Here is a 144,179-nt window from a genome sequence, read left to right on the forward strand (position 1 = left end):
ATGGCACTGCATCTCTGACACCTGAGAGGGGACGGATAAACATCAAAGGTTGTGTGGGAAGTTATTGTAAATAAAAAGTTAACTTACATTCATATAACACCTTTCCCAACCATAGGATATGTCAAAGCAGTTTTCAGCGAATTCATTATTTTTGATGTGTGTATACATAGTTGCAACGTAGCAGACTGTTTGCCCCTAGTGAGGTCCCACAAACAGTAACATAGTTCAGTTTAAAGTTTATTTATTCGTCACAAGAAGGCTCACATTCACACTGTAATGAAGTTACTGTGAAAATCCCTTAGTCGCCACACTTCGGTGCCTGTTCTGGTACACTGAGGGAGAATTTAGCATGGTCAATGCACCTAACCAGCACGTCTTTCAGACTGTGAGAGGAAACCAGAGCACCCAGAGGAAAGCCATGTAGACACGGGGAGACCACGCAGACTCTGCACAGACAGTGACCCAAGCCAGGGATTGAACCCAGGTCCCTGGCGCTGTGAGGCAGCACTGTGCCACCCAACCACTGTGCCACTGTGTCACCCAGCCACTGTGTCACTGTGTCGCCCACAGTCAGACAATCTTGTTATTTTGTGTTGATTGAGGGATAAATATTGGCCACAACGCCAGGGAGAACTCCCCTTGCGGGGAGAACTCCCCTTGCGGGGAGCACCATAGGAAATTTTGAGCCAACAGGATCCCATCTTAACTGCTTATCTGCCAACAGTGTAGCATTCCCTCATTACTACACTAGAGTGTCTGCTTTGACTATTGCTCTCAACTCCTGAGCTGTGCTTTGAACATATAGCACAGTGGTTAGCACTGCTGCTTCACAGCTCCAGGGGCCTGGGTTCAATTCCCGGCTTGGGTCACTGTCTGTGTGGAGTTTGCACATTCTCCCCTGGCACATTCTCCTCGTGTCTGCGTGGGTTTCCTCCGGGTGCTCCGGTTTCCTCCCACAGTCCAAAAAGACGTGTGGGTTAGGTTGATTGGCTATGCTAAAAATTGCCCTTAGTGCCCTGAGATGCGTAGGTTAGAGAGATTAGTGGGTAAATATGTAGGGATATGAGGGTAGGGCCTGGGTGGGGTTGTGGTCGGTGCAGACTCGATGGGCCAAATGGCCTCTTTCTGCACTGTAGGGTTTCTATAATCTATGATTTCTATCCCCCTCAAATGCCACTATTGTACCTGCTCCCACCACCTCCCCAGGCAGCGCGTTCCAGATATTCACCAACCTCTGTATAAAAAAAACTTGCCTCGCACATCTCCTCTAAACTTTTCCCCACGCACCTTAAACCTATGTCCCCGAGTACTTGACTTTTTGATCCGAGGAAGGAGCATCTGACTCTCCACTCTGTCCATACCACTCATAATCTTGTAAACCTCTATCGGGTCGCCCCTCAACCTCTGCCGTTCCAGTGAGAAAAAATCCGAGTTTATCCAACCTCTCCTCATAGCTAATACCCTTCAGACCAGGGAACATCCAGGTAAACCTAGTAAACCTATTCTGTACCCTTTAAGTTTTATTTTAAATAATAATATTAAAAACAAACAGTTGGGTAATCAGAGTTTATCTGATGAATCAGTAATGATCTCATTGCCTCAGGTGTGAGGTGCCAAAATAAATTCCACTAAAGGCAATGGAAAATCCCATGGCTGCTTTGAACCTTCTTCCCATAGTAATGCACATTGTTAGTGAATTACATAGAATCATAGAATCCTACAGTGCAGTGCCATTCGGCCCATCGAGTCTTCATCGACCACAATCCCACCCAGGCCCTATCCCCATAACCTCATGCATTTACCCTAGCTAGTTCCCCGTGACACTAAGGGGCAATTTAGCATGGCCAATCCATCTATCCCACACATCTTTGGACTGTGGGAGGAAACCGGAGGAAACCCTCGCAGACATGGGGAGAATGTGCAAACTCACTATCGTACCTGCTTCCACTACCGCTCCTGCCTGGAACTCGCTGCTGGGGGAGATAGTGGAAGTAGATATGATAGTGACCTTTAAGGGGCATCTTGACAAATCCATGAATAGGATGGGAATGAAGGGATATGGTCCCCGGAAGGGTAGGAGGTTTTAGTTCAACCGGGCAGCATGGTCGGTGCAGGCTTGGAGGGCTGAAGGGCCTGTTCCTGTGCTGTAATTTTCTTTGTTCTTTGTTCCACACAGACAGAGACCCAAGCCGGGAATCAAGCCCAGGTCCCTGGCGCTGTGAGGCAGCAGTGCTAACCACTGTACCACTGTGCCGCCCCTTACATAAGGATGTGCAGTTGAGCACTAAATTGCAATTAGAATGAAGCAGCTTCTTTGAAGTGATCAAGGTTAAGCTCCCTACTGGTTTAATACAGCTAATCCTGCAGTCCGAGTTGTGATTGCTTATTACTAATAGAGCAGTTTTACTACAGGTGCAATGATATCGAAACAATATTTAGATCCGATATTAAACTTAAAAACAGTAAAGGGGACTACATAAATGCCTTGGTGTTTTGGAGCAAATGTGCAAATAAATAGATGAAGGAGATGTAATCACATTCAAGGTGTGATCAAATATCAATCACTGCTGTATTTATAATTCAGTCTTCAGCCAATCTTTTATTCCCAATTATATTTCAAATGATCTCTTAATACTTAAACCCATGCAGCCCCTCAACATTCACAAGCCCATGGGAAACACCAGTCTTGTTGGAGAACCATATTTTCTTCTTTAAAGTTCTGTATTTGTTCTTTATAAAAGATCAGGTTGACTTTTGGCATTCACACGCCCCCACACGTACAGAGGGACATCTGTGAGACACATTCAAACTGTACTTGCTTCTTCACATTTTCTGAAATATTCGCAGCCCTTGCGCTCCCATTTTCTTTTTTGTTCAACTGAAACTATAATTGCTCGAGGGAAAAAAAGCATTTGTGAAAGCTTCTTTATTTTTATACCCTTTTGGAAAATGGCTGTACACCTGCCATTTTCAGGCTGTTTCATTTCCTGCACTGATTTCTGCTCCTTCCAGCATTGTTATTATCCTGTACATTTCAGCTTGAGAGAAAAAATGTGCAAGCTGTTGAGGGTGATCCATAATTACTCTTAACATAAACCATGTCATATTCAATGAGGTACTTCTAGATTTACGCAATGTTTTAGAGGATGTGTCTACCCTAACAGTCCATACGATGATAAGTGTAGGTGTTTGCATTTATGTAATTTTCCCAGTTAATAGTCAATTGCGGCTTCAGTCGTTCCACATAATGATGTGCTCCAGTACACACACAGCTAATCAGTGTTGAGTCTGTACTACGCTGAGTATTTTATGCTGCAGAGATTTGTGTCTACCTTACAAAAGGTTACTTCACATGAGCACCTGGGCACACTCTCCTGTGAGGTTATTTGGTACCTGTTGGAATGGTTTCACCATAGCATTTCTGAACCTACAGGGTGGTGCATAATGTGCACAATGAACCATCTGCACTCCTGCTCTGACACCGTATGTAGGAAATGTATCAAATTGCAGCATGTCACATTGCCTCCCATGCCCAAACACTGTACTTAGTGCCCCCGTGCTCACTGAGCCACATTGTCTCCCAGTTAAGCAACAACTTTATTTTAAAATTCTCATCCTTGTATTCAAGTCCTCCAGCAGCCTGATTTCCTCAAACTCCTCTGGCCCTACAACTGAAGTCTCTCTATGCTCCCCAATTTCTGATCTCTTCCACACCCCTGACTTTCATTGCTCCACTAATGGCGGCCATGCCTTTAGTTAGCGGGTAAATATATGGGGGTGGAGCCGGGGTGGAGCCGGGATGGAGCCGGGATGGGATTGTGGTCGGTGCAGACTCGATGGGCCGAATGGCCTCCTTCTGCACTGTAGGGTTTCTATGATTCAGTGATGGCGGTGTAATGATGAGTTACCTATGCCCTAATCTTTGAACTCCCTCCCGAAACTTCTCCACATCTCTGCCCCTCTCTCTCCTCCTTTGAAACACTGCTCAGAACTAATTTCTTTGCCCAGCCTTTTGATCATTGGACCGAATATCTTCTTATGTGACTCAGTGTCAAATTTTGCTCCAATCCTGCAAGGTAACACCACATGACCAAGAAAGTAATGTCAACCATTGGATTCCACACTTGTATGGCAAATGCAGTTAAAGATATGTTTTTTATTCATTTGTGGGACATGGCCATTGCTGGCTGGCCAGCATTTATTGCCCATCCCTAGTTGCTGTAGCTCTGGAGTCACATGTAGGCCAGACCAAGTAAAGGACATTGGTGATCCAGATGGGTTTTTCCAACAATCGACACTGATGTGCGGGTTAGGGTTGCAAGACCCAGAAGGAATATGAAGGTTGACCGGCCATGATAAATTGCCCTTTAATGTCAGGGGGATTAGGAGAGTAAATATGTGGGGTTACAACAAGACCTGGGCGGGATTGTTGCCAGTGCAGGCTCAATGGGACAAATGGCCTCCTTCTGCACTGTAGATTCTATGATTTCATGGCCATCAGTAGATTCCTAATTCCAGATATTTTTCATTGAATTCAAATTCCATCATCTGCTGTGGCGGGATTTGAACCCGGGCCCCCAGAACATTAGCTGAGTTTCTGAATTAATAGCCTAGTGATAATACCATTAGGCCATTGCCTCCCTAATATGGGTGAGTTTGTATTTTCAAGGGCTTTGTAAAAAATGTACCTTTGTTGAAACACTGCAATGTTCTGAAGGTTCTTCAGAAGCTACTGCTTACCTCATAAGAAATCCACAAAGTAGCCACCCAAGATAGAATGCTACTCGTGTAGATTAAACTCTTCCAGAAATTGCAGCTCAGGATCTTGTGGAGAACATGAAGACCCAGAATATACAGTTCCATCCATTATCCCTGGCAACTATTCACCATCTGATTGCTCACCCATTCCCTCACTTTCCAAAGATACCCACTTGAGTGAGGTAGCTGGACTGTGCTTGGGAAATCAGCTCGAGGTGAGACACAGAGCGCAAGGTAAATAAAGCTTGCAAATGTGGAAGTGGAGTCTGATGTGGCTGAAAGGATGCATAAAATAAATGACCCCTTTAGAGCTGGGAAAAGCATTCCCGCTCCCCTTGTCCCTTTAAGGACTTTTAACTTAAATACCGGAATAAACTGACCATAGCGTGTACACTTCACTTTCGCAAAGGGGTTTGAAGGTATCCAGTTTGTACATACAATCAGCCATTCAAGCACACATACTGGAGGCCTACAGAGGAGATGTAATCAATATAGTGAACAGTGTACTGAGAGTCATGAAGGTTTACAGCATGAAAACAGGCCCTTCGGCCAAACATGTTCATGCCACCCTTTCTTTGAACTGCTAACCCAGTTACACTTGTCCACGTTTGGCCCATATCCCTCTATAACCATCTTATCCATGTAACTGACTAAATGATTATTAAAAGACAAAATTGTACCTGCCAAGAGTGGGTGAGTGTGTGCACAGCACTTGGCAGACTGAACCCGTGGGTACCCATTTTCCTGAGAGAAGCATGATCTAATTTCATAGTGAGAATTTGAGAGTCAAATCTTTCAGAGCTAAAACCAAGTTCCTCCTTGCTCTGCTATATCCACTTTCCTGCATCTACTCGTGGCACGGTGACACAGTGGTTAGCACTGCTGCCTCACAGCGCCAGGGACCCGGGTTGGCAGCTCCAACCTTGGGTCACTGTCTGTGTGGAGTTTGCATGTTCTCCATGTCTACATGGGTTTCTTCCGAGTGCTCCAGTTTCCTCCCGCAGTCCAAAGATGTGCAGGTTTGGTGGTTTGGCCATGCTAAATTGCCCCTTAGTGACCAAAGATGTGTGGGTTAGATGGATTAGCCATGGTAAATGTGTGGGGCAAAGGGGATAAGGCGGGGAGAGGGTCTGGGTAAGATACTCTGCCTGAGAGTTGGTGCAGGCTTGATGGGCCGAACGGCCTCCTTCTGCACTGTAGGGATTCTATGAATATTCTTTGATAATACTCCCTTTCCCCGACTGATGAAAAATTAAATCAAGACATTAGTTCATTTTTTTTCTGACTTTGAGCGAGTAATGTATTCTTTTGTGTTTGCCATTCTTCCCATTAAATTTGCAGTGGTCAAACTGAAGATCAAAAGACTTCTATGAAGAGGTGACCATGTTAGCCGCTCTTGCTTTTCATCATATCAGCTTGTCAAATCAGTATTAAACCAGCTGCCTGCAAGACCCAGAAGGAATATGAAGGGTGGATTTTTATGTAAACTCCAGTGTCTATGTCAGCGCTTAACAAGATTTTAATGTACTCGTTGTTGACTGGTGGGAGCTTCCTGGCTGTGAGAGTGTGAGAGGCCTGACATTACAGCGACTGAAGTCACCAGCTTTGGCAGCTGGAAATGTAAAGCTGTGCTATTGCTTACTAAACCAAGGTCAGATGTGAATTAGTCACCACAGGTCCATACTAATGGACAGGGCTGTTGCAGTAACACCTTCACTGCTACAGAGTATATATATATAAAATCTGCACACACACACACACTCGCATGCACGTGCACACACACACACTTCGTGCAGCAGCTCAATCACCTTCTAACAGAACTGGAAAGAGAACTTCAAGCAAATACAGAGACAGGGAAAAGCAGGGAGGGGGAAAAACAAAAAGGAAAATCCGTGATACAGTCTAAAACAGGAGACAAATGAAAAAAAAGGATAATGGTGCAAGGCAAAAGGCGGTGGTAATGAGATAAAGAAATAAAAGATGGATTTAGAAGAGATGTAAATATGAAAACTAGGCAATCTGAAATTGTTAAAAAATTCAATGTGGAGCTCTGTTATATATTTAAAAGGGTTGCAGGTTGCTTTAAGTGCTGATCGCATGATTTGATGGTGATGTCATTAAGGTGCACGTTCAGGCATGCACCCTAATGACATCAGTTTCAGTTTTGTATTCTGATGCAGAGCAGAGAGCAGCTCTTCAATAGAACCTCTTATATGCTACTTTGAATCTACACGTGCAAACCACATCTTTTCTTTTTCAGTTAAAACCCACAATCCCTGATATCGTTAAGACATTACAAGCTCACATGGCTGTAACGTATCTAATTGAAAGACAGGATGGTGTTCCTCAACCTTACATTAACTTTCAACCATTTTTGCTTTCTGCACAGGCATGCTGGGCCCAAAGAACTAAAAAGCTGAATTGAGCATACATACCCTGCCCCTGGTCCGCACATACACAGAAACTCTGTCAACTGTTGGGGCTTGGATTTCCCAACCTGTGCTTCGACGAGAAACTAAGATGCTTTTTGTATAAAAGGGTAACTGTTTCACCAACTGCTCTTGCACAAGAAAGTGCCATGGGAAGAGGGGGGGGGGGGCGGCTCAGGAGCGATCCAAGCTGTCTGAAGGAAGTGGTCCATTTGGAATGCTGAAAGAGGAGTGGGAGGTGGGAATGGCGAAAACGGCGGAAGATGATTTATTGAATGGATGGAAGACGAGGGAAGGGGAACTCTATCATGGTTCTGAGAGGAAGGAGAAGGGGTGAGAGCAACAGTGTGGGAAATGGAAGGGGTACAGTTGGTGGAACCTGTGAACACCATAGAGAGGAATCCTGGGTCAAAGAAAAAGGAAAACATATTGAAAATACTTGAATGAATTTGTCAGTACAGGTGTGATGAAGGCAGAGAAACTGGGAGAATTATATAAGGGTCCCTTCAAAAAGGATAAGGTGGTGGAAGGAGGAGTAGTTAAGGTTGATATGGGAGTCGGTTGGCTTATTGTGGATATTGGCTAACAGACCATCCTGAGAAATGGAATGAAATTAAGAATGGAAATGTAAGAATGCAAGATGGACAACGTGGAGGTATGAAAAGGGTGAAAGTGGAAACAAAGTGAGATTAGAGCAGGAAGCTGCATTTAAAGTTATCAATGTACAGAAAAAAAGAGGTGAGGAAGTGGGCCTGAGTAGGAATGGAACAAAGAATATACCACAGATCCCACAAAGAGACAGGAATTGCAATTCATATCCATTCCCATGGCAACAGTTTTTATTTAGAGGAAGTAGCTGGAGTGAACGGAGAACTTGTTCAAAGTGCGAACAAGTTCAGAAAGGCAAGGAGGTTGGTGTTTGAGGACTGGATTGACTGGTCCTCTGTTCAAGGGTACAGATCTCCCTCAGGCCACCATGGCTGGGGGTAGAAGCAGAGAGGGACCAGGATCCACGATGAAAGGCAGATGGTTAGGGCCAACAAACTGGAGACTGTTAAATTTTCCGACAGCATTGGAAGATGGGAAAAGGTTGAGAAAATGTAGAGTAAAAACTGGGATGAAATCAGTCCTGTGGGGCAAGGACCGCTGAAACGAATTGGTCTATCAGGGCAGTTCCTGGCTCCTGGGAGAGACACAGTAAGAAGTCTAACAACACCAGGTTAGAGTCCAACGGGTTTATTTGGTAGCAAAAGCCACACGTGTGGCTTTTGCTACCAAATAAACCTGTTGGACTTTAACCTGGTGTTGTTAAACTTCTTACTGTATTTACCCCAGTCCAACGCCGGCATCTCCACATCATGACTTCCTGGGAGAGAGGCAGATGTGGATCGGGCAGTGTTGGGGCACTATGAGGTTGGATGCTGTGCAGGGAAAATCTCCCGAGGAAATGAGGTTAATGACTGCTAAATACGGTGTTGATGTTCAGTGGTGGGTTCTTAAGAAATAGGAGCAGGAGTAGGCCATCTAGCCCCTCGAGCCTGCCCCGCCATTCAATAAGATCATGGCTGATCTGACGTGGATCAGTACCACTTACCCGCCTGATCCCCATAACCCTTAATTCCCTTACCGATCAGGAATCCATCCATCCGCGCTTTAAACATATTCAGCGAGGTAGCCTCCACCACCTCAGTGGGCAGAGAATTCCTGAGATTCACCACCCTCTGGGAGAAGAAGTTCCTCCTCAACTCTGTCTTAAACCGACCCCCCTTTATTTTGAGGCTGTGTCCTCTAGTTTTAACTTCCTTACTAAGTGGAAAGAATCTCTCCGCCTCCACCCTATCCAGCCCCCGCATTATCTTATAAGTCTCCATAAGATCCCCCCTCATCCTTCTAAACTCCAACGAGTACAAACCCAATCTCCTCAGCCTCTCCTCTTAATCCAAACCCCTCATCTCCGGTATCAACCTGGTGAACCTTCTCTGCACTCCCTCCAATGCCAATATATCCTTCCTCATATAAGGGGACCAATACTGCACACAATATTCCAGCTGCGGCCTCACCAATGCCCTGTACAGGTGCATCAAGACATCCCTGCTTTTATATTCTATCCCCCTCGCAATATAGGCCAACATCCCATTTGCCTTCTTGATCACCTGTTGTACCTGCAGACTGGGCTTTTGCGTCTCATGCACAAGGACCCCCAGGTCCCTTTGCAGGGTAGCATGTTTTAATTTGTTTCCATTGAGGTAGTAATCCCATTTGTTATTATTTCCTCCAAAGTGTATAACCTCGCATTTCTCAACGTTATACTCCATTTGCCATATCCTCGCCCACTCACTCAGCCTGTCCAAATCTCTCTGCAGATCTTCTCCGTCCTCCACACGATTCACTTTTCCACTTATCTTTGTGTCGTCTGCAAACTTCGTTACCCTACACTCCGTCCCCTCCTCCAGATCATCTATATAAATGGTAAACAGTTGCGGCCCGAGTACCGATCCCTGCGGCACGCCACTAGTTACCTTCCTCCAACCGGAAAAACACCCATTTATTCCGACTCTTTGCTTCCTGTCGGATAGCCAGTCCCCAATCCACTTTAACACACCACCCCCAACTCCGTGTGCCCTAATCTTCTTCAGCAGCCTTTTATGGGGCACCTTATCAAACGCCTTTTGGAAATCCAAAAACACCGCATCCACCGGTTCTCCTCCATCAACCCCCCTTGGTCCAGGAGAAGTAGGAGAAGCTGTCAGGCAGTAAAATGCAGTACGTAATTTGCTTGATCTCATTTTCAGGTTACATGACATCTCAAAAAAAAGAAAATGTTTGATCTTGAGAGAAGATGCAGAGAATTCACAGGATCTCCACAGTGTAGGAGGTCATTCAAGCCATCAAGCCTGCACCGACAACAATCCCCCCCCCATAACCTCACATATTTACCCTGCGAATCATCTTGACATGAAAGGGCAATTTAGCATAGCCAATGCACCTAACCTACACACCTTGGGACAATAAGGAGCAATTTAACATAGCCAATCCACCTAACCTGCACATCTTTGGAGGGTGGGAGGAAACTGGAGCACCCGGAGGAAACCCACGCAGACACAGGGAGAATGTGCAAACTCCACACAGTCACCTAAGGTTGGAGCTGTCAACCGGGTCCCTGGCACTGTGAAGCAACAGTGCTAACATCTGTGCCAATTTTCAGTAAGACTTTCTGGGGTGCAATGCTTTAATTAAAAAAGTTGATTCCTTAAGTATTTTTAAAAGGGAGCTGGACAGGTAATTTTATAGAACATTACAGTCAAAAAACTGGGTAGTAGGATTAAGTGTGACTGCCCTATAAAGGGCTAGCATAGACACAGTGGGCTGAGTAGCCTCTTTCGATGCTATATGCTTCTGTAACGAGGTTGGTATTTAGCTTGGTGTGAAGTAGCACTGTATTTACTAGGGACAGGTTTATGGTACCTATTTTGTTGTTGATTAAATTTTTATTTGCTCCCAAGACATGTTTTTCATAATGAGTGCAGTTAGGCCAGCCAAATGAAGTGGTTTCTTTTGGTGCAGGATTTCAGTACAGTTAATCAGCAATGTATCTTGTTTTATGAATACAATGGCATTAAGGCTCCCTCTGCAGCCTCGCCTCAAACATTGCAGGCTGCAGTCTGTAAAAATCCAGCGATTGAAGAGACAATGGCAATTAATGAGGTACCCCAAGAAAAGCTGCCGTCTTGGATTCCCACCGAGCTCAGACGTGATTGGAAATAAAATTTTGAAAACAACCAAAGTATAATTATAATCCCAAGAGAGTTGTTATACGTATCTATAAAAAATTGAACTTTTTGTTCCAAATGCCTTGAATACTATCCAATGAAAACTAGATATGACTCCTTAAAAGAGCAGTCATGCACAGTCCTAAATCTCAGCCTTTTGACCACAATGTTGTATAAAAGTATCTGCCCTATTCCCTTTTCAAAGTACAGTAAGAAGTCTCACAACACCAGGTCCAACAGGTTTGTTTGATAGCACAAGCTTTCGGAGCGCTGTCCCTTCAATAGGTGAGTGGAGGATTGGGTTCACAAACAGGGCATATATACACACAGACTCAATTTGCAAGATAATGGTAGATTTGTAGTTACTCATTGGGACTGTGCTAAAGATCATTGTTCATACCTTGAGGATATGCTCATCCAACTGAGAAAATTCACTGAAAAATAAGGAATTTTATACCGTACTCTCAAAAATCATGAGGGAATTTACAATGACAATTTACAAGATAATCGCATTCCAACCATTATCTTGTAAATTGAGTCTATGTCTATATATGCCGTTCGTGAACCCAATCCTCCACTCACCTGATGAAGGGGCAGCGTTCTGAAAGCTTGTGCTACCAAATAAACCTGTTGGACTTTAACCTGGTGTTGTGAGACTTCTTACTGTGCCTACCCCCAGTCCAACGCCGGTATCTCCAAATCATGGCCTTTTCAAAGTGCTTAATTAATTAGTTTCCACCACCTTTTAAATCAGAGCATTCCAGACTCAGGAAAATCTTAGTTAAAATAATTCTCCTTATCTGAACAATTTGGCAGCCTTGGAATTAAGTAATCCAACTTGGAGTGATTACTGAAAGGAGTCTTTATTTCTGAGAAAACACTACTGTATGATTAACTTAAATTAACTTAATTTTATGAATAGCCAGTTTTCCTTTCAATTATACATAGAAAAAAAAATCTATTGTTACATGTGATTCCACGATTGGGCAGCATTACCGAACAATGCTGAGTGCGCTAATAACTACACTAAAAATAAGTTTAAGACAATCAGTCAAGCTTGTGATGTGGCTCATTTATACTTACTAGAAGCAGTATACATTCATACACAAGGACACGTTCACTGTGGACAAAAGGAAGATATTCAAGCCTTGCACTATTTTTTTGAATTATGCGGAAGCTGGGGAGCCTCCAGCTTCCTGTTGCGTGTTCCATGGCAACACCTTGGTTAGAGTCGAATTAGTCTATCTAATCTTTCTCCTGTAATATTGTTTGAACTTTGGCAGGCTTGCATTTGTCCTGATAATTGCAAGACAAAAAACTTCCACAATATCTCTTTTCAGCAATATTGTGCGAAATTAGGAATGGCACAGGCAGCATGGTGACACAGTGGTTAGCACCGCTGCCTCACAGCGCCAAAGACCCAGGTTCAATTCCAGCCTTGGGTCACTGTGTGGAGTTTGCACATTCTCCCTGTGCCTGTGTCCGGGTGTTCCAGTTTCCTCCCACAGTCCAAAACTGTGCGGATTAGGTTAATTGGCTATGCTAAATTGACCCTAGTGTCAGGGGATTTAAAGAGTAAATATGTGAGATTACAGGGGTATGGCCGAGGTCGGATTGTGGTCAGTGTAGACTCGATGGGCTGAATCACGTCCTTCTGCACTGTGGGGATACTATGGGATCATGGACGGGATTTTCCAGCTGCGCTAGCTCCAAAACTGAAAAATCCTGCCTCATGTCAATGGACCTTTGCATCATCCTCCCCCACCCGCTACGATTCCCGTGGCAGGCGGAATGAGAAAATTCCCCCCCATGACTTTTGAGAGTACGGTATAAAATTTCTTATTTTTCAGTGAATTTTCTCAGTTGGATGAGCATATCCTCAAGGTCTGAACAATGATCTTTAGCACACTCGCAATGAGTAACTATAAAGCTGCTCATTTTGCACATACACAGCAGTTCAATAATGGCCCCTCTATGCTGCTGTCTGTGCTGTTAAAAAAATACTGCATGAAAATGTGTACAAATTCACTGGAAACCCATAAAAGAGAATAAAGCAGAATAGCATATACAGAATTTTATATAAGGGAAAACCATGTATACACTTAAGAAATAAACTGCTTCTTTCCTGTCCAACAGTGAAATGGAATTATCAGAAGATGACATGTATGCAACTCTAGTCATCATAACTCTATACATTTCAAGAAATATTAGTTATGAAGTTGCATGTTCTACATATCTAACATGTCAGGTAGCCACTGATTACAATGTAATAGGGATATACACAGGTAACATAATTGCTTGATACGGTAATTGATCAAGAACTGGTGATTGGAAAATACACTTTCACATTCTTGTATATCTTTTAATAGTACACATATTTGGTCATGAATAACATTATCTGTATAAACTTCTCATACAGCAGACTTGTCACTACTTTGTACACGGAGGAGCATGTTACTTAGTTAATTCTTTAAATATTTCTGCCATGCATGCAGTTCAACTATTTTAATATTTTTGGCTCTGCATAATATAAGAGGATGTCCAAATGTAATTTTAAGATCTGGACAAATAAGTTGCAAACTGTCAAATGACATATTAATTATTGGGGAAAGCAGTTGTTCCCAAGTTGGTGCTTATATCCAAATCATTCATAAATATCGATTCACTATTTCTATAAAGTACAAATTCATGAAAGTTGATCCACTGGTTTCAGATTCTCCTTTCTCGGCCTTGGCACGGCGGCACAGTGGTTAGCACTGCTGCCTCACAGCCCAAGAGACCCGGGTTCAATTCTGGCCTCGAGTGATTGTTGTGTGGAGTTTGCACATTCTCGCCGTATCTGCGTGGGTTTCCTCTGGGCGCTCCTGTTTCCTCCCACAGTCCAAAGATGTGCGGGTTAGGTTGATTGGCTATGCTAAATTGACCCTAGTGTCAGAGGGGCTAGCAGAGTAAATATGTGGGGTTACAGGAATAGGGCCTGGGTGGGATAGTGGTTGGTGCAGACTCGGTGGGCCAAATTGCCTCCTTCTGCACTGCAGGGATTCTATGATTCATCCTCTCGCCAAAAAACAGCTGTTAATGCTGGAGCCTTCTTCATGTGCATTAACAAGCCTCGGGTGTCTTGCGCACACAGCCATTCTGCTTTGGTATGCCTGGAGACTTGAGTGTTGGTTTAGTCCAGTTGACCTTGGGCAGCATCACATCCAAGCGAGATTTTGTTTTCCCACCCTTGGCATCCTGTCCAGGTTCACACTCGAGGTGCAGGAGTGAAAACACTGGACAACTTTAGAAATCACATGCACACCTATTGCGCCTTCAAAGTGATGACAGTCAATGCAACTAGCTCAGGGTAACATACCAGACTTTCCTTGTTCTTGGCTCAATAAGCACACATCGTGATTCAATTGCTCATTGAGCTGTCTGAACTGAATGTTTATGCTTTGAAAAGGGGCAATATAATGACCGTTTAAATTTATATAACATGAACAAACAAATAGCTATTTGTATGGATTGGCACTGTAACAATGCAAGTCCTCTGAAATCGCTTTCAATCATATTACACTAATTTATCAAGTACAATTTAGATTTTATGGTAATTAGTGTGGTGATATGCAAAATGCACACGAACACCACAAAATGGAATTACACAAGTAAAACTGACTGATTAACAAAAATCTGACAAGGTCAAAACAAACTGCAAATGATTTACATTTTTCTATTAACTGGTTGACTGAAAATATATTCATTGAAAATCTCTCATTTGTAAAACGCAATAAAATAGATTCTTAGCAACTACGACTTGTAAAATAATGTTAATAAAACTTTATTACAAATTAATTGTCACAATTACTCAGAGGTCTGGCATTTTCTCAGAGGTTTGCGTAATATCGGTTCCGGTTTTGAAAATCCCTATGTGCGTATTTTGCATCCTTTTTATTGTGTGGAATTCTTCCAAAAGGTTCATGATCATTAAAGCAGGTATCGAAAACCTCGTCGACAGCCTTTTCTGCAGTTTCTTTACTGACTTTGCGAACGGCGAGTATAGAACGAAGGGCTCGTTCACGCACACACTTCTGTGTGGAGAAGCAAAGGCTAATGTTAGAATTTGACTCTAAACCAAGCCTGTGATAAATACACAGCAGAATTTGAGAAAAATACCATGCACAAACAGAAAGGTGCAATTAGGCCCTTTTCTTGGGGACTAAACAGACTGCTCTGTATTATTTTAGAAGGTATTGCACCTCTTTAGACAACTTAAAAGTTTGTGGATTCAGGTTCCCTCCCCTTAGAGCATGTTGCAATTTAAACAACGGTAATGCTCACTCTTTTACAGCACAAAACTTTCCTTGACCCAAAGAAACTGACCAACTTACACCACAGTGTTCTACCCCATACTCGGGTGTTCGAGAGTGGCCAAGGGTGACAAAGCTCACATCCTCAGCTCTATCAAAAAGCAAGCAGTCAGACCACTTGACACCACTTTTCTGATTAGACGACAAGATATTCATATCCAGGGGCAGCACGGTGGCACAGTGGTTAGCATTCCCAGCTTGGGTCACTGTCTGTGCGGAGTCTGCGTGGGTTTCCTCCCACAGTCCGAGAGACGTGCTGGTTAGGTGCATTGGCCATGCTAAATTCTCCCTCAGTGTACCCGAACAGGTGCCGGAGTGTGGTGACTAGGGGATTTTCACAGTAGCTTCATTGCAGTGTTAATGTAAGTCTACTTGTGACAAATAAACTTTAAAAAACTTTTCTTTAAACATTTAATATTGTGCCATTTTTTGAATACAGGTATAATGCAATACAAGTAATATATTTCTTCCCCCCCCCACCAGAATACTATATTATGGCACACAATAATCTAACACGCACTTAAATCTTGTTAAAGCATGAATTAAAACATTAAACTGTTACCAGATGAAGAGACAAAAGTGGACACGCGTGTTTCTCTTCCCTCTTGCTGAGACTGAAAGTATATGGTAGCAGACTATTCTAAGTGTAGATGTTGAATAGAGTGGCATTTAGAATACTCATTTTTATAAGGAAAAGAATGTACACAATCATCGCTGAGTGCAAACACCATTAGAAGTTAGCTGCCAGGGATTATATTTAAAAATGATTTGGTGGGGATTTTCCCCATTGGCCACCATAACCAAAAGATCAGCAGAGAAACGAGCTTCTGCCAAAGTTACAATGACCAATTGGGAAAATCCTTGATGAAATCCCTAGCGAAGCAGTACACACTATTTTCATACTCACTTGATGGTGTTGCTTTAGGCCAAAGTTGAATCTACACACTTCATTCCCAAAGGTACATTCACCACTGAGATTAGCCGCTCGTATCTGTTGAAAATGTAAAGGTCCATCTAAATCAACATCCAGATAGCAGAAGCCCAGCACCTGGCATTACTGTTATTGGCATTACTGTTATTTGCCTAAAGGTCAATTTGCAAAGTACATTTCACACTTGCACATGTTCAGCGTATATAAACTCAAAGCAACAGATAAGGAAGCTTAACATCAAACAAGTAACTGTTTTTAAAAAAAGCAAATCCTTTCCTACTGTTTCCCTTCCGCTTTACTAATCAGTTCTCTCCCCAAGAAGAGTAGCAATTTAGAAATTACCAAACTAGAGCACCAAGAAACCAAGAACTCTTCCCTTATTTTCAACACCTGAAGGAAGGAATGCACCGCTGTGTCACATTTTATTTCAGATAGAGTTTCCTGACCAATAGTAATTAGCCTCTAATTCACCTTAAGGTGTGCCATTTTGAGTATTGCTGAAAAAAAGGCATTTTGTCGAAACATTTCATCTTTGTCCTATCGACAACCATGTAAGTAGGGCCCAAGCCATTTGCTCACCATGTAAGCTTGATGCTGAAATAAGGTGCACCAAAGACATCCTGCGAGATAATGGCTACCCTGGTCAGATCAATTCACACTCTATATCGCTTAAACTCATGAAGGGATCCCAAGGCCATCACGTTCGACCGTGAAAGTGCCCAGTTACCTCAGAGTACCCTGGAAAGGCAAGGTATCTCAAACATTTGGGTAACAAATGAAACTAGCTGTTTCAAGTTATTATTGTGCAGTAGCAACACAGTGATATTCGCCACTAACAGGATGCTGCCGTCAAGCCAAAAAGGTGTTTTGTCTATCACATAACTGAATAATGTGATTTATGAATTTTAATGCCAGTGTGAAGCTAGGTATGTAGGCCACACGACCCAAAGACTGGTGGATCATATCAGATAGCATGTCCCTTTTTCTGTTTGCAATGGAAAAGGTACAGATTGTACCCAACCAGTCCGTGCTTGCAAAATTCAAAACACAGTGTCCAACATTAGATGTCATTGTGGATTGGCCAACATTTGCTAAACAATGCTCAGTGTGTTAAAAATTATGCTGACAAGTTTGCACATTCTCCTCATGTCTGCGTGGGTTTCCTCCGGGTGCTCCGGTTTCCTCCCACAGTCCAAAGATGTGCGGGTTAGGTTGATTGGCCATGCTAAAATTGCCTCTTAGTGTCCCGACATGCGTAGGTTAGAGGGATTAGTGGGTAAAATATGTAGGGATATGGGGGTAGGGCCTGGATGGGATTGTGGTCGGTGCAGACTCGATGGGCCGAATGACCTCTTTCTGTACTGTAGGGTTTCTATGATTCTATGAAGCAATTTAAGATTGTCAGTGTGGTGCATTTGCATGTACAGGAAGCTGTACATTAACACACAAAGCTCTGTTATTTACAGATAGAAAAAAAACACCATTGTGCCTGTTTGAGCTAAACAAAATAGTTGAAAGCCATTCACTGATCCACCGCACAGGGCAATGCCTTGACCAGAGTCAAGCAGCCTGGTTTAAATTTTCAAAAAATGTTTGGCAGTTAACTGTCAGTCACCATTAACTAGTGAATTCTCCATGGCAACACCTTTAACAGAGTCCACTTACCAACCAATCAGCACTCTCTTCTCATATGGTATAAAGTTGTCTCCTCCGACATTGGTATTCTTGCAATTGGCCTGATGAGTGCAAGGTGAAAAGCTTCGACAATATGACTCTTTTCAGCAAAACTCAAGATCTGTGTTACCAAATGATGATTTTTACTGTAATACTAAACCATTACTTACAGTTCAAAAGGCAGATCAAATTTCTGTCTTTCTCGTTTCAAACATGGGTTGGTCAGTCAAGAGGAGCTAAATGCCCCCTTTGGAACAGTTGCCACTAACAGCCCATTACACGCCAGAAAACAAACACTTTAAAAGGAAACTAAGCCACTCAAATTAAAATAACATTTCTGATGCACTACAGCCCCACAGTTCCCTCCGTTAATGGAACATAGATTCAGAAGCCATGTGCTTCCTGCCTGCCGACGTGAGCAGTCTCCACCCCCCCCCCCCCCCCCCTCCACCAGCCATGGCTTCCAATATACCCCTAAGGTCTCTAATTAACTCCCTCATAACCTCACCCCTCCTCAGCCTCCAATTCCCCCAAACCCCAATTGCCCACCACTGTTTCCAATCTCTGCCCCCCCCACCCATTTCAGGCCCCAACACCCTGCCACACGTACAAGGCCTTTAATCCTCTGCCTGTCCTCTGTTCTTCTCCATCCAATTCCCTTCCCCAGATCCCCAACACACCAGACTCCAAAATTGGTAGTCCACCCATCACCGCCCCCTCCTCCTCTCTCAATCTGCGAACCTACCCCCACTCCTTGACTGGACCCTACCTCCCCAACTCCCAATCCACCCCCTCTTTTTCAAATCAACCCCCTGCTTGCCCAGTGCCCCTGTGGCCTTCACCAACCAGCTCCCCATCTGACTCAAGGGTGAGCCTATCGACCGAGCAGGCCTCTGGGCACAGTACAGTGATGCCATGTGACACCTGTGGCAGAAACCCAAATTCTAGGTTCCTCGTGACTCCGATTCAACAGCTCCTTGCAGGTCGGATAAATAAAAATTCAGCCCAGAAACAAATTCAAGTTTAATCAGATTCCATTCAGAATAGCTAGTGTACCCTGAGAACTTTAGCCTGTCCAACTCCTGGGATGTCTTACCTCTGAGCAGGCCAGATGCTTGATATTGTGGAACCAATCAACATGTGCACGGCAGTGATCGAAAGTGTGTATTAACTCGTGGGTCACCACCCGATTCATGTGCTGTTGCTGGTGGATATTATTCTGGCACAAAACAATCTTGAATTCAAAAAACACAAGAAAGATATGATACAAATTACAAGGGTAGCCATCAGCTCAGCTAGAGACGAAGGTGCTAAAGGCAAAAGCCAGTTGGTGTAAAAGATCCTATTCTTCGCTGAACCAAAGACTATTCTCAAGTCCTGGTCACTTAAGCTGTACAGTGTAATAATCACTGGCTACATTTGACCAATATGGTTTATGGTTGTAGTTTGTGAAATGGGAGTTTAGGGTTACGGGGGAAAACAGATACTTTTGGGTTTTCAGTCTTTGAGGGACTAAGTGCTTCCTGTTTCATAGAATCACAGAATCCCTACAGTGCCATTCGGCCCATCGGGTCTGCACCAACTCTCCGACAGAACCATCCCACCCTGGCCCTATCCCCGTAACACCATGTACTTATCCCCCTAACTTATACTTCTTGGGAACACAAAAGGGACAATTTACCATGGCCGGTTCATCTAACCTGCACATCTTTGGACTCAGGGAGGAAACCGGAGCACCCGGAGAAAACCCACGCAGACACGGGGAGAATGGGCAGACTCTGCACAGACAGTGACCCAAGGCCAGAATTGAACCCGGGTCACTGGAACTGTGAGGCAGCAATGCTAACCACTGTGCCACCGTGCCGCCCATTTGCTGAAACTTGAGATTATTCTTTGTAGTGCTTTATTATCTTTCTTCTGCTTTAATAAATACTTTTATTTGTTGTTTCACAAAATAGAAGTTTGAGTTCTCACTGTTTTCACAAATGTTTCACGCTAATACCCAAAAACCAACACACCACAGGAAGCCAATGTTTCAGGTTGGAATCAGGGGTCACAGTCTGGGGACTCAGGGTAGACCATTTAGGATGGAGATGAGGAGGCATTTCTTCACCCAAAGAGTGGTGAGCCTGTGGAATTCATTACCACAGGAAGTAGTTGATGCCAAAACATTGAAAGTATTCAAGAAGCGGCTAGATATAGCACTGGGGGCGAATGGGACCAAAGGTTATGGGGAGAAAGCAGGATTAGGCTATCGAGTTGGAAGATCAGCCATGATCGTAATGAATGGCGATGCAGGTTCGAAGAGCCATAAGGCCTCGTCTTGCTCCTATCTTCTATGTTTCTATGAAACACTCTCACCCAAAACATCAGCAGAGTTTTGTAACAAATGGGACAAGTGAAGGAACAAGATTAGTCTAGAGGAGGAGTGAATTGCAGGTTCTGAATAGCTGCCAGCAGAAGACAAAGTAAAGGAAAGGAGAGAGAAATGAGAAAACAGCAATGAAAAACACACCAAAACTGGGATAAAGGTTACAATCTAAAATTGTTGAACTCAACGTTGAGCTCTAGAGAGCTGTAAAGTGACCAGTTGAAGTGCTGTTTATTTGAGCATGTGCTGAGTTCCATTGAAACGCTGGAGCAGGCCAAGAATAGCAAGGTCAGATGGGGGCACAGTGGAGAATTAAAATGACAAGGAACTGGAAGCTCGGGGTTCACGTTTGCCCACTGGACTGAGGTGCTCCACAAAGCGATCAGTTTGCTTTTGTTCGGTTTGCCACTTATTTGGCTTGCAATTACATCATGCCCACTGCATTTGTAAGTTTCCTTTGTTGTTCTCAAGCGAGGATTAATCAGCTTACGCCAATAGCCAACAAGGTCATTTCAATTCCGTCTTCTCACACTGGTGAAATCCTTCTTTTCTGAAGTTATTTCCTTTCTTAGTTTAATCTGGGATGTACATTTATTTTAACTTAAAAATATACTGGACTGGAAATGAGAAGTGCTGAATTTTCGTTATATACCTTGCTGTACTGCAATAAGAGACAAAAAGAGCTAAATCCCATCAGGTTCAATCATAAATTACATTAAAAACGTGAAATATAAAATCTGTGTGGTTTATAAAATCCATTGAACCGGTGAGTGATATAAAGCATGTGAAGTAATTTTCATATCTATCGCTACTTTGATTTTGCAGTTTTATAGAAAGGAAATGAAATTACACTCCTTTTTCTCTCGGTGTTATAATAATTCAGCACCCAGTGCCTTAATACACTCAAGGCCATCAATTCGAGATTCAATTTAAAGGAAATATGTTAATGACTTTGCTAAAATACCAGGGGAACATCCCTTGAAATCCTTGGTCAGTTCATTAAAACTAGTGTACTGAGGAATACCTACCTTGAGGTGTTCGCAAAAGCAAATGTCGGCATTATGTGGAATAATGGGCACACACTTTGCGATACTACTCAGCACAGCCTTGCAATCAATCAGAGAACTAAAAAATCAGAAGCATTATCTTGGGCAAAGAACAAAGAACAGTACAGCACAGGAAACAGGCCCTTCGGCCCTCCAAGCCTGTGCCGCTCCTTGGTCCAACTAGACCAATCGTTTGTATCCCTCCATTCCCAGGCTGCTCATGTGACTATCCAGGTAAGTCTTAAACAATGTCAGCGTGCCTGCCTCCACCACCCTACTTGGCAGCGCATTCCAGGCCCCCACCACCCTCTGTGTAAAAAACGTCCCTCTGATGTCTGAGTTATACTTCGTCCCTCTCAGCTTGAGCCCGTGGCCCCTCGTGATCGTCACCTCCGACCTGGGAAAAAGCTTCCCACTGTTCACCCTATCTATACCCTTCATAATCTTGTATACCTCTATTAGATCTCCCCTCATTCTCCGTCTTTCCAAGGAGAACAACCCCAGTCTACCCAATCTCTCCTCATAGCTAAGACCCTCCATACCAGGCAACATCCTGGTAAACCTTCTCTGCACTCTCTCCAATGCCTCCACGTCCTTCTGGTAGTGCGGCGACCAGAACTGGACGCAGTACTCCAAATGTGGCCTAACCAGCGTTCTATACAGCTGCATCATCAGACTCCAGCTTTTATACTCTATACCCCGTCCTATAAAGGCAAGCATACCATATGCCTTCTTCACCACCTTCTCCACCTGTGTTGCCACCTTCAAGGATTTGTGGACTTGCACACCTAGGTCCCTCTGTGTTTCTATACTCCTGATGACTCTGCCATTTATTGTAAAACTCCTCCCTACATTATTTCTTCCAAAATGCATCACTTCGCATTTATCCGGATTAAATTCCATCTGCCACCTCTCCGCCCAATTTTCCAGCCTATCTATATCCTGCTGTATTGCCCGACAATGCTCTTCGCTATCCGCAAGTCCAGCCATCTTCGTGTCATCCGCAAACTTGCTGATTACACCAGTTACACCTTCTTCCAAATCATTTATATATATCACAAATAGCAGAGGTCCCAGTACAGAGCCCTGCGGAACACCACTGGTCACAGACCTCCAGCCGGAAGTGGAGATGGGAAGCTGTTTAATTGGACAGTGCGAATACCGAACCTCTTTCTTCATCCCAATTGAAAATTAACATCTGTCTTAACTGTGTGCACAAAACAGATTGCCAGATTGTTATTAATTAATCTGTAACAAGAGAAACTATGGTCACAATCTCATGCCCTCCCCACAGTAAGCTTGGTGACAGGGAGTGGGGGGGGGGACGGGGGGGGGAGACGCGGTATTTAATCAGACATGAGGGAAACTGACCACCTTCCTGCCTCCCCCCTGTCATCACCCGCCTCTGGCCTGGGATCCAGGGATAATTCTCAGGAGGGCATCATGCCGGTAGCACTGCCATTCTGTACAGCCGTCAGCCTCCCAATTACCCGGCAGTTGTCAGCAGGCATGAGGTTCGTCCCTGGGGTCCTTAATGCCGAGGAATGGCCCATTGCTGGTTTTTTAATTGTTTGATGTAGCAGATCCTCATGAAAAAGAGGTAACGCGGGCTCTCCAGTTTCCAGTAACGGCCAAGATCCTGTCACTTCCACAAGATTCTAACTGATGTAACTTGAAAAGAAATTATGGTTACTTTGGATACTTCTTTGACCACAAGTGAGGGTCCAGAGGACTGGAGAATAGCCAATGTTGTTCCCTAGTTTAAGAAAAGAAGTAGGGATAATCCAGGAAATTATAGTAGGCCAGTGAGCCAGACGTCAGTGGTGGGGAAACTTTTGGAGAAGATACGGGGGGACAGGATATATACACATTTGGAAGAAAATGGACAAGTTAGTGACAGGTAGCTTGGTTTTGTATGGCGAATGTCATGTCTCAGCAACTTGATTGAGTTTTTTTGAAGAGATGACAAAGAGGGGCGGCACGGTAGCACAGTGGTTAGCACTGCTGCTTCACAGCTCCAGGGTCCCGGGTTCGATTCCCGGCTCGGGTCACTGTCTGTGTGGAGTTTGCACATTCTCCTCGTGTCTGCGTGGGTTTCCTCCGGGTGCTCCGGTTTCCTCCCACAGTCCAAAGATGTGCGGATTAGGTTGATTGGCCAGGTTAAAAATTGCCCCTTAGAGTCCTGGGATGTGTAGGTTAGAGGGATTAGCGGGAAAATGTGTGGGGGTAGGGCCTGGGTGGGATTGTGGTCGGTGCAGACTCAATGGGCCGAATGGCCTCCTTCTGCACTGTAGGGTTTCTATGATTTCTATGATAATTGATGTGGAAAGGACTATGGATGTAGAACAAAGAAAATTACAGCACAGGAACAGGTCCTTCAGCCCTCTAAGCCTGCACCGACCATGCTGCCCGACTGAACTAAAACCCCCTACCCTTCCGGGGATCATATCCCTCTACTCCCATCCTATTCATGTATTTGTCAAGATGCCCCTAAAACTCACTATCGTATCTGCTTCCACTACCTCCCCCGGCAACGAGTTCCAGGCACCCACTACTCTGTGTAAAAAATCTGCCTCGTACATCTCCTTTAAACCTTGCCCCTCACACCTTAAACCTATGCCCCCTAGTAATTGACTCTTCCACCCTGGGAAAAAGCTTCTGACTATCCACTGTGTCCATGCCTCTCATAATCTTGTAGACTTCTATAAGGTCGCCCCTCAACCGCCGTCATTCCAGTGAGAACAAACCAAGTTTCTCCAACCTCTCCTCATAGCTAGTGCCCTCCATACCAGGCAACATCCTGGTAATTCTTTTCTGTACCCTCTCCAAAGCCTCCACATCCTTCTGGTAGTGTGGCGACCAGAATTGAACACTATATTCCAAGTGCGGCCTAACTAAGGTTCTATAAAGTTGCAACATAAAGTGCCAATTTTTAAATTCAATGTCCCGGCCGATGAAGGCAAGCATGCCATCTTGACTACCTTCACCTGAATTGCCACTTTCATTGACCTGTGTACCTGTACACCCAGATCCCTTTGCCTATCAATACTCTTAAGGGTTCTGCCATTTACTGTATATTTCCTATCTGTATTAGACCTTCCAAAATGTATTACCTCACATTTGTCCGGATTAAACTCCATCTGCCATCTCTCCGCCCAAGTCTCCAACTGATCTATATCCTGCTGTATCCTCTGATGGTCCTCATCGCTATCCGCAAATCCACCAACCTTTGTGTCGTCCGCAAACTTACTAATCAAACCAATTATATATAAATGATTTAGAGAAAAATGTATTACAAACAGCAAAGATCCCAGCACTGATCCCTGAGGAACGCCACTTGTCACAGCCCTCCATTCAGAAATGCACCCTTCCACTGCTACCCTCTGTCTTCTTTGACTGATGTGGAGATGCCGGCGTTGGACTGGGGTAAACACGGTAAGAAGTTTAACAACACCAGGTTAAAGTCCAACAGGTTTATTTGGTAGCAAAAGCCACAAAAGCCACACATCGCTCTCTCCACTCCCATTGTTTTGTTTCTTAAAGACTTGATTAGTTGTAAGTATTCGCATTCCAACCATTATTCATGTAAATTGAGTCTGTGTCTTTATAAACTCTGTTTGTGAACAGAATTCCCACTCACCTGAAGAAGGGGCTTAGAGCTTCGAAAGCTTGTGTGGCTTTTGCTACCAAATAAACCTGTTGGACTTTAACCTGGTGTTGTTAAACTTCTTACCTTCTTTGACTGAACCAGTTTTGTATCCACCTTGCCAGCTCACCTCTGATCCCATGCGACTTCACCTTCTGCACCAGCCTGCCATGAGAGACATGGTAGTTTATATGGACTTTAGTAAGGCATTTGACAAGGTCACACATGGCAGACTGGTACAAAAACTGAAATCACCTGGGATTCAGAGTGGGCTGGCTAGATGGATATAGAACTGGCTTGGTCATAGAAGATGGAGAGTAGCGGTGGAAGAGTGTTTTTTAGAATGGAGATCTGTAACTAGTGGTGTTCCGCAGGGATCAGTGCTGGGACCTCTGTTGTTTGTAGTATATATAAATGATCTGGAGGAAAATATGGGTGGTCTGATTAGATTTGCAGATGACATGAAGATTGGTGGAGTTGCTGATAGTGCCGGGGATTCACAGAGGATACAACAGGATATAGATAGATTGGAGACTTGGGCACAGAAATGGCAGATGGAGTTTAATCCAGACGAATGTGAGATGATGCATTTTGGAGGATCAAATTTAGGTATGAATTATACTGTAAATGGCAGAACCTTTAGGAAAATTAATGTACAGAGGGATCTAGGTGAGCAGGTCCACAGTTCCCTAAAAGTGGCAATACAGGTGGCCAAGGCGATTAAGAAGGCATATAGCATGCTTGCCTTCATCAGCCAGGGCATTGAGTTGGCAAATCATCTTGCAGGTATATAAAATATTGGTTGGGCTGCATTTGGAATATTGCGTGTAGTTCTGGTCAATACATTACCAGAAGGACGTGGAAGCTTTGGAGAGTGTGCAAAGAAGGTTCACCAGGATGTTGCCTGGTCTCAAGGGTGTTAACTATGAGGAGAGGTTGAATAAACTAGGACTGTTTTCACTGGGAAAGACGGAGGCTGAGGGGAGACCTGATAGAGGTCTACAAAATTATGAGAGGCACAGACTGGGTGGATAGTCAGAGGCTTTTTCCCCAAGGTGGAAGTGTCAATTACAAGGGGGCACAGGTTCAAGATGAGAGGGAGAAAATTTAAGAGAGATGTGCAGGGTGAAGTTTTTCCACGCAAAGAGTGGTGGGTACCTGGAACACACTGCCAGAGGTGGTGGTGGAAACAGGCACATATTTAGGAGACATCTGGATGGGTACATGAATAGGGAGGGAATAGAGGGTTTGGGACTGAGTAAGGGCAGAAAGTGCTTTCTTAAGTTTAGTTAGGACATCATGATCAGCACAGGTTTGGAGGGCCAAAGAGCCTATTCCTGTGCTGTACTTTGCTTTGTCCTTTGTTCTGTGAAATATATTCTTGGATTACAAAATGTGAAGTGTGAAACAAAGTTGGATGGGCTACAGATAAATTCCCATCCGGCAGTAGATGAGAAGCTTAACAGATTTTAAGAAGATTAAACTGAGATAATAACATCTTAGCAACTCACCACTCCTTTGTTAGACAATGTCAACAATGCAAAATTATATTTAAGAATGCTGAAATACCTGGTTTATGTACATCATTGAGTAGAATCATAAAATCTCTAAAGTGCAGAAGGAGGCCATTCAGCCCATCAAGTCTGCATCACCTCTCCAGAGTATCTTATCCAGGCCCACCCCCCCACCCCCCCCCCCCCCGCAACCCAACGTATTTACCCCGCTAATCCCGCTAGCCTACACATCTTGTGACACTAAGGAAATTGAGCATGGCTAATCCATCTAACCTGCACATCTTTGGAGTGTGGGGGGAAAACTGGAGCACCCGGAGGAAACCCACGCAGACACGGGGAGAATGTGCAAACTCCACACAGATAGTTACCCAAGTCCAGAATCGAACCCAGGTCCCTGGTGCTGTGAGGCAGCAGTGCCAACCACGTTCTGTCATGCCAACATTTACTCGCATTTTAGGACATCAAAGTATCAGGTATGAGGGACCTCAGATACGTGGAGAGACCACTAGAAGATAGGGTTGTTTTCCAAAGACCAGAGAAGATTAATAGATCTCAAAGAGGTGCTCAAAATCATGAATGATTTTAGTAGAGGAAAGAAAGAGAAACTTTTCACTGTCAGAAAGGTCGGTAACCAGAGGAGACAGATTTAAGGTGCCTGTGAAAAATAACCAGAGATGACATGTGGAAATTATTTTTGTGTATTGAGTGGTTGTGATCTGATTGCATTGACTGAAGGGGGGTGAAAGCAGATTCAATGAAAAGAGATTTGGATAATGGTGAAAAAATATGGGGAAAGGAGAATGAAATGGGTAGCTCCTTCAAAAAGCCAGCGTAGGTTTGATGGGCCGAAAGGCCTCTTCCTGTGCCGCATCACAATATGATATCAGGTTCATGGCCCACCTGTGATATTTCAGCATCAAAACCTCCACTGACTGTCCCATCGCAATCTTCACAGGAAAAGTGACGATCCTTATAAACCGCGCTGCAGACACAAAACATTGTAAAGATCATTTAGTTGTTCCTGCTAATAGTCATCCAACGGAACAGCAAAATACTGTGGATGCTGGAAATGTGCAATAAAAATAGAAGTACTGGAAACACTCAACGTGCATGAAGAGAGAAACAGAATTAAAGGGCCAGATTTTAACTTATTTAAAACCCACTCACTTGCACAACATTAAAATCTGGCCCCATTTCCTAGCAGATGACCTTTCACCTGTAAGGTGTTAGAAATGAAAATATTTTTAAGCAAGTATGGGTTCAGAGAAAAGATGGTGGGGTATTGTGCGAAACCGTTTATACTTCCTCTCGTTCCTTGCCATTTCCATCGAGAAATAATGACAACATTCCGAGGAATTTTGTTTATTAGGCTGCCTGGATTTTCTTCAGTTCCAGAAATTCTTGTACATGGTTACAACCTAAATGGGCTTTCATGCAGAATATTGTATTGTATCATTGGACTATGTTCTTTTTGGAATATAGAAAAAACTATCGTTAAAAAGAATGAGGGAAAGTATAAACATGTCGTCTTAATAAGATAGTAACAACTGTTGGTGCAGATGACAACCATCTTGCAATGTATACAGAGGGTGATAAGGTAGTATGTATCAAACAGACTGAGCAGATGATCTCCCACTGCTCCTCTGAAATACCACCACCTATATGCCTCTCAAGGTTGGTAGCTGCTCAGTAACTTCAAAGCAATTAAAACATAGTAGTTTCTATTCAGAGTGGAGATTGGGTAAGGAATCAGGGCGGCACGGTAGCACAGTGGTTAGCACTGCTGCTTCACAGCTCCAGGGACCTGGGTTCGATTCCCGGCTTGGGTCACTGTCTGTGTGGAGTTTGCACATTCTCCGCGTGTCTGCGTGGATTTCCTCCGGGTGCTCCGGTTTCCTCCCACAGTCCAAAGATGTGCGGTTAGGTTGATTGGCCATTCTAAAATTGCCCTTAGTGTCCTGAGATGCGTAGGTTAGAGGGATTAGTGGGTAAAATATGTAGCGATATGGGGGTAGGGCCTGGGTGGGATTGTGGTCGGTGCAGACTCGATGGGCCGAATGGCTTCCTTCTGTGCTGTAGGGTTTCTATGATTTCTATGAGGAGCTAACATGTGCCATTGGTGAATGTTTGCCACACAAATTCCCTGATGATTTGCATCTTGGTGGCAAAGTGAAGCACAGTGATTAGCACTGCTGCTTTACAACACCAGGGACCCGGGTTCAATTCCTGGCTTGGGCAGAGTCTGCACCTTCTCCCCGTGTCTGTGTGGGTTTCCTCTGAGTGCTCTGGTTTCCTCCCACAGTCCGAAAGACGTGCTGATTAGGTGCATTGGTCATGCTAAATTCTCCCTCAGTGTACCCAAACAGATGCCGGAGTGTGGCGACTCGGGGATTTTCACAATAATTTCTGTGTTAATGTAAGCCTATTTGTGACACTAGTAAATAAACTTTAAATCTTGCAATTAATCTGCACTCCCATCTCTTTGCAATTCTGTGCTTTTGCATAATAAACAATTAGAATCAACTTAATAAGTCATAAACAATATTTAAAAAGCGAATGTCAGTATACGCTTAAAACAATGTAGATGCACAAGAGCTTGATGGATGTTGACAGCAGCTTAAATTGGAAGATTAAACTTACCATCCTGAACCTTTCATGGCATCCATCAGAAGTTTTGCATACGGACCTGCAGGAACCAGATTACAATGTTGAACATGTATTAAAATTGACCAATAACTTCAGTAGAAAATTAATGCATTTTGATCAAAGTTCATTCTAAAAAAAACCTCAGGAACTACAAAATTAGTTGAATAAAATACAGCAGAACAATGGGAGACAAAATTAATTACATGGAAATATTACATTTCAGAAGAACAAAATGAGTGGCATAAGTGCACTTTGGATGACATTCAGATAGCCAAGGATGAAATTGAAAGGGAATTAAGTATTTCAGTGGATTTGGTACCTGAATGCAAACCCCTGCTCCCCACCTGCTTCCACCTGAGTCACTCACAATGGCACCTCCATACAGCCAACCAGCTTGCCTTTAACCCACCATTCACCACAATGCTTCTGCAGCCACTGACTGGCCCAGTAATACCCTGAACTTCCACCTTCAATACCCGTGTCCCCTCATTCTCACCAACAATGGTCATTTAAGTACAACCAACATCTTCACTTGAGTCCTAGAGATGCAGATTTGAACAGGTGCAATGCACAATTGGGTGGTCATCCTTGCATCATGCAGAGATAACCCCAGTTTCTCTTTAACCTCGGTGGGATGCAACACAGATTGACCAGAATTATAGCGTGCTATATCAGAGTAAATCAGGCCTTCCTAAATTGGGGGTTACAACTGCCCAGTGGGGTTTAGACAGCATATCTGGATTGCAAGGTTACAGGTAGCAATGGCTGCTTTGAAGCTCGGACTGATTTCTGACAGCTGAGAAGCCCCTCTCCATCCTCCCAACTAAAGAAAAGCCAATGAAAAGATAGGTGTTCATTATTTTTGTAGGAAGTCTGCCTTTTCAAAACTCCCTACATGGTCAAATCCTGTTTACACCAGCCACCACCCACCCCCAACATCAAGAAGTAAAGATTACCCCCACCCCACCCTACCCCACCCCCTCACTCAACAACTCTCAAACCCCCAAACTTTCAATTTGATGTCAACTGAAACTTTCTAACTGAGGTTTACAGGTTTCTTTTGTCAGGCGAGGATATATAAAAGTTTAGGGAACCAAGGTGGGGAGATGGAGTTAAGATAGCGACCAGCCTTGAATGGAAAGGGTTGAATGGCCTACTCCTATGTTCCTAACTACCGAGCATCTCCTTAACCCCTCTCTGCTGCCTCCTTGCCTCTTCCAGGTATCAGGAACTCATGGACTGCTTTGTCAGTAACAGCGGAAATCATCCGTTTCACAAGCTGTGCCAGATCCCTTCCCTTCTCTGGTCCACCAGACCAAGCTCCCTCCAAGGTTCTCTGAAACAAGAGTTATTTCACAGGGAAAGGAATTGCTGGCTACTCAGCTACTTCAAAGTCTCAGGAGTGGACCGCATTGTGCAGATAATCACATCTTGCCATAGTTTGCTATCATACCATCACAAGTATCTCAAAGCAGTCTTGGCCCATCCTATCACTTTGCCAGAATACGGCTGGTTCAACTGTGGAGACGCGTGGAAGGGCTTGTGCACGACTGGAGGCTGTCTGAACAGCATGTCAAGAGGAAGTCCCATTCTCCCTGTTCCAGTGGTTGAGGTGAAACACTAAAGGTCCGTGCAACCACTTTGTTTCTCTAAATAAAGCAAGGGAGCTTTCCTGATTCCCTAACAAGACTCTTCCCTTAGGCAACATGACCGAAACACACATTTAATTGGTCTTTCACCTCAAGGTGGCTAGAGCAGTGTTACTCAATTTCAAAATAATTCATCTTATAAAGCTATTTTAGAACTATTTACCCAACAGAACTACAAGCGAGTGGACAGGTATTCACCATACTGTCTCACTGACAAATATTCACCACATTGGCACAGTGGTTAGCATGCTGCCTCACAGCGCCAGTGACCCGGGTTCGATTCCCAGCTTGGGTCACTGTATGTGTGGAGTCTGCACATTCTCCCCATATCTGCGTGGGTTTTCTCCGGGTGCTCCGGTTTCCTCCCTCCGTCCGAAAGACATGCTGGTTAGGTGCATTGGCCATGTTAAATTCTCCCTCTGTGTACCCAAGAACAACTTCTTCCCTGCTGCTATCAGACTTTTGAATGGACCTACCTCGCATTAAGTTGATCTTTCTCTACACCCTAGCTGTGACTGTAACACTACATTCTGCACTCTTTCCTTTCCTTCTCTATGGAGGGTATGCTTCGTCGGTATAACACACAAAAAACAATACTTTTTACTGTATACTAATACATGTGACAATAACAAATCAAATCAAACAGACGCCAGAGTGAGGCGACTAGGGGATTTTCACAGTAACTTCATTAGTGTTAATGTAAGTTTACTTGTGACACTAATAAATAAACTTTAAACTTTTAGGTCTGAGTGTTAATAGCACAATTGGCTTCCATAATCAATAATGCCACCATAACTAATGACAAAGTGTTGTTTGATGGTGAGAGTTATGATATGTTTTTTTAAAAAAGTTTATTTATTTATTAGTCACAAGAAGGCTTATATTAACACTGCAATGAAGTTACTGTGAAAATCCCCAAGTCGTCACACTCCGGCGCCTGTTTGGGTACACTGAGGGAGAATTTAGCTTGGCCAATGCATCTAACCAGCACATCTTTTGGACCGTGGGAGGAAACCGGAGTACCCTAAGCAAACCCACGCAGACATGTGGAGAACGTGCAAACTCCACACAGCGACCCAAGCCGGGAACCAAACTGGAGTCTCTGGCACTGTGAGGCAGCAGGGCTAACAATCGTGCCATCCCACGGAGTCATTATGGAGTCAGTGGTTAAAAGTAGGGTTGATAACAGGAGTACCTGTTTGGGCCAAGATCAGAAACTGCTCATGACAATGTGTGACTTGGTGCTAAGCTTACCAGTAAGGGTCAGTAGATTGAGATCAGGGTTAGGATTAATGGCTAACACTTGGATCAATGGGAAACTAGGAGCCATAAATATAAACCAGAGTTACTATTAACCTCAAAAGGAACATGAGGCTAAATCCCTCCACCCAGGGAGTGGATAGAATGCTGAACTCATACCACAGAAATTGGTGGAGGCAAAAAAAACAGAAAATGCTGAAAATACTCAGCAAGCGAGGCAGAACCTGTGGAGAGAGGAACAGAGTTAATGCTTCATGGCGATGACTTTACATCGGTGTTTGAAAAAGATACCGATGTGACAGCTGTGAAGTACTGAGGCCGGGAAAAAAACAGAAGGGGAAAGGAGAGGGAAGGTCTGTAATAATTATTAAAGATTGGAGATTAAATGGTAAAAGGGATGATGGGTGAAAGTTAAAGGACAATGGAAATGGGACAAGTAAAGAAACAAAAGCTAGGTCTAGTAGAAGTGTAAGTGGCAATAGCAGAACCATTACCAACAATTGCTGTCTGGAAAAAAAAGGAGACAGAGGTTAATGATCTGAAATTGTTGAATTCAATGTTAAGTTCGGAAGGCCATAAAAATGTCAAGTGAAAGACAAGAATCTGTTCCGTGAAGTTACACTGAGTTTCACTGGGTCCATGTAGGAGGGAAAGGTTAGAGTGGGAGGAGGCAGGAAATTAAAACTACAAGCGACTCAAAATTCAAGCTGACACTTGGGTAAAAAATTGAGGTTTTCCACGAATTGGTCACGCAATCTTTCTTCCCCACTCGAGAAGACAGCATCTTAAGCAGCGAGTAAACTAAATTGAAAGAACAAGTAAATCACTACTTCACCTGGAAGGGTTATTTGGGGCCCTGGATGGCAGGAATGGTCGAGGTAAACGAGGTGGTGCATCTCCTGTGCTTATATGGGCAGGTTATAGGGGGTGTTAGGGTGATTTGAGGGTGAACTAGGGCAGAATCACAGAATGAGGACCGCTGGCCCATCGTATCTGCGCCGGCTGAAAAATGAATCACTCAGCCTAATCCCACTTTACAGCATGTGGTCCATAGCCCTGCAAGTTACAGCATTTGAGGTGCACATTCAGACAACTTTTATTTTGGTTCTGTCTCTATCACCCTTTCAGGGATTGAGTATTGGATAATTGTCTCAATTTCTGGGGAGACACCAAGAAATTGATTTTTAAAAATTCATTTGTGGGACACGGGTGTCGCTGGCTGGCCAGCATTTATTGCCCATCCCTCGTTGCCATGGAGAAGGCGGTGGTGAGCTGCCTTCTTGAATCGCTGCAATCCATGTGCTGTGGGTTGACCCACAATGCCGTTAGGGAGGGAATTCCAGCGACTGCGAAGGAACAGCGATATATTTCCAAGTCAGGATGGTGAGTGACTTGGAGGGGAACTTGCAGGTGTTCCTATTTATCTGCTGCCCTCTAGATGGAAGTGGTTGTGGGTTTGGAAGATGCTGTCTAAGGATCTTTGGTGAATTGCTGCAGTGCATTCAGTACACACTGCTGCTACCGAGCATTGGGGGTGGAGGGATTGAATGTTTGTAGATGTGGTGCCAATCAAGCGGGCTGCTTTGTCCTGGATGGTGTCAAGCTTCTTGAATGTTGTTGGAGCTGCACCCATCCAGGCAAGTGGGGAGTATTCAATCACACTCTTGACTTGATAAAAGAAAAAGAGTTGAAGATGGGCCAAGTGAAGGTGAGGGAAGAGTGGAAATTAGAAACAAAGTTGTTCCAGTTTGGGTTGCGAACAGAAAATATTGGAAAAAAAAATCAACTGGAAAAGTGTTGAGTGGGGACTCCAGTAGGACTGGGATAAGAAATACCCTATGGGAGTTGGTAATGTAGAGGTAATGTTACTGAGTAAGTAACACTGAGGCTCATGAGGATGTGGGTTCAAATTCCACCAGGACAGCCGATGGAATTTAAATTCATCAATTAAAAAACACTGGAATACTATACAAAGCTAATCTCAGCACTGTGACCATGGCAACTATTGTTCTTACATGCTTTCAGTGTAGTATGAAGCGTGTCAGAGGTTTACAGCATGGAAACAAGCCCTTCGGCCCAACTTGTCCATGCTGCCCCTTTTTTTTAAAAACCCCTAAGCTAGTCCCATTTGCCCGTGTTTGGGCCATATCCCTCTATACCCATTTTACCCATGTAACTGTCTAAGCATTTTTTAAAGGACAAAATTGTACCCGCCTCTACTACTACATCCAGCAGCTTGTTCCAGACACTCACTACCCTGTGAGAAAAAATTGCCACTCTGGATCCTTTTGTATCTCTCCCCTCACCTTAAACCTATGCCCACTAGTTTTAGATTCCCCTAACTTTGGGAAAAGATATCGACTATCTCGCTGATCTATGCCCCTTATTATTCTATAGAACTCTATAAGATCACCCGTCAGTCTCCTACGCTCCAGGGAAAAAAAGTCCCAGTCTATCCAGCCTCTCCTGATAACTCAAACCATCAAGTCCTGGTAGCATCCCAGTAAATCTTTTCTGCACTCTTTCTAGTTTAATAATATCCTTTCTATAATAGGGTGACCAGAACTGTACATGGTTCTATGGTCTAAGACAGGCTTAGCTAGGACAATATAGGTTCCCTTTTATTTGGAAGAAGTGAATGGAGTCAAACGGGGCAGTTGTTTAATGTTAGAACAAGTTCAGCCAGGTGGAGGAGGGTGATGGATGGATGCTGGATAGCCTCCATTCAAGTAAGTGGAGAGCCTTCACACTGTCCTGATGGGCAATACAGTTGTAGAGGGATTGGACATCCATGGTGAAAAGGAGATAATTTTTAATATAAATTTCAGTAACATGCAGCTAATATCAACCCACGACTCAGATTGATGGAATTGGGGTACAGATGCAGTATAAAGAACCTCCACATCACTGGCACAACAGTAGAGGTCCTTGACTTCAAATTCCAACATAGATTGTGATGGTGCTTAACTGAACGAAAAACAGACACAGACATTGCGGCCACATACTCCAAGTGAGGACAAGGCCTGGATGATGTACAACACCACATCAGCCTGCCCGATTCTGCCACTTGGTAAAGAATAGAGACACAAACTGGACGTTCCCACTAAGATACTAGCAAAATATTGTAGATGTTGGAATGTGAAACAAAAACAGAAAATGCTGGAAATCTCAGCACATCTGACAGCATCTGTGGAGAGAGAATAGTCAACGTTGAGTCTGGATGATCCTTCGTCAGAGCTCATCCAGACTCAAAACATTGCCTCGGTTCTCTCTCCACAGGTGCTGTCAGGCCCCCAGATTTCCATCATTTTCTGTATTTGTTGTGGACATTCCCACTCTGAGTTGTCTCCATGGTGAGGAGAGGATAGCAGCATGGGCAGGAGTTTAATGATGTGCTGCTGGTATGAAGGGGGCTAGTGAGAAGTGGCACAATGGTTAGCCTTGCTGCCTCACAGCACAGCACTGTCTGTGTGGTGTCTGCATGGATTTCCTGTGGCTGCTCTGGTTTCTTCCCACTGTTCAAAAGATGTGCTGGTTAGGTGCATTGGCCACGTCAAATTCTCCCTCAGTGTACCCGAACAGGCGCTGGAGTGTGATATTTTCACAATAACTGCATTGCAGTGTTAATGTAAGCTACTTGTGACACTAATAATCTTAAGACAACTGAAGCCCTCACCCCACCCCTGCACTCTTTCATCACTCACTCCCCCAGTCTTTCCCATTCCCTCTCCCCCCCGTCTTTCCCCCCCTCCCGGCAGTCACTCCTTCACTCTCTCCCCACTCTCTACTCTTACCCCCTCTGCCTGCTCTCACTCCCCTCCTCCCTCATTCAGTCACTCCCTCCCTCCCCTCTACTCTCTGACTCACCCCCTCCCCTGCCCTCACCCCCTCCCCTGCCCTCACCCCCTCCCCTGCCCTCACCCCCTCCCCTGCCCTCACCCCCTCCCCTGCCCTCACCCCCTCCCCTGCCCTCACCCCCTCCCCTGCCCTCACCCCCTCCCCTGCCCTCACCCCCTCCCCTGCCCTCACCCCCTCCCCTGCCCTCACCCCCTCCCCTGCCCTGCCCTCACCCCCTCCCCTGCCCTCACCCCCTCCCCTGCCCTGCCCTCACCCCCTCCCCTCCCCTGCCCTCACCCCCTCCCCTGCCCTCACCCCCTCCCCTGCCCTGCCCTCACCCCCTCCCCTGCCCTGCCCTCACCCCCTCCCCTGCCCTCACCCCCTCCCCTCCCCTGCCCTCACCCCCTCCCCTGCCCTGCCCTCACCCCCTCCCCTGCCCTCACCCCCTCCCCTGCCCTGCCCTCACCCCCTCCCCTGCCCTGCCCTCACCCCCTGCCCTGCCCTCACCCCCTGCCCTGCCCTCACCCCCTCCCCTGCCCTGCCCTCACCCCCTCCCCTGCCCTGCCCTCACCCCCTCCCCTGCCCTGCCCTCACCCCCTCCCCTGCCCTGCCCTCACCCCCTCCCCTGCCCTGCCCTCACCCCCTCCCCTGCCCTGCCCTCACCCCCTCCCCTGCCCTGCCCTCACCCCCTCCCCTGCCCTGCCCTCACCCCCTCCCCTGCCCTGCCCTCACCCCCTCCCCTGCCCTGCCCTCACCCCCTCCCCTGCCCTGCCCTCACCCCCTCCCCTGCCCTGCCCTCACCCCCTCCCCTGCCCTGCCCTCACCCCCTCCCCTGCCCTGCCCTCACCCCTCCCCTGCCCTGCCCTCACCCCCTCCCCTGCCCTGCCCTCACCCCCTCCCCTGCCCTGCCCTCACCCCCTCCCCTGCCCTGCCCTCACCCCCTCCCCTGCCCTGCCCTCACCCCCTCCCTTGCCCTGCCCTCACCCCCTCCCTTGCCCTGCCCTCACCCCCTCCCTTGCCCTGCCCTCACCCCCTCCCTTGCCCTGCCCTCACCCCCTCCCTTGCCCTGCCCTCACCCCCTCCCTTGCCCTGCCCTCACCCCCTCCCTTGCCCTGCCCTCACCCCCTCCCTTGCCCTGCCCTCACCCCCTCCCTTGCCCTGCCCTCACCCCCTCCCTTGCCCTGCCCTCACCCCCTCCCTTGCCCTGCCCTCACCCCCTCCCTTGCCCTGCCCTCACCCCCTCCCTTGCCCTGCCCTCACCCCCTCCCTTGCCCTGCCCTCACCCCCTCCCTTGCCCTGCCCTCACCCCCTCCCCTGCCCTGCCCTCACCCCCTCCCCTGCCCTGCCCTCACCCCCTCCCCTGCCCTCACCCCCTCCCCTGCCCTGCCCTCCCCTCACCCCCTCCCCTGCCCTCACCCCCTCCCCTGCCCTCCCCTCACCCCCTCCCCTGCCCTGCCCTCACCCCCTCCCCTGCCCTGCCCTCACCCCCTCCCCTGCCCTGCCCTCACCCTCTCCCCTGCCCTCACCCCCTCCCCTGCCCTCACCCCCTCCCCTGCCCTCACCCCCTCCCCTGCCCTCACCCCCTCCCCTGCCCTCACCCCCTCCCCTGCCCTGCCCTCCCCTCACCCCCTCCCCTCCCCTGCCCTGCCCTCCCCTCACCCCCTCCCCTCCCCTGCCCTCACCCCCTCCCCTGCCCTGCCCTCACCCCCTCCCCTGCCCTGCCCTCACCCCCTCCCCTGCCCTGCCCTCACCCCCTCCCCTGCCCTGCCCTCACCCCCTCCCCTGCCCTGCCCTCACCCCCTCCCCTGCCCTGCCCTCACCCCCTCCCCTGCCCTGCCCTGCCCTCACCCCCTCCCCTGCCCTGCCCTGCCCTCACCCCCTCCCCTGCCCTGCCCTCACCCCCTCCCCTGCCCTGCCCTCACCCCCTCCCCTGCCCTGCCCTCACCCCCTCCCCTGTCCTTGCACTCACTGGTGTCCAGGGCCACCTGCAGCATCACCCGGCACCTGTGGTTGAAAGTGAAGATGCTTTCCGCCAGCAGGCCTTTCTTTGTTTTCCCGCTTTGCCGCTCTGGGAATAAGCCATATCCATAATCCTCCTCCTCCTGCTGCTGCCCTTTGTCCATGGTCAGAGCTCAGTCCCTACACAGCCGCCGCCATGGAGGGAGAGGGTGAAAGGTCAAACCTGCCCCCGGGAATTTTAAACCAAATTATCGACAGGTTTATTTAACAGATCCGCCCGGAGACCTGACGCGATATCGAACAAAACAATCATTCTTCTTGTTTTTAAAAAAAGTATTTTTCAACCAGGCTTTTGTCTACTGCGCTTGCGTGTGGCTCGGCGGGGTTCCGGGCTGTCATTGGAGGCAGGGGAGCACGTGACCCGGTGACGGGAGACGTCCCCGGAGCGGGAGATAGAGCGGTTTCACGGTGACGTCAGCGGCGGGGCATGCTGGGACAGGCCACCACCTTGGAGAAATTTGGTTTCATTTATTATTGTCACATGAATTAACATGCAGTGAAAAGTATTGTTTTTTGCGCACTATACAGACAAAACATACCGTTCATAGAGAAGGAAAGGAGAGAGTGCAGAATGTAGTGTTATAATCATAGCTAGGATGTAGAGGAAGATCAACTTAATGCAAGGTAAGTCCATTCAGAAACTCCAACTTATTTATTTTATTTATTAATGTCATAAGTAGGCTTGCATTAGCACTGCAATGAAGTTACTGTGAAAATAAACTCAGTTTCTCCTTTCAAATTCTGTCTGCACTGTTCATGTATTCTGTTTTCTTTTGTTGGACTCCCACAGTTGCTACCACTGGACCCCACAACCCTGAAATCAACTGCATCATTTATATATCTTTGATTTGATTTGATTTATTATTGTCACATGTATTGGTATACAGTGAAAAGCGTTGCCTCCTGCACGCAATACAGACAAAGCATATGGTACATAGAGAAAGAAAGAGGGTGCAGAATATAGTGTTGCAGTCATAGCTAGGGTGTAGAGAACAATAGAACCATTGTCTGTACCACAGAATCATAAAATCACCTACCGTGCAGAAAGAGGCCATTTGGCCCATTAAGTCTGCACCCACTCTCCAATAGAGAATACCACCCAGGCTCTATCCCCGTAATTCCATGTATTTACATCACTAATCCCCCTAACCTACACATCTTGGGACACTAAGGAACAACTTAGGATGGCCAATCCACCTAACCTGCACATCTTTGGGGAGGAAACTGGAGCACCCGGATGAAACCCACGCAGATACAGGAGAACACACAAACTCTACAAAGGCAGTCACCCTAGGCTCAAATTGAACCCTGGATCCTGGTATTGTGAGGCAGCAGTGCTAGCCACTGTACTGTTGGTGTTCCTTAATCTGTCAATCAGCTGTGGTCAAGTACCAGTTCATAAAAGTGGGTATACTATGTGCCATACATAAATTTCTTTCTTTAAGGATGAGTCATTTGGCATATATCCCTCACGCTGCTGAATATTGTGATTTCGACGATTATACATTTTACTGCAGTAAGTCTAATATTAAGAGTATGTCCCATTATTCTGGATTTCTGCAATTTCTTCACAAATTAAACATCCTTCTGGAATGCTCCAACTGTTTGTGTTAAGCGAATTGTATACATGATTGCAGTCTCAATATATAAGGCCTTACTGCAACCAATTGCTACATTCTGCCCGACAGAGGAATTATGCCTCAAAATGTGACAAACATTTAATTATACATAACCATCTGTGAAAATTGATATAAATTGTTATTTAGGATGACTAGCGGACACCCAAATAACCTGTGTTTAAGGAACATGCACTGTCAGTGCATAGGAAAGGGTGTAGGCCATTTAGCCCTACAAGCCTGTTAGAATTAGAACAGCACAGGATGGCTACAGCACCAAAAGAGACCATTTCACTTGATTTGCAAGAGCAATTCACTCAGTGCCACTTCCCCTGCCTTTCCCCATAACTCTGCAAAGTTTTCATTTTCAGATAATGAACCATTTCCTTTGATTTGATTTATTATTATCTCATGTATTACCATACAGTGAAAAGTATTGTTTCTTGCGCGCTATACAAAGCATACCATTCATAGAAAAGGAAATGAGAGAGTGCAGAATGTGTTACAGTCATAGCTAGGGTGTAAAGAAAGTTCAACTTAATGCAAGGCAAGTCCATTCAAAAGTCTGACAGCAGCAGGGAAGAAGCTGTTCTTGAGTTGGTTGGTACGTGACATCAGACTTTTGTATCTTTTTCCTGAAGGAAGAAGGTGGAAGAGAGAATGTCCAGGGTGTGTGGGGTCCTTAATTATGCTGACTGCTTTGCTGAGGCAGCGAGAAGTGTAGACAGAGTCAATGGATGGGAGGCTGGTTTGCGTGATGGATTGGGCTACATTCACGACTTTTTGTAGTTTCTTGTAGTCTTGGGCAGACCATGAGCTATACCAAGCTATGATATAACCAGAAAGAATGCTTTCTATGGTGCATCTATAAAAGTTGATGAGAGTTGTAGCTGACATGCCAAATTTCCTTAGTCTTCTGAGAAAGTAGAGGCATTGATGGGCTTTTTTAACTATAGTGTCGGCATGGGGGAATAAGGCAAGTTGTTGGTGATCTGGACACCTAAAAACTTGAAGCTCTCGATCCTTTCTACTACATCCCCATTGATGTAGACAGGGGCATGTTCTCCTTTACACTTCCTGAAGTCAATGGCAATCTCCTTCGTTTTGTTGACATTGAGGAGAGATTATTGTTGCCGCACCAGTTCCTCTATCTCAGTCCTGTACTCAATTATTATGATTGATTCTGCAGCTACGATACTTTCATGCAATGCATTCCACTCACCATCTTAAAAAAAAAGTTTCCTCTTAAAGAGGTGCATGAATAAAGGGGCCTTAGTGTATATGCACACAAGTCATTGAAGGTAGTGGGGTATGCTGAGAGAGCAGTTAATAATGCATATGGTATTCTAGGTTTTATTAAAAGGGGCATTGAGTACAAAAGGAACATAGAACAGTACAGCACAGAACAAGCCCTTCGGCCCACGATGTTGTGCCGAGCTTTATCTGAAACCAAGATCAAGCTATCCCACTCCCTATCATCCTGGTGTGCTCCATGTGCCTATCCAATAAGGAAGGAGGTCATGCTGCATTTGTCTAAGACTTAATTAGGCCTCATCTGGAGTATTGACCGGGTTTTGGGTGCCATAGATGAAGAAGGTTGTGAAGGCATTGGAGAGTGTCTAGAGGACTTTCGCAAGAATGATTCCAGTGAGAAACAACTGCAGCCATGAGGATAGATTGGAGAATTTAGGACTGTTTTCCTTGGAGGAACGAAGGCAGCGAGAAAGCCTGTACTCTCCAGAGTTTAGAAGAATGACAGGAGATCTAATTGAGGTATATAAGATGATAACGGGGATTGACAGGTAGATGTAGACAGTACGTTTCCTCCTGTAGATAATCCAGAATGAGAGATCATAGTTTTAGGATAAGGGTTATCAGATTTAAAACAGATATGGGGAGAAATTAATTCTCTGAAAAGGTTGTGAATCTGTGAAATTCACTACCCAAAGTGCGGTGGATGCCGGGACACTGAGTAAATTTAAAGGAGGTGATGGACAGATTTTTAATTAGTAATGGATTGAAGGGTTATGGTGAATGAGTAGGAGAGTGGAATTGAGGCCGAGATTAGATCAGCCATGATCGTACTGAATGGCAGAGCAGGCTCAAGGGCTGAATTGCCAACTTCTACACAGATTATAAGGATAGCGCAAGTTACCAAAATAGATCTTATACTCTAATGTTCTCAGTAAGTACACAGTCCACGAAAACCAAAAGGACAACTATGGTCAGACACATTACATTTTGAAACCAAATGACAGCTGTTACTTAGAACAACTTCTGTGGATTTCTCACCAAACCCCCGCCCCCAGATACATTGTGCGCCAGCCGGCCTCACTGGAACTCTGGCTTAAGTGTTTCCAAACTCCACTCTGAAATTCAGGCCTTACAATATTCTCCCAAACAGTGCTTCCTCTTGGATGCCTTCACCAAGGATCCACTTCCTGGATTTCAATCTCTCCTTTCAGTATTCCTCTCTCTTCGATTGCTACATGCGTTCAAGCTCCCACAAATCTCTCATGTACCCAACCATATCAATAGAGCACTACTAATTCACAGATGATATTAAGATGTCACCATACTTTTGATTTACCTCAGATATCTAGCTTCGCACCTAACTGACTTTAAAGCTGGCTCTTGCAGTTGTCTCTTTAACACAGAGCACTTTCTCTGCTTTTTACTTGAATTCTTTTGAACAGGACCTTGTTCAACTTCTTGTTCTGTGTTTATTTGATTAAACTGCCTTCCTGAGACATTCTTTTGTCTTAACTCTGTCCGGGGAAGTCTGCTTTCTGCAGTTGCCTGATTCTTTCCTGCCTCTCCTCGGTCCATCTTGCAACTAACACAAAAACACTTTCTAACCTAGGCTGACCTCTGGTTGCTAAGCAATAACATAGTTTTCCTTTAAATCCTGTTTGCTTTAACGTCATAAACTCCATTACCTCATAGGAATATAAACCAAACTGAAGTCATTAACCCTTTTACAAACAGAAACACAACATTAAACTTAAAACTATCATGTGGAGATGCCGGCATTGGACTTGTGAGGGCACAGTAAGAAGTCTCACAATACCAGGTTAAAGTCCAACAGGTTTATTTGGAATCACAAGCTTTTGGACTGATGCTCTTTCATCAGGTGAGTGGAGAGTTGGGTTCACAAACAGGGCATATATAGACAAAGACTCAATTGCAAGATAATGATTGGAATACTAGTCTTTAAAGGTAATCAAGTCTTTACATGCACAGACAATGTGAGTGGAGTTAACTTGCAGAGTTAAAACTATCCCTTATTTCTAAGACACATAAATACAAGTATAAATTAATTTTAAACTGCCCCTGTTTCCTGGCACTCTCTCACAAGAGATTTCAACTCCTCACTTTCGAAGTTCTCGCCTCTAAAGTCTCTCAAAAGCCACTTCAACTCTGACTGTCCCAATGACAGTGCACCTTCCGATGGGTCAATCTCTTCTCCTAAGATGATTCTTCTTCCACTGGATTCTCAAAGCTGTTCTTCCAATTACCAGCACAGCTCCAACTCTCACACAAACTGCTAACTTCACTAAGATGGCACTGCACCTGGGTTTCTGTTTCATTTTTATCTGTCTCTCCCAGCTGCTCCAAGTTATAATTGGCTCCCAGGGTTTATCTGAGCCCTAACTGCATGAAGCTTGTTAATAGCTCCCAGGGCGCTTGTGTTAGTTCTGACCTCACCAAGATGGCGACGCTATCATCCTACACCAAGATGGAGGCACCCGCCCCATCACCAAAATGGCGACACACCTATCTCTTACCAAGATGGCGGCACCCTCCTCCTTCACTAAGATGGCGGCACCCGCTCCCTCTCCTGGATGGCTGCATTCTCCCCTCTGCACAAAAATGGCGGCAAGCTATTTCCGCCGGCGCGCGGTGTATGCCGGGCCCGGTGGCCGGCAGAAGGTTCCAGGCGGCAGCGGCGGCACCATGTCGGGTATCAACAAGTCGGTGGAGCTGCAGTTGCAGGTGCGGCACCAGTCAGAGGAGCTGCAGGATTTCATGCGGGAGCTGGACGGCTGGGAGAAAGACATTAAGAAGAAGGACGACGAGCTCCGGCGGCAGAGCGGCGCGGCCCCGGCCCTGGACCCGGTGGGTAACCGTGGGGAGGGGGATGAGGGTAACCAGACCCTTTACTCAGGCCCCATTCCCACCCTGGGCACTGCCCACCTCCAGTGGGAGCCCCAGAGCTTCACCCCTGACTATTAAACCTGAGAATTGGTGACATTTTAAAGTTTATTTACTAGTATCACAAGTAGGCTTACATTAACACTGCAATGAAGTTACTGTGAAAATCCCCTGGTCGCCACACTCTGGTGCCTGTTCAGGTACACTGAGGGAGAATTTAGCACGGCCAATGCACCTAACCAGCACGTCTTTCGGACTGTGGGAGGAAACCAGAGCACCTGGAGGAAACCCACGCAGACACGGGGAGAATGTGCAGACTCTGCGTAGACAGTGACCCAAGCCGGGAATCGAACCCGGGTCCCTGGCGTTGTGAGGCAGCAGGGCTCGCCACTGTGCCACCGTGCCGCTCACATTTACACTCTCTCACTCCACAGACCCTGCTGGACATTTACAGCACTTCCTGGTTTTATTTTGGATTTCTACCTTCTGCAATATTTTGTTCTTGGAGTCATAGAATCCTACAGTGCAGAAGGAGGCCATTTGGCCCATCGAGTCTGCGCCGACCACAATCCCAACCAGATCTTACTCCCGTAACACCACGTATTTACCCTGCTAATCCCCGACACGGTCATAGAAATCATAGAAACCCTACAGTGCAGAAGGAGGCCATTCGGCCCATCGAGTCTGCACCGACCACAATCCCACCCCACATATTTACCCGCTAATCCCTCTAACCTACACATCCCAGGACTCTAAGGGGCAATTTTTAACCTGGCCAATCAACCTAACCCGCACATCTTTGGACTGTGGGAGGAAACCGGAGCACCCGGAGGAAACCCACGCAGACATGAGGAGAATGTGCAAACTCCACACAGACAGTGACCCGAGCCGGGAATCGAACCCAGGACCCTGGAGCTGTGAAGCAGCAGTGCTAACCACTGTGCTACCGTGCCGTCAGTTTAACATAGCCAATCAACCTAACCTGCACAACTTTGGACTGTGGGAAACCAGAACATCTGGTGGAAACCCACGCAAGCATGGGGAGAATGTGCAAATTCCACACAGTTAGAGACCCGAGGCCAGAATTGAACCATTATGCCACCCTAGTCTGTTGTTCAGTTATGGTTTTTGTTCTACACTGCTCCCCCCGCCCTTATTTTTATGTCTTTAAAAATAAATAATTTGCATTTGAGCAGCATCTTTGGGGACATCCTGGGGTTACCAAAGCATTTTAACAGCCACTGACTGACTTGTGAAATGCATATTGTAATGAGAAATGCTAAGCACAGCCTGCACCCACAAACAAACCGTTAATTTTTCTTCTTTAAGTAAGTTTGATTGAAGGAACTTGTTTTATATTTAAGTGGTTGCATGATTGCTTTAAGAGCTGATCACATGATTTTATATTTTGTCATTAGGGTTTTGCACAGGTTGCTGAATTTTAGTTTATTCTCTGTACAGGCTCCTAGAATAAGTGTGTTGTTTGAATCTGTGTCTCTTGTTAAAACCCACTTATGTATGTTGGGGCATAGTCCCTTAAAGGAATGGTTCAGGTGCCCCTGGGGGTGGGGTGATCTGCCTGCCCTGGGAGGGCAGTTGTAGTTCGTTGTGTGGAGCGAGTAAGACCTACAATAAATACCTGCGTTCCTCAGTGTCTGGCTGTGGTGTGAGTTCTTGGGGATACACCCCATTAGTGTAGAATTTAACACTGGCGACGAAGGTTGGAGTGACTGGGGGCTCCTAGGGTGAAGGATCGGGACATTCATCATGGACCGTCTGCCGAGATCCACGGGCAAGGTGAAAAGAAAACCCCTCGGAGGACAGGTAGATTCATGGAAGTAAGAAGGCATCGTGGGAAGTAGAGTGGAACAGATTGGGTGCTGTCAATGGGTGTTGCTAGTCTGTCTCCATGGCCTTTGCTGGCATCTGTCGTCACAGGGCGATCAGAGGAGGTCTCAGTCGTTGGGTGACAGGGGATACCGTGTGTTCGGGGAGAAGGGAGTGCAAGAGCCAGTATGAAAACAGGCTTAGGACCTTGGTTCAGTGTGGGGAAACCCCTGCCGCCAACAAAACAAAATTAGCATGATAGGTGCGTTCAAGGAAGCCGAGTTGTGGATGGCCTACATTGAACGGTTCCGTATATTTGTGACAGCAAATCGGATGGTGGACGACCTCATTGTGCCGGTCTTAGCACGGTTAGAAGTAAGGCATTTGGCATTCTAAGGAGTTTACTGCAGCCAGAGAAACTGGTTGAGAAGTCGTTCCAGGCGTTGTACACTGTGTTGGAGGGACATTTCACGCCAAAAAGGCTGCTGATTGCAGAGCATTTCCGTTTTACAAGTGGGACCATTTGGAGGGCGAGACCACCACCAAATTCCTGGCTACCCCCAAAAGCCTTGGGGGAGCATTACAACTTCTGGACCTGCTACAGGACCGGCTTGTATGTGGCCTCCAACAGGAAGCAATTTAGTGAAGACTATTGGCAGAGCTGCAGCTGGAGTTTAAGAAGGCTTTTGAGATGGCAACAAACAACTGTCCTGTACCGACAATTCCCACTAACTGCTTAGATATGGCCTTAGTTCGGGGTTCTTCCCTTGCGGACCAAGTCTACTACCTGACTAAGTATGAGATCCTTCAGTATGGCATTGTTCACCTTAGCAACTGTAATTGGTACCTTATGATCTTATGAAAAGTACATAATCTGGATAATCTCATCTGGGACATATCTATTACAACGCAATGGGCAGCCTGGATAACGCATCCGCATTTGCTTTGCATACTGAGTAGGGCTGAATGTAGCAGTTCAGTTCGAAAAAGAAGCATTGAATATAATTTTTTGTGTACAAAAGTTTCATCATTTATATGATCGTCATTTCACATTATTGACTGATTATCAACTCTTGAACTATTTTTGGGCCATATAAAGGCATACTGTCATTAGCTGCTAACCGATTAGAAAGATGGTCACTGATCTTGTCTGCACACACAGTGCCATACTAATGCTGATGCATTATTACGCTTACCTTTACCTATTGAGCAGATGCCACCAGCTTGTTTTACTAATTAATTTTTGCTAGTAAATCATTTGCTTGTGACAACTTCACAAGTTCAGAGACAAATCAGAAATGATCCCATGTTGGCGAAGGCTGATGGATATGGTATTGAAAAGAACGGTAGCTGGAAAGCATTGTCCACATCCTGATTTAAACTTGTCAAGAAAGTTGAGTTGACCATCCAATGTGGGTGTCTATCTTAGGGAATCTGAGTGATCATTCCTCCTAGTCCGCGTGGAAAAGTTCTTGAATGGCTACATGAAGTCGTGGTATAGTCCAGATGAAGGAATTAGCGCACAGTTATTTTTGGTGGCCATGTCTGGATGCGCAAATTGAAGAAAAAGTGGCACAGTGTCAGTCCTGTGCATGGATAGGAAGTACACCACCCTTGTCTCCTTAACACCCTTGGGAGCGGCCTAAAATGTCACGTTAATGATTGCATGTAGATTTTGCTATTAATTGCATAATTGATGCACGCTCAGTGGCCAGAAGTTATCATGAGGTCTACGACATCTGAACAAACCATGCAAGATATGTCATTAAGTTTTTCTAAGATTTGGTAAACCTGAACAGATTGTTAGCAATATTTCACAAACGTTTGAGGATTATCTCAAAGTAAATGGTATTCAGCATATAAAATCCACGCCTTATCATCCATCGACCGATGGATTAGCTGAAAGATATGTACAATCCTTGAAACATTCTTTAAAAGTTTCAAGAAACCAAGGTTCATTATCACGTTACATGAATAATTTTTTGGCACCTTAAATACTACTCATGCAAATACCCAAAGTTCATCTCCAATACTACTCTTAAAGAAAAGTTGAGAACTACTTTTGATTTTTTAATTACCTTCAGAAACTTCAGAAAAAGTAGAGCATCAACAACAATCTCAAGTTTCTAGATAAGAAATGAGGGAAGACGATGCTCGTTTCAACAAGGAGTTCCAGTGTTAGCATGTAATTATGCCATAAGTGAGAAATGGGTACCAACCATAGTTTTAGCAAAAGCCAGTCCAACTTCTTACATGGTTCAAACCAAAGCTGAACTAGTTTGGTGACGCCATACTGATCACTTGTCACCTCAATTATTTGTCTGAATCACCTTCAGAAGTATCACATTCTCTACTCCCCAGTGTTGTGAATGCTACTACGGAAAGGCTTAGTTGAAATGAATTGCCTGATTGTGTATTTGCTACTAAACCACATGAGAACGATGCAGAATTAATTCAAGATAAATGTCTGTTGAAGTTCCAAATCAAACTTCGAGGATCAAGGACAGCCAAATTCCAGGACATTGTGTACAACCCAAGAGGAATAGATATCCTCCTGATCAATTTTATTACTGACTTTCTTATTGACCGTGTATAATGATTGATGGTGCATAGTACGGTTTCTAGAGTAGTATTGATCCTATATATAACATGACCACAGAGGTAAAGGGGAGGGACGTTATAAATTTAAAAGGGTCGCATGGTTGCTTTGAGCTGATCACATGATTTGATGTTGCTGTCATTAGGGTTCTGCACAGGCTGTTGCTTAAGTTTTTGTTTTCTGTACAAACTGGAATAAATCTGTTGTCAGTTTGAATCTACGTGTGCAAACCACATCTTTTCTTTTTGTTAAAACCCACAAGCCCTAACATCATTGGAACATTACAGAACTAAATTGGCCAGGAAACACGCACACAATTCCCCTACACTTTTTACAATGAGTGCAATGGAATCTTTTATGTCACTTGCAGGGGCAGACAGGGCTTTCATTTAATGTTTGAGAAAGTACAGCTCCGATAGAACGGCAGTCCCTCTCTACTATGCTGAAGTGCCAGCTAGGATTTTATGCTCAACTCATTGAGTTTTGAATTAAGTTTTCAAAAGGTGCGGGTGCTACCACCGAGCCACAACTGCTGCATGGTGCATTATCTTTGGTGTTGCTTAAATTGACCCAATTGAGGGTGTGAACTGTATTCTGTATGATAAATTATCAAGATATATTTAATAGTAGCTGCACATGTCAGAACCATTTATTTGGGCTTTTTCATATCTGCGACAGTCTGCGGTGCTACACAGGCACCATTGACAGAGTTTTAAACTGCAAATCCCCCTATTTATAGCATCACGAATGCACTCGGGGAAATTCACTTTCCCTTGACTGTGCGTTAGTAGGTGCTATGATAAGGAGTGCTTTCCTTTAGCCATCCAAGTTGGGGAGAGTTCAGCTATGGCGATCCTGTGTGGGTTGCTGGTCTGGTGAGCAGGAGTTCGCTCACTAATATACAAGAGCTGGTTAAATTTTAACAGCTTGATGAATAGCAGGATTGTTTGCTCTGAGCTTTAGGCATTGTCTCATGCCTGAGTTACATTGTTGTTACATATCAAAGTGGCCTTGTGTCAATATAGCGTATAGAATAAGTAGAGTTTATGCATTTGGTTAAATGTAGCTGATTGTACTTTTAAAATTTACAGACGTTACCACCTGTGAGAAATCGAAATTATAAGAAAAATACAAATAAAAAGACTGTTTCTCGGAACAATAGAAAGAACAAAGAAAATAAATCAACAAGAATAAAATCTTTTGACTATAAGTCTTGGGAAAAATTTGATGTGGTAAGTTTTTTGATGATGAATTTGACACAATGATGCATTTTACCATGATTTCCATTCCTGCTTCACCTGTCTGCCAAATACTACTTTTGTTTGACAAATCCTTTTGTGGAGAATGGACCCTTTTAATTTGTATATTCAGTTCAATATAGGGCAGACACCTTTAGACTTGATTAGACTATAAAATAAAAATTATAGAATAAATAAGTAATAAAACAGCTTGGGCCTTTTTTTTACTTTTGACTCATTTTGCCATGATTACAAAAGTAAAAAGATTTGATACGTTTTTGTGGGATTCTTTCATGGGATGCTGATGTCACTAACAAAGTCAGCATTTGTTGTCTATCCTTAATTGTCCTTGAACTGAGCAGTTTGGGCTGCCATTTCAAAGGCACTTGAGTCAATTACATGGTTGCAAGTCTGGGGCCACATGCAAGCCAGGTCAGGTATGGCTTCCTGAAGGGCATTAGTGAATGAAATGAGTCAATGATGGTGGGTCACCATTACTTAGACTAACTTTTAAATCCCAACTTTGTTTATTGAATTTAAGTTTCATCAGTTACCATGCTAGAATTTGAACTTATGTCCCCAGAGACTTTATCTGGGCCTATGGATTGCTAGTGCAGTGACATTACTACAATGTCACCGTCTCTCTCCTTTATACACGAGTTGGCCCATGGGGCTACCAGGGATCTTCTCCACATGCTCTACAATATATTTGGTGGTCAGTAAAACACAATTTCCCTTTTGCAAGACGAGGTTGACTCTACTTGAATGCAATTTTATGCCCTATTATCTTCTCAATAATGGATTCCAGCATTTTCCTATGCCAGATATTAGGCTAACTGGCCTATAATCCCCCTGCTGTCCCTCTCCCTCCTTTCTTTAATCGAAGTATCACATCCACAATTTTCTAAATTGCTGGGATCATTACAGAATCCAAGGAAATTTAGGAGATCACAATCCCTGCATCTATTTCCTCAGCAGCCTCTTCTTTCGAGACCATGGGATGAAAGGCGTCAGGTCGAATGGACGTGTCAACCTTTTAGTTCTAATAGTTTCCCCAATACCTTTTCCATTGTGATTGTCATAATTTCCTTCCGTTTACGTATTGATTTTCAAATATTCATGTTTCTTTGTCTTCTGCAGTGAGGACGGACTGAAAATACCTGTTCAGTGCGACAACCGTTTCTTCGTTTCCCATTATATTCCCCAGTTTCATTCTCTAGGGACTAATGATTACAGTTCTTTTCCTTTTAAATACTTATAGAAACTCTTGCCATCTATTTTTATATTCCTAGCCATCTTTCTCTTGTACTCATTTTTCTGCATTCATTTTCTTATTAATTCCTTGTGGATTTCTAAATTCTATCCAACCCTCAACCAAACACTAATCTTTGCACTATTGTAAGCTTTTTCAACTAATATTACTCTTACCTTCCTTTCTTAGCCATGAATGCCTCATCAGTTTCATAGAATTTTTCTTAATGGAATACATCTTTGCTGAGAGCTGTGGAATATCTCCTTAAATATCTACTTCTGTTCCTCCTCTGTGCTGCCTTGTAACCTATTTTCTCAGCTCACTTTAGCCAACTTTGTCCTTGTACTGTCTTTTAAGTTAAGACACTAATCCTGGGCCCACGTTTTTCAGACTAGATGCAGGGAGGATGTTTCCCCTGATTGGGTAATCTAGACATGATGTGGAGATGCCGGCGTTGGACTGGGGTAAATACAGTAAGAAGTTTAACAACACCAGGTTAAAGTCCAACAGGTTTATTTGGTAGCAAAAGCCACAAGCTTTTGGAGCCTTAAGCCCCTTCCTCAGGTCAGTCACCTGAGGAAGGGGTTTAAGGCTCCGAAAGCTTGGGATTAAAGGGGATCAAATTAATCTTGCATTTCTTCTATTGCATTAGGACAAAGTACTGGAAGATCTGGATAAAAATGACAGCACTCCAGAGCCGGATACAGAAGATGAGGAAATAGATATAGAAAAAGCTCTTTCGGAGAAAGAAAAGGTATGTCACCAAGGTCACTGGACAATCGTGAACAGCTACTGGGGAGAAATAGTGGCACAGTGGTTAGCGCTGCTGCCTCACAGCTCCAGGTTCAGTTCTGGCGTTGGGTGACTGTCTGTCTGTGTGGAGTTTGCACGTTCTCTGCATGGGTTTCTTCTGGGTGCTCCGGTTTCCTCCCACTGTCCAAAGATGTGCAGGTTAGATGGATTAGGCCAAGAGTGCAAGTTTCAAAAGCGTTTTGCAATCCTGCTGCATACACACTCAAATGGTGGTGACAATCTGTTATCTAAAGTGCTCTGTTTCTGACAGTATACTTCAATTTATTTCAAAGCAATTTTTTTGAAGACTGAACTGTCCCATCAAAATTGAGGGAGGATTTAAAAAATTGACATTTCTTATGCTCTTGTCACCTGCCTTTTCTGAATATAGCATCCGGACATTTAATAGACCTTTAGCTCATGGCCAACCTCCTGTAATGTTTTACACCAATGACACCATATGCTTTTTAATCTCTTTAAACATATCTATTATAAATCAAAGCTGAGCACATTTGGATGTACTGCCCCAGCTCACTAAAACATTTTATCTCTTACTGGCAGCCATGTCTCTTGCTCTCTTACTTTAGCTGTTTTGTGAAAATTGCCAATTACCAGCTAAATAAAACTGACATTCAGTTAGCATCCCCTGTGTCTCTACATTCCTCAAGAAAAGCTTTGAGACAATTGGACCACTGTCCTTCCGAGGGTCGGCCCTGCTTTCACAGTGATTCACAGAGCAATCCTGCTGATCTAAATGCATTGTCATTTAGAGGCACCCAGAGAGAGAATTTAACAAATAACAGACTATTTTTCTTGCTTAATTGAGCAACTGGCTTTTCAGCTTCCAGATCACCAGAAACCCATCAGCTGAACTATAATCTGACAAACATAGCAATGGCCTGACCAAAACACGATTCCTGCCAACAGCAATGTGGTTCATTCCACCTTGCTCAATGAGGGACAGATGACAAATAGTGGTGTAACAAGTGACACCTATGCTCTTAATCATAACTATCACTGCAACTTTAATGCTCAGTATTGTATGACTCAAAATGCATGGCGTCAAATTAGCACGTGTGATGAGCATGTTAGACATCACTGTTGCAATCTGGGAAATGCAGCAGCCATTTTTAAATTTAAAGTTTATTTATTAGTCACAAGTAGGCTTACATTCACACTGTAATGAAGTTACTGTGAAAATCCCCTAGTCGCCACACTCCGGCACTTGTTCAGGTACACCGAGGGAGAACTTAGCATGACCAATGCACCTAACCCACACATTTCTGGATTGTGGGAGGAAACCAGAGCACCCGGAGGAAACCCACACAGACAAGGGGAGAATGTGCAAACTCCACACAGTGACCCAAGCTGGAAATCGAACCTGGGCCCCTGGCGCTGTGAGGCAGCAGTGCTAACCACTGCAAAGTCCCACAAACAGCAACGTGATAACCAGTCAGTCAATTTTTTTAGTGCTACTTATAAAACCACTTCCAGCCCCAGAACCTTTAGCATCTTGAGCCCACTCACTGCTTAGAATAGACGGTGTCTAAACTTAGCACCTTTTAACGTAGAATTTCAGTTTCCAATGCATTTCTCCTGATATGGCTTGTAATATTAGAAATGTGTTGGGCAAACAATACTGCACTATCAGGGATTCATTGCCTTTGAAGATGCCCTAAATTGCCCATAAGTTTTTCTCTATCTTGTATTTTCTGACACTAAAATTCAAAGCTGAATCTTTTGGGGTTAGAAGTTTGCAAGAAAAATTAGTTCTAAGTTGCAGTTAGCATCTTGATGTGAATGAATACTTTTAATCAGTTTGGCCACAGCCTCGTATACAACAAAGAACAATACAGCACAGGAACAGGCCCTTCGGCCCTCTAAGCCCGCGCCGCTCCCTGGTCCAAACTAGACCATTCTTTTGTATCCCTCCATTCCCACTCCGTTCATGTGGCTATCTAGATAAGTCTTAAACGTTCCCAGTGTGTCCGCCTCCACCACCTTGCCTGGCAGCGCATTCCAGGCCCCCACCACCCTCTGTGTAAAATATGTCCTTCTGATATCTGTGTTAAACCTCCCCCACCCCCCCCCCCCCCCCCCCACCCCTCACCTTAAACTTATGACCCCTTGTGAACGTCACCACCGACCTGGGAAAAAGCTTCCCACCGTTCACCCTATCTATGCCTTTCATAATTTTATACACCTCTATTAGGTCACCCCTCATCCTCCGTCTTTCCAGTGAGAACAACCCCAGTTTACCCAATCTCTGCTCATAACTAAGCCCTTCCATACCAGGCAACATCCTGGTAAACCTCCTCTGCACTCTCTCTAAAGCCTCCACACTTCTGGTAGTATGGCGACCAGAACTGGGCACGGTATTCCAAATGCGGCCGAACCAACGTATATGGAGATGGTGTCGTATCCTCCCTTAAGTGAATCAAATAGATTTGATGATGAATGTACTTGATTTTCTTGACAGGGTAATAATTACTTCAGAGAAGGGAAATATGATGAAGCAATAGACTGTTATACCCGAGCCATGACAATGAATCCATATAACCCAGTCTTCCCTACAAATCGTGCATCAACATTCTTAAAAATTAAAAAGTAAGTACAGCAATAAAAGTGTACCTCTATAAGGAGTTTAGTTTATTTCTAAAGAAATATTTTGTATTCCATGAAACAGAACTGTTCCTATTGAAGTACAAGTAGAATGTACTATTTACTAACTTTCATTGCAGCTTTGTTCATACCGGGTCTTAACTAGTTTCGCTACAGGGAACACTTAGGCTAACTTTGATTTCACAAACAGATCCTGATGTTTTATAGTTTACACAAATCTCTGAAAATCATACATTTAAAATTTTCCAACGTAGTTATATGCAAGTGCCTAGTGTTGATTAAGACTGTATATTCAACCCTAATGTTAAAATGCTTGTTTTCTGAGTGTGGGGAGTGGGGGACAGGGGACTTGACACGGGCTACTCCCGCCTATCTCCAAAATGAGATGCAACAAGGTTCTCTCTTGCTCAGTGGCCTATTCTGGCCCTGTCCATAACCTTGCCGCCTTCCTCCTCCTCCGCTTCATTATCCTCATCTCCCTCCTCAACATCCTCCTCACCGGAGAAAATGTGGTGCTCACCAATATCCTTCTGTTCTAGTGGTACCCACATGGTACCATTAACCTGTTTTCACGATCTATGTCAATGTTGTGTCTTTCATTACCTTCCTGTTGAGAAACTGTTGGCCTGTTGCTCCACCCATTTTAACTTTGACTGTGATTAGTAATTTGCTGCACGGGGAATTTAGCATACACTGCATTAATAGAGGTTTATAGCATGGAAACAGGCCCTTTGGCCCAACTTGTCCATGCTGCCCCTTTTTTAAACCCCTAAGCTAGTCCCAATTGCCTGCATTTGGCTCATATCCCTCTATATCCATCTTGCCCATGTAACTGTCTAAGCGCTTTTGAAAAGACAAAATTGTACCCGTCTCTACTACTACCTCTGGCAGCTTGTTCCAGACACTCACCACCCTCTGTGTGAAAAAACTGCCCCTCTGGACCCTTTTGTATCTCTCCCCTCACCTTAAACCTATGCCCTCCAGTTTTAGACTCCCCTATCTTTGGGAAAAGATGTTGACTATCTAGCTGATCTATGCCCCTCATTATTTTATGAACCTCTATAAGATCACCTCTAAGCCTCTTATGCTCCAGAGAAAAAAGTCCCAGTCTATCCAGCCTCTCCTTATAACTCAAACCATCAAGTTCCAGTAGCATCCTAGTAATGTCAGCATGCATGTTTGCATGTTGACATTTGGGAGCAGTATCACTCATAGCCTCGCTGATTTTGGGTCATCTTAAACCTTTGTGGAGAAACAAACTGTGGAATGAGATGTAGTGTAACTGATTTTTTGTTTTCTGATGCAGGTACGCCGTTGCCGAATCAGATTGCAATTTGGCTATTGCACTGGACAAATCTTTTGTGAAAGCTTACCTTCGGAGAGGTGCTGCTCGTATGAAACTGCAAAACGTTCAAGGCGCAAAAGAAGGTTCGTGATTTTAAATGTGAAAATTGGGAGTGCTGTAAAGCTCTTCCTGATTCTGTTCACCATTCAATCATTTGAGGACTGAAGAACTCATGGCTTTCTGTGTAAAGAATAAGATATGGATTTTAATTTTCATATTTGTTTAAAAAGCTGCACAGTCCTGAGACATTGTTAATTTCTATCAATAAAACCGTTTCCTTTCCTCTAACACTTCAGATTTTGAAATGGTGTTAAACATGGATGCACAAAATTTTGAAGCGCAAAATGAACTCCGAAAAGTAAATGAGGTAAAATTTAATTCTTTCCCTCAAACATTCTGTCCACATTTGAAAGGCGTTCTATTTTGTACACATGTTTTGAATTAATGCTGTTAACCTTTAACTAAATTAGTTTTTCTTGTGACCAGTGGGAACCTCAGAAGGTTAAAGTTGTCAAAAGTGATAGTTGGAATGTCTGTAAAAGTCATCTGTTGCAAGGATTTTAAGCATGTGGGTTTTAAAACACGCAGTGACTTTCTGCTGCTTTTAAGCGTTAAAGTTGTAGGAATTCGAGACAGCAACTGGGAATCAATAAGTAGTTAACCTAAAGGGTAAGAAAACTGCAGATGTCTAAAGGAATTACGATGGGCTGAGGAAATGGATCAAATGTAGTATCCTAAGAACCTGAAACAGAAGCTGCTAGAAATACTCAGCAGGCCTAGCAGCATCAGAGAATGGGGAGAGAGTTACAGGAAGCAGAATTAACATTTCAGATGTGACCTTTCATCAGAGCCTGAGTTACATGCTGATTTTATATGTGCATTAATAGTTTAGATTCAGAATGGCGATGCCTGCCAAAACCTGGGTGTTTGAGTTGCTGCATTCCACTGGTTTTGCATTCTTGTAGAGGCCAAACCAATGTATTTGCATCACTTCGCATGTCACATTATAAGAACAAAGAAAATTGCAGCACAGGAATAGGCTCTTCGGCCCTCCAAGCCTGCACCGACCATGCTGCCCGACTTAACTAAAGCCCCTACCCTTGCGGGGACCATATCCCTCTATGTTGCAGTTTGTTGAAAACAACAGTGTCTATACATATATGTTATCCCCTTTTTTCATTCTTACACTTTTTCTGATATTTCTTATAATAAGTTGACCATGAGAAACACCAGCTGAGCCTAATCTTTAATAGGAAACTGAATAAAGATTAAGGGGTCAGAGATCCTTATCCCTTTTACGTCCTCTGTAACCTAGAATACTGAAATAATTTCATGGCAGTCAGGGCAACAGTAATAATGCAATGTTTCTCCCTGCCCCAGTGCCATCTACTTATCTTGGACACTTACTTTCTCCCTGGCTTGTTATTTTCAAATAGGACCTTTTAAGCTTACCTGCTTTACAGCAGCTAGTGCCATAAAAAGGCCCATTGTGTCCTCCTTTGCTCCAATTCTTTAATGCTGGGCCCCAATGAAAAGTTGCACTGCTTGGATCTTGTCTGGCCTGAGTCAGAAGGTCGGAAGAAACTTGGTGCAGTTAAGTGGGTACACAGTGGTAATTCATGCTGATTGCCACTCTGAGGAAGAATTGAATTGATTTATTATTGTCACATGCATTGGGATACAGTGAAAAGTATTGTTTCTTGCAAGCTATACAGGCAAAACATACCATTCATACAGTATATAGGAGAGAAGGAAAAGATAGGGTGCAGAATGTAGTGTTGCAGTTACAAATAGGGTGAGGAGAAATATCAGCTTCATGTGTGATAGGACTATTCAAAAGTCTGGCAGCAGGGAAGAAGCTGTTCTTGAGTCGGTTGGTGTGTGTTTTCAGACTTTTGTATCTTTTTCCCGACGGAAGAAGGTGGAAGAGAATATATCCGGGTGTGTGTGGGGTCCTTGATTATGCTGGCTGCTTTTCTTATATTTTGTCATGTGCGGATTTATGCAAATTGATAAATATACCTGTCTTTTTTTCTCAGGCTTTAGGGTCAGAACAGCCTGGTAAAGATCAGAATCAATTGAGTCAAAATGAAGAAATGGATACCAATAAAGAAGAGAAACTGACTGGAACACAAGCGAAACAACAGGCAATTTTTGAGAAAGACTTGGTATGTCTGTGCCTCGTAATTAAAAGGGTTCAAAATGCCAGTCAGAATCAGATATGAATCTGGCTAGGGTTAACTGGCCAGGCAACCATAATGCCCTGGGCTTTGCTGCATTTTTGTTGTAAATTAGCTAGCTCAGAAATAAAAACAGAAAATGTTGGAAATACCAAGCAGGTTGGACAGCAACTGCAGAGCAACCCGTTAACTTATATGTTGCTGACCCTTCAGACGTTGGCTGTAATTTGTTGTGGTTTTTGGTAGCACACCCACCTCAGTCACAGGGTTCACAGTTCAAGTCCCATTTCAGGAATTGAGCACAAAAGTCAAAGCTGACACTCTAGTTCCATACTGCCCTTCAGATTAGATACTAAAAGGAGGCCCTATGTGCCTGTTCGGGTGGATATAAAAGATCACAGGCTGTATTTCATAAAAGAGCAGGGAAATAATTCCTGGGGTCCTGTCCAATGTTTATCCCTCAACTAGCGTCACTAAAACACTTTATCTGGTCATTATCACATTGCTTTTGGTGGGAGTTCGCTATATGCATATTGGCAGCTGTTTCAACACGTAACTACGTTTCAACAGTAACTACAATTCAAATAGTACTTCATTCACTTTGAGATGGTGGATGGTGGCCGTCAAAAGTGCCATATCAATTGAAGTCTTTTTTTTCTTTTCTAATTTGCAATGGAAAACATTGATTCGTGAGTGCTGTGCTGTATCTGCACTGGGAAAGAGATTAAATAATTATGCTGGCCTCAGGCTGATAGTAATATAAATCACAACTGCAAAGTGTATTCCAGCTCTGGTAATTACCCTCGACATGTCTGTAGACCCTGTCGTGACTGCTGAAGTGATAGGAAACCTTGGGCAGAGTTATAGGGCAGAATTTTCCTGTCCCGCCCGCCACAGGAATCATAGTGGGTGGGACACGGACCACGCAGAGGTCCGTTGACCTGGGGTGGGATTTTCCGGTCTTGAAGCGAGCGCAACCAGAAAATCCTGTCCATAGTATTTAACAGCATCCCTTGGAAGTGTCAACTATTATATAACTTTAATTCTGCCCATTCCCAGCTTTTTTTATTTTGAATTAAAATTTACTGCTTTCATTACAGGGCAATGAATACTTTAAGGAGGGAAGGTATTTAGAAGCAATTGAATGCTATACCAGAGGGATGGCAGCAGATGGCACCAATGCACTTTTACCAGCAAACCGGGCCATGGCTTATCTTAAACTTGAAAAGTAAGTTTAGTTTTGGAGTTGCAGGATATCACTCAATTTAAGTAATTATGTATGAAATGTTGCAAACAGCTGAGGGGGCGTGCTGTTTGATACAACCCCCGTCGTTGGGGCGTACGGCCTACATACCTGGCATCACACTGGCACCGAAATTCATATCCAAAATTACAAAGCTCAGAACATGGAATCACATTTAATGTTGGATACTGTGATTGGACAATTCCGTCTCAGCACAATCAGGATTGATTTTTCGTTCCCCATGGCAATGCATTGACCAATAGGAGTTGACCCTCCTGGTTTAAATTTTTAAACAAAAACTTGGCAGTTAACTATTTCCGATTTTATTCTCTACGGCAACACCTCTACCAATCAGAATCGACTTGCCAACCAATCAGCACCACCCCATTGCAGTATAAATTGTTGGTCCCTTTGAGATTTGATATTCTTGTGAATTTGCCCTGATGAGTGCATGATAAAAAGCTTCAGCAGCATCTCTCTTTTCAGCAGTATTCAAGTTCTGTGCCACCAAGCAACAATTTGTGTAATCTTTGTCCCATGTAAAACAGATTTTAGACATAAAACGTGTACCGTTGAATTTTGTTCATGGTAGTGAACCGTAAGGCAGAATTTAATGCCCTCCCCTGCGACAAGGTTAGAGGCAGAGGGCATTTAATTGGGTGGGAGGGTGCTGGGTATGGACCCACATACTTTCCCTCCTCTGCCTTGATTAATTTTGGGGTAGGAAGATTTGTGAAAGGCCATCCCATTCTGCTGCCAATTGATGCCCTTGAATGGGTATGGCTTGCCAATGGATGTCTACTGAGAATCTCTTGCTGCATAACCTCTTCCCACCACCCTTATCCTTGTTGGTGACCCGTAGATGACCTGGGGGAACCTTGGTGATCCTGGGTTTCTGAAAGATGCATTGCTGGCAGCTGCCAATTCTTCCAATGTTGTTGCCAGCCCTTAACTGCTGAGAGTTGCTGGGCAATCATGATTTCTGCCCCTGTGGCTCCTTGATCTGGGAAGACCACAAACACCTGATGGGCACTTAATTTCCAAAAGGAAATAATAATGGGGTTCTCAGTCACCTACATTAAATACTACCCATAATTTGAAGCCAAGTATGTTTTGTGTTTTTGAGACCACCATAGTCACTAGATTATAGTTTGAATTCTATTGTAGTTTCATTAATTGTAGAATCCATACAGTGCAGAACGAGGACATTTGGCCCATCAAGTCTGCACCGACCACAATCCCACCTGCCCCTGACACTAAGTGGCAATTTAGCATGGCCAATCAATCTAACCTGCACATCTTTGAACTGTGGGAGGAAATCAGAGCACCCGGAGGAAACCCACGCAGATATGAGGAGAATCTGCAAACTCCACACAGACAGTGACCAAAGCCGGGAATCGAACCCAGGTGCCTGGCGCTGTGAGGCAGCAGTGCTAACCATTGTGCCACCGTGCTGCCCTATTTCAATTCTATTATAATCATATTTCCAGCTTCATTAAACATGCTAATAAATTGTGTCTTAGAAAGTTGTTACAATCCATGTAGAAACTGTTAAAGAAAGGAATCCCCACAACACCAACAGAAAGTTAACCAAGGGGCAGGGTTTCACTTTTTAAAACACTTACTGTAGCAATGAAACAACAATCAACACAATCCAAACATTAGTTCGCAGACAAATTATATTTCACGTCAAAAGGCAAATTTCACTTCAAATAACTGCAAAGATATGTCTCTATTGGTTAGAAGCATTCATGTCACTTCCTGCACAATTGTGACACCATGTGCATTCTCAATAGTCTTTTTTGACTTCGCCTCTGGCACGTAGGATCTCTTGCTACCCACTCAATAAATATTTGGCCCTTCAGTGAGCCGCTTTCATGGGTTCTGGAGTTCCTAGGTACATTCAACACCCGAACAGAACACCCTTGCAGAACCTAGGTTCACAACAGTCTTGATGCCACGGAACCTCCCGAGACACTCTTCTCCAACTTCTAAACTGTCTTGGCTTTGGCAAAATAGTAACAGCAGTAGTGAGGATCTTGTCACCTCCACAAACACTGTTCTCCCTGTCTTAAGCTCTCTATGCTTTCCAACTAATATAAAACATACAATAACCCGTTCTCTGTTCAATGCTTGGATTTTTTCCCTGCTTTTTATCGGGATCTAATTCAATCTGGAATTAGCTGTGTATTTACCCTTTACCTTTCGTCCCAATGGCAACCTCCGATCGCGTGAGCATGTCTTAGAAGTCTAATGACCTCACCCTTGTGAAAATTAATTGATCCCCTCCCATTCCAGAATTATCCCAGTTTTGTTTTGGCCTTTAAAGGGTCCATTCCAAAACAAAATCAGGTTTTCATCAGAGGATGTGGCTCATCATTGAGTGAACAAGACTATAAACACAGAATATTGAAATTACGTGCGCTAAGTACTGAAATTGAATACCTTGGTTTATGCAGTATGTTCCGAATGTAACGTTAATGAAAGCAGTATGTTTCAGAGCCAATTGTTCATGACAGTTCTGAGCCAGTTATAAATATTTTAGGTTTGCAGAGGCAGAAGCTGACTGTAGCCAGGCAATGGCACTGGATAATACATACTCCAAAGCATTTGCACGGAGGGGAACTGCCCGAATGTGCCTCGGGAAGACGAAGGAAGCAAAAGAAGGTGAGATTGGCACAAAATTTGCAGAATAGAATTACTTTAAAAAAAACATTGTTGCAAAAAATCATGTGGCATTTAATAATTTTACATTTGAGTATTATCTTGAACAAGGCAGGCTGCAACCTGAGTCCAGGCAGGTACGGTTGGGATTTAATACTCAGAGGAGGAGAAATGCTTCAAAATTAATATTGTTATACAGCACCTGTTCCTCAAATTGGTATAATTTTGAAGGTGATGGAGGCTGACAAGGGCTTTTGTACACTTCCCTGTTCACACAGCTGTCAAACGTAGTCTAAGTAGACTGATATGTATGCGGAATGACACATGCACAGAGCTCATCCCACCAAGGCCTAAATGCTGATTACATTTTGAAGAGTTGAATGTCCCCATGGCTCTCCATTAACATTCATGCCCTTTTCTGTAAATGTGTTCCTTTTAAACCGCCTGAACACTTCATAAACTGATTGGCTTAGATTATATTATTATTGTAAATTCATGATGATAAATCATTCAGACGAATAATTGTTTTACACCTCTAATAGAACTAAAACATAATCTTTCTTATGTCACATATTTTATGAACATTGTACATTGATTAAAGTATAACCTTTCATGGAGTTTGCTGTTATGCCCACAAAGTTTAAGTTTTTAATGATTTTCTTTTTGATATTCTTTAATGATATTCGAGCCTGAATCAATGTTGGGTCTAAGTTTAGCAGCCGGTTTAGGTAATGTTCTGCTTGATTCATTTTGTTCACTAATATTGGACCGAATATTTGTCTGTGAATGATGGGGGGCATTTAGCTCAGTTGGCTAGATGGAGAGTGCAATGCAGAAAGATGCCAAAGACACGGGTTGTACTGGCTGTGGTTGTTCATGAAGGCCTCATTCCTTGCCTTGCCCCATGCTTGGAGTGCTCCCCCTTAAGCTGCATAACCAATTGTTTCTCTCTCTCTCTCTATGGAGAGAAATGTCTCTGGTCCTTTGTGGACTAAGATTAATTACCATTATCCAAGAGATTAATACATGTGCTGGCCTGAGTGAACAATTAAAATTATACTCCAACTTTTCTGGACACAAATGATTTTAACATTTTTTTTGTATTGCCCTTTTTTATTGTTTTGTGTTAGATTTTGAAACCGTACTGCTGTTGGAACCAGGAAATAAACAAGCGTTAAGTGAACTTGGAAAAATAAACAAGGTAATTATGAAAGTATTCAGTGGCCTTGTTTACATGGGTGAATAAATTATTTTAAAATAAGAACATTTTTAAGCCAGCAGCTGTTAAAGTATAATAAGGAGCAAAGAAGAAAAATCGATTGGACCTATTGCAAACTCTAGAGTTTATAGGCAGAATTTTATACTCCAACCAAGTTTGTAGGTGGGGGAGTGGTGCAGTAAAATACCATTTCTCAACACCTATTGGCTGCTCCTACCTGTGTTACAGTTTTATGAGCAATGAAGGAGGCATCAGGTGGCCTGTCATGAGGCCCTTAAGTGTCCAGTTAATAGTCCCTTAAAGGCCGCCTCTGCTCCTACTTCACGTGCAGTGGGCTGAGGCTAGTGTTAGGCTCAGAAACCTACCAGATTACACTGCTTTTACCTCGGGTTGCAAAGGGGTGAGTTGCCTCCTTTACAAGACTCCCGTTTCAAGGAGAGATCCTCTCCGAGCTTCAAACAACTCCACTTTTCCCCTGCCCCAGCCACCCTGGCTGCTGATCCGCCTTCCTCCACTTCTGCCTGCCCCTGTACTTTGCATCCAGTTCCAGCAACAGTCTTGCTGGTGGCTGGATGCAGTCCCAGCAATGGTCATTTCTCGCAGTGGCACCGCTGGGAGCTCTTGAAAGTGGGGCTATCTCCCCAGATGAGAGAGGAAGACTCACCTCAAGGTAATTCCGGTCTCAATGGACATTAAATCTCTGTGAGGCCATGGAACTGGCTGGAGCAAAACCAGACGATACACCCACTTCCACCTCTGTGACCCACTCAGAATATAAGATGCAGTTTCATTTAGAGGAAAGGGATCATCTTGCCACTGTTTTACTTCTAGAACTGGGGGGTCACTGTTTAAAAATAAAGAGTCACTCATTTAAAAAGATGAAGAGAAATCCTTTTTTTTGAGGGTTTTTGGTCTCTGGAGCTCTCTTCCACAAAAGGCAGCGGCAGCAGAATCTCCTATCAGGGATAGGCAGGAATGTGGGGTTGAAGTTACAGTCAGATCAGCCATGATCTAATTGAATGGCGGAGCAGGCTTGAGGGGCCAAGTGGCGTACCCCTGATTCGTATGTTTGTATTTTCATTATATTTTAAGGAACTGCATCAGGAATGTGAGGTTAAATCGATTTCACCTGAATAGAAATAGGATGCTCAATTAGAATTGGGTGGACAGGAAAGAGAAAAATTAAGCATAATAAGCAGATAAAAGCTCACTTAAACCTATCTCTTTGACCAGGCTTTGTTCACCTGATATCCCCTTATCTGGCTTGATGTCCTATTTTGCTATACCATAGGGCAGTTTTATTATGTTAAAGGCGCTATATAAATACAAGATGTTGACTGGTGAACATTATAATAATGCATCAAATTCATTAGAAACGGAGAAAGAAAAGATTGTTATTTGAGCAAGGTAAGACTAATTCACCCCAAATTCCCAGGTTGGCAGGTTGAGAGGTTGTTGGGCATTGATCGAGCCTTTAATTATAATGGTGAAAATGTTTTTTTTTGTTTATGGAATTGTCCAAGAACATGCAAAGCGGGTAGGTTGAAAGAAAATTACAAAAAGAGAAATGGAGTTCAATTTTTTTGGCGGAAGCCTAAGAATTGTGCAAACAGCCTTGTGGGAACAGTACTAGACAAGCAAGTTTGAATTTTAAATCCCAGCAGAGCACATTGTGAAACTGAATTCAATGAATCTGATAAATAGTGGGCCTGCACCAGAAAGCATGGCCATGAAAATTGTTAGGCTTGTTGTAAAAACCTAATTGATTGATAAGGTGAACTTCAAATATTTATCTTTCATGTTTTAAGGAATTGGCTTTGCAAGGAGCCACCACCCACCAGAAATCTTCAGAAAGCAAGGAAGGTCGGAGACTAATCAAACCAATCGATAAACCACCCCATCTAAGATCTACTGTAAGTCTTAAACCATCCAAGTTTAGTTGTTCTATATACCAGCATTATGAGTGTACATGGACCAGCCGGTGTCCACAGAACATACAATTTGCAGAGCAAATCAAAGTACAGTTGCTGAGAGTTATAGAAAGCTAACCACCATGGAAACAGTGCATCAGAAGTTTATTTTTAAAGTTGCCTTTTATGATGTGCCATTTTTTTCCAGACTCTGTTCTGAAAATACAAGATGTGGAGATGCTGGCGTTGGACTGGGGTAAACACAGTAAGAAGTTTAACAACACCAGGTTAAAGTCCAACAGGTTTATTTGGTAGCAAAAGCCACACAAGCGTTCGGAGCTCCAAGCCCCTTCTTCAGGTGCGTGGGAATTCTGTTCACAAACAGGGCATATAAAGACACATTCAATTTACATGAATAATGGTTGGAATGCGAATACTTACAGCTAATCAAGTCTTTAAGATACAAACAACGTGAGTGGAGAGAGCATCAAGACAGGCTAAAAAGATGTGTATTATATATGCCTTATCTGTGTCTTTATATGCCCTGTTTGTGAACAGAATTCCCACTCACCTGAAGAAGGGGCTTGGAGCTCCGAAAGCTTGTGTGGCTTTTGCTACCAAATAAACCTGTTGGACTTTAACCTGGTGTTGTTAAACTTCTTACTGAAAATACAAGACCAGGTTTTGATGTATGCAAGCAGGAAAAATGGAGATGTATAACCTGTGTTGATTGTGTTGTGGAAGTTAGGAATAGAAAGAAATGAAAGTAGTTGCATTTAATTTTCAACAAACTTTTGATTGCTAATTAAAATGTGATTCCTCCTCCCCCACCAACGGCACTAATTTTGACACATGCGAATTCATTCTTTAGCCCAGAGTTCACCATTGTAATTGTTTGTGTTGCTTGTGTTATGTAGGCACATGTAATTGTTCTTTTAGTTGCCTGATCACACGAGGAGCCTAGGCAGCAAAATTAGAATTGTGCGTATTTCCTTGAAAATGCTGATTCAACTGTGAACCACTAGTGCCCATTAACGGTACATTTTTAGGGGATGAGTCTGCTCCCTTAGAAAAAGTTCAATTTTTAAATTTATAATGTTTCTTTTTCAATTTTACCATTGATACTTGTCCTAACAACTTTTTAGTTTAAGAATCTCAAACAGTTGGGTTTTTCTCCATTCACTACACAGCCATTTACCTCAAATTCATCTCAACACTAACTTTCTTTCAGAGAGGTATTTTCTACCCTCTCTCATGGAGGCATTTTTCCCATTCAGGTCCAGTCCTCCATAAAAGCCATCTTAATGTCCATTCTTCAAGGGCACATTTCACAACTAAGCTCTCTTCCTCCTGTCCTCACTGCTCTGTTCCCTCTGCCTCCACCTCTCTCCCTCTTCCCCTCACACTTCTCTCCTTCTTGCCATTAGTTTAACAGGGCACTCTGGCTCCAATTTGTCCACTCTCCACTGCAAAGTTCACAGGCGTTCTACTTCCTTAGTGGTCTGCTGTTGTTCATGGGCACAGCACCTTCTGATACTGCATTCTTTTCAGTTTGGACACTTTTTGCTGGTGAGAATTCCTGATTTATTACAAAACCAGAAATTTCCACTTGGAATACAGAATTTAGTTAAAGCACAGAGCAACAATGTCCAATGTGAATTACAGCCAAGGACAACAGCTGGTCCGTGGAGCCCAGTGATTTTGCAACCATGTCCTCTGGGGCTAGCAGTCACGCTGCCAGAAGAAATTGAGCTACCACAGTGATTTGCTTCTGCAAAAGAAAAACTGTGTATATTGTCTGTGTTGCCAGGTAACAAAAAAATTTGCAGAGCATCATTTTCACTGAAGTAATTGGAATTTAACTTCTTTTGTGATGAAATGTTACATGATTTTCTTTCATCTTGCCATGTGGTCTCGCCATTTGAAAATCAAAAACTATTGATCTTCATCACCCCAGATAAAATGGATTCAGTCAAATTAATATTGTGCATCTTTAGTCCTGATTTTGAAATGCTAATGCTTACATTTTAAAGTGCTTTGGTAATCCTGTTTGTTGATTTAGCACCACTAAAATTTAACTTGTCAACACTGATATCTCTCTCCAGCTGTATTTTGTGGGACCCCACACAGTGATGGCCATCTTTGTCCCATTTTGAGGTCTTGAATTTGGCTGTGTTTGCACCCTGCATGCCCAATTCTACAGTTTCTCCACCATGTTTACTGACTCTCAAAACATTTCTATCTGCAAAGGTTAAAAGGGCAAGCGTGGGTTTAAAAATATTGAGCTTTTTTTTATTTCTCACTGGCAATGTCCATAGTGTGAGATTGATAGTGTTTACCTCTGATACGTGACTTTACAAGGTTTTTGGTACCAATACTTGGTGTCTCATGGTCCTAACTCACTCTTGTCAAAGAACAGTACAGCGCAGGAACAGGCCCTTCGGCCCACCAAGCCTGTGCCAACACAGATGCCTCTCTAATCTAATATTTTCTTGTCTCTATGTGGTCTATATCCCTCTATTCCCTGCCTATTCATGTATCTATCCAGATGCCTCTTGAATGTTGTTATAGAATCTACTTCCACGACCTCCTCTGGCAGTGCATTCAAGGAATTCACCACCCTCTGTGTGAAAAACTTGCCCCTTACATCTCTCTTAAACCTTCCCCCTCTCACTTTCAACCCATGCCCCTAAATAATTGATCCTTCATCCCTGGGAAAAAGACTTTGATTATCCACTCTATCCAAGCCTGTCATAATCTTATAAACCTCTATCAGGTCCCCACTCATCCTCCGGGGTTCCAATGAAAACAATCCAAGTTTGTTCAACCTTTTTTCATAGTCCATATCCTCCAAACCAGGCATCATCCTGGTAAATCTCTTCTGCAACCTTTCCAATGCATCAACATCCTTCTGATAGTGTGATGACCAGAATTGTACACAATACTCCAAATGCGGTCTAACCAAAGTCTTATACAGCTGCAACATGATTTTCCAATTCTATACTCAATGCCCTGACCAATGAAGGCCAGCATGCCATATGCCTTCGTGACCACCTTGTCCAACTGAGTTGCCACCTTCAGGGAACTGTTGGTCTGCACACATAGATTCCTCTGTATGCCAATATTTCTAAGGGCTCTACCATTTACTGTATACTTTCCTTCTGCAGGAGACCTTTCAAATCACATTACTCACATTTGTCCGGGTTAAATTCCATCTGCCATCTTTAAGCCCAGGTCTCCAGCCAATTTAAATCCTGCTGTATCCTCTGACAATCCTCACTATCTGCTAGTTCCCCAAGTTCTGTATCATCTGCAAATTTACTAATCAAACCATCTACATTTTCCTTCAAATCATTTATATACATATTATAAACAGCAGAGGCCCCAGCACTGATTCTTGTGGAACACCGCTTGTCACAGCTCTCCAGTTGGAAAAGCACCCTTCCACTGCTACTCTCTGCTTTCTATGCCCAAGCCAGTTTTGTATCCATCATACCAGTCACCTGGGATCCCACATGACTTCACCTTCTGTATCAGCCTGCCATGAGAAACCTTATCGAAGGCTTTACTAAACTCCATGTATACAACAGTCACTGTCAACTTCCTCAAATAACTCAATCAAGTTTGTGAGACACCACCTCCCCTTCACAAAACCATGCTGCCTATCGCTAATAAGCTTATTCTGTTCCTACCCTTTTCTTAACTATCCTCTTCCTCCTTATATATGCATAAAAAGCCTTGAGATTCTTCTTAATCCTGCCTGCCAAGGACATTTCATGGCCTCTTTTTGTCCTCCTAAGTCCTGTTTAAGCTTTTTCCTGCTACCTTTGTCACTCATCCTGTCCTCTCTTTTTCGTCTTTGTACATCCCACAACTAGGTGGGATGCTCTTACTGAAGGGCCAGAGCAATATTTGTTTACATATTAATTAAGCATATTCCCATTTGAAGGCTTTTTGGCAGGTTAGGCACAGCAGGGTGATGTCTGCGCAGTTGGGCACATTGCATTGTAACACAGTGATTAAATTTATTGTTGAGTCATCTTGTATCTAAGTTACAACAAAGGTGCACACTGCAAAAATCCTTTTGTTAAGACGCGTGTGAAAAGTTTGCGTTGCTGCTGAAAACATTTTGCTGTAACTGTCCTTGCAGATGTACATTTCTAGACTTTGTAATTTTCTGAAATATCTTCACTGTAATACTGCTTTTCTAACATTTTGGCAATGGGGGGAAAGACTTGAGAAATATTTTTATTCTTTCAAGCTTTAGTGTAGATTGTGGCAATTTGCTGGCATTTGCAAAGGCCAAGCAGCAGCAGGTGAACTGAACCTTACAAATCCGAAACACATCGCTGCTGAGGAGTTGAGTGCATCTCTAGGCTAGGGTTTCCAATTTGGAGAACTGGTGTTTGTTGAAAAACATGTAAACAGACTCTTGGTAAGGACATAGTTGTGCTCAATTGGCTACACTGATTTGATTATTTGAACAACTGGTGTATGTTATCCAGGTCCTCCTGGGGGAATAGTTACTTGAGTGATGTACTCGAAACAAATTTGCAGCTGTGAAGTCAAAATCTGGTATGAGGGTTGAATGGGGAAAACTGAAGAAAGGAGGATTTATAAATTTCATTAGAGAAATTTAAAATTGCATGTTGCATTTACAAGTGAATCAACACTGAGTCAAACTGAAGCAAATCTGTTCAGCGGTTTTATTTTCCCATTGCTTAGTAAAAGGTAGAATTGGCATTACAAAATGCAATTGGTCTGAATAGCTTGAGTGTTTTGCTATTCCAAATACTTTGTCGATGGCATTGTTGAATTCTGACTTTCCTCGGCTAACAGGGATTTACCAAACTAGCAATAAAAGTATTTAAGCCCAGCCACCTATATATGGAAACTGAAAAGATAACATGCGTTGGAGAGGGTGCGGAGAAGGACATCAAGATTAATCCCAGTTGTAAAGAATCTAGGCTTTGAGAAAAAAAATGAAAGTCTCAATTTTGCAGTCCAGAAGACAGTGATTGAATCTGATTTTGTAATGATGGCGTGCACTGAATTATATGGATAACGGAAGCCTAAAATGTTATTTCAAATTAAGCAATGAAATTAGGATATAGTAAAATTAGGACAAATATAAATTGGCCAAAGAATATTTAGAAACAATAACTTGTAACGTTATATCTTTAAGAAATGTTTTTTAAATCATGTTCTCTGCACTTGTAAGTAGGCCTTTTGATTTCATTGTTGGTGGCTGTCTATTAGAAGTCTTTTTATTGCTGCTTTAATGGTTTAAATAGGGTTTTGTTTATTTTTATTCTGAGCCTCAGATACTTTCTGGGATTTGTTTTATGACTCTGCATTGTTAGGGGGAAGATTGGCTGGCAGGTCATGTGTTTTGGACAGTTCTTTTTTCTTCATAGCGAATTCAAAGTTTCACGTTCAGTTTGGCTGCTGGTTGCTGTTTTAGTTTAGAAAGGGTGTGGCCATCAGACTGAAAAGCAATGTCTCTCTCCCCCAGGTATTGAAAATTCTGCTGGCTAGCTGGAAGCAAGGCTTCTTGCCTTCCTGGAGAGAAAATTCTGCCGTTGGTGGTTTTGCTAGCTAGCTAGTACCCAGAGTCACTTTCTGTCTCCCCGGGTGTTTTGGGAAGCTGTTCTGAACCCAAGCTTGTTTGTGTGTGTCTCAAGAGAACTACAGCTTCCAACCAAGGAACTAAGTTCCAGCATCACGTGAGCGTTCGTATTTTATGCACTAAACCTGTAGCAAGGGTTTTGTATAGGGAAGTTTGTTTGATTGGGACCATGTCATATATTTATTAAGAGTTATACAATATTCATGGTTGTTTTTCTTGTTTGTAATTCGTAAAAGTTATTGCTATATATTAACTGTGTTCTTAAATAAACTTTGATAAAAGCTCCCACGTGGGTCAGCTGAATCATACCTGAGGTGAAACATCTCGTGCTCACCCTAGCGAAATTCAAATTGCAAAACTTATGATCCAGGCAAACTTCATAAAACACTTTGGCATTTCTGACCTGAATTATAACACACTGTACTAGACTTATGGTAAGCCTGTGGAGGCATAAGGTTGGTGATGTTTTAAAAAATAGAGTTGATACCGAATAGATGAGCTTTGTTGTTTTTTGTTGAACTTTTGTTATGTTTGTGTGTGCATAGTGTTCTAATAATGTTAGCACGCTTTCTTCTTATGCCATTGTGAACATGAAATCTGTACAGTGAGCACTGGTTATTGAAATTGTTGAAAGGATTATCAATCAGTTACAGGTAACTTTTGGTCGTCCCACATTTAGTGGAGCTTCCTTTTTTTTTCAATGCATGTTAATAGTGGAAAATTGCTTGGCCGCAATCAGTTGACTTCCAGTAAGTGTTAATTAATTGGAAGAACATTTGCATATTAATTTACATTAGAGACAATTGGCCTCGTCTCATGATACAGACAGTCATGAGGTGGAATTCTCCCAAAAAAAATTCGAAGCGTGGAATTAGTGTAAAAACTGGAGTAATTCACCCTGATTTTTTTCAATGAGTGTTGCAAAGGCCACCAGCATGAATACCATCAAATATCAGCGGGTAGGGCCTATTCCTGCTGGAGAGCCCGAAATCAACGCGCTGAGCGGGCAACTGTCAGTGCCTAGATTGGCGGATGAGCAGTGGTTCCTCACTGGCCTCCCGATTGTTGCCCTGCAATGCCAGCTCTCTGCCCCCTCTCCTTCCCCCCCCCCGTCCCCACCAGCCCGCCCCGATTGCTGGCCTCTTCCCTTCCGCCACCTATCCTTATGCAGAGTGGCAGTGGGGCCCCCCCACTCCCACTGATCGCCCTCTTGGCACTGTCCCATGCCTAATGGGCAGTGCCAAGGTGCTCCTTGGGCATTGGCACTTTGTTCCTTGGGCAGTGCTGGGAGCACAGGCTGGCACTGCCATTATGCCAAAGCCTGTGTAAAATGACCATGTTAATGTTCTTTGCGCCCCCCTGCCGATTTCCGACACGGAGCAGGCGCCACCAGAAATCCGGCACTGGGGGATGCAAGCGGGGCGCGAACGCCACGAATTGGCCAAAGGACAATGTCAGGTCCACTACACTAAAATTAGTGCAGTGGGATGGGAGAATCATGGCCATGATCTTTGGTGACAACGGCTTGATGCTTTTGCAGCTTTTAGCAGAAGAGCAGGCTAGAGAAATCTCTAATGTTGGTCAATGAATGTCACAGTAAAATGGAGGCAAAGGTTTTGCCGCCTGCTCTTGACTATCCCAGGATGCAATCACCATCTTCCTTATTTTCTTTTTCTGCTTGTATCAGTTTAATAGTGATGATTAACGCCTTTAGAGTATATATCAATTAAATATGCAATTAAATCCAAAAATACGGTGTAAGCCTCAGCTAAGTGTAATCTTTCCTAGAGGTCATAGAGTCATCGAGGTTTACAGCATGGAAACAGGCCCTTCGGTCCAACTTGTCCATGCTGCCCTTTTTTTAACCCCTCTTCTGAGTCAGAAGGTTGTAGCTTCAGATCTCTTTTCAAAAAATGGAGCACAGATGGAAAGATGCAGTCAGAGGTACCAGTTGCATTGTGACATTAAAATGAGTCCATATCTGCCATCTCAGTTGGCATAAGAGTTAACACCACTATTCGGAGGGGGAAATCTGGAGAGTTCTCCTGAAAGTTCTCTTCTGACCAACATTTGTCCCTCAACCAACCTGCAAAACCAATAAGCTTGCTGTACACAAATTGGTATTTCCGACAAATCAACAGTATTTAATTAGCTGTAAACCACTATCCACTGTTCTATGCCGTGTAGGCGTTATATAAATTCAAATTTCTACTTTCTTTCTTCCCTTCCTGCCTTCTTTCTCTGAGATAAATTTTTTAATCAAAAAACAATTGTGATTCATTTTTTTTAAATCGCAACAACCCTAGTGGATTTTTTGTAATACAAATGCACAGCTAATTGAACATTTAAATGTAGTCTCATAATTAGCTTAAATGTAATTATTTTTATGTGCACTAAATGCCGAAGTAGTCTTTTGTTTTCGCTATGTGGTCTTTTCAATGCCTAAAGCTAAACTTGATAACTGCAAAAATTTATTTTGAATCAAATTTTCTGTGCTAGAGATGGATGTGTTTTAACTTAGTTTCTGGCAGTAAGCTCATTTATGGCATGTTACAAATTTATTTACATTTTCATAAATCAAAATCCTAAGCATTGTGCGACGGTTGCATGTCCCTCTACGGAACCAGAAATTCTGTGGTTCAGACTGATATGCAGGTTGTATTTCGCCCATGCTGTTAAGTTAGTCTCGATATCCACTAATTTCCACTTGGAAGCAAGGATGGTTGTAGAGTAATTCATTCCCAGGTTGGGAACTAAATAATCTAAGATATTTAACGCTTAGAAGAAATAGGAAAAAGGGAAAATGAAGAGGGTAGAATTGATAAAGGATGGGATAAAGGCAGTAGAGAGAAAGGATCTTAGTTCAAAATCAAGTAGAAATCCTTTGGATTGAGCTAAGAAACAGCAAGGGGCAGAAAACATTGGGAGTTGTTTGTAAGCCTCCTAACAGTAATTGTAGTGTAGGACAGGAAATCAGGAAATTAGAGGCACGAATAATATAGGAATCATGGGCTACTTGTCTTCATATTGATGGGGCATACTAAATTTGCAGTAGCAGTATGGAGGATGCGTTGTTGGAATGTGCTAGTTGAGGAACCAACTTGGGGGAACAAGCTATTTGGATCTATTACTGTATTGTGCAATGAGGAAAAGGTTAATTAATAACCTGGCAGTAAAGGGAACTCTAGGGAAAAATGACCATGATACAATAGAATTTTTACACTGAGCTTGAAAATGATCTTATGCATAAAACTGGGGTCTAGACTCTAAACAAACTACAGAGGTATGAGGGGCAAATTGAATAAGTTAGATTGTGGAACTACATTAAAAGTTATGATGGTAATATTTAACATTTAACAATTTACAAAAAATATAGATTCTTTTTAAGACACACAATCCCCACAGAAAAATTGGTCCGAGCATGGCTAACAAGGTTAAAATGTTGTCAGAGAAGTAGTGAGTCTAAGGATTAGGAAGATCCTAATTCAGCAAAGGCAGACCAAGAAATTGATCAGAAAGAGAAAAGAGTGAGAGTAGACTAGCAAGAGCCAGAAACATTTAAAATTTATTGTTTTGCTATGTAAATAGGAAGGGTTTAGTGATCGTAAAAGTGGATCCAATCAATGTAACATGGAAATGACAGACAAACAAATACTGAAAGACACAAAAACATTCCAACAATAATGTGCAGCCAAGGGTATAGCAATAATGAGCTGAAATCAGTATAAGAAATGGTGTCAGAGAAATTAATGGTTTAAGTGGTGACAAAACCCCTCGACTTGACAACTTGCATCCTACAGTTTTAAAGGAGGTAGCTGTAGAGATAGTGCAATGCTTTGTTTTTGATCTGCCTGAATTTTTAGATTCTAGATCAGTCAAGTTTCGGAAGGTAGCAAAAAAAGCTCACAGTGTAGGGAAGGGATGTAGAGAGAAGGCTACTACGTAAAATTGCAACTCGTGGGATTGGGGCTATGTTCCTTCCGTTGTGTAGCTGCACAACTAAGGGAACAACTTGGAAATTCCTATGCAGGCAGAGCACAAGCTAGCTATCGCTCATGTGGCAATGTAAAAACTTAGGCCCACGCACTTAAATGATGCATGCTGCAAAACAATTAGAGGGAATGCTGATTTGAGGTAATACAATCGCATGGCGTAAGGATTGGTTAGTGGACCAAATATGAATTAATGGGACATTTTCAGGTTGGCATGCTGTAGCTAGCAGGGCATTTAAAGGACTACAACTTGAGCTTCAGCTGTTTACAGTCTTTGACTTAGATGAGGGGGCTGAGCGTAACTTAATCTAAATTTGCTGACTTTTATAAATGTGGGTGAAAAAGTAAGCAGCAAGAAGGACGCAATGAGGCTGCAGAGAGATGTCGATAGTTTGGGTGAGGGGCAAGAATATGGCAGATGGAATACAATGTGAAGTGTGAATTTATCCAGTTTGGTAGGATTTTTTTGGAAATGAAAACATAAGCATTTTGAATGGTGAGAGACTGTGAAATGTTTGCATTCAAAGGGACCAGGGTGCCCTTGTACATGATTCACAAAGTTAGCAAGAAGATACAGCAACCAATTAGATAAATTGTTATGTTCTGGTACAAAGAGATTGGAGGATAAGAGTGAAGAAGTCTTCCTCCAATTATATATGGCATTGGTAAGGTTATATCTCGAGTACTATGTATGGCCTTTGTCTCCTTATCTGAGGAAGGACACATTTGCCCTGGAGGGAATGCAATGAAGACTTACAATAATCCCAGAGGCCAGTCTAGTATGAGGAGAGGTTGAGTAGACTGGGCCTATGTTCCCTGGAGTTCAGAGGAATCAATAGCAATCTAATTGAAACATTTAATATTCTTAATAAGCTTGGCAGGTTAGATGCTGAAAGGTGTTTTCTTGGCTGAATAATCTAGAAGGCATGGTCACAGTTTCAGAAGAGATTAGGCATTTTAGAACTTAGGTGAAGTGAAATGCCTTCATTCAAAAGGCTATGAATCTTTAGAATTCTGTATCACAAAGAGCTGTGGAAATACAATGAGTATATTCAAGACACGGATCAATAGATTTTTGGGTACTAAAGGAATTGAGGGATATAGAGACAATAGTGTGGAGTTGAGGTAGAAGAAATTCCATGATCTTATTGAATGTGGAGTAGGCTTGAAAGGCCAGATGACCTACACTAGTTCTTATTCTTTATATTCTTACGTGCATCTTTTGCCAAACCTGCTGAAAATTCACTCAATATTGTTCGACTTGCAACTCATTTGTCCCTAAACTAAAGCAGGTCACCGTGTAGAGTCTGTTCTACATAGAGATGTATTTATAGACACACCAACAAAAATTTCTTTTATCACCTGATATATATATTTGTTTCATTCAGATATAATTATTAAAGCATTGCTGAGGAAGGAGATTGATGTGAGAAGCTTTTTATCTGTGAATTATTGTGTATACTGTACCAGTTTAATCAATTAAAATGCTTTCAATACTTTAGAACATGTCTGGAGAGAGTTTTTGAAACACTAAAAGCCAATTGTCCTGGGAGTTTAAAGGAGATAAAAAGTATATCGCAAGAAGCTCGAACTACCAGTTTAAACCAGAGATGTATAAATTAGATAAAAGCAAAAATACTGTGGATGCTGGAAGTAAAATCAGAAAATGCTGGATAAACTCAGCAGGTCCGGCAGCATCTGTGGACTGAAACAGAGTTAACGTTTCAAGTCCACGTGACCCTTCTACAGAACTGAAGAGGGGTAGAAATGTAATTAATTATATAGTTGGGGTAGAAGGTGAGGAAGAATAGAATTTTAAGGATGGGCTGGAACAGAGGAGAGATTGGCAAAGATGTCAAGGACATAAGAAAAGTGTGTGATGATGTATAAATTAGAATTCCTTGAAGTTGTAATCAAGTTAATGATTGAAGTTAATTGAGATTGCTTTACTAAAAGAATGGACTTTTACAATGAGGATAACAAGGAGTTGAACAATTTTGCCAAAAATCTAAATATCTTCTATCAATACAGATTGAAAAAATCTTTCCTCTTTTATTTGTAGGGAAAATGATTTTCATTGGTTAAATTCTCACTTGACCAAGCTTCTTCATAATGCCATACATTTAATTTATCCTTATGTTCTTTTGTATGTTCTTTCCAAGAAACCCCTGATAAGAGTTGCCATTGAAGAGGTTGGAGATACAGTGAATAATATTAACAGAGAGGCAGCTGCAGTCAATTTCCCTTTTGATCTTGCAGCGAAGCAACCATCTGTATTATCTCCGGTTGAAGAGGCAAATAAGATTCAGGAAAAAAACACCCATGGTGACCCCTCTGTGCCAGTTGCTGAAGCGCCCAGTGCCAAAATACTTAAAGTTGAGGAGAGGTATGTTGGTGTTTATTGTTTCTATTTTTGAAGATTTAGTATTAACGACAGCAGCTTTTGCTGGTGTAACGTTCTTTGGGCATTGGTCTCACTCTCTCCCCCATTTCTCATTCAACTGAATAACTCTTAACATTAAAATCATAACAAAATCTAAATCCATGGAGGAAGTCGAGGTGGCAATTGTATTAATATGTCTTTACATGAAAACTGAATTTCCTACAGGAATGCTTTTGATTAGATTTTCTCACTCTAGGGATAGCCATTCTTTTAATGTTCAAGAGGCAGAAAAAGAAATTTTGCATCAACAAAGCATCACAGATTTTAAATATAAGGTTGAACTTTGTTATTTTAGTGCCAACCCAGGTTATTTAAAGTTTATTTATTAGTCACAAGTAAGACTTACATTAACACTACAATGAAGTTACTGTGAAATTCTGTGTTGTATTCAAGTTTCTTCAGTGAATCATGAAGTTACAGCATGGTATCACAACTGCATTGTTGGGTGGCATCTTACATAGATTTGCTTTTAAAAAAACAACCTACATCATTTCTCAGGAATTTGAGTGGTTAAGTATCAATGGGCGGGGCCTATTCCCGCTGGGCCACTGCGTATGTGCCGATCTGTCAGCACCAAGATTGGCAAACGCGCAGTGGCCCCGCACTACTGGCCTCCCGATCACAGAGCAGCTCGATTGTTGGCCAGCCCCGTGACCCCGCATCGCTGCCCCTCCGACACCCCCCCCCCCCTGCAATTGCTGGCCTTCCAGACTTGTCTGGGCTAGCCCCGATATCCCCGATGCCAACTCCAATCACCCCCTTCCCTCCATCTGCCACAGAATCTCATTGGGAAACTGCAGTGCTCAGAGTGTGGGAGGTTCATTCTGAAAATCCCACTTAAAAAAAGAATCAGTGGGTGTTTCTCCAGATTTCTCTCTCATTTGGCACTGAGAATTTTTTTGGTAGAATCACCCCCCCCAGATGTCTGATAGTTTTTCACCTTCACATTCACCCATTGGTAATGTTGAATCCTCCGTTCCAAATTGTTGGGATAAAGTAGGAACTTCAAAGAGGGATTCCCCAGTGCATCTTTGGGGTAGCCCCCAAATCTGTCAAAGTTTTCACAGTAACTTCATTTCAGTGTTAATGTAAGCCTATTTGTGACACTAATAAATAAACTTAAACCTATTCTGGGGAACCAGGAAGTTATTGTCTTTGTGGCTGGCTCAGTTAAGTTTCCAGTCAGTGATAAACTCCAGGATATTGATGGGGAGGGTTTGGAGGAGGAGATGCAAGGTGGCTGAGGAGAGGTTGTGAGGGTCTGGGAGGTGGGGTGGAGATTGATCATGGTAATTCCATTGCCATGGCATTGTCGAGATACTTAAATTTCTCTTGCTGAAGATAGTTATACCTCCTTATTTGCATGATGCAAAATATTACACACTACTAAACAGCCCAAGGCTGAATGTTAGCCAGGTCTTTCTGTTTGCAGGAATGGAATGCTTCATTAGCTGAGGGATTGCAAATGAAACAGAACACTCTGCAATCATTAGTGAACAATCATTAGTGATGGCGGGAGGAACGTGAGTGAAGCAGCTGAAGATGCCTGGGAATATGATAGTACCCTTAGGAACTCCTGCAGCGATTATCTGCTCAGGCAACTTATCAGGACACTTTGTTGTTGTGCCTGTCAAAACTAAACCAATGATATCTGTTAACATCCTAATGCATGACCTTCTATACGTGCTTTTGAATGCCATCTCCATCTAGTAGTTCTTCATTTTTAGGCTTTAACACAGATCCTTCTCGTGTTCTGCACCAGTGCCTGAAAGTTTGTCTGTTGCTTTTTGAACAAATGCTTATGCTGTTGTCTGTGGAACATACAGCCAGGAGCCGACCGCAGGGTTCTATCAACACAGCTTTCGGACCAGTGTTAGAAAGCTTTAAATGTCAAGGAGTGTGGCTCCTGTTTTTATTTGATTCTCACGAGAGTCATGACATAGAAACTGGAGTAGGCCATTCGGCCCCTTGAGCTACTCCGCCATCCATTTTGATCATGGATGATCATTGAATTCAATATCCTGATACCAACCCCCCCCCCCAATATCCTTTGATCCCTTTGGCCCCAAGAGCTATATCTAATTTCTTCTTGAAATCAGGCAATGTTTTGGCCTCATCTACATTTTGTGGGAGTGAATTCCACACATTCGCTCCCTCTGGGTGAAGAAATTTCTCCTCACCTCAGTTCTAAAAGGTTTACTCCTTATCCTCAAACTATTGGGAACATTCTTTCTGAATCTACCCCCAGTTTAACCCTGTTAGAATTTTATAAGCTTCTATGAAATCACCTCTCACTCTTCTAAACTCCAGTGAATATGATCCTAACCGACTTACTCTCTCCTTTTATGACAGACCTGCCATCCCAGGAATCAGCCTGGTAAACCTTCGCTGTACTCCCTCTATAGCAAGAACATCCTTCCTCGGATACGGACACTAAAACTGCACACAGTGCTCCAGGTGTCCTTCACCAACACCCTATACAATTGCAGCAGAACATCCCTACCCCTATACTCAAATCCTCTCGTTATGAAGGTCAACATACCATTTGCCGCCTTTACTGCTTGCCGTACCTGCGCGCTTACTTTCAGTGACTGATGCACGAGGACTCCAAGGTCTCGTTGAGTTTCCATCTCTCTCAATTTACACCCATTCAAGTAATCTGTCTTTCGATTATTTCTACCAAAGTGGATAACCTCTCATTTATGCACATTATACTGCATCTGCAAATGCAGATGCCCACACACTCAGCCTATCCAAATCATGCTGAAACATCTGTGCATCCTCCTCACAGCTCACCCTCCCACCCAACATTAGATCATCCGCAAATTTGGAGATAATACATTCAGTTCCCTCTTTCAAATCAAAGTGAACTGTTGGTGTCGTAGCATAGATTCCTGCGGAACCCCACTAATCACTGCCAATCAGAAGAAGACCCATTTATGCCAACTCTTTGCTCCCTATCAGCTGACCAGCTTTCTATCCATCTCAAGACATTACGTGCAATCCCATGTGCTTTAACTTTATATCATAGTCTGTTATTTGAGACCTTGTCGGAACCTTCTGAAAGTCTAAATAATCCACATCCACTGGGTCATCTCGGTCAACTCTCTTAGTTACGTCCTCAAAAACTTCCAATAGATTCGTCAGAATGATTTCCCTTTTATAAATCCATGCTGATTCTGTCTGATTATTCTACTGCCTCTTAAATGCCAAGTTATGAAATCCTTGATCATAGATTCTCGCAACTTCCCCAGTACCGACGTTAGGCACACTGGTCTATAGTTCCCTGTTTTCTCGCTACCTCCCTTTTTGAATACCGGGCTTATATTAGCTGTAGGAACTATTCCAGAGTCCAAAGAGTTCTGGAAAATAACCACCAATTAATCTACAATTTCCAGGACCATTTCCTTAAGTACTCTGGGATGAAGATTATCAAGACCTGGAGATTTATTCACCTTCAATCCCATCTGTTTCCCCAAAACCGTTTCTCTACTAATGCTGATTTCCTTCAGCTCCTCACTCAAACATGTTTCTCTCAGCACTTCTGGTACATTATTCTTGTCTTCCTTTGTGAAGCCTGAAGCAAAGTACAAATTTAATTCCTCAGCCATTTCTTTATTCCCCATAATGAATTTTCCTGTTTCTGACTGTAAGGAGCCTACATTCATTTTTGTCAATCTTTTTCATAGAAATCATAGAAACCCTACAGTGCAGAAGGAGGCCATTCGGCCCATTGAGTCTGCACCGACCACAATCCCACCCAGGCCCTACCCCCACATATTTACCCGCTAATCCCTCTAACCTACACGTTTTAGGATTCTAAGGGGCAATTTTTTTTTTAACCTGGCCAATCAACCTAACCCGCACATCTTTGGACTGTGGGAGGAAACCGGAGCACCCGGAGGAAACCCACGCAGACACGAGGAGAACGTGCAAACTCCACACAGACAGTGACCCGAGCCGGGAATCGAACCCGGGACCCTGGAGCTGTGAAGCAGCAGTGCTACCCACTGCGCTACCGTGCCGCCCGTAAAATTTCTCTTTACATATAGAAACTTTTACAGTCAGTTTTTATGTTCCCCGCTAGCTTACTTTCATACTCTATTTTTCCCTTCTTAATCAATCCTTTAGTCCTCTGCTGAATTTTAAACTGTTTCCAATCCTCAGGCCTATTGCTTTTTCTTACCAATTTGTTTGCTTCTTCCTTGAATCTGATACTATCTTTAATTTCCCTTGTAAGCCACGGTTTGGCCACAATTCCCTTACCGTTATTGCACCAAACAGGAATAAACAACTTCTGGAGTTCACTTATTCGTTCTTTCAATGCTGCCATTGCCTATCCACTGTCTTTCCTTTCAGTAATGTTTCCCAGTCGCATGGTCAATTCATGCCTCATACCATCATAGTTACTTTTATTGATATTCAGGACCCTGGTCTCAGAATCAACTACATCACTATCCACCTTGACAAAGAATTCTGCCATATTTTGGTCACTTTTTGGAACACAAGGGTGTTCTCTCAAGATTGCCAACTAATCCTTTCTCATTGCACAACACCCAGATATGAATTTGTATGCTAACACTCAATGCTGCATGTTGACTTAATTAGATATTAATGTTAAAAATCTGTTTATTAACTGTGACTCGAAATGACTAACCAAGCAGGCTGTGGCCCCCAACTGCTTCTCCCTGCATGACTGTAACTTCCAGAACAAAACCAAACAAATTCAATATTCTTTTCCTCTCTTTCCTTGGGTATGTTCTATCATTGTTTATTCTGTCCTGTGTCTTTAACCCTCACCTGCACAGGACTCTGATTATGTCTGGCTTTCCTTTATTGGGGAGATCCACCAGTGACTTAACATTTTTAATTATTTTGAAATATTGTAAATGAAGCTAGATTGAGTGATATGAAATCTGGTGATATAGGTTTAAAATACTGTCTTGATTTCCAAGCAGTTTTACTCCATTAAAACTGTCATTCTTTTTTTTAAGAGCACATCCTGCTGCGTCGGACAAGCAATCGGTTAAAGCTGAAAGTGTTGTAGAGAGCTCGGCAAGAATGAAGAAAGCTGAAGCACCTCTGTTTTCCCACTCTGTGATTATCCCTCACGCTCCTGCAAACTCCTTTCAACTTGAAGCAGACCTCCGCAAACTGAAAAATTCTCCCGAGATGTTACATAAATACTTAAAGGTAAATCTAGAAGTATTTAACGCCCCTCTTTATGGATTTGACTTTAAAATTTAAAATATCGTCTAGTCCGGAATTACTTTGAGAAATGTATCTGTGTTTGACGAGTATAAATCAGTTTCTGAAGAGACTTGAGTGACCTTACCAAAGTACATCAAAATTGCAAGGAATTTGTGACGGTGAACAGTAACCTATTGCATTTAATCTGTAACAATCACATGTACATTTAGTATTTGCACTTGGAAGTGTAAAGGATTTTGTTTTAATCTCAGAGATTTGGTATACATTACCATAAGTTAATTCATCATCAAGTTTAAGAGGGAGTTTGCTAAACACTTAGAGAAAAGAAATAGTAAGTGAAGAACTTGTTTTCTGAATGACTAATCAGGAAGTTCTTTTCTCCCCTTCACAGTTTATTTCCCACCCGATCTCTTGCAGGTAAGAGTGGCACAGTGGTTAGCACTGCTGCCTCACAGCTCCAGGGACCCAGGTTCAATTCCAGCCTCGGGTAACTGTCTGTGTGGAGTTTGCACGTTCTCCCTGTGTCTGCATGGGTTTCTTCCGGGTGCTCCGGTTTCCTCCCACGCTCCAAAGATGTGCGGGTTAGGTTGATTGGCCATGCTCAATTGCCCCTTCATGCCAGGGAGATTAGCAGGGTAAACACGTGGGGTTACGGAGGTACAGCCTGGCTATGATTGTTGTTGGTGCAGGCTCAATGGACTGAATGGCCACTTCTGCACTGTACAGATTCTATGATTCTATAACTCGGGGTTAGTTTTACGGATAATGGTTGCTTTTTATTACTATATCCTACTATGTGATGGGCTTTTGTGCATGGAAATTCAGACATCTCGATATCCAAAACAAAATTTGCATGCAGGCCTCAATTGTGACCATTGGCCAGTAACATCTCGGGGTGTGCAGTAGTTAGGGAGACTGCTTGATCCCAGCACAGTACAGCACAAACCTTATTTGGCATCCACCATCTCCACTTTCTGAAGTAGTTGCTGAATAGCCAACAGAGGTGGAGAGTTATAGCTTCCCCAGTGCATCAGATTAGATCTTGGACTTCCCTAGTCTATAGGAATAAATTGCTCATGAGAAAAATTTTTGGAACTAGCAAGTTGTCGAGTGTTTTTTTTATGCTGTCAGTTGGTAAACTTTTATTTCCATGAACATGGTTTAAACTTAAAAATTATACCATAACTTGGTTTTTGAGTTTATGGACATGTTAATTTTCTATCAAGTAACTGTTCTGATTTTTATTTTTCTCTTGATCCTGTGAATAGCAAATTGAGCCCTCTTTTTACCCACAATTGTTTCAAAAGTCATTGGAACCTGACATTTTAAATCACATTTTAAGAATCCTTCATTATTCATATATCAGGTAAGCAATGTTTAAGTTCTCAGTTTACCAGTGAGAATAGTTTAGTGCCGTTAGACTGTGAATGTGATGACTCATAAATCGTATGATATCGAAGCTTAATGAAGGCAGATAAATAGTTGGGAAAGACTCTCATTTCAAGATGTATCTCATTATTGTTTTATCTCTTGATGTAGTATTGTAACCACCTGTTTGTAGTGGAAAAACCACCTCTGATCAAGGTGGTTCTAATATCTCCTTCATTGGCTTGGAATTTATTTTTGATTATACTTATAATATTGCTTGGGACAGTTTTCAATGTTAAGATCACTGTATGAATGCAAGTTGTTGTAGTTCATTCTTATGGCTTGTTAAACAAAGTTTTCCTAATCTTTCCTGCGAGGCAGTATGAATCATTGTTTTTAAGTTTATGTATTAGTGTGACAAGTAGGTTTACGTTAACACTGCAGTGAACTTAGTGTGAACATTCCCATAGTCACCACACTCTGGCGCCTGTTCAGGTACACTGGGGGAGAACTTAGCATGGCCAATGCACCTAACCTGCACATCTTTTGGACTGTGGGAGGAACCCGGAGGATACCCACACAGACATGGGGAGAACGTGCAAACTCCACACAGACAGTGACCCAAGCCGGGAATCGAATCTGGGTCCTTGGCACTGTGAGGCAGCAGTGCTAACCACTGTGCCACCATGATGCCCACTAACCAGGTATTGGCATTGGTATTTCACTGCCTAAAACATGAAACCTTATTTCATATTTCTCTGTTTATTTTACATAACAGCTCCTTATAGAAAGAAACATAGAAAGAAACATAGAAACCCTACAGTGCAGAAGGAGGCCATTCGGCCCATCGAGTCTGCACCGACCACAACCCCACCCAGGCCCTACCCCCACATATTTTTACCCGCTAATCCCTCTAACCTACGCATCCCAGGACTCTAAGGGACAATTTTTAACCTGGCCAATCAACCTAACCCGCACATCTTTGGACTTTATGAAGATGGATATAAAGGTAGCTTTGGGCCTCAACAGGCTTCCCATGTCCTGGTACCAAAAAGTGTAGTGTTGCTCAAGGAGATAGTCTAATAACACTTGTGGTTCACATCTGGTTTTAGCAGTTCCTTGGCAGTATCCCACCAGCACTTGATGTTTTAAAATTAGCTATATAGCGACTTACTGCCAGTAGGCAATGACTTCACTGTGAGCTGATGCTTGCCCAGCTGGTTCAAGATGTGATGGAGTAATCCAGTTTGGATTACTAATCAGCAAATCCAAAAAGTCATACCTTTTTTGTAAAGGAATAAGCAATAGACTAAGCACAGTTTAAAAATACATTTACTGGATGTAAAAATCTTGTAGCGGAAGCAAAGATGGACATTTCAGTATCCTTTCATACATTAATTTTGTTCATACTTGTACTTCAACGATGAAGCCAAAAATTTCTGTAGTCAAATGGTTGCGTAATTTGAGATTAAATTTTGTTTATAGTTAATGACCACTTACTAATTGCAGCAGCTAAATTAAAGAAAGCACTTTCAAAAATCCACCTAGCCATTTGTGTCACTTTGGTAACCTGTTGTTGAACATCACTGAAGATCTTTTGGTTAGTTCCTGAATGTGCATTACATCTATTGGAATTCTTTTCACTGATTAGTCAAGCCTTATAAAAACCCAGCAGTGCATGAGCGCAACCATATTTTTAACACTATATAATCTTGTGCGATTCTGTTATTTGGCCGGGAATTTGGTGTTTTTGATCAGATCACCCATGTTTTCTTCCAGCTGATTTAGGAGTCAGCAATCTTATGTTGATGGAAGTTTTATCAGCAAAGCACAATGGCAAAAATTATTTGTGCCGATTATAGACAAAACTTTTTAATGTACATTTGTAAAGACTTTCAAGAGCGATTCAATGGCGAGAATATTTTTTAATGCACGACCAGAAAGGGCACCTTCAATGCTTTGGTGTTGTGGGAAGATTTTTTAAAAAGAAGCTAAATTTAAGGCAGAGCTGGATTTTCAATAACGCTGAGTCACAGTGATTGTGGAGAAGTAGCATTCCGGACAGATTTTTTACACAGAGGGTGGTGAGTGCCTGGAACCCATTGCCGGGGGAGGTAGTGGAAGCGGATACGATAGTGACTTTTAAGGGGCGTCTTGACAAATACATGAATAGGATGGGAATAAAGGGCATGGTCCCCGGAAAGGTAGGGGGTTTTAGATAAGTTGGGCAGCATGGTCTGTGCAGGCTTGGAGGGCCGAAGGGCCTGTTCCTATGCTGTAATATTCTTTGTTCTTTGTAATGAAGATCTGTAATCAAAATGTGATCTTCAAAGACTTCTAAAATCTTTAACTACAATTGTCGAACGACTCTTCCAAAAGCATATGTACTTAAGTTTTTGTGCTACGTATCGATTAGTTTAAACTAAACCATGGATTTCTTCTATTTGGTGCTAAGGTGCTCCATGTGTCAGCATATCTAAGCAGGTGTAGAGTTTATTTTTATGCTCGATAAGTTAGAATCTAGAGTGATGAATTCACCCTATGGGACTATTCTAGTCTCTGCGCAATGAGCCTGAAGGGCATGTTGCAAAGTATAAGGGCAGTTAAATCCACAAAAAGAAACTTGAGAAAATTGCTTATAGTTTTGGGAATTATAATTTCCAAACAATTTATTGCTGTTTTATTCTATTGTCCCGCTACACATTTACTTTTTAAATTGCATTAAATAAATTGTATTTAGAAATTTGTCAGTGATATGAACTTTTCACATTCTTATTGCCCATCCTGAAAAGGGCACAAATTCAAATGAAACAGCTGTCGCCACTACAGCGTTACATCGGCACTATTGTTCTAGACAGACCACAACAATAGCTGGTGTGAAATATGGAAATACAGTAGAAAGCTTTTCCTGAAGTTAATATCAAGGATGTTGTTCCTGAGATGTTGTGATTCAGAGAGATCTTATTCAAATTCGGCATTATCCTGCATGAAGGCAGGTAATAGAGATTCTAGAGTAACACTAAAACTCACCCGTGAATAAATTTTAATTTTAATGTTTGCTATTTCAAATCTTAAATGTACAATTTAGAATTGTTTTACAATATTTCCTGTAAATTGTTGATGTACAGTTTTTCAGTGTGCTCGCACTGTAATAGAACCTTTATACTTTTAATTCACACATGACCGAAGGTCTTTAATTTAGAATAACTAAGTACAGTTTTAAATTCAAAAGATATAGTGTGGGCCATTAAAACAGAATATTAGCTTCAGCCCCACATTGCAGTTGACCCCCAAGGGCTCTATTTCTTGGGCAGAGGAAAATAAAGTTTTCTTGACATTTTGCAGCACTGAATATAAATTAATGAAGTTGAATGCTACAATTTGGGAAGTTGTGACCTATTGATTTTTTTCAATTGTCAAAGACAACAAGTAATACTGCACTTTGATTTTGTCAAATAATGCGTATTACTGCACTCCGATTTCTAACTGCGTTCTAATGGAGTCATTGAGTAAATTTTAAATTTAGTGAATCGTTTTAATTCAATGCAGAAATATTGCTATATCCTCCTGAGGTTCTAATCATGCAGATGAGTCAAAGTGATCCCCTTACATTGCATTTTATAGGTTTGAAGAACCTTCCTTAATTCTAGATGTCCTAAAGAACTTAGCAAGTGTGAAAAGATTTGATATGGCAGTGATGTTCATGTCTGAATCGGAAAGAAAAGGTAAGCTATAGTTAGTCAACTACAATGTAAAAGGTAGGTGTTATGATTCAGTTGCCTTAGTATATGATGATCTGATTGCAATTGCAGTGCTCTGCGAGACGTGTTGCTAATCTTGGCATCTCCCTCGATAGTTTGGCCACACGGATCTTGGGCTTTTCCTCACAGCCATCTGGCCTTTAGCATCTCCAAGTACATTATTACAGATGAGCCCAGTCAGAGATTTGGGATGTGAGGGGGCAGAAATCACAGCACACCCTTATAGGTAAAGGAGTAAAAATGAAAAGGCACTGTAAAACTTAGGTTTTGTCTACCTTCAGGTAGCAATCTTTTTCATTTAGTCCACTTTCCTTGGACTGAAAAGGGCACCCTTTTGGATTATGATTATAGAATGCACTAAAATCAAGCAATGTGGAGCATTGGTACATTGACTTGGACCTATTGTGAAAGCTGTGAAAAAGCAGATGCTCTTGTCTGTGCTGCCCTAAAATAAGTAATTGTTGATGGAGGATTTATGCCCAAGTGCAGCACATGACAGGACAGGTAGCAGCGAAGTGCAGTTTGAAATGTTCCCTGTGTTCTACACATCTGCATTGAGATTACTTTTTAACTGAAATCATAAAAATAGTAGTCTTAACTGTATTCATTTGTTTGCTGTACAATAGAAGTAATTCTGATCGCTGACCAAGACTCATGATTATTTGCTGTGTTCTGCCTTTTTATACTGTGTCAATCATTTGGAGCCATTTTGCTGTTAGTAGTTTGATATCCCATTAATTGGTAGACAGAGGTGTTGTAGAAATGAACCTAGAATCAAATTAGTGGCGAGTTGTGGCCAAACATTTTTATCATTTAATTCATCATCTGTTTTACTTTTCTGCTTTTGTTATTAGTACAGCAGTCTAGTGGTTATGTTGCTGGACGAGTAATCCAGAGAGCATGAGTTCGGATGCCACTGATGAGGCCTTAGAAATTGAATTCAGTTTTTAAAATCTTGATTAAAAAGCTGGCATTGATAAAAATGGTAAGAAGTCTCACAATACCAGGTTAAAGTCCAACATGCTTATTTGGCACTAGCTTTCTGAGTCTCAGGCTCCTTCATCAGGTGAGTGAGGACTTGTGATCACAAACAGGTCATATACAGACACAAACTCAATTTACAAGATAATGGTTGGAATGCGAGCCTTTACAGGTAATCAAGTCTTAAAGGTACAGACAATGTGAGTGGAGAGAGGGCCAAGCACAGATTAAAGAGGTGTGTATTGTCTCCAGCCAGGACAGTTAGTGAGATTTTGCAAGCCCAGGCAAATCGTGGGGGTTACAGATAGTGTGACATAAACCCAAAATCCCGGTTGAGGCCGTCCTCATGTGTGCAGAACACTTCAGCAGTCACGGGCATTCAGCCTCTGATCTTCGGGTAAACGTTCTCCAAGGCGGCCTGCACGACACACAACAACGCAAAATCGCTGAGCAGAAACTGATAGCCAAGTTCCGCACACATGAGGACGGCCTCAACCGGGATCTTGGGTTCATGTCACACTATCTGTAACCCCCACGACTTGCCTGGGATTGCAAAATCTCACTAACTGTCCTGGCTGGAGACAGTACACACCTCTTTAATCTGTGTTTGGCCCTCCACTCACATTGTCTGTACCTTTAAGACTTGATTACCTGTGAAGACTCGCATTCCAACCATTATCTTGTAAATTGAGTTTGTGTCTGTATATGACCTGTTTGTGAACACAAGTCCTCACTCGCCTGATGAAGGAGCCTGAGACTCCGAAAGCTAGTGCCAAATAAGCATGTTGGACTTTAACCTGGTGTTGTGAGACTCCTTACTGTGCTTACCCCAGTCTAACGCCGACATCTCCACATCATTGATAAAAGTGAGCATGAAACTGGGATTGTCGTAAAACTAAACTGACTAGAATCCAGCTGGTTCATGAGTGTTTCTTCATCTTGAAGGCAACTGGAAAGGCCAGTAAATGTTGGCCTTGCGAACGATATCAGTAACCTGAGAATTTTATTTTTGAGGTGCTGTGTGGCATTTGTCCACATTTGAAGGGTCTGTATAAATACATAAATGTTCTAAGTGATTAAAATTTCATTATAGCCACATATTTTATCAGTTGCACTAATTGATATGTTGTAATATCTTTTAGCCTTGGTGTTATTGCTATTGTGCATAAATTGTGCCAATGATTATCGATGTAAAACAAAGGATTATTTTTTTCTTTTTCCAGTTGTAAAAGATTTATTTGAACATCTGCAGAAATCTGGTGTTGAAGAAGAGTCACTTAAAACACTGAAGAGCAGATACAGCGTTTGAAACATCCCTCTGGCGTAGACAGTAAAGGGCAACATTTACCTCGATTTACCCAGATTCCTCAAACTAATTTTCTTTGTATATTTCTCATAAAAATAAATTAAATATAAAGTTTGTCCCATGTTCTGTTCGGCTTTTCTCCTGAGCAAGTTTCTTTCTTGGCTGGTAAGGATAGATCATCAATGCTTTACAGCTTTTATTGCTGTAGATGAAATCACTGAGCAGCCATGAAGAGATATGTCTTCGGCAAGTTAACCAATCTCATTGTCTTCAATCTCAAGCCCAGATGAGACTGCTGAACCTGTCCAGAAGAATTGCTTGGAAGTTGAAGGAGCAGGTTGAGGATTGGATATTGGCTGCTTGAGCTACCAAGCCACAGTTTTGTTTTTGTTGCAGGGAATATTGATTCTTGACTTTTCTTGATTAGATTTTCCTTGGGAAATTCCAATTTTGATATTTTTCCTGTTTCACCTGTTATATTTCCATGTACAGATTTGTGTGAGATCTTATGCATTTGTGTGTTTGAGAGGCTGGTCAAAATAATTGCGAATAAACTTATTTCCAAGAGCTTTTGTCTAATATCAGGTTTCCCGACAATTATTATATGCAAGTAAAAAGAAACAAGCCATGCAGGAAATATTTCAATTTGAGAGATTGTATCTGAGCATTATTCTTCAGTTAAGCTGCATCATATGTCAAATGCTAATTTGAAATGTACAAGCAGTAAACAGAATGACCGTTTTAATGTACTTAATGCATATTTTATTTTCCATTTGTTTGTAGCTGCTCTTGCCCACTTCATTATAAAAGGGTTTTGAATTTCAAAAAATACTTTTTAACAATTCCATGCAGTAATAATATAAGCCAGTGGACCATCTATTTAAATGAACCAGATGGCCAAATGAGCTGACAATTCCTAGAGGTAATTGTGGAGATCAGGATAAAACATGATAGCAGCCTTGTCAAATATTCTACAACAAGATGAACTTGAATAATTATGGAGTATTAATAGGAATTGATGACATTAAACATAATATGCGCATGAATGTCAATCAGTACAATAGCAAATATAGTGCCTTGCTTGCTGGTAGTACGGAATGTGCTAGTGAACTCTGCTAATAAACTCAAATATTTTTTCTAAAACAAGCTTGAATGTTAATTAACACAGCCATTCAGGTGGCAATGCTAATCTATTGTTACCAGGTCAGCCATAGGCTTGAGTGGAACCCCCCCCCCCTCACCTGCTTTCCCGCACTGGAACGGTTAACAAAGGTTGTAGTCCTATGCCTTCCCTTCGCCCAAATAAGTGCCTGATGTACGGGTTGGCTAATTTATTTAACTGAGAATGGTATCCTTCGGAATCTACAAAGGTATTTGCTTGCTGTGGGGGACGGGGTTTGATGACAGGTGGCTACTTCTGTCTGTCAGGCAACTGGCTCTCTGCAAAGACTGTAGAATGTTCTCTGCCATCCAAACCAGTCGTCTTCGAGTTCTCTGTAGCAGCACCTAGTGGGCTGGACTCTCATCTAGCGGTTTAGGCAACTGAAGAAGTAAAGGTTGATGGTGAAACATAAGAACTAGGAGCAGGAGTAGGCCATCTGGCCTTTCGAGCCTGCTCTGCTATTCAATAAGATCATGGCTGATCTTTTTGTGGACTCGGCTCCACTTACCCACCTGCTCACCATAACCCTTAATTCCTTTTCTGTTCAAAAATGTATCTATCCTTGTCTTAAAAACATTCAATGAAGTAGCCTCAACTGCTTTACTGGGCAGGGAATTCCACAGATTCACAACCCTTTGTGTGAAGTTCCTCCTCAACTCAGTCCTAAATCTGCTCCTCCTTATTTTGAGGCCATGCCCCCTAGTTCTAGTTTCACCTGCCAGTGGAAACAATCTCCTTGCTTCTATCTTATCTATGCCCTTCATAATCTTTTATGTTTCTATAAGATCTCCCCTCATTCTTCTGAATTCTAATGAGTATGGCCCCAGTCTACTCAGTCTCTCCTCATAAGCCAACCCCCTCAACTCCGGAATCAACCTAGTGAATCTCCTCTGCACCCCCTCCAGTGCCAGTATATCCTTTCTCAAGTAAGGAGACCAAAATTGTACACAGTACTCCTTGCCTCCCACACAAATGAAAAACAGCATGTGTGAATTTCTGTCAGGTACATAGGTCACTTGCTGCAGTGATTGGCTGGTTAAATCAAATAACTTGTTCCTTCAGTTAGTAATAAGCAGAGTACACACTACTCAAGCAGCCCGTCCTTGCAAAACCTGAAACAAAACATCTAGTGTTAGATGTGACTCTGCAACTCGGCAGCACTTGCTGAACAATGCGGAGTGCATCAATAGCTACACTAACAACCAATTTGAGATAATCAGTCCAGCTCATAACAGAGCTCATTTACCTTGCTAGAAGCAACATACATTCATACACAGTGACCTGTTCTCTGCCAGCAGGGACTGTGTCCAAGTCTTGTATCTTTGATGAATTATGCATGCACTTGGGATGCCTAAAGGCTTTCTCCAGTGCAATGGCTTGGCCAATCAGTCAACTTCCCAACTAATCAGCACTCTTTTATTCTGTAGTATAAATTGTTGTAATTGTTTGAAATTCGGCACTCTCGCTTTTGTCCTGAAGGGTACAGGACAAAAGCTTTGGCACCATGTCTGTTTTCAGCAATATTCACTGGTGGCAAGGACTGTGCCTTCCTAATGGTCAGTGACCAGACCACCAAGAATTGGTGTACCAATCCAGGAGAGCACTGGAAGACGACTCCAGAGTGATTGAGGCATTTTTTTAAGCACCCCAATAATCTACTCGATATTCCTCGTGGCAGCACCACTTCCATTTCAGTATACTGCCCATGTATATTTGGGTTGTAGGGGGGGATTTCATTAGCTAGATGCAGAGTTGATAGCCAGGTTGATAACTTAAAAGCTATGGTTTTACGTGATAGCTAAAATAGGGATAGAATGGTGAACTAGTGCGGAATAAACACATCATGCCTGCTGCCAGGAAAGCGGACACGAGTATGATGAGCTGAGTGTGATTTCACGCCATGGAGTCTTGGCAGTTTCAGTGCATCTCAACATTGAGATGGGGTGCTCGCAAAGCTACATGCTTGTAGTTGATGGCACCCTGCACCGTGAGGAAACTTGCTATCCTGGCAAATCCATGTGCCTACTCTTTGCTCGGGGAGAACACAAGTCCCCTTTTCTAGCATAGAGAGCCTCTTTCAGCAGTTGATGGCTAACCAGGTTGATAGTAACTATATAACCTGTTCCAGTCTGTTTAAAAGAATGAGGGCCATGATCACCTTCGCAATTACTGGCAGCACCTTTCTTCCCCCTATTCTGAAGCTGCAAATACAGTTCCAAGAGGTAGCAGAGTCCTGTGACCTTCATATCTCAGCCACCATCTCATACACTGTACCTGGTCTTGGCAAAGGTGTAAGTGCTCTCTCTATAAGATCCTAGATGGGTAAGATCTCATGCTGAAAGACTTTCTCCACTCCTCTTCCTTTGTAAGCAACTTGTCTTTTTTTGCTGCCAGTGCATCCTTTCCCCCTAATCCTCCAGTGCAAGAAGAATTGCTACTACACTACCCGTGTCTAAAACCTTACCGTCAAGACCAACACCTTTCCCACATGCAGCGTTGCTCCCTAGACAGTACAGTTTTAAACTCCTCCAACCAGGGGTTGGTTCGCTCAGTTGGGTGGATGGCTGATTTGCGATGAAGAGTGATGTTGACTGTACAGGTTCAAGTCCCTTCCTGACTGAGGTTATTCATCAAAGCCCTGTTTTCTCAATCTTGCCCCTCACCTGAGGTGTGATGACCCTCGGGTTAAATCACCATCAATCAGCATGCTCTATCGTCCACTGGGACTATGGCGACTTTCTTTTCAATCTCCTCCAAACACAGTACTTCCACAAACTCAAACAAAGCCAGTGGAAAGTAATTAGCAACTAACCAGCAAAGTCTTGAATGACTGCATGATCTGGACAGGGTGAGTATGTGGGCATCTACATTGCAGATGTGGATAAATGTGAGGTTATCCACTTTGGTAGCAATAATAGGAAGAGATTATTATTTGAATTGGTGTAAATTGAGAGATGGATACATGATTGTACCTGTCAATAACACTGGTGGACTGTCCTTTATGCTACTGAATGCATGTTTGAGAGGGCATTCATTAAAAACGTGAGACCCAAAATGCCAGGCCTGACCTCAAATCACAGAAAATGTTGGAAAAATCTCAGCAGGTTTGACAGCATCTGTGGAGAGAGAATGGAGCCAAAGTTGGACGACCCAGACTCGAAACGTTGGCTCTATTCTCTCTCCACAGATGCTGTCAGACCTGCTGAGATTTTCCAGCATTTTCTATTTTTTCAGATTCCAACAGCTGCAGTAATTTGCTCTTATGTGACCTCAAATCAGTTGACTGACTTTGCAATCCACCTACACTGCATTCTTCTGGCTGCATACATGTAACGTCTTCTGTAAATCATCATGCCAAAATTAGGCAGGAGCAGCAAAGGCATTTTGCAACTAAGTTGGCAGCCATAGTACCAAACCAACTGGCAGTCTGGAGCTGAATTTCACACCCTTTGTGTTTTGGATGAAGCAAACTGTTAGTGCAGTTTACCATCTCTGATGGATATCATGTGAGATGGCTAAAAGTGACGGAAATGGAAACCATCATCATTTGTCATAACACACAAAAGCTTCAATAATGTCCTTGGGGAAGGAAATCTGCCATCCTTACTTGGTCTGGTCAACATAGAAACATAGAAAGTAGAAGCAGGAGTTGGCCATTCGGCCCTTCGAGCCTGCTCCACCTTTCATTTTGATCATGGCTCATCATCAAATTCAATATCCTGATCATTGAATTCAATACCCTGATTCCCCCCTTCCCACCACACCCCATATCCCTAAATCTCTTTAGCTCCCCCACCCCCAAGAGTATATCTAATTTATTTTTTAAATCAGACAATGTTTTGGCCCCAACTACTTTCTGTGGTAGTGAATTCCATACCTTCACCACCCTCTGGGTGAAGAAATTTCTCCTCGCCTCAGTTCTAAAATGTTTATCCCTTATCCTCAAACTATGACCCCCCCCCCCCCCCCAGTTCTGGACTCCCCCGCCATTGAGAACATTCTTTCTGAATCTACCCTATCCAACCCTGTTAGAATTTTTATGTTTCTATGAGATCCCCTGTCTTCTAAACTCCAATGAATATAATCCTAACTGACTTAGTCTCTCCTCATATGACAGACCTGCCATCCCAGAAGTCAGCCAGGTAAACCTTTGCTGTATTACCTCTACAGCAAAGACATCATTCTTCAGATAACACCACCAAAACTGCACAATATTCCACATGTGGTCTCACCAACGCCCTGTACAATTGCAGCAAAACATCCCTTTCCCTTTACTCAAATCCTTTCACTATGAAGGCCATCATACCATTTGCCTTCCTTACTGTCTGCTGTACCTGTGCGCTTACTTTCAGCGACTGATGCACAAGGACTCCAAGGTCTCATTGAGTATCCACCTCAATTTAAAAAAATGAACCATCAACATTCAAAGCTGGTTTCATTTTTCAAACCCTTTCAGTTTCACACTACTAGTACCCTATAATAAATATACATACAGTTTACAAAATCAAAACATGCAAACGTAACAGTAATATTGTCCATTTCTGTCCTTCCACCATCGAACACTCCTTTTTACCACATTCATGACAAACAGCTTCATCTTCAAAATTCTCCTTCAGTCTTTAATCCAACATTGATTCCAAATCCAAACTCAGTTTGTTTTGCAATGATAATTAGCTCTGGTAATGTCCTCACAGAACTAGGCAGGATCAGCAGGATAACGCATTACATGTGAAAGTAAAGTAAAGTTTATTTATTCGTCACAAGTAGGCTTACATTAACACTGCAATGAAGTTACTGTGAAAATCCCCTAGTCGCCACACTCCGGCGCCTGTTCGGGTATGCTGAGGGAGGATTCAGCATTGCCCGTGCACATAACCCGCACATCTTTGGACTGTAGGAGGAAACCGGAGCACCCGAAGGAAACCCACGCAGATGCAGGGAGAACATGCAAACTCCACACAGGCAGTGACCCAAGCTGGGAATCGAACCCAGGTCCCTGGCACTCTGAGGCAGCAGTGCTAACCACTGTGCCACCGTGTGTGTAGTCAGGGCCATTCAAAAAAGTCACTTTTTTCTCTGTCCCCTTTCTTGTTCATTGGCATTAGCTCCTCCACTGCCAAGCAACTCGACTCACTTTCTGTGCACACTTTGGCAAAGACGCACAACAGCTTGTCTCCCTTGGTGTCAGAACCCATTTGGACAATGGTTCCAGAGATCACTGTGGCAGTTACGCTGCTGCAAAAACAATTGTAATTCACTCAAACACCGACTTTGTACTGTATGATTTCACCAGGCATCCACATCTCTGCACACTGTACAGAATCATTATGCCAGCAGTTCATTTTAGATGATGATACAATTTTGGCAAACAGTCTGATCTCTTGTTGTCTTTCCTTTGATCCATAGTACAACACTTCCAGTGCTCAAACTCCTTTTTGAAATCACATTCGAGCTTGCTGAGTGACAACTGTTTCTTACCTAATATAAAACTGAAAAGCTTGATGACTGATTGCTGATGGTGGTGAGGGGGATAAAGGATAGTCAACGTGCTACCTTATCACATCGCAATCTCTGCAAGTGAATCATTGACTACGTTGCAGGCAAGTCTAGCAGCATGGTCCCACAAATAGCAAAAAGCTCATGAATAGTTGATAGTTTGATATTGCCTGAAAGGGTGTTATCCTGGATACAAAGAGAATTACATAACTCAATTACCTCAAGACCACAAGAAACTACAAAGGGTCGTGGATGAAGCCCAGTCCATCACTCAAACCAGCCTCCCTCCCATTGACTCTGTCTACACTTCCTGCTGCCTCAGAAAAGCAGCCAGCATAATTAAGGACCCCATGCACCCCGGACATTCTCTCTTCCACCTTCTTCCTTTGGGAAAAAGATACAAAAGCCTGAGGACATGTACCAACCGACTCAAGAACAGCTTCTTCCCTGCTGCCATCAGACTTTTGAATGGACCTACCTTGCACTAAGTTGATCTTTCTCTACACCCTAGTTATGACTGTAACACTACATTCTCCACGCTCTCCTTTCCTTCCCTATGTATGGTATGCTTTGTCTGTAGTGCACAAGAAACAATACTTTTCACTGTATACTAATACATGTGACAATAATAGATCAAATCAAATTCCACCTGAACTGGCAAATGTGGCCTCAGCGAACATGTGTTCTGAAATGCAGCAAACCTGATAATGCAGTACAACACTGCAATGTTAGAGTCGACTTTTCCTGCCCTCTGCATCTTTGTCACGTTGAGACGAAGCCATTATCTCATTGTGGCTTATTTGCCTCAGGATTTCGGCTATAGACTGAGACAAAGAACAAAGAACAATACAGCACAGGAAATAGGCCTTCGGCCCTCCAAGCCTGTGCCGATCATTGGTCCAACTAGACCATTCGTTTGTATCCCTCCATTCCCAGACTGCTCATGTGACTATCCAGGTAAGTCTTAAATGATGCCAGCGTGTCTGCCTCCACTACCCTACTTGGCAGCGCATTCCAGGCCCCCACCACTCTCTGTGTGAAAAACGTCCCTCTGATATCTGAGTTATACTTCGCCCCTCTCACCTTGAGCCCGTGACCCCTCGTGATCGTCACCTCCGACCTGGGAAAAAGCTTCCCACTGTTCACCCTATCTATACCCTTGAGCCATTGAATGCAGCCTTCAGGTTTTTGGAGCAAATTGAATAGCGCCACCTCACCTCCGCTCCTTTGCTTGGTTTGTTCCAGAACTCGCACATTCTTGCAAAGACTGGTAGGTTTGTTTGTGTTTTTTCCATTGAAGCTGGTTTAGAACCATGTGGTAGATAAAACATGAAATAGTCGTGTATCTTAATGGTGAAGCATGCGTTGTGAAGTGATTCTGAATTCTGAAATCCTCGCCACATGTTCACATTGTGTATTTTGGATCCTGTTCTTTCAGATTCTTTTGGATCCTCTATCTTTTAGCATCTTTGGAGGAATGTTGAATATTACAAGTGAACAGACGATGGCACCAGAGAGTTTTAGTGAAGAATTAAATCACTCAAATCAAGGCCGACGAAGGAGGTTACAATATGCAATGGAAGAAGCTGCCTGCACTCGCCTGTCCTTGGAGAGAGAGCTTGTGATGGCTGGCAGTAAACTCTAGCATATTTTCAGATGGAGTCACATCGAGATATGGAGTTAAATCCAATGCTGTTATATTTGATTAGCCTTTCATATCTGAAAACTGGATCTTGCCAAAATCTGCTATTTATGATTAAAGGATAAGTATTGAGGCAATTGACGAAGTATTGAAGAGTAGCTGGGACCACATCAGCTACAGGAGCCAGTGCCTTCAGCGGCAATGTAGAAGTAACAAGGTTGCTTTGATTGCTATTGTACCGGTGTTTAAAGTTCCTGACTCTGAGAGTGCACATGAAGAATGTTCATGCTGATAATCTGTGAACAATTTGTGATCCTTGTTTATTTTCATAATGTACAGGTGATGAATATTTCCTATTTTCTCCTTTCTACCTTGTACCCATCACTGAAGTGCATTGACAGTATAAGTATAGAGTCAGTGTAAATCGTTTCAGCCTCACTGACTCTCTGATCAGAGAGACAGGCTCTTTCGAGAGGTATTGTAGTCCACCTGCAAATTCTTTTGTCAATTGTAATATGCAATATCCCCATGGAGTTTCAGACAGAATACATTTGTGAACTAATGTCTTTGGCGTCCGTGACAGGGGTTTGCTGGGCAGCCTTCAGGACCCATAGAAGTGCTGGGTGAGTCCCATTTAATCACTGAGACACCATTAACTTCCAATGGGCTAAGGGATAATTGGTGTAAAGTTGCTCACTAATGATCTAGTCAACATCCTGCTGCCAGCAAGTAGGATTCCTACGTTGGGCCCTTCTTGCACCAGTCTTATATAATCCCTCAATTGCAGAAGGAGGCCATTCAGCCCATTGAGTCTACACTGACAATCCCCGACCCAGGCCCTATCCCCGTAACCCCACGTATTTACCCTGTTAATTCCCCTGACACTAAAGGGCAATTTAGCATAGCCAATTACAGCAATGTGTTCCCTTGGCACATCCAACGTCCCTATTTTAGGTAGAATGTAGCAGTCACGTTCAACCAGGTACTCGTGGCCTGTTTTAAATACTTCTATCATTTGAGGAATATCAGACCAATGCACCGAACAAGCACGTCTTTCGGACCGTGGGAGGAAACCAGGGCACCGAGAGGAAACCCACGCAGACACGGGGAGAACGTGCAAACTCTGCATAGACAGTGACCCAAGCCGGAATTGAACCCGGGTCCCTGGCACTGTGAGGCAGAAGTGCTAACCACTTAACTGTGGACAGTTCTCTTGACACCAATGTGGGTATACTCTTGGCCAAATCTGATGCCATTACTTCTCCTCCCCCCATTACCCCTCTCCTTCATGTCCGCTCCTTTGAGCTCTATGAAATTCTGCCCAATGTGTGGTTTCCCCCCACCCTTCCCACCCCTGCTGGTGCCATGCCAGCAAGAGCAGTGGGTGGAGGAGAGTAACTCTTCATTTTTGCCCACGGTGTCTTCTGCTTTTCTGCAACTCCTCCGTGCTGTTAGAAAAACCTGTCAAGACTGCAAATTTTCTGTAGCACTTTCTACCTGGAGTCAGTCTCAAAGCCCTTACCATAATCACCCCCACTGAAGAGAAAGTCCCTTTGTTGTGGTAATGCTGCAAAGGATTGCCTTGATGTTCCAAACCATTGCCTGAGAGATGAAAGTGCTATGGGCATGATGTGTATTGGAACAAACAAATAAATTTAAGGGCGCTACTCCCAAAAAGGACATGATGTTAGTTTTTATAAGCACAGTTGGATGAATGCAATCCACATAAAGTAAAGCCATCATAGTCCCCAGATGACCATTGACTGGTGGTGATTTAACCTGAAGATCACCACACCTCAGGCAAGGTTGAGAAAGCGGGACTTGTGTGAACAACCTCAGCTAATACAGGAATTCAACCCACGCTATTGAGTCACTCTGATCACCAGCCAGCTGTCCAGTCAACTGAGCTAAACCAACCCACCTGAAAGTAAAGCCGCCATAGTCTCAGGCCAGATGACCATAGGCATAACAGATGGTGATTTAACCTGAGGGTCACCACACCTCAGACAATCCACTATGGGGTCCCTGGAAGTTTTAATGAAGGTTAGTCAAAAGATACTTGAAATATTGATTCTAAGATACTTGTATTGTTTTCAATAGGTATTAGAAGCCACCCTAGAAGAGTAGCAGTAATCATGCTGGGCAGTAGAAAGGTAGCTTTAGATATGTGCATGTTATAAAGACAGGAAGATAAATGCATGAGCAAAGTTTCACATATTCAAAGTTTAAGGAGAAGAATAATTACTTCTTGTAACAAAGGGAAATTACATTTATAATTTCCATTAACAATACACCAAACCAGAAAGTTATTTGAGAAGAATACTTAAGTTTAAGTATTAGTGTCACAAGTAGGCTTACATTGACACTGCAATGAAGTTACTGTGAGAATCCCCTAGTCGCCACACGCCAGCGCCTGTTCGGGTACACTGAGGGAGAATTTAGCATGGACAATGCACCTAACCAAGGCATCTTTCAGACCATGGGAGGAAACCGGAGCACCCGGAGGAAATATACACGGACACGGGAGAACTACAGACTCCGTACAGACAGTGACCCAAGCTGGGAATTGGACCAGGGTCCCTGGCGCTGTGAGGCAGCAGTGCTAACCACTGTGCCACCCTTTTCTTCAAACTGCTGAACTATACATGAACATATCCCCAAATGCTGATGAATGAATGACTTATTTTAGTTCCTGAATTGGATTTTGTTATATGTTGAGGGTGAAGCTATTTACCGTTTAATGAAAGCTGTAAAATGTGAAATCTTTATCTTTTCACACCATGCCATAAGCTGCAAACACCTTCAAAGTGTTAATACCTTCACCCTTGATATTTTGCTTCCGTTACTTCAGATATTGGAGTACTTGCTGGGGGCTCTTGTCATCTGCAGACTAAAATGCTGCATGCCCCTGCCGTTTCTATTTTGTCACACACTGTCACAAAATGGTAATTAGACAGTGAGTGTGCTTTCGAGGCTTTTCGAGCATGATTGTCATCTGATCGACCCAGCTATTTTGCAGTACTTTTGAGAAAACAGCTATGTACAAGTAGTAAACACCTTCATTTACTCTCTGAGGGGTCGATGGAGCCATTGAGTGCGGTAGCAGATGAAATTCTACAAATGAGAGTCCATCAACATGAAATCAATCATTTGGTCTTTGAAAATTAGTTTCATTGTTTGCAGCAGTGAATGCAACAGTAAACCATGTGCACAGCATGGATTTTGAATTAAGCATGAATTTTGAATTCAGTGTGGTTTGGCATGAAGCCTGTGGCCAGCTATGAAGGAACAACATTTGCCACTCATTAAACTTATTGTTGCCCATTTGCAACTCGTGTTTATTGCTGATCCTTTTCAGTATAGTGTCCTCCACGGAGGATCAGTTGTGCATATGAGCAGAAAGTAGGTGCAGCAGGTGGTAAAGAAGGCAAATGGTATGTTGGCCTTCATTGCAAGAGGTTTCGAGTACAGGAGCGGGGATGTGTTTTTGCAATTATGCAGGGCCTTGGTGAGGCCACACCTAGAGTATTGTGTGCAGTTTTGGTCTCCTTTTCTGAGGAAGGATGTTCTTGCTCTCAAGGGAGTGCAGCGAAGGTTTACCAGGTTGATCCCAGGGATGGCAAGACTGTTATGTTAGGAGAAATTGACTAGGTTAGGATTTTTTTTGTTGGAGTTCAATGAATGAGGAGGGATCGCACAGAGACTTATAAAATTCTAACAGGACTAGACAGGGTAGATGCAGGGAAGATGTTACGATGGTGGGAGAGTCCAGAACCAGGGGTCACAGTCTGAGGATTCGGGGTAGACCATTTAGGACGGAGATGAGGAGACATTTCTTCACCCAAAGAGTGGTGAGCCTGTGGAATTCATTACCACAGGAAGTAGTTGATGCCAAAACATTGAATGTATTCAAGAGACGGCTGGATATAGCACTTGGGGCGAATGGGATCGAAGGTTATGGGGAAAAAGCAGGATTAGGCTATTGAGTTGGACGATCAGCCATGATCGTGATGAATGGCGGACCAGGCTCGAAGGGCCAGATGTCCACCTCCTGCTCCTATCTTCTATGTTTCTAAAAAGCCAACTTGTATCTTCAACTTCAAACAATCTGATCGAAGAAACCTGACTGAGACGCGCAAAGTCTAAACTAGGAACTGGAAATTAGAATATTTAATTCAATTTAAAATTATGTGCAGAAAGCATCATAGAAAATTAAGATAAAGCCAAAAATACTGCAGATGCTGGAATCTGAAACAAGAACAGAAAATGCTGGAAAAACTCAGCAGGTCTGACAGCATCTATGGAGAGAGAATAGAGCTGATTTAGCACCTTTCTCAGCCTCTATCATCACCATTTACATTCCCCTTGTCCATTTAAATCCCCACCCTCATAGATAAATCATGTCCTATTTTCTTTGTCTTTAGCTCTGACAAAGGCTCATCCTGACTCGAAACGTTGGCTCTATTCTCCCTCCACAGATGCTGTCAGATCTGCTGAGTTTTTCCAGCATTTTCTGTTTTTGTTATAATAGAGATGTTTTTATTTTTTCATGTCCTTATTTATTCAAATACTTTATTTATTGTTATCTGTAGTTTAGTTCTTGAACTAAATTTGAGATCTACATTTATTAAATTGCTTTAGCTTGATGTATTAATTAATTACTGCGATCAGTTATAAGTATCGTCAATTACAGTTAGAATTTAAATGCATAGCGTGTTTTCATTTGAGTTACACTCGCTTGCAATAATGTTAATTATTGGCTAACACGAGCTTAACTCTAACCACACTCGATGCAAGAATGAATATCGAGAAAGTAAAATAAGAAAATGCTGGAACTATTCAGCAAGTCAAGCAGTATTTGTGGAGAAAGAAATGGAGTTAACATTTCAAAGCCTGTGAACATTTGTCAGCACAGATAAAAGTTAGAAATGTCATAGGTTTAAAGCAAGTGAAAGGACGAGACCAGCAAGTGCAGTGTTGGAAAAAGACCATATCCCTTCTGCCTTCATCCATCAGAAAAAAGATATAAAAGTCTGAGAACACGTACCAATTGACTCAAGAACAGCTTCTTCCCTGCTGCCATCAGACTTTTGAATGGATCGACTTTATATTATGTTGATCTTTCTCTACACTCTAGCTCTGACTGTAACACTGCATTCTGCACACTCTCCTTACCTTCTCTATGAATGGCTTGCTTTGTCTGTTCAGCACGCAAAAAACAATACTTTTCACTGCGTACTAATGCATGTGACAATAATAAATTAAATCAAATCAAATCAAAAGGGAAGGTTGAAAAACAGGAGAGGTTAAATGACAAAATGGCCAAGGCACACCAAGCAAAGCCACATGCAAATTGTTCAAATCATGACTTCAAGAATTACGCAGCAGAAAATCAGTTTTTGTCAAATAAGCCAGTCTCACATCATTAAATATTAAGTGTATGAAATGAAAATTACTGCAGCCCTTTATAGAATTGGTAAAAATCTGAAATTGCAACATTAAAATCATAAATTTGAATGCAATGAGACTGGGGGTTAAAACCAGGAATGAGCTGGATGCAGGAGGCTTAAGCACCATTTTATTGTCCAGAACATGCACACAGCTATTGGTAACTACAAAAGAAACGACAAAAGGTCATGAATGAAGCTCAATCCATCACGCAAACCAGTCTCCCATTCATTGACTCTGTCTACACTTCCCGCTGCCTCAGAAAAGCAGCCAGCAGAATTAAAGACCCCACGCACCCCAGACATACTCTCTTCCACCTTCTTCCGTCAGGAAAAAGATACAAAAGTCTGAGGTCACGCACCAACCGATTCAAGAGGCTAAGATCAAGTGTAGTATGGATCGCCTGCACTTGGGTGAGGTCATTAGGTTACACTGGGGCTTCATATGTTTCATATGAAGCAATTTTTAAAAGCGGCATCTCGGCCTTTTGGCTAAGATGCAAATGAGATCAAGTCTTGGAGGAGGATCCTCCCCCTTCTCCAATCGGCTTGACTCATGTAGATCAGGCCCAGGACAGGGTGGTTTTGGTCTCCCGCCCTGTCTTGTCAGCCTGGATCTGAAATGTCTCAACTTGTTGAGACTCTGAATTTGATTTGATTGAATTGGAAAAGTATTAAAAAAAAGAACAGCTTCTTCCCTGCTGCTATCAGACTTTCGAATGGACCTACATTATATTAAATTGATCTTTTTTCTACACCCTAGCTATGACTCTAACACTACATTCTGCACCCTCTCCTTTCCTTCTCTATGTACAGTATGCTTTGTCTGTATAGCGCACAAGAAATAATACTTTTCACTGTATGTTAATACATGTGACAATAATAAATCAAATCAAATCAGGCATTCGGCATGCTTGGTTTCATCGGTCAGAACATTGAATACAGGAGTTGGGACGTCTTGTTGAAGTTGTACAAGACATTGGTAAGGCCACACTTGGAATACTGTGTGCAATTCTGGTCACCCTATTATAGAAAGGATATTATTAAACTAGAAAGAGTGCAGAAAAGATTTACTAGGATGCTACCAGGACTTGATGGATTGAGTTATAAGGAGAGGCTGACTAGACTGGGACTTTTCTCTCTGAAGCGTAGGAGCCCAGGGGTGACCTTATAGAGGTCTATAAAATAATGAGGGGCATAGACAAGGTAGATAGTCAATATCTTTTCCCAAAGGTAGGGGAGTCTAAGACTAGAGGACATAGGTTTAAGGTGAGAGGGGAGAGTTACAAAAGTGTCCAGAGGGGCAATTTTTTCACACAGAGGGTGGTGACTGTCTGGAACAAGCTGCCAGAGGTAGTAGTAGAGGCAGGTACAATTTTATCTTTTAAAAAGCATTTAGATAGTTACATGGGTACGATGGATATAGAGGGATATGGGCCAAATGCGGGCAATTGGGATTAGCTTAGGGTTTTTTTTTTAAAAAGGGCGGCATAGACAAGTTGGGCCGAAGGGCCTGTTTCCATGCTGTAAACCTCTATGACTCTGACTCTATAAATCAAAATCAAATGATGGAAATTTGACTCAAGACATTTTTAGTTAGGAGTGTGTTTCATTTGTACTTCTTTGTGCTTTTCATCTGGATGATTCCAAAGACTCGGCTACAATAGAATATTCAAATGAAACTGAGGTGGGATAGTGCTTGACAGAGCAAGAATAGCTTTGATTGAAGGTGTTCCCATTAAAAGCTTTAATACCAAGGAGGAAGGAATAGACTCAGTGGTGTTTCTCATCCCGGATGTTCTGAATTGCAGTGGATGGATTCTCTTGGGTTATGTGTAATCTCAGTCATGGCATAGTTGGATTGACTTTTCTTGAGTACGGTTGGCTAATGGAAAGTGGTGTCCTCCAACTGCACTTGACCAGAACCCACGGGCTTATTGTGCTGAAGCCCATAGTCACCAAATGGTATCGCTGAGTCCATGCTCACATCAGCCAGGCAAGTCAAATAATAAAGAGCAAAGAACAGAGAAAATTACAGCACAGGAACAGGCCCTTCGGCCCCCCAAGCCTGCACCGACCATGCTGCCCGACTGGACTAAAACCCCCTACCCTTCCAGGGACCATATCCTTCTATTCCCATCCTATTCATGTATTTGTCAAGACGCACCTTAAAAGTCACTATCGTATCTGCTTCCACTGCCTCCCCCAACAGCGAGTTCCAGGCACCCACCACCCTCTGTGTAAAAACCTTGCCTCATACATCCCCTTTAAACCTTGCCCCTTGCACCTTAAACCTGTGCCCCCTAGTAATTGACTCTTCCACCCTGGGAAAAACCTTCTGACTATCCACTCTGTCCATGTCCCTCATAATCTTGTAGACTTCTATCAGGTTGCCTGATGGGGCATCGCTCCGAAAGCTCGTGCTACCAAATAAACCTGTTGGACTTTAGCTTGGCGTTGTGAGACTTCTTACTGTTTCCTAGCTATAGCATCGGTAAGGAGAGACCAGGACAGGTTATTGGTGATCTGGACACCTAGAAACTTGAAGCTCTCGACAATTTCCAATTTGTCTCCATTGATGTAGATAGGGGCATGTCCTCCATTACACTTCCTGAAGACGATGACAATCTCCTTCATTTTGCTGACATTGAGAGAGAGATTATGGTCGTTGCACCAGTTCACCAGATTCTCTATCTCTTTCCTGTACTCCACCTTGTCATTGTTTGAGATCCGACCCACTACGGTGGTGTCATCAGCAAGCTTGAAAATCGAGTTGGAGGGGAATTTGGCCACACAGTCATAGTTGTATAAGGAGTATACTAAGGGGCTGAGGACACAGCCTTGTGGGGCATCGGTGTTGAGGATGATCGTGGAGGAGGTGTTGTTGCCTATCCTTACTGATTGTGGTCTGTGAGTTAGAAAGTCTAGGATCCAGTCGCAAAGGGAGGAGCCAAGCCTCAGGCCATGGAGTTTGGGGATGAGTTTCATAGGAATAAAGATGTTGAAGGCTGAGCTGTAGTCAATAAATAAGTGTTTTTGTTATCTAGGTGTTCCAGGGTTCAGTGTAGGGCCAGGGAGATGGCGTCTGCTGTGGACCTGTTCTGGTGGTCTGCAAACTGCAGTGGATCCAGGCAATCTGGGAGGCCAGAATTGATTTGTGCCATGACTAACCTTTCGAAGCACTTCAGAAGGATGGATGTCAGAGTCACCAGACAATAGTCATTAAGGCATGCTGCCTGTTCTTTTTTGGCACAGGGAAGATGGTCATCTTCGTGAAGCAAATAGGGACCTCATATTGTTGTAAAGAGAGGTTGAAAAAGATTGCGAATACTCTCGCCAACTGATCCGCGCAGGATCTGAGTGCTTGTCCGGGTACCCCTTCCGGGCCAGTTACTTTCTGCAGGTTGACTTTTGAGAATGCTGCTCTGACGTCTGCGATGGTGACCTCGGATATAGGTTCGTTTGAGGCTTCTGGGGTGGAGGGCGTGCTCTCGCTGACCTCTTGCTCAAAACGGGCTTGGAATTCATTGAGCTCCTTTTGTCTCCTTGTAAGACATAAATACATTTGGACTTAGAAAGGTATCCTGAAAGGTAGAGATCCTTCTTAAATTAACCTTGTTGTGACCAACTAAGGGGTATGAATAATGAAGGGGAGCCAGTTCATCCCTCCTTACAAAGAGGTTGGATCTAATTCGGGATCATAAATTGGGAGACCTCACCCGGGGACTGGTCATAACTGGGAGGGAGCAAGACGTGCCTCTGGAAGTTGTTCACTCACTAACTCTTAATCACAGTCCCCTGGCGGTGAGCCACACCCCCCATTTGTAAGGACTGTCCGATGTTGCAGACCCCTGGAAGGTTTTTGTGGATCCCTGAGGATCTGTGGACTTCAGTTTGAGAACCACTGTGCTAAATGAAGAAAGTGTGAATTAAGATATTCAACATGATGTGCCCGGGGAAAAGAGTGGCCATCTTTGCACTTCAAGCCTGGTTAATATTGGGAATCAGAAGTTCGATTGATCTTCAGATGTAGCACAGATCCAGTCAGTATTGGGAGCTAAACCTGGCTTCTACTGAGGCAACACATGTAAATGAATCTGGAAGCAGGATATTCGAAGCACTTGCATGGCAATGCTCCTGTTAGCACATGAGAACAAAATGACTTGTTTGCACATATAGTGCATTGTGTAGATCTGGGCTATAAAGGAGAGGTGTGGGCACCTGCCCTCATATAGATTCATCCACTAAAATAAAGCTCCACTCAGCATTTCCCTACATCCATGCATCTCCCCCCTGCCACTATTCTAGCTATTCATAGAATCATAGAATCCTTACAGTGCAGAATACCTATGACACCTATGACACCTATGACACCTGTACACCTATGACTGTGCGGCCAAATTCCCCTCCAATTCAATTTTCAAGTTTGCTGATGACACCACCGTAGTGGGTCGGATCTCAAGCAATGACGAGACAGAGTACAGGAATGAGATAGAGGATCTGGTGAACTGGTGCGGCAGCAATAATCTCTCCCTCAATGTCAACAAAACGAAGGAGATTGTCATCAACTTCAGGAAACGTAAAGGAGAACATGCCCCTGTCTACATCAATGGGGATGAAGTAGAAAGGGTCGAGAGCTTCAGGTTTTTAGGTGTCCAGATCAACAACCTGTCCTGGTCCCTCCATGCCGACACTATAGTTAAGAAAGCCCACCAATGCCTCTACTTTCTCAGAAGATTAAGGAAATTTGGCATGTCAGCTACGACTCTCACCAACTTTTACAGATGCACCATAGAAAGCATTCTTTCTGGTTGTATCACAGCTTGGTATGGCTCCTGCTCTGCCCAAGACCACAAGGATCTACAAAATGTTGTGAATGTAGCCCAATCCATCACGCAAACCAGCCTCCCATCATTGACTCTGTCTACACTTCCTGCTGCCTCGGCAAAGCAGCCAGCATAATTAAGGACCCCACGCACCCCGGACATTCTCTCTTCCACCTTCTTCCTTCGGGAAAAAGATAGAAAAGTCTGAGGTCATGTACCAACCAACTCAAGAACAGCTTCTTCCCTGCTGCTGTCAGACTTTTGAATGGATTTACCTTGCATTAAGTTGATCTTTCTCTACACCCTAGCTATGACTGTAACACTACATTCTGCAGGCTCTTTTTTCCTTCTCTATGAATGGTAAGTTTTGTCTGTGTAGCACGCAAGAAACAATACTTTTCACTGTACGTTAATACATAAATCAAATCAAATCAAAGAGGCCATTCAGCCCATCGACAACAATCCCACCCAGGCGCTATCCCCGCAGCCCACATATTTACCCTGCTTACCCCCTGACACTAAGAGGCAATTGAGCATGGCAAATCCACCTTGCCTGTACATCTTTAGACTGTGGGAGGAAACCGGAGCACCCGGACTAAACCCACGCAGACACGGGGAGAGCGTGCAAACTCCACACAGACAGTGACCCAAGGCGGGAATTGAACCCTGACCTCTGGTGCAGTAAGGCAGCAGTGCTAGCCACTGCTGCCTCAGAATAGTTTCCTATTCATTCCCTTTTAATCTTGAATCTCCACAGATTAACACTTAAGAAGTCCCAGTTAAATGTTAATGTGCCTTTTCATGCTGAAAGACCTCTCGTTGTTATTATTTTTCAAATTCCCCACTTCAAGCATCTGCTGCATTTTTGTATGCTTTGTACAGGCCAATTTAAACATTCTTTCATTTTGTGTACATTTCTCAATCTGTTTGGTACACTTGCTTATATTCCAATTGTAAAGGATGGGGAATCTCCTCTCAGTTTGAGTTATGTAGCTCCATCTGTCATGAAAGAGAAAACAGAGGCTGTTGCGCTGGCTTGCCAATATTTGCAATATTAGAAAGTTTCTTCAGCAGAGAATTATTGGGGAAATAAAATACCGCCTATGCTGGAAATCTGAAATAAAAACAGAAGATGCTGGAAATATTCTGTAGGTCTCGTAGCATCTGTGGAGAGAGAAACAGACTCAGCATTTCAACTAGATGGTTTCAAGTTTCTAAGTGTCCAGATCACCAACAATCACTCCTGGTCCCTCCAAGCTGACGCTATAGTTAAGAAAGCCCACCAATGCCTCTACTTTCTCAAGAGGCTGAGGAAATTTGGCATGTCCACTATGACTCACCAATTTTTACAGATGAACCATGGAAAGCATCCTTTCTGGATGTATCACAGCTTGGTATGGCTCCTGCTCTGACCAAGGCTGCAAGAAACTACAAAGGGTTGTGAACACAGCCCAGTCCATCACGCAAACCAGCCTCCCATCCATTAAGGTGTTATTTGCACCTCTTAATTTTTTACAAAATAGATTCCTTCCATATTGGATCTCTTATCATCTACATACATCTTACAGAATATGCAGATGAGCGAGACAACAATATTAACTTGCTAAAAGAGTGTGCATGTATGTGCAAACTAGCGAGTCCATGAAGTGATTTACACTTTTAATATACATGAACGCTTCTCATTTCACATCCTGTAAAGCCCCCTGCAAGCTTTTTGGCTTCATTCTTGAGGACTTTGCAATAATGTAATTGAACTTTTTCCTGCTTTTATTGGAGTTGTTCCATGATACTTTGCTTTTCATCATCCTTGTGGTTTACCTGCATGCTGGGAATTAACACTCTTATCATTCTTACTGACTGATTGTTCTGCCCTCTTCAAGGTTTCTTTTTTGTAATTTCACATAATTTAATAACTGATTCTGAGGGAATGCTTGAAGGCATGCAGAGCTGGGGAGGAGGTTATTGGCACAAAAAGCATGGCATCCTTGATTTGCAATCTTTCTTCAAAGTTTGCCATTTACTTGTGAATCGATAGCTATCCTTTGAGTGACAGTGACTCAGTCAGTTATTGTACATCAGTCCTTTCTATGAAATGCACTCTTCAGTGTCAACATGTGTCAAAGACTCTAGAAATGTCCTCCACCCCCGAGCAACAACACCCCCCTCCCCCACCCTCCCACACCTCCATCCCCAATCATTCCACTTGTTTTGTGTTAACTGGAATTTCCAGATTTTTGTCTTTGAAAAGCTACTTGCGACATGCATGAATAAACGTTTAACTTTTGAAATGCATTCAATGGAAGATACAACTGGATGGGATTAGTCAATAAAAATTGTGTAATTTAGCAACAAAAGGTTCTTTCATGCAATCAAGGCATTTTCTCAATGGGATGGTTCCCTAGCTGGAATAGAAGTCATGGAATCTCTACAATGCAGAAGGAGGCTATTCAACCCATCGAGGCCCTATCTCTGTAACCCCATGTATTTACTCTACCAGCCCTTCCTGACACTAGGGGACAATTTAGCAAGGCCAATCAACCTAACTCGCACATCTTTGGACTGTGGGAGGAAACCGGAGCATCTGGAGGAAACCCATGCCGACACGGGGAGAACATGCAAACTCCACACAGACACCCGAGGCCAGGAATTGAACCCGGGTCCCTGGTGCTGTGAGGCAGCAGTGCTAATCGCTGTGCCACCATGGTCATGTGGCCATTGCAGGGGTGGTGTAGTGGTATTGTCACTGGACTAGCATTCCAGAGACTAAGGGTAATGCCCCGGATTCGAAACCCACCATGATAGCTGGTGAAATTTGAATTCAATAAAAATCTGGAATTAAAAGTCTAATGATGACCATGAAACCATTGTCGACTGTCATTTTAAAAACCCATCTGGTTCATCTATTTGTTAGATCTACCATCCTTACCCAGTCTGGCCTACATGTGACTCCAGATCCACAGCAGTGTGGTTGACTGTTAAATGCACAGTGAGCAAGCCACTCAGTTCAACGGTAATCGTGAATGGGCAATAAATGCTGACCCAGCCAGAGACACCCACAAAATATTGATTATCTGAACAAACCAGCAGTGCTTGCAATTAAAGTTTTCTGGGGGTTTTTTTAGCAGCAGAAGCCATGCTTCACCTCCACACGGACCATCTATCTATAAGGCATTGATCTGCGTAGGGTCTCCCAAATAACACCGAGAAATAATACATTCATCCCAGAATCTAAGAACTGCTGTGCAAAAACTCTTGTCTAAGCTGTTTCTATGTTGACCCTGCACTACCAGATCCCAACACAAGCACCACCTCTAGTTGTCGGCACTTGAACCGACTTGTTCGGGAGAAGGCCACTTTTAACCGGATTCTCAAATGCCGGTTCCCAAATTCCCATCTTCCTTGTGGGAGTAAACAGCCTACACTGACAATAATGCTGACGTGGCGCCATATATTTACAAGAGTATTGACTACATTTGATTTTGATTTATTATTGTCACATGTATTAACATACAGTGAAAAGTATTGTTTCTTGCGCGCTACACAGACAAAACATACCGTTCATAGAGAAGGAAACGGGAGAGTGCAGAATGTAGTTTTACAGTCATACCTAGGGTGCCAGAGAAAGATCAACTTAATGCAAGGAAGGTCCATTCAAAAGTCTGATGGCACCAGGGAAGAAGTTGTTCTTGAGTCAGTTGGTTCGTGTCCTCAGAAGTAGAAAGGTCGAGAGCTTCAAGTTTTTAGGTGTCCAGTTCACCAACAACCTGTCCTGGTCCCTCATGCTGACACTATAGTTAAGAAAGCCCACCAACGCCTCTACTTTCTCAGAAGATTAAGAAAATTTGGCATGTCAGCTACGGCTCTCACCAACTTTTACAGATGCACCATAGAAAGCATTCTTTCTGGTTGAATCATAGCTTGGTATGGCTCTTGCTCTGCCCAAGACTGCAAGGAACTACAAAAGGTCATGAATGTAGCCCAATCCATCACGCAATCCAGCCTCCCATCCACTGACTCTGTCTACACTTCTCACTGCTTCAGCAAAGCAGCCAGCATAATTAAGGACTCCACGCACCCAGGACATTCTCTTTCCACCTTCTTCCTTCAGGAAAATGATACAAAAGTCTGAGGTCACGTACCAACCGACTCAAGAACAGCTACTTCCCTGCTGCTGTCAGACTTTTGAATGGACTTACCTTGCATTAAGTTCATCTTTCTCTACACCCGAGCTATGACTGTAACACTACATTCTGCACTCTCTTGTTTCCTTCTCTATGAATGGTATGTTTTGTCTGTAAAGCGCGCAAGAAACAATACTTTTCACTGTATGTTAATACATGTGACAATAATAAATCAAATCAAATCAAATCAAAGACTTTTTGTCCACACTTGTGGCATATTCAGACTTTTTTTCCACACATTGTCCGCAAGTAAATGGAGGTGGGGTGAGCAAGGCACTTGGTCTGTACCACCAGCGATGAAAAAGCAGCTTCAGGTACCAGTTTAACCATCTGTTGCATGCCTATCGGTAGCACCTTGGATTTCTGAGGGTTGTGTGTTCAAACCCCAGTCCAGCAACTTAAGAATAAAATCTAGGCTGACATCCCAGTGCAGTGCTGAGGGAATACTGCACTACCACAGGTAATGGTCAGAATTCTCCAACCTCCCCGGCGGCTGGGATTCTCCAGTCCTGCTGCTCTGAATGCAGATTTGGCTGAATGCCAAATTCTCCATTCTCGCTGGCAGTGGTGGGTGCATATGGGCATTGATCATGGAAAAAAGCAGGGAGAGAGCAGTTAATAAAGCAGATCATATTCTGGGCTTTATTATTAGGGGCATAGAGTAAAAGGGTAGGGGGGTTACATTGCACTTTTATAACTCACTCGTTAGATCTCAGCTGGAATATTGTGTACAGTTCTGGACACCACACTGTGGGAAGGTTGTGAGCACATTGTAGAAAGTGAAGAAGAGGTTTACAAGGATGGTTCCAGAGATGAGAAACCTCAGTTCTGAGAATAGATTGGAGAGGTTGGAACTGTTCTCCTTGGAGAGAAAGCTAAGAGGAGGTTTGACAGAGCTGTCCAAAATCATGAGGAGGCTGGAGAGAGTAGACAGGATAAACTAGTTCATAGAGAAGGAAACGGGAGAGTGCAGAATGTAGTTTTACAGTCATACTTAGGGCGCAGAGAAAGATCAACTTAATGCGAGGAAGGTCCATTCAAAAGTTTGATGGCGGCAGAGAAGAAGTTATTCTTGAGTCGGTTGGTTCGTGTCCTCAGAAGTAGAAAGTAAAAATTTACCGGTCCTTTTACCTCTTGTAAAAGGAATGATGTGATTTGAAAAAGAAGCTTATTTTTTTGCACAGTGAGTGGTTTGGGTCTGGAATGCACTGCCTGGAAGTGTGGTGGAGGCGGCTTGAATCAAGGAATTCAAGAAGGCATTAGATAATTATTTGAAAAGAAACAATGTGCTGGGGTATGGGGTAAAGGCAGGGGAATGGCACTAAGCCCCAATGCTAATTTAGAGAGCCGGTACGGATGCAATGGGCCGAATGGCCTCCTTCTGCATCATAACAGTTCTGTGATTCTGTAATTGACCTCATGCTGTCCATATTAGTTCTCATTCTAGTGTTGGGATGGTTTTCTTGTGTTCCACGAGCACTGGCTTCCAGGAGCGAACCTATTCCAAGGCCCTTGGCTTTGCAATTTAACCATTAAAGTCTTAAAACTGTGGATATCAAAATATTTTGTTAGCTTGAGCAAAACTCCTTCCCAGGTAAAATGGCCACTGATCTCTCGTTGTAATGGGTACTTATTTAAGGGGATTGCAGTTTTTCTGATAGCTTAATATTTACTGGTTATAATATACACTGTAATGTTATGAAGGAAAAAGATTTACTACATGCCAGTAAACGTAGGAGTTGAGAATGATTCTTTTCCTCACTGTTCTTCATTAGTGGTGAACACAGAGTCTTTAAACACCTACGCATTCCTTTCAGAAATGTAGGATCAGCATTTACTGCAGTATCGGTCACTGTAAAATATGAAAAGTTGATTCATTTTGCATCATGGTTCTGATGAGTGGGGTTGGTGTAAAACACCGCCACAGAGAGAGTGGACAATGCATTGGGATAGATTTACCCTCAAACTGCTCTGGAGTGTTGCTATTCTATATGATTATGTGACACTGCAACACTCCAATTCACTCAGGAGTCTACACCATAGAAACTTGCAATCAGTCCAACTCATCTATACTTTTATCCTTCACACCAGGAAGTTTCACCGCGGAAGTCATGCGAATGACTAGTGATAAAGAGCTGGCTGTTGCTCCTGGGTCTCAGTGCACCATGATGTGGAGAATTTCCACTCCATCTGACGAAGGAGCAGCGCTCCGAAAGCTAATGGTATTTGCTACCAAATAAACCTGTTGGACTTTAACCTGGTGTTGTTAAAAACTCTTACTGTGGTCTCTCAGTGCACCAATCAGGATTGGAGAAAAACAAGTGCGCCAGAGATGAAACTAGGTAAGTGATTAACTGGTGAGTATTTTACTTGTTTTTCTCATTTATTACTTTATTAGTGTCACAAGTAGGCTTACATTAAAGCTGCAATGAAAATCCCCTGGTTGCCACACTCCGGCACCTGTTCAGGTACACTGAGGGAGCATGGCTGATGCACCTAACCAGCACGTCTTTCGGACTGTGGGAGGAAACCGGAGCGCCCGGAGGAAACCCACGCAGACGTGGAGAGAACATGCAGATTCCACACAGACAGTGACCCAAGCCGGGGATCGAATCCGGATCCCTGGCGCTGTGAAGCAGCAGTGTTAACCATTGTACCACAGTGCTGCCCCAAGGGAAATATCAGGGGTGGGATCTTTTAAATACTGATCTAATTTATTGGTAATGCAAGCTTTTCATCATAATAAGGTTTTTGTGATAGCAATAGTAAAGTTTATTGGCCATATTAGGGTTTTATTGATTAAAAGAAATAAATAGATGGAAATAAATGACTAAAATTTTGAAATAAAATAAATAAAATAATTAAATGCCTAAGGTACATACTTGTGCAATTAAGAAATGTATAACTTTTAATTATAGTTGGGACACGCAGATGAGATCTTTATTCCGATGAGGCGAAATGGTAGAATATTATATTGATTGAAAAAAAGTACAACAATCCTCTGTGGCATCCATTTAGAGTTAAAGTTTATTTATTAGTCACAAGTAGGCTTACATCAATTAATACATCAATATAACCTCAAACGGGTAATCGATCCTCTTTATACATAGGTTTAGGTGTCGCTTTTTCTGCCTTTGCCAATATGTTGGACAGCAAAATTCCAGCACAAATTCCCGATCTACCATGTTAGATGCTTAGTCACCTGAGGAATTGATATTCACTGACAAGGGACAGGATGACAGGAAGACTCTGGGAAACCTTCCATTTGTGTTGTTGGAGCTCATGAACAGGGTAGCCAATCATCAATTCACAATCTTGAGAAAGATTGAGATTGAGAAAAATATCAGCCATGATTGAATGGCGGAGCAGACTCGATGGGCTTAGTGGCCTAATTCTGCTCAGCAATGAAGCTACTGTGAAATTTCCCTGGTCACCACACTCCAGTGCCTGTTCGGGTACACTGAGAGAGAATTTAGCACAGCCAATGCACCTAACCAGCACATCTTTGGACTGTGGGAGGAAACTGGAGCACCTGAATGTGCAAACTCTACACAGACAGTGACCCAAGCCAGGAATTGAACCCAGGTGCTGTGAGGCAGCAGTGCTAACCACTGTGCCACCCCTACCTATTCACCCCCTTTTGAACTGTAAACAATCCTTACCCAATTCTGGTACACTGAATAAAAGATATACCAGCTAAAATGTTGGTCATTGAGACTCAGAGAAATTCTCTGTAGTGGCAGTCGATGTTAGAACTTGTACCAGAATCGAATGTTCTCCAACTTTAAACTACTAAGTTAAATAAACTCAAAAAAAATTGCCAAGATGTTTATTTTTCACCAGGAGCTCAAAACTCTTCCAGCAAAATTTCACACCTCTGAGGGAGAGATGAAGATCATTGTTGAGAATGGAGACATCACCTATTGCCTGGCCTCATTCAACACCTCAAGTTTTGTTCTTGACTATATTGATAGAATGGCGTACTCACTCCATGTGCCTACGACAAGGGCCAGCACCATCCCACCATTTCCCACTTGCCTTTCAATTTCGTCATGACTCTTGTGCATTATTTAGCGGAGTTTTCCCATCGCATCAACATATCCCATTCTTCATCCAGGTGGAATAAAAGGCAGAAGAAGAAAGTGCAGCTGAAATGTGCAAACTCATCTCAGATTTTCAAACGCTTCTCTCCGCATATTGACATTTGCTTTCCAAGTAATAAATATTGTAGGAACAAGTTTACTGCATTAGGTAACAGGAAATAAGTGAAAGAACCGAAGGAAAAGACATTATTAATGGCATATTGCCGTGTGTGCAAGTATTCACAGGCACTGACCTTCCTGTAATTACACAATCCAGCCACTAGAGCAACATTTCCTCACAAATTGTCCAAACGTTTTCTGCAAAAAATTCCTTGAAAACTCTTGACTCAGCACAACTGAAATTTCTGATGCCCCACATAAAGTTTTCAACTAAAACAAGATCAGAAAAGATATGTTTTGCAACAACATGATTATATGTTTCCATTGATTTATGTATCTTTTGATGCATGCATTAAAGGTTTTACCTTGATTGTCCAAAAGTCTGAACTATGAACATTTTTTTAACTCATTCATGGGTATTGCTGGCTGGCCAGCATTTATTGCCCATCCCTAGTTGCCTGAGGACAATTGAGAGTCAACCACATTGCTGTGGCTCTGGAGTCATAAGTAGACCAGACCAGGTAAGGACAGCAGATTTCCTTCCCTAAAGGGCATTTGTGAACCAAATGGGTTTTCCTGACAATCAGCAATGGTTTCATGGTCACCAGTAGATTCTTAATTCCAGATATTTTTCACTGAATTCAAATTCCATCATCTGATGTGGCGGGATTCGAACCCAGGTTCCCACCACGTTAACTGAGTTCCTGGATTAATAGCCTAGCGATAACACCACTAGGCCATCGGCTCCCGATTATTTTGTCCAGAGCTGTAAGGTTTATGGGCTCAATTTGAATTGTACAGTTTGTGCGTGTATGTGTGTGTGTGTATGTGCGTATGCGTGTGTGTGAGTGTGAATGTGAATGTGCGTGTGCGCGTGAATGTGTGTGTGTGCATGCGAGTGTGTGTGTGTGAGTTTGTGAATGTGTGTGTTTGTGAATGTGAATGTGTGTGTGTATGAGTGTGTGTGTGTAAATGTGTGTATGTGCGTGTGAGTGTGAGTGTGCGTGAGTGTGAGTGTGGATGTGTGTGTGTGTGTGAGTGTGTGCATGTGTGTGTGGATATGTGTGTGTGTGTGAATATGTGTGTGAGTGTGTGTGTGGATGTGTGTGTGTGTGTGTGTGGGTGTGGGTGTGTGTGTGTGTGGGAGTGTGTGTGTGGGAGTGTGTGTGTGTGGGAGTGTGTCTGTGTGAGTGTGTGTGTGGATGTGTGTGTGTGAGTGTGTGTGTGAGTATGTGGATGTGTGTGTGAGTGTGTGAGTGTGTGTGTGTGAATGTGTGTGTGAGTCTGTGTGGGAGTGTGTGTGAGTGTGTGTGTGTGAATGTGTGTGTGAGTCTGTGTGTGTGTGAGTGAGTGTGTCTGTGTGTGAGTGAGTGTGTGTGAATGTGTGTGTGAGTCTGTGTGGGAGTGTGTGTGTGTGTGTGAGTGAGTGTGTCTGTGTGTGAGTGAGTGTGTGTGTGTGGATGTGTGTGTATGTGTGTGTGTGTGGATGTGTGTGTGTGTGTGAGTGTGCTTCTTTTCATTAATCAGATAAACTAAATCAACAAACAATGGGATAAATTAGAAATGCAGTTCCTTAAAATGATAGAGCATCAAAGTAAACAGAATCTCAAAGGAAACTTAAAACTTCAAAACAAAATGTGATTAAAGGGGTCAATAGCACAGCCCAGCCCCCGAGGTGCCCGCTGGGCATGGCAGGCCTTGATGGTGTTGTTCTGTGTACAATAAACCTGACTCTCCCATGATAAGTCAGCATCAATTAGTCGGCAGTACTCACGTTTCTTCAGCTAACAGCAGTTTTATTTGTTCGTTCAAATATTTTGGAAAATAACCTAGATGGCAAATTAAAGAGAGCACATTAAATAGTAAAAGCAGTTTCAGCAAAACTAGTATCAAACAGGTCAGGCAAAAGCAGGGCAGAGAGCAAGGGAAGTCCAGATTAAACTGCATTTATTTCAATGCAAGAGGCCGGACGGACAAGGCAGATGAACTCAGGGCATGGATGGGTACGTGGGACTGGGATATTATCGCAATTACTGAAACATGGCTAAGGGAGGGACAGGACTGGCAGCTCAAAGTTTCAGGGTACAGATGCTATGGGAAAGATAGAGCAGGAGGTAAGAAAGGAGGGGGAGTTGTGTTTTTGATTAGGGAAAACATCACGGCAGTACTGAGAGGGTATATTTCTGACGGGTTGCCCAGTCAGTCTATATGGGTAGAACTGAGAAATCAGAAGGAGAGATCACTTTAATAGGATTGTACTACATCCCCCAAGCAATCCGTGGGGAATTGAAGAGCAAATATGTAAGTAGATTACAGATAGCTCCAAGAAAAATAGGGTGGGAATAGTAGAGGACTTTAACTTTCCCAACATTGACTGGGACAGCCATAGTATTAGGGGCTTGGATTGAGAGAAATTTATTGAGTGTATTCAGGAGAAATTTCTCATTTGGTATGTGGATGGCCCGACTAGAGAGGGGGCAAAACTTGACTTCCTCTTGGGAAATAAGCAAGGGCAGATGACAGAAGTGTTAGTGAGGGATCACTTTGGGACCAGTGACCATAATTTCATTAGTAAGACAGCTATGGAGAACGATAGGTCTGGCCCAAAAGTTAAAATTCTAAGTTGGGGCAAAGCTAATTTTGATGGTACTAGACAGAAACTTTCAAAAGTTGATTGCAGGAGTCTGTGGGAAGGCAAAGGAACATCTGGTAAGTGGGAAGCTTTCATAAGTGTGTTAACCAGGGTTCAGGGTAAGCACATTCTTTTTAGAGTGAAGGGAAAGGCAAGGCAAGGCCCTGGTGGAAGTAGGGGACCTTGGATGACTCACGATACTGAGGCCTTGGTCAAGAAGAGGAAGGAGGCATATGACATGCATAGGCAGCTGGGATCAAGTGGATCCCTTGAAGAGTATAGAGAATGTAGGGGTATGTAGGAGATGTGCAGGTTAGGTTGATTGGTCATGCTAAATTGCTCCTTAGTGTCAGGGGACTAGCTAGGGTAAATACATGGGGTTACAGGGATGGGGCCTGGGTGGGATTGTGGTCGGTGCAGCCTCGATGGGCCGAATGGCCTCCGTCTGCACTGTAGGGATTCTATGAGTAGTGTTTAGGGGAGAAATCAGGAGGGCAAAAAGGGGACATGAGATTGCAAAGAGCTTCTACAAATACGTAAAGGACAAAAGAGTAACTAGGGAGAGAGTAGGGCCTCTTAAGGTACAACAAGGTCATCCATGTGCAGATCCACAAGAGATGGGTTAGATCCTGAATAAATATTTCTCATCAGTATTTACTGTTGAGAAAGGCATGGATGTTAGAGAACTTGGGGAAATAAATAGTGATGTCTTGAGGAGTGCACGTGTAACAGAGAAGGAGGTGCTGGAAGTTTTGAAGCGTATCAGGGTAGATAAATCCCCGGGACCTGATAAAATGTATCCCAGGGCATTGTGGGAGGCTAGGGAGGAAATTGCGGTTCCCCTAGTAGAGATATTTGAATCGTCAAGAGCCACAGTGAGGTGCCTGAAGATTGGAGGGTGGCAAATGTTGTGCCATTGTTTAAAAAGGGCTGCAGGGAAAAGCCTAGGAACTACAGGCCGGTGAGCCTCACATCTGCAGTGGGCAAGTTGTTAGAAGGTATTCTGAGAGGCAAGATCTACAGGCATTTAGAGAGGCAAGGACTGATTATGGACAGTCAGCATGGCTTTGTGAATGGAAAATCATGTCTCATGAATTTGATTGAGTATTTTGAAGGGGTAACCAAGAAGATAGATGAGGTCAGTGCAGTTGATGTTGTCGACATGAACTTTAGCAAGGCCTTTGACAAGATACCGCATGGTAGGTTGTTGCATAAGATTAAATCTCACAGGATCCAGGGTGAGGTAGCCAATTGGATACAAAATTAGCTTGATGACAGAAAACAGAGACTGGTTGTAGAGGGTTGTTTTTCAAACTGGAGGCCTGTAACCAGCGGTGTGCCTCAGGGATCGGTGCTGGGTCCACTGTTATTTGTCATTTATATTAATGATTTGGATGAGAATTTAGGAGACATGATTAGTAAGTTTGCGGATGAAACCAAGATTGGTGGCATTATGGACAGTGAAAAAGTTTATCTAGGATTGCAATGGAATCTTGATCAATTGGGCCAGTGGGATGCTGATTGGCAGATGGAGTTTAATTTAGAGAAATGCGAGGTGAGGCATTTTGGTAGATCAAACCAGGGCAGGCCTCACTCAGTTAATAGTAGGGTGTTGGGGAGAGTTATAGAACAAAGAGATCTAGGGGTACAGGTTCATAATTCCTTGAAAGTGGGGTCACAGGTGGACAGAGTGGCAAAGAAGGCAATCGACATGCTTGGTTTCATTAGTCAGAACATTGAATACAGGAGTTGGGACGTCTTGTTGAAGAAGTACAAGACACTGGTAAGGCCACACTTGGAATACTGTGTTCTGGTCACCCTATTATAGAAAGGGTATTATTAAACTAGAAAGAGTGCAGAAAAGATTTACTGGGATGCTACTGGGACTTCATGGCTTCAGTTAGAAGGAGAGACTGGATAGACTGGGACATTTTTCCCTGGAGCGTAGAAGGCTTAGGGATGATCTTATAGAGGTCTATAAAATAATGAGGGGCAGTTGACTAGTCAATATCTTTTCGCAAAGGTAGGAGAGTCTAAAACTAGAGGGCATAGGTTTACGGTGAGAGGGGAGAGATACAAAAGGGCCCAGAGGGGCAATTCTTTCACACAGAGGGTGGTGAATGTCTGAAATGAGCTGCCAGAGGTAGTAGTAGAGGCAGGCACAATTTTGTCACCTAAAAAGCATTTAGACATTTGTTATATGGGTAAGATGCGTATAGAGGGATATGGGCCAAATGTGGGCAATTGGGACTAGCTTAGTGGTAAAAACTGGATGGCATGGACAAGTTGAGCTGAAGGGCCTGTTTCCATGCTCTAAACCTCTATGATTCTATGTTCCGGATTAATTTAAAATGGTGTTTTGTGTTCAAGAAAGGAGTGTGGCTATATGGCAATTGCTCAGAAAAGCAGTAATAACCATTGTCCAGATTAAATGAGAGAGAGAAAAATATGTAAATGGAACCATTGGAAAATGTAAATGATGCAAATAAAGTATGTTAAAACAGAGGCGGATATTGAAGGGTGGGATATGAATGGAGAGATCAAATGAAATCTAATTAGATTTTTTTTTACAAAAGCATTTAGCTCTCAGATAGATTGAAAAGATAGAAAAGCAACAAAATGGGAAGTCGGAGGAGATAAGATGGAGAAAACGTTTGCCTCCGTATTTTCTCTGAACAAAGTGCTACATTACCTGGTGAGAAAATCCAGCTCTGAGGCCTACGAGTTTTCTCATCTCAGCCAGCACTCTGCGGAGAGAATAGAAACTTCTGCCAAATGCCAGACTTTTAAAAAACCCTTGAGTTGATTGATTTTGAAATAAAGAGTACCTTGGGTCTTTCCCTTGGGGCACCACATGTGCCAGCCTTCTAAGGAAGCTGCTTCTAGCAGCCAACGTACTTTGAAAATGATTGTCTTCGGTTGAGGATTCTTATTTATGGTGCAAAAAACCATCATCTTGTTCCATCGTCATTAATTGTTGTATTTTTGACAGGAACACCTTTCTAAAAAATGGGACTAAATACTGTAACGCAACCATTGAATAACACAGGTGCGCAATGCTTGACAGGTGTGGCAGTCAACCTGCTGTGGTGTTTAACAACATCTATCGAATCCCTTGTGGATTTAAAGATGTACCTGTCTAAATACAGATTCCAAGAACATGAAAATGGAAGAAATTGTTGCATAATTCTGAAAACCTTTCAAACTGAAGTGTTTTACTAAAACAGGCCAGAAAAAGTTGACGGTAAATTAGAGACTACGGGCAAAGTCTTACCAGAAAATATCAGAGTGTTGTTTCTGACAAGAAAACCAGTGTGTTTCTCTCCAGAGAAACAAATCAAGGGGGTGTGTTTCATGCTGTCATACGTCGGGGGCCATCTTGCCTCAATACGTCGGCAAACCCGACTGCTCAGAGATCGGGGTGCCATCTTTAATAGGTGCCCTGATCAGAACCTGAGTAAACCTCCCCCCAGCTCACCATGAAGGTCTCTGCCCCCCCCCCCCCCCCCCGCCCCCCCACCCCACCCCCTATCAGAGTCAGCACTTCTCTAACTCCCACAATGGCGATAGCTTGAAAGGGATCTGGGGCCCGCCCCTTGGCACATGTTGGCACTGCCAGGCTTGCAGTGCCAACCTGTGCAAAGAGGCAGTGTCAGGGGGTATTGCCAAGCCACTGCTTGGCCGTGTTCTTTTCCCCCGGGGGCTACATTACCTTTACGCCCCCAGGGAGACCCCCCAAGACAGTTTCACATCCCGGTGAACCTGTTGTAAATGGCACTGTTGTGATTTCGCTGCTGGATATCCGGTGAGAAGGCAAGTCCTGGAGAGAGTGCTCACTAATGACACGTTATTGCATTAAAATGAGCTTTCTGTGGCCTGTTTCACGTCACTCCACCGGTGAGGGGCCGGTGGGATCTGAAGTTGGAAACTCGCTGGTGCGAATCACACTTTCCGAATTTCGAGCACATGCCACCATTATTGTAGACGGAGAGTGCGGGCTCAAAATCACCCCTTATGTTTACTGACTGTACTGCCTTACGTTCAGCTGAAACAAGTCCTGTTTATGCATATGAAAGGGATTAACCCTTTCAGGTTCAGTGGACAGGTATCCACTGAAATTACAATGGACGGAATTCTCCCAGAAAATCTCTGTCGAATTTGCGGGAAAACTGGAATAATTCATGCTGGTTTTTTCAGTGGGAATTCAGAGAAGAATCTCCCAAATTCTGTGCACTGCTGAGGCCTGAGGCCACCAGTGTGAATATCATTACATTTCAGGGGGCGGGACCTATCCCCGCTGGAGGGGCTGTAATCAGCGTGCTGAGCGGACCACCGTGCATGCGCCGATCTGTCAGCGCCGAGATTGGCGCAGATGCAGTGGCCCCGCACTGACAGCCTCACCGATTGCTGGCCAGCTCAATCACAGGTCAGCCCCATGACCCCCGCAATGCCAGCTCTCCGCCCTCCCATGGCCCAATCGCTGCCCCCCCGTCCATTCCCGGGCCCAGCCTCGAGCTCCCCCCCACCCTCAGCCCGTCCCAATCTCCAGCACCCTCCCCCCCTCCCCACCGACAGTAAACCCCTCCTCGCAATCCCGACCCACCCCCCTGGCAGGTTGATGCTGCCCACCTGGCTGATCCTTCCCCCCCCAGCCCGCCCTGACTGCTGGCCTCCCTTCTTCCCCCACTGATCCCTATGCAGAGTGGCAGCGGGACACTCCACCCCCACCAATCACCCCCTAGGCCTCACCCTTATCAGGCCCTGCCCCTAGACCCACACCAAATAGATCCCAACCCCACCTTGGCACCGCCCCATGGCCGGTGGGCAGTGCCAAGGTGCTCCCTGGGCAATGGCACTTTGCCCCTTGGGCAGTGCTAGGGGGCACAGGCTGGCACTGTCAGAGTGGCAACGCCCATGGGGCACCCCCCACCCGTCGCCAACCCCCCCAGGGACCCTGATTGGCTCCCTACACTCCAGCAGGGTCGGGCCACTAGCTCCCGAAAGTGAGGAGCTATGGTAATCCCCGCTGGAGTGAACCACCCTGGCAGGATGGGAGAAGCAAGCGGGCCTGGAGACTTCAGTCCGGGCCCGCTAATCTCAATTAAATTAGAGGGAAATGATTATTTAAATCATTTCCGCACTTCCCCGTCGATTTCCAGCACGGAGTGTTCGCCGCCGGAAATCTGGCGCTGGGAGACACTGTCACGCAGAAATGCATGTGCGAATACCACACATCGCCTGTTGCGAGATTCTCCTGGCCCACTGTGCAAAAACAGCGCAGCAGGATGGGAGAATCATCCCCCCATGTCTGTGCCAGAGTAGTTTGTCCACTCTAATTCGCCCTTCTAAATCCTGATCCATTCACATCTGAAAAACGAACATTTTGGGTCAGCCCTTTTGACAGAGCTCTGAAATTTAGTGCTTTCTTTGAATCTTGTTTCTCTTGATGTTGTGTCTGTGATTCTGTGAATGTCATAATTTGTGCAGATACGGCCAACTAAAGAGAAAAGACTAGCATTTATATCGTGCTTTTTCACAATCACGAGAGATCTCCGAACACTTTACAGCCAATGAAGTACTTTCCTGAGTGCAGTCACTGTTGTTGTGTAGCAACTGGGCAACATTAGTGGGAATGATCTTCGCCTCTGGATGCTGGTTTCATCGGCACTTTCAGAAGAAAATAAACAACCACCCTCCTCAATGACTTTGTTAGAAATTGGCAAATGTCTGGTTGTGTGTAGTAAGTATCAACCTCCTGCCATCTCTGGTAAAGTTGTCATGTATACCAACTCCTACAAGAATGGACATTTGGAACAGTGGAATCTGTGCAATGTGCTAAAATTCTTTAGTTGATTCTTATGTGCCTCTCTCAGAGAGCATAATGTGAGAATTGGCCTGGAGAAAAATTAGCAGCAGTATAAGTGCAAAATAATTAAATTGAATTCATGTTTGTCTTGTGGAATTTACACAGGTACATTGAAATAGGGACCAACTTAATTGGAAAATAAGAGCAGAAATTGCTGGAAAATCTCAGCGGATCTGTGGAGAGAGAATAGAGCCGGCGTTCCGAGTCTGGATGAGCCTTCATCAAAACTGAAGGGAAGTAAAAAGAAGAAAAGGAAGAGAAGGATTTTCCTTCTCTTCAGCCCTGACAAAGGCTCATCCAGACTCGAAATGTTGACTCTACTCTCTAAGCGCAGGTGCTATCAGACCAGCTGAGATTTTCCAGGATTTTCTGTTTGTTTCAGATTCAAGCATCTGCAGTAATTTGCCTTTATCCTTATTGGAAAATATCCTCGGTTCTCCCTCAACAGGTGGATAATAATCACCAGAGAGAATTGACATGGATATAGCGGCATTATTCATTGCAGGGATATCTATGGTGCAACAAAGCCAGGTAAATCATAGAAATCATAGAAATGCTACAGTACAGAAAGAGGCCATTCGGCCCATCGAGTCTGCACCGACCACAATCCCACCCAGGCCCTACCCCCATATCCCTACATATTTTACCCACTAATCCCTCTAATCTACGCATCCCAGGACACTAAGGGGCAATTTTAGCATGGCCAATCAACCTAACCCGCACATCGTTGGACTGTGGGAGGAAACCGGAGCACCCGGAGGAAACCCACGCAGACACGAGGAGAATGTGCAAACTCCACACAGGTAATAAATGGTGAGAATGTCTCCTGATGTATTGGTCATTTCTGATCGTAATCTTTGGCTTTATAGTTGTTTGATGGGCCTGTAAAAGATTTCAACAGCTTGAAGGATCTGGCAAAGTCTGATACATAGCTGCATCAAAGGAGAACTGTGCAAGACATTAAGATATATATGTACAAATTGGCACAGAAAAATCTAAGAGGCTTTTAAAATCTAATAGTCTATAGGGAAATGCCATGCCCTCTGGTTGAGGAGTCAAGTCAACTTAAAATTCTTACCAAGGGATGTGAAAAGTTTCTTTTAACTGTAGGTTGTTGGAGTATGGAATACCTTACCACAGAAAGTGATAGAGGGAGCTTTTTTCTCAGGGAGAAGTCAGGATAATATTTGAAACAGGGAATGAAAGAATATTGGACACTTGGGAATTACCTTTGGATTGCCTTAGCAAAGAGCTGGTTCTACCATACTGAATATGTTGCCTAATGCCTTACAGAAAGGAATGTAGAGCGGTCATACCTAATATTACTAGCTCCCTCTTAGCCAGACTTGTATATTGACTCTGTTCCAAGGTAAGATGAATTAATTAATTAATTACCTTAGACATCATATTGACCCCAGTTCAATTCCAGCCTTGGGTGGCTATCTGTGTGGAGTTTGCACATTCTCCCCGTGTCTGTGTGTGTTTCCTCCCACAATCCAAAGATGTACAGGTTAGCTGGATTGGCCATGGTAAATGCGCAGGGTTACAAGTTAAGGAAGAGGGATGGGCCTGGGTGGGATGCTCTTTCGGAGAGTTGTTGCAGGCTCAGTGGCCTGATTGGTCTCTTTCTGCATTGTAGGGATTCTATGGTAATACGCTGGCCTAGCTAATATATAAAATTAACAAAGGGAATGAAAACTTATACCTGCCACAACATTTGTACCGCAAATTCCCTAATGTTTTCAAGGAGGTATCTCATTTAAGATAAATTAGTTAGTTCCTCTATAAACTAGCAGAATGAGGAATTCTAGCAATTGTTTGGTGCCATTGCTACTATCCCCAATCTGCTATTTCTGGCCATAAATAGGAAAGAAAAACTTGTCTTTATATAGTCCCCTTCACAACCTCAGGATTTGCGAATGCACTTAACAGCCTGAGAATTACTTCTGAAGTGTAGTTGCTGCAGCAAGGTAGAAAAAGCGACAGCCAATTTGTGCACAGCAAGTTCCAACAAACAGCAACGCAATAGTGGCAGGATGATCTGCTTTGCTGATATTGACTGAGGGATAAATATTGACCAGGGTGCCTGGGAAGAGACTTCGCCTGCTCATCTTCAAAATACTGCAGTGGCAATTTTTCTGCCATTGACATGAGAAAGCAGGCAGGCTGCTGGTTTAGCATTTAACTCGAAAAACAGCACAGCACTCCACCAGTATTACACTAGAGCATCAGCATAGATTTTTGTGCTCAAGTGTCTGGAACGGGGACTTGAACCCACAACCTTTTGGTTTAGAGGCACAACACACAGTGCCACATCTGCTTTAATTAAGACAATTGCAGATGTTGCAGACTTCTTTCAAGTCTCCTGTTGAGTACCTTGCAGAGAAATTGATGTACTCATTATAGATCTCTTATAGAGGTCTATAAAATAATGGGGGGCATAACTCAGCTAGATAGTGAACATCTTTTCCCAAAGGTAGGGGAGTCTAAAACAAGAGGGCATAGATTTAAGGTGAGAGGGGAGAGATACAAAAGGGTCCAAAGGGGCAATTTTTTCACACAGAGAATGGTGAGTGTCTGGAACGAGCTGCCAGAGGTAATAGTACAGGCGGGTACAATTTTGTCTTTTAAAAAGCATTTAGACAGTTACATGGGTAAGATGGGTACAGAGGGATATGGGCCAAACACAGGCAATTGGGACTAGCTTAATGGTTAAAAAAAAGGGTGGCATGGACAAGTTGGGCTGGAGAGCTTGTTTCCACGCTGTAAACCTCTATGACTCTAAATGCACTCTTCAGACTCACAGGCCGGAATTTTATCACCCCGCCCACCACAGGAATCGGAGCGTGCGAGGGGTAGATCATGGAAAGATCGATAGAGCTTGGGCAGGATTTTATAGTTTCGGGATGAAGAGGCCGTAAAACCCTGCCCACAGTTTCTGATTAATTGCAGCCTCAGCATCCGATATTATGCACTAGCTTCCCAAGCATCATGAAATGCAGTTGAAGTGTGTGCCTTATTTGATTTCAATGTAATTACACTTCCTGGCATTCGGAAATGTAAATTACATCCGAATAAGACTGTTGCATATTCTACATTGCGCTTTTTTAATCAGCCAGAATTGTTAGTCTTTGACACATTGCTGGTCCATTGCCCATTATCATTTTCCATTGTCAGGATGGAACAATGAGTAAATAGTCTTTAATGAGCAGGAGAGGTGATGACAATGTTATAAGTCAAAGGAATTTTATTCATGCTTTTGCTTTCATGGCATGAATATGCATTTAATTAACCATGAGCCTGCAAGAGCTGCAGTTATTTGGATGGTCAATTAATTTTGCAAGTCGAATTTCTTGGATTCATCGTCAATTTTGGAACTCCATATAAATAAGCCAAATCCAACAATATCAGGCATTATATAATTAAATGAATGACTTGACTCCTAAGGTTCTATGCATTGAAAAAGAATTAGAGGCAACAGTGAACATAACATTTAGACTTGAAGAGCATTAACATGTCAAGTCCCAGCTGTGATGTGTGCAAGTTCATGCAAGACTTGACTGCGCCGCTGCCTTGAGTGGTCCTAACACTGAAAGGATTCACTTGTAGGGCACAGCATGATGCAACCAGTGGGAAAACAACAGTAACAATTTGATATAAATTGCCCCTGTGGTGAACTGTTTAAGTGTATTGAGGGCCCGGTAGGAAAAACTAAAAGGAAACTGGTAATGTTATAAATTATTTCTTTGGTACAAACTGTGGACATTTTGCTCAAATTGTAAGAGTTGGTCTTTTCATTTCCTGACCTAAATTTGTTCTCTTTTATGACTAGAAGCTTTGAACTGAGTCACTCATGCATGTTATTGACCGAAATAGGGGGACGACAGCATCATGATCGTTCTGCAGGTGGCGGGGCGAGGGAGGATATTTTTTGCCTGGCTATGGAGGCTTGTTTCACTCCTCGCGAGGTCAAATCTTTTTCAAAGGAGATCAATGGGAATGCGAGGGATTAGGAGTGGGGTCATAAAGGAGGGTAGAGAAGGCAAGGATTCAGTCGGAGCAGTGGAAAGGAGCAGAACCAGGAGTGTGGGCACAAAGCCTGAGTCATTCATTCACATTCACTAACTGGTTTTCCATTTTGGGGTGACTACCATACAGTCCAGGAGGACCAGGCAGGTATTGCAGGAGCCCCCTCAGTCATTCACGTTCACTAACTGGTTTTCCATTTTGCATACTGGGGAGGGCAATTGTTCCTTAGAAGAATGCACCCAGAACCATATCTGTGGCACCACAAGTGGCTCAGTTACACAGGAGGGGAAAAGGTAGAAGAGCAATAGTGATAGGGGATTCAATTGTTAAGGGAACAGGCAAAGATTTCTGCGGCCGTAGATGTGAGCAGAATGGTATGTTGCCTCCATGGTGTCAGGGTCAAGGATGTCGCTGAGTGGCTGCAGGACATTCTTATGGGTCAGCAGTCAGAGGTCATGGTCCAAATGTGGTACCAAAAGCATAAGCAGAAAGAGTGATGAGGTCTTAAAAGCAGATTTTAAAGAGCTAGGAAAGAGATTAAAAATAGGACTTCAACCTCAGGACTGCTCCCAATACCACAAAATAGCGAGTACAGAAATAGGAGGACAGAGCAAATGAACACATAACTGGAGAGAGGGTTCAGGAGGGAGGACTCTGGATTTCTGAGGCATTGGGACCAGCTCTGGGGCAAGTAGGACCTGTATCAGCAGAACAAGTTACACCTTCACGGAACTGGGACCAATGTAGTCATGGGAAGATTCGCTAGTGCTGTTGGGGAGGGTCTAAATTAGCTTGGCAGCGGAGGGTGGGAGCCAGAGGAGGAATTCAAATAGGAGAGAAACAAAGAAAGTAATGGTAATAAAATCAGAGAATCCTACAGTGCAGAAGGAGGCCATTCAGCCCATGAAGTCTGCTCCGAACACAATCCCACCCAGGCCCTATCCCCATAACCCCATGCATTTACCCTAGCTAGTCCTCCTGATACTTAGGGTCAATTTAGCATGGCCAATCCACCTAACTCGCACATCTTTGGACTGTGGGAGGAAACCAGAGCACCCGGAGGAAACCCACGCAGACACAGGGAGAACCTGCAAACTCCACACAGACAGTGACCCAAGCCGGGAATCAAACCTGCGTCTCTAGCGCCATGAGGCAGCAGTGCTAACCACTGTGCCACCGTGCCGCCCATAAAAAGAAAAACGCTAAGCAAAATTGGAAGGCAGTGGAAACAAATGTTACCACCAAATATGTTCAAAATGCAAAAAAATGTGAAAAAAGGTATAATTAAATGAACTCTATCTGAATGCAGGCAGCATTTGTAACAATGTAGATGAATTGACAGCACAAATGGAAATGAACAGGTATGATTTAATTGCCAATATGGAGATGTGGCTGCAAAGTGACCAAAGCTGGGGATTGAACATACAATATATATTCAACATTTAGAAAGGATAGACAAAAAGGGAAATGAAATGGGTAGCATTGTTAATAAAGGACCAGCTCAGTACCATTAGTGAGAGGGGATCTTAGATTGGAAGATCAAGATAGAGAGTCAATTTTTGCGGACTTAAGAAACAGCAATCGTTGGTTAAAGTTGTTTGTATACCACCAAACAGTTGTGGTACTGGAGGGCATGATATAAATCAGAAATTTAGATGTGTTGGAACAAGAGTTATACTGTAAACATGGAAGGACTACAATCTACATATAGATTGGGTAAACCTAATTCGCACCAAGACCATGGAGGGCAAATTCCTAAAATTTATACAAGATGGCTTTCCCGAACAGTATATTAAGGAACGAACTAGCAAACGGGCTATTTTAGACCTAGTGTTGTGCAAAGAAAAAGGGATAATTAATAATCTCATTGTAAAGAGGTCATTAGGAAAGAGTAACCATAATATTTTTAAAATTACATTAAGTTCGAAAGTGATGTAGTTCAAAATGAAAATGATGGCAAGTTGCCTATGGTAGATTGGAGAAGTACATTAAAAGACATAATGGCAGACTGGCTAGCATTTAAAGAATTAATCGATGGTTTACAACAAATATACATTCCTTTGAAGTACAAAAACCCAATGGGAAAAGTGAGCCAAACCTAGCTTGCAAGAGGAGTTACAGATTGTATCAGATGAAAGGAAGAAACTCATCAAGTTGCTAAAAAAAAGTAGCAAACCTGAGGATCGGGAACATTTTGGAATTCCGGAAAGGAGGGTCAAGAAACTGATCATGAAATGGAAAATAGCATATGAAAGTTTAAGAAAGAAACTGAGTGTAAATGCTTCTATAGGTATGTAAAGGAAAAGATTAGCAAAGACAAATGTGGGCCCATCACAGGCAGAGGCAAGAGGATTTATAGTGGGGAATAAAGAAAAGATAGAAAAACTAACCAAATACTTGGGTGGAATTTTCCATTGCGCCTGCCACAGGAATCATAGCAGACGGGGACGGACCACATGAAGGTCCATTGACCTTGGGCGGAATTTTCCAGTCTTGGGGTGAGTACAGCCGGAAAAACCCAACCTTGGTGTCCATCTTCACAGAGGGAGATCCAATAAACCTGCCAGAAAAACTAGAGAGCAAAGCAACTATCAAGAACGGAGAACTGAAAGAAATTAGTATTACTAAAAAAGTAACACTGGAGAAATTATTGGGATTGCAAGTTAGTAAATCTCTTGGACCTAATGATCTTCATCCCAGAGTGTTGAAAGAGGTGTTGTGGAGAAATGACCATATTGATGGTCATCTTCCAAAATTCCATGGATTCTGGATTGGTTCCTACAGATTGGAAGGTAACAAATGTAACCCAGTGTTTAAGAAAGGATGGAGAAAGAAAACAGGAAAATTAAAGGCTTTCGGTCTCTATCTTGTCTTCCAATACCCCTCACCGCCCGCCCCCCCCCCCCCCCCCCCCCGCCCCCCTCCACTCCAGTGCCAATTGCCACATTCTTCCGGTTGTCCTTTGACAATCTGCACCTTTGTTCTTTGTTCTGCCATGCACACATTCTCTTAATGAAGGCTCTTAGTATCTTTCTCAGCCTTCATCATCACCATTTACATTCCCTTTGTCCAATTACAGCCCCCCCTCCCCCCCACTCCCGCAAACCCACCCCCAACCCAAATAATTGAAAACTTGTCAGATTTTCTTTGTCTTCAGCTCTGGTGAAGAGTCATCCTAACTCAAAATGTGGGGTGAGGTCCTCCAGTCTCCCAGCCGCGTGTTTCCCTGTTGGTGGGAGGTGGCGCGTTATTTGCTAGTGGCAGGATTCTCTTGTCCCAACGCTGTCAATGGCAATTCCCACTGACGTCACCCCAGGCCAGTGGGAAACCCTTGGGCGGGGGTGCGCTGCAGCCGACGTGAATGGCTGGAGAATTCCGGCTGTTGGCTCTATTCTCTCTCCACAGATGCTGTCAGACCTGCTGAGTTTTTCCAGCATTTTCTGTTTTTGTTTCAGATTCCAGTATTTTGCCTTTAGATATATAAAAAGGCAGCAAGCCATCTATTGTCACCTGAGTAAGACTGTAATCCCTTGTACAACTGGATTATAAAATAAATGCTTGTAAAAAATAAGCCACTTGCTATGACTATGATCATTCCAGAAATGGTTCATAATGGGAAATAATCCTTTTGCTTTATGGTTTTCTACATCTTAACGGGCTGACTAGTCAGCTTTTAGTTTCCTTTCCCTTAAGATTCAAAGCATCGTCATCATTAAGCAACTCCGACATATGTAGTGTTTCTTTTTTGAAAGAACAGAAACAGGCCATTAAACCAAATATTTTTCTTCCAGAACCTAGTCTCACATGAAAACAGGTTGAGCGAAGCCTTCAGGGGCTGTGAAATGGATTTACCGTGCTTTACTGCCTACAATTGGGAGAGACGAAGATAGAACCTGAAGGATTGCTTAAAACAGTCCACAAACACAGAGAAACAAATAGATTAATTATTAAAGTTTGGGTTTTTGAGGGCTGGTTGAAATTAACTGATTGAAAATCCATGCCTCTGTATTCATAGGAGAAAACTCAGCCTTCACTTGATGTCCATTTTCAGACAAGTTATTAGTGGTTGAATGCCCACAGTCTCCACTTTGATTTAGGGCGGCACAGTGGCACAGTGGTTAGCACTGCTGCCTCACAGCGCCAGGGACCTGGGTTCGATTCCCAGCTTGGGTCGCTGCCTGTGTGTTGAGTCTGCACGTTCTCCCCGTGTCTGCGTGGGTTTCCTCTGGTTGCTCCAGTTTCCTCCCACAGTCCAAAGATGTCCGAGTTAGGTGGGTTGGCCATGATAAATTGCCCATTAGTATCAGGGGGACTAGCAGGGTAAAGGATAGGGCCTGGATGGGATCGTTGACAGTGCAGACTCGATGGGCCGAATGGCCTCCTTCTGCACTGTAGGAATTCCATGATTCATTCTATGATAGTTAGAAAAGGTTAGATTACAGAAAATTATAACAGAGGGTGGTGAATGGACCTCAACTTAGACAGACGCAGTATCCAGGCTTTGCCTCAAAGTTCTCTTCTGGTCTTACAGCAATGCAGTGTTCCCCCAACCCAAAAAATACCAGCTTCAGGTGGGAGGAAAGGATGCAAGAAGATGCCTTGTAATCTTTTTAAGCTTGAAGCTAACATATAATGTAAAAATAGCTTTGTTTGGTGTATGTCAGAGGGTCAGTAATTAGTTTGTGTTCGGAATTCTCCAGGGTCCTGTTAGGGGTTGAATCTACTCAGCAATGTAGGAATGGGTGGAAATTCCTCGCATCAGGAGTTCCAGAATTCCTGGTATAAAGTCAGAGGCCTTCAAAGTGACTGCCATAGATGGGCTCAAGCAGACAAGTTGGAATTTAATATTTTTAACCACTCCCTTACCAAAGGGGAACCCTGAGGCCATTCTACGGTGCCGTGTGGGGCCTCTTCAGGGAGGGCCTGACATGTGCCTTGTATGTTTCTATTGCTGTGAAAATAATAGCCACACAATCCGGCTCAACAAACTTTGGCAGGATCACCGGGGAGGTCCAGTATGTATATCATTCAACAATGGAGGAAGCATCTCATTGTATCACTCAGAAACATCCGAAAGAGCTTTATGTGCAGTGGGTTATTTCCAAATCATTGTTATGTAGGAAAATAATTAACATTACACACCTTTCCTGACCAAAATGATAGGCAGGATATATGGGTGTTCTGGAGCACGTGCTGATTGAGAGGACACTGGGCAAGATTTCTAAATATGAAATTCCCAATATGTGCTACACTACCAATGGCAAGCCCTGAGACAACCATTCCCGTACTCTCAAAAACCCTTCATGCTCTCCTGCTAGAAAATACACAAAGGTGATCATAGAATCCCTACAGTGCAGAAGGAGGCCATTCAACCCATCAAATCTGTACTGACCATAATCCCACCCAGGCCCTATTCCCGTAACCCCACACATTTACTCTGCTAATCCCCCTGACACTAGGGTAAATTTAGCATGGCCAATCAAACTAACCCACATATCTTTGGACTGTGGGAGGAAGCCGGAGCACTCGGAAAAAACCCACACAGACACGGGAAGAAAGTGCAAACTCCACACAGATAGTGACCCGAGGCCGGAATTGAACCTGGGTCCCTGGCGCTATGAGCAGCAGTGCTAACCACCGTGCCACCATGATGCCTGTGCCCCTGATCTGGGGCATTTGGTCTCTAATTATTCCCTGGATATAAGAAAATGCATTGCCACCCTACCTTTAATCCCCAAGACCATATATCCGCAGAAACTAAAGCATCGTCCCTTAAGGGCAGCAAGTCTTAAGAACATATACAGAAGAATTTGTGCCTTTGAAAGGCCACATCATTGTCAAGATAGAGCTGAGTGGACAAACGGTGGAGTTGCCTCCTCCCGTGGTTCCAAGGAAACTTCCCAGCTCTTTTTGGACGGTCTTGGTTGGAGAAGACAGAGTGCTGTAAACCAACTGGTCAACGCCAACAGATCTACAGCACATCCTGAACAAATATAAGAGTGTATTCAAAGATACACTTGGCTCAATGGACGGAGTGCAGGTGAAATGCAAAATCAAGTCAAATAGCCAACCGAAAAGCCTTAAGGCGAGGGCGGTGCTTTATGCGATTCGTCCGAAGGTTGAATCAGAGTTGGCTATGATTTTCCAAAATTCCTTATATTCGGTAACGGTCCCAATAGATTGGAAATTAGCAAATATTTACAGCACCTTTCAAGAAAGGGGGGAGGGGGAGACAGAAAACAATTAATTGCCTAACTTCAGTTGTTGGGAAAATGCTGGAATCTATTAGTAAGGAAGTCTTAACAACGCCCTTAAATAAACATAGTTTGACGAGAGCACAATGCCTGCGTAGGGCAAAGTCTGTCGGATGGATGAAAAAAATGACCATCTTGCATGAAACTTATTCAAATGGGGGCAATGAAAAGAAAAATGGACGAGATAGGAAGGAGCCTGTTATAGCCAGGGGGATAGATACGGCTCTCAGCAGCTGTGACAAAGGTTATGTTGCCTGCCCAGTGCCAGGATTAAGAAAATTCCACGCAGTTGGGGAATTGTTCCAGATTTTGCTGACAAGAGGTTTTGGAACTAGTGTTATGAGTGTGAGATTTTGTAAAATGGTTATTTTGTGGTTACTGGTACATTATGTGATGGAACAAGCCATCCTAGATCTGGTCCTGTGTAATGATGATGTGGAGATGCCGGCGTTGGACTGGGGTAAACACAGTAAGAAGTCTCACAACACCAGGTTAAAGTCCAACAGGTTTATTTGGTAGCAAAAGCCACTAGCTTTCGGAGCGCTGCCCCTTCGTCAGGTGAGTGGGAGTTCTATTCACAAACAGGGCATATAAAGACACAAACTAAAATTGAGTTTGTGTCTTTATATGCCCTGTTTGTCAACCTCCACACACAGTAAGAGTTTTAACAACACCAGGTTAACACCAAGAAGATCGCGCATATCAACTTTAACCTGGTGTTGTTAAAACTCTTAATGTGTTTACCCCAGTCCAACGCCGGCATCTCCACATCAATCTCCACGCAGACAATGATCCAAGGCTGGAATCGAACCGGGGTCCCTGGCACTGTGAGGCAGCAATGTTAACCACTGTGCCACTGTGTTGCCCTTCTGGTCGAAAACCATAATCAGTATCTTTGATTTCTGTATTAACATATCTTGTGTTTGAAATGTTTTGACTTGAAGTGATTTGTTAGTATGATTTGATGCAATGGTGCCTGGAAGGGTTTTTTGGTGGCTGGCTGTGGCCTGTTGTTTTTGTCCTTCATTGAATTATTCAACAGGCTCCCTGCAGGCTTTAGTACATTGCTGCAACATGTTGATGCTGGTTACAATATGCAGGGAGATTGCGTCTTCTCATGCACTAGATTTAGTTTGTTAAGGCAGTTGTAATGTCAAGAAAAGACCCGTCCTGGGAAGAGATGGAATACGTGAACATTTAAATGATTGTTTAGACATCATTGAAACGTTGCTTAGATATAATTCGCCAAGATTCAATTGAGAAAGAATTAATTGTTTTAAGCGATCACAATTGCTGGAAACTTTCAGGTTCTTAAAATCAGAGATAAGACCCTTTCCTAACATCTCATTTGAAGTTATCCTTTCTCACAAACGCCCCGATCAGAAGGAATAGTCTTTTCCAATTCATCCTTCTCTAATTCATACTTTAAAAGACTATCCAATCTTCGTGTCTGCCTCTGTGTCACTGGGGCTGTCGTCCAAATATTTCAAGTCTCCATTCATTACTAGCGTCTCATTACTGGTGAGTGTATTCTCATACAGTCTGTATGTGTTTTACGCCCTTTCTCTAATGGGAAAAGTAAACACAGTGACCGGAACTTTATCGGCATGCCCGCCCTGATTCCGGGGTCGGGGGAGGCTCAGAGAACAGCACTCTCCGTTGGCCTCGGGCGGGATTGTACGAATCTCGGGCGGACGTGCCGATTAAAGTCCGCCCAGTAACTCCAAGCAACAAAAACAGAAAATGCTGGGAAATCTCAGCAGGTCTGGCAGCCTCTGGAGAGAGCACAAGGCCAAGGTTTTGGGCCTGGAGAAGCTCTGACTAAGTGTGGAGCATGTCAGAGTGGTGGATGATGCCCAGTGGCCTGTTTACTTCTCACCTCTTACTTTCAACTTTCATCGAGGGCTAGCAGTATAACTACTGTGTGAGCCAAGTGCATAAGCCTCTCCTGCGCAGTACAGAGCCCCATCATCAGTAAGTCCAATATTGTCCCTCTCCATGGTAAAATATATATTGTGGGTACCTCACAGACCCAGGCTAAACACCAGGGACTCGGAGGGGGCCTGGTCTCAGACAATTAGCGTACCGCATGTGGTTATGCCTTGGTGCCCACATACCAGACCCCAAGCTATGGGTAAATGCCTGGTGGGTAACTGGGGAGAAAAGGCAGTGAAGGAAGTAAACCCTGACTGATAATCCAGAGTGGAGGCCCATAGGCAGTAACGTGTCATCTAGAATCACAGAATCCCTACAGTGCGGAAATAGGCCATTTGGCCCATTGAGTCGGGGGCAGTACAGTAGCACAGTGGTTAGCACTGCTGCCTCACAGTGCCAGGGACCCGGTTTCAATTCCCAGCTTGGGTCACTGTCTATGTGGAGTTTGCACGTTCTCCCCGTGTCTGCGTCAGCCTCCTCCGGTTGCTTCAGTTTCCTTCCACAGTCCAAAACATGTGCTGGTTAGGTGTATTGTCCATGCTAAATTCTCCCTCAGTGTACCCGAACAGGTGCTGGAGTGTGGCAACTAGGGGGTTTTCACAGTAACTTCATTGCTGTGTTAATGTAAGCCTACTTGTGACACTCATAAATAAGCTTTAAACTTTAAACTTTAGCATGCACCAACAACAATCCCGGGCGCTATCCCCGTAACCCCACATACATACCCTGCTAGTCCCCTGACACCAAGGGGCAATTTAGCATGGCCATCCAACCTAACTCGCACATCTTTGAACTGGGAGGAAACCGGAGCACTCGGAGGAAACCCACGCAGACACGGGGAGAACATGCAAACTCCACACAAACAGTGTGGAGGCCAGAATCAAACCCGGGCGCCTGGCGCAATGCTAACCACTGTGCCACCGTGCCACACATATCAGGCAGCTTTCCGGCAACAGAGCTGGTGCCAGACAGTCCTGGTTTCATCCTTTTCTTTGGACAATACTTGCGATGCTGACAGGGGGGGATCCTGATGTTTGGGCCAACCAGAGTCTCCATACTATTTGCCCAGGCTTGTGCCCTGAATAAGACATTCCAGTTTTGTGCTTTGTATTGTCACAGCACAAGATGAAACAGTTACCAGTTACAAGCTCAGGCTTGACTTGCACAGAACGCAAGCGCCAGGTGTCAATATATGGGTTACCCTTGCTCAGAATCAGAGTCCCTGGAGTCAAGCAGTCAGGAGTTGTGTGGAAAAAGCAGAGAGCAAAATAAATGACCAGGCAGTAGACAAAAGAACTGAACGGAAGGAAACAATCTTCAGTCTACCTGGTGTCAATGAATCATGGAATTATAGAATCCCTACAGTACAGAAGGAGGCCATTTGGCCCATCGAGTCTGCACCGACCACAATCCCATCCAGGCCCTATTCCCCCATAATGCCACACATTTACCCTGCTAATCCCCCTGATGCTAACAGGCAATTTAGCATGGCCAATCATCTAACTCGCACATCTTTGGAGTGTGGGATGAAACCGGAGCACCCGGAGGAAACCCACGCAGACACGGGGAAAACGTGCAAACTCCACACAGACAGTGACCCGAGGCCAGAATTGAACCCGGGTCCTTGGCGCTGTGCGGCAGCGGTGCTAACCACTGTGCCACCGGGCTGCCCAAAAAGAGTTTCCTTTTACAGCTTTATTAATTGAATTTAAATTCCCTCATCTGCCATGATGGGGTTGGAATCCATGTCCCTAGGGCAGCTGTTCAGGTCTCCTGATTACTAGTCTAATGATATTACCACTCCACCAACATCATAATAGTACTCCTTTGTGTTAGAAGGGACTGTCACTCATGAATCAGCCTCTATAGCCACGACAAGCAATGTGCAGCAACGAAGTGGGATACACCCACTATGGCTGCAGTTCATCATCTGCCAAGATGGGCAGGTGCCAATAAACACGACCATGTCCATAATCTCAGCATTTGCTTAAATGATCACATGTCCAATTGCACAGCAATGCAGGAAAAGGAAGTCCATGGTCCATACAAGTTAGAAGCCATTTTGATAAGATGTTGGAACCTACAGCCAAGTGGCTCCTCAGAGGGAACTGAAGTCTTTCGGTGTCAAAAAGGTACAACAGGGAATTGCAGGAGTGTGCAAGTCTGGACATGGTTTATAATTGGGTAAATTAAATTGCGCCAACTGTCGGGTGACCTCTTGTGATTAGGCAAGAAAAACTTGCTTATTTTTTGGCAGTTGATTGTGTTTGAAGGTCAGAGGATGAAGAAAAATAACTGGATTAAGAATACATAACATTGGAAACATCCAGTATGGAAACAAACCACACGAGATACAAGAATTTCCTATTTTAAAATAATCCCTGATTGGCCTGTTTTGGGGTGGAACTGGAGCGGTTCAGTGGATGGCTGCCCTACCTCTCTGTTCCACAAAGCCCTGGGTTCAAACCCCACTTCAGGACCTGTTGGTTGGGAAGAGAACCTGTCAGGAAAGCCAGTGTGCATCATTGCTGATCCCCAGCGTGAATAAATGGAGAGCAAGGAAACCTGGCTGTGAAACCATCTGCCAAATTCGAGAAAAATGATGGTTGATACGAAGGTGTGAATCCAGCATTGTGGTGACCCTGTGTAACATGGGAAAGGCTAAAGAAGGAGACAAGACCAGGAAAGGATGGTGGCACAGTGATTAACACTGCTGTCTTACAGCGCCAGGGACCTGGGTTCAATTCTGGCCTCGGGTGATTGCCTGTGTGTTTCCTCTGGATGCTCTGTTTTTCTCCTACAAAGTTAAAGTTTATTTATTAGTCACAAGTATGGCTTACATTTACACTGCAATGAAGTTACTGTGAAATTCCCCTGGTCGCCACACACTCCGGCACCTGTTTGGGCCAATGCACCTAACCAGCACATCTTTCAGAATGTGGGAGGAAACCTGAGCACCCGGAGGAAACCCACGCAGACACGGGGAGAACGTGCAAACTCCACACAGACAGTGACCCAAGCCGGGAATTGAACCCAGGTCCCTGGCGCTGTGAAGCAGCAGTGCTGACCACTGTACTACCGTGCCACCCCTGTGCCGTACAATCCAAAGATGTGTAACTTGGGGGGTTAACAGGATAAATGTCAGGGGTTACAGGGATAGGGCAGGAGGGTGGACCTGGGTAAGATGCTCTGAGAGAGTCGGTGCAGGCCCGATGGGCTGAATGGCCTCCTTCTGCACTGTGATATATGATTCTATGAAATCTTAGTGAGGGAAAAAGAAAATTTTTGCAAGTTGAATAACGACGTGGTAAAATGATAAACGGGGTAATACAAACCTACTAACTGGATCTCCAAGGCAGAACCGCATTGGACTCGAAACATTAACTCTATTTCTCTCTCCACAGATGCTGCCTTCTGAGTATTTCCAGTGCATTCCAATTTATTTTAAATTTCCCAGCTGTCGCAGTATTTTGCTTTTCTTGAAATACTAATCTAATCCAAAGATGTGCGGGTTAGGTTGATTGGTCATGCTACATTGCCCCTTCGTGTCAGGGGGACTAGAAGGGTAAATTTGTGTGGTGACGGGGATGGGACCTGGGTGAGATTGTGGTTGGTGCAGACTCGTCGGGCCAAATGGCCTCCTTCTGCACTGTACATTCTATGATTCTAGAATCTCCTTTGCACTCTCTGAAGCGTGGTAAGTTTTGTTTTGATAGTATCCTCACTGATGTCAAATGTCACAGGATGTTAGCAGATGTAAAGGTTCTGTTAGGGGCATGCATTCATTACAGTAAGCCTCTGATTGAACACTCAAAGATGTCTTGAGTACCGGTGTTTTTTCTCTGTGTTAAAAAGCTTCTGAGGAGTCCAGGCAATGTTGAATAAAATATGATTTATATTCATTTAAATGAGCAGGAAAGGAAGAACACGACAACTGATTTCAGTTTATTAGAATTCCATTTATGATAACCATGACCTTTGAAAGTGTACTGGGCATTACCCGCACGCAGGCATAATTAGTACGACCGAATACACTCTGAATTTGTCTGACAGGACGACACAACTAGGTCCTTCAGTGGTCCCCGGGCTGCTGTTAAAGTTCTGAAATAAGTCACTATGTTTTTAAAGTTGTTCCAATTGACTGTGAAAACATTGGCGTGTGTGTGTGTGTGCGCGTAGAACAGATAACTGGCTCTAATTATGGAACATTAACCCAATTTCAAAATTCGTAAACTGCTGGTTTCACTGGTTTCTAATCATAATCGCCAAATTGGATTACAGCATTAAAAATCACCCATGCTACTCATTAAACTTTGCAATTAGTGCTTCAGGATTACCCAATCAAGCTACAATTAGGAAGTAGACATTGACCAAAATTTCCAGAGACATCAATGTGGCCTAGAAGTCAGACCACAGCTTATTCTAAAGGTTCTAATATGGTGGGCATCGTGCACATGCTCATTGTATGAGCCAGAAGTGTGCCAGCCACCATATTGGTAAAGGTTCTTCTATAGCTGTCCTGGAAGGTGCCTGAAGCAGGCACTGAGAGCTTTCACACATGGAAATGTGGGAAGGATGTCTTCCAAGGCCTTCTATATGTGACATCAATTTTAAACGCATGGACTGCACACTGGTTATAAAACAGTGATTCTTTATTCAAACCTTTATGAACATTAATGGAAAAGCTTAACTTAGACGAATGAGCAATTTACAATTAACAATTACAACTGATTCTCCAGAGTCATCAGGTCACTGTTGTGAGATTAGCTTCTGGATCTGAATTTTATGTTCTGAAGTGTGGTGCATGCTATGTTGATGGTTGGGTCTCCTTAATGCCATGAGTCTTCATTGTTGGATTCTGCTCTTGCTCCTTGCTACTGCATAGCTCTCCTCTCTCTCCCTCTCTCTGTCTCCCAGGTTTCTGGCCTCCCTAGCTTCTCCAACCTGTGCTCTGATATCCAGGCTCTGCCCTCTCTGCTTGAGCCTGGGCTTTGACTTCTGTCTCTGTCTTCAGTTTGCTCAGGGCATTGAGACCCTTCAAGGGGGCGAGGTTTCAGAGGGTCATGTGACCCGTTCAGCCAATCGGGCTGAAGCGCACGAATACTGGACCTGAGCGCAGGCTCTCCCAGGCAATCTGGAGACTAAAGTTGAAGGAATCGGTAGCATCTTTCTCGCTCTCTGTATATATTTATCCCTGTTAATAAATAGTTACTCCACTCTTTCCAGGATATTACAGCCATCTTTCCTTGTCTCCAGGGAAGAGACCCACAGGTTCAGTGCCCGGTGTCCTCCCAAAGCAATTACCTATGCTGACGAGGACCCAGAATCTCCCACTATCAACATTCTGGAGTTTACCATTGACCAGAAGCTGAACTGGACTAGAACTGTAAATATTGTGGCTACAGGAGCAAGTTGGAGACTGGAGTCCTCCGGTGAGTAACTCACCTCCTGACTCCCCAAAGCCTGTCCACTATCTACAAGGCACAATTCAGGAGTGTGATAGAATACTCTCCATTTGCCTGGATGAGTGCAACTCCAACAACTCTCAAGAAGCTCAACACCATCCAGGATGAAGCAGCCCCACTTGACTGGCAACCCATCGATAAACACTCATTCCTTCCATCACTTATGCACATTAGCAACCATGTGTACCATCTACAGGATACACTGCAGGAAGTCACCATGGTTCCTTAGACAGCACCATCCAAACTCATGTCTGCTACCATCAAGAAGGGCAAGGGCAGCAGACGCATAGGACCACCACCTGGAAGTTCCTCTCCAAGTCACTCACCATCCTGACTTGGAACCATAATGTTATTCCTTCGTAGTCATGGGGCCTAAACCCAAAACTCCACCCCAGCAGCACTGTGGGTGTACCTATGCCACATGGACTGCATGTTTAAGAAGGCAGCTCACCACCATCTTTTCAAGGGTAATTAGGGATGGGCAATAAATAGTGGCCCAGCCAGCGAGGCCATCATCCCATGAATGAATTTTTAAAAAGTACCCGGCAAGGAATGCTCTACAGTGGGTGATGCCCAACATCTGACCTCGCTCCAAAGCTGGGCGTTGGGACACCGAGGTTTCCCCTAAAAACATTTCCATTAGACCGCACATGACCATAGCATGCACTTTGTATGATATATTATAAGTTTCTCAGGTGCTTAACAGGGATACTAGCGGTCCCCCAGGGGACCCATTGAAGGATGGCATTAGAAAGATTGAATTGAATTCAAGGAAGCAACAGATGGAGGGGGAAGATCAGGAGGGTCTGGCGTAGAGGGGAATTGGGAAGTGGTTGGGATGGGGGTGCTACGCAGAGCTGGCAATAATCTTCAGGATAGCTGAGGTAAACATGTGTGCTGCTCTAATGAGATGCATGTCTTTGATTGGCGATAAGGTTTCTATAAATTATCACAGCTCATAGTTGCTGTGAGAAATGGATGAAGAATGCAGTAGAGGAGGCTGGGATTGAATCATATTGTTGAGGCATGGTGAGGATAGCATTGACCTGTGGTTGTAAGTGTTGTATTGGACTGTACTTGAAGCAAGCCCTGGATGCATGATGTGGAAGACATTCCATATCATGGGACCACCTTGATAAAGCGCAAACTTCATAATTCATCAACTAGAAAAGAGCGAATACAGAAAAATTGAATTTCTCTTTTGGCAGCTGTTAATTATTTAATGGAAATCCACAACAACCCCCGTCCTATTGATTCAAGAGTTCTTTTTATGTGATTGCAGACTCATCTACAGATATCTAGGCAAGACTTTTAATTTCTATTCCCAAAGAGTTCAAGCTGACGCAATCTGATTGGTGCTTTGGATTTCTGGGAGTGCACAAGGAATCTGAAGAGTCCTCCAGTAATGGGGAAGGGGGAAGGGGGAAGAAAGAATTGAGATCAGTGCATTATCAGCAGCTTGGCACAGTCTACATAAAGCTTTGAAGAAGGCAGCTGTGTTGTGCAATCTGCACACACACAGCTCGGAATCCAAATAGCCTGCGGTTCAGCTCCCACGCCTGTTTAATATTAATTTTATGTCTTAGAGGGCACAATTTGCTGCTTGAAAACTCTTTTACTTCTAACGTTCTGACTGACTTAAACAAGATAGCAGAAGGCTGGCAGTGAAATTGTGCTTCGAAAACAGGGCAACGAGGGCAATAGTGAATAGCCATACTCAATTCCACTTTTCTATTAACTTCACTGGACAAGAAAATCAAGTGGGATTTAAATCAAGTTCCCAGTTT

At 43.4% G+C, this 144,179-nt stretch overlaps 2 protein-coding genes across 6 annotated transcripts; one reads left to right on the forward strand and one right to left on the reverse strand.

Moving 5' to 3' along the window:
• Nucleotides 1-14,764: 14,764 nt before the first annotated feature.
• Nucleotides 14,765-38,215, reverse strand: atp23 (ATP23 metallopeptidase and ATP synthase assembly factor homolog). 2 transcript variants are annotated; one of them, XM_078219707.1, is made up of 6 exons: nucleotides 37,853-38,215; nucleotides 29,132-29,177; nucleotides 27,392-27,473; nucleotides 19,011-19,148; nucleotides 16,217-16,300; nucleotides 14,765-15,030 (listed from the first exon to the last, which is right to left on the reverse strand). In XM_078219707.1, exons 1-6 carry the CDS (start codon nucleotides 38,004-38,006, stop codon nucleotides 14,827-14,829), a joined length of 708 nt encoding a protein of 235 aa, XP_078075833.1. In that variant the 5' UTR covers nucleotides 38,007-38,215; the 3' UTR covers nucleotides 14,765-14,826. The 2 variants fall into 2 exon arrangements, with proteins under 2 accessions (XP_078075833.1, XP_078075834.1); XM_078219708.1 differs by lacking the exon at nucleotides 27,392-27,473.
• A 5,201-nt stretch (nucleotides 38,216-43,416) lies between these two features.
• On the forward strand, nucleotides 43,417-89,834 carry rpap3 (RNA polymerase II associated protein 3). 4 transcript variants are annotated; one of them, XR_013498719.1, is made up of 16 exons: nucleotides 43,417-43,637; nucleotides 49,191-49,331; nucleotides 51,242-51,343; nucleotides 53,861-53,988; nucleotides 55,310-55,431; nucleotides 55,645-55,715; nucleotides 57,388-57,516; nucleotides 58,629-58,756; nucleotides 61,317-61,438; nucleotides 62,566-62,636; nucleotides 64,463-64,567; nucleotides 76,348-76,571; nucleotides 81,623-81,821; nucleotides 82,231-83,205; nucleotides 86,832-86,932; nucleotides 89,173-89,834. XR_013498719.1 is itself a non-coding variant. In XM_078219711.1 (16 exons), exons 1-16 carry the CDS (start codon nucleotides 43,476-43,478, stop codon nucleotides 89,256-89,258), a joined length of 1,917 nt encoding a protein of 638 aa, XP_078075837.1. In that variant the 5' UTR covers nucleotides 43,417-43,475; the 3' UTR covers nucleotides 89,259-89,834. The 4 variants fall into 4 exon arrangements, 2 of the variants coding, with proteins under 2 accessions (XP_078075837.1, XP_078075835.1); XM_078219711.1 differs by having other exon boundaries at nucleotides 82,231-82,256; XM_078219709.1 differs by having other exon boundaries at nucleotides 83,108-83,205.
• Nucleotides 89,835-144,179: the final 54,345 nt, after the last annotated feature.

The sequence above is a fragment of the Mustelus asterias genome, chromosome 9 (genome assembly GCF_964213995.1).
Source record: "Mustelus asterias chromosome 9, sMusAst1.hap1.1, whole genome shotgun sequence".
Classification (NCBI taxonomy): Eukaryota; Metazoa; Chordata; class Chondrichthyes; order Carcharhiniformes; family Triakidae; genus Mustelus; species Mustelus asterias.

What these genes read in the sequence shown, in the direction of transcription:
- atp23 (XM_078219707.1), bottom strand. Translation starts at nt 38,006, where the DNA reads ATGGACAAAGGGCAGCAGCAGGAGGAGGAGGATTATGGATATGGCTTA. An exon ending in GCAGGTGGCCCTGGACACCA is followed by an intron (nt 29,178 to 37,852) that starts GTGAGTGCAAGG and finishes TGGTTCCTGCAG; the next exon opens with GTCCGTATGCAAAACTTCTG. An exon ending in GCCTAAAGCAACACCATCAA is followed by an intron (nt 15,031 to 16,216) that starts GTGAGTATGAAA and finishes TTCTCCACACAG; the next exon opens with AAGTGTGTGCGTGAACGAGC.
- rpap3 (XM_078219709.1), top strand. Translation starts at nt 43,476, where the DNA reads ATGTCGGGTATCAACAAGTCGGTGGAGCTGCAGTTGCAGGTGCGGCAC. An exon ending in CTCTTTCGGAGAAAGAAAAG is followed by an intron (nt 51,344 to 53,860) that starts GTATGTCACCAA and finishes TTTTCTTGACAG; the next exon opens with GGTAATAATTACTTCAGAGA. An exon ending in GACGAAGGAAGCAAAAGAAG is followed by an intron (nt 61,439 to 62,565) that starts GTGAGATTGGCA and finishes GTTTTGTGTTAG; the next exon opens with ATTTTGAAACCGTACTGCTG.